The sequence below is a fragment of the Bombina bombina genome, chromosome 7, assembly GCF_027579735.1.
Source record: "Bombina bombina isolate aBomBom1 chromosome 7, aBomBom1.pri, whole genome shotgun sequence".
Lineage (NCBI taxonomy): Eukaryota > Metazoa > Chordata > Amphibia > Anura > Bombinatoridae > Bombina > Bombina bombina.
Genome location: NC_069505.1, coordinates 615,971,712 through 616,115,890, shown reverse-complemented (window position 1 = coordinate 616,115,890; position 144,179 = coordinate 615,971,712). Strand labels below are relative to the sequence as shown.

General features: G+C 38.1%; 2 protein-coding genes across 2 annotated transcripts; both read right to left on the bottom strand.

The window, feature by feature from the left end:
* Window positions 1–47,782: 47,782 nt before the first annotated feature.
* LOC128636719 (olfactory receptor 1G1-like) lies at window positions 47,783–100,452 on the bottom strand. The gene is made up of 2 exons (XM_053689704.1): window positions 99,664–100,452; window positions 47,783–48,028 (listed from the first exon to the last, which is right to left on the bottom strand). The coding sequence occupies exons 1-2, from the start codon at window positions 100,450–100,452 to the stop codon at window positions 47,783–47,785; spliced, it is 1,035 nt and encodes a 344-aa protein (XP_053545679.1).
* A 29,024-nt stretch (window positions 100,453–129,476) lies between these two features.
* LOC128636718 (olfactory receptor 1G1-like) lies at window positions 129,477–133,840 on the bottom strand. The gene is made up of 2 exons (XM_053689703.1): window positions 133,537–133,840; window positions 129,477–130,426 (listed from the first exon to the last, which is right to left on the bottom strand). The coding sequence occupies exons 1-2, from the start codon at window positions 133,838–133,840 to the stop codon at window positions 129,477–129,479; spliced, it is 1,254 nt and encodes a 417-aa protein (XP_053545678.1).
* Window positions 133,841–144,179: the final 10,339 nt, after the last annotated feature.

The window sequence follows — 144,179 nt, the reverse complement described above, 5'->3', positions numbered from 1 at the left end:
TCATTAAAAGACGGTATAATCTGACCCTATTTTGCTACACCCTTCAAATTGGATATTTTTAAGACATCCTCTAAAAACATATTGGTGTTAGACCAAGTACCGCAAAGTGGGTAAAGACTTGGTCGTATGGCAATAATAAGACAATATTGTTACTGGACATTCTAAGCAAAAAAAAAAAAAAGAAGATAAACATGATATGTGATGGATGTAATAGGAAATAACTTTGGTTCTGGAAGTACAATATACCAAAATGTCGCTATAATATTCTATGGCATACCTTAAAAGCTGTTTGTTGTGTGGCTAAAAAGATATTGTCAGAATAACAAAGCTATTTTAAATTTAGTTATATTGAATGAGAATATATCAGAGTGTAAACATTAATCTTTATTATTTCCCCATATAGATTATATGTTTTTATTTTCTGGTAAAATATTACAAATAACAAAGTTAAGATCCAACGTGTAAAATAAGGGGTAAATGATTTTCAAGCAGAACATAGCATGCGAAATTTCACAGCTATAAACTTTTTCTGTAAGGTTAACAGAGGCGCTCAGTGAAGCATTGTAAAGCAGGTATGCTAATTGTAAGTTGATTGGTATTTCATATTAGAGTGCTCTCATCTGCGTTTGTCCTCTCCCTGCTTAGGTTAGCTGATTTTTTGGCTGAAACAGTCTCAGTAATAAGCCAATATATATAGTGTAAAGTAAGGGGAATTAACAGAATATAGCATATATACATTTTGCACGTATATTGGCCTGTAAAATATAATAGAAGACTTTTGCCTGTAGACTTTTATATACAAAAATGGTATCTGTAAGGTTAATAGAGGCTGTTTAGTGAATAGTTGAAAGCAGCAAGCTAATTGCTAATCTAGTAATAGTCCAAGAGGTGGCACTAGAGTGCTTCAATTAAATGTTTATCCTTTTTTCTTTATGTTATCTGTTCCCTTGTCCTTGATAAAAGGATGGAGTGAAGTATAGTCAAGATATATTTTTTTTTTTTAAAAAAAGGGGAAAACATTCATGAAATGTTTTTTTGATTTAACACTAGAAGCACAACATACTAAAATGTCTTTATAATGTTTATGTGTATACCTTAAAAGCTGTTTTCCTTTTGTGATCAAAAAAGGCTGTCAAACAACAACATGTAAAACATGTAAAAATATATATCTATAAGTTATTTTTGTGAGGTTAACAGAGGCGCTTAATGAAATAAGGTAAAACAGAAAAGCTTATTGTAAATTTATTGGTATTGAATGAGATTAGATCAGTATAGCAGATTATAGACTACATAATTCTATATATATATAATTGGTCTTGGTAAGGTCAATAAAGGTTGTTCAGTGAAGGACCGAGTAAAGTATAGATAAGACAATTTGTGTACAATAAAGGAAAATAATCTGTTGTGTAATAAAGGGATTATACACATAGAAGCAACATAGGAAATTTAATCTTGAACTATTAGTAAGGTGAGGAATAATTTTAAAATACTATTACCTAAGAGGGACATCTGATTTAAGTTGATTATAAGGCATTGCCACTTTAACACTGCACAGTGTATGTTTTAAATTAACTTTCACTAGCCCAATAGGCAATATTCAAGTTTGATACATAACTCATACCTCCCTTTCCTCAACCCTCCGGGTCCTTTTTTTTTTTCTTCTTCCTCTCCTTCACACAAGCTCACACGTAAGGCTCACGTTCAAGTTTGAATCCGTAATCAATTATTATTTTTTAATCAAACACTTATGGAAAAGTTTGTCACAGTTAAAACCAGGTCATCGGCAATGCCGCCCAAAGGGAAAGATAAGAAAAACCCTAAAAGAAATAGTTTGGAAATAGCCAATGAAAGATTAATAGAGACAACCGATGCAATATATATGCCCTATAGAGTCTCAGGATCTGGTAAAACAGATCTCTGACATTATGCAACCACAATTTGAGCAAATTAAAAAAGAAATAATAGAACTAGCGTCTGAAGTAAAAAAATGTCAGTCCGACTCTCCGAAGCGGAAAATAGAATCTACGATATGGAGGATACAAGCTTGAGACATGAGACAGATTAAGGAACAGGGACATCAGATAGGCACACTTCAGAATAAAATTGAGGGATTAGAAGATCTCGCAAGATGCAACAATATAAGAATAATAGGTTTACCTGAATCCAAGGAATTTCAAGACTTAAAATAAAAATTTAAGAATTTAAGAATTTAAGATTAAAATTTTCTGCAAGTCAATTACCAAAAATATTAGGCATGCAAATACCCTTACAAGGTATACAAGTAGAAAGAGTGCATAGGGTAGGCAGCGAAAGAACATATCCAGATGGTAAAACACAAAACAGACCAGTCCTAGTTAAATATTTACATTTTCAGGATAAAGTCAATATAATGAGACACTATAAACAAAAAATGCCTGTAATAGTGGGTGATAATAACATAATACTCTTTCAGGATTTTTCAGTAGAGACATCAAAGAAAAGAAAGGAAATGATACCTTTCTGCACAAATTTAATTAAAATGGGCCTGAAAGCTACAATTATATATCCGGCAAAAATCAAAATATTCAGGGAACAAGGGAATGTCCTGCTTAATAATCCTGAAGAAGTAAAACAATTTTTGAAGTCAAATCATACTGAACAAGTAAGGGAAACTAGCTAAAAGGTATTAAGTAATTTTTGTAAGGGAATTTTTGTAAAAGTTTTAACAAGAAAATAGGTTTGAAGATTCAAGATAGGTCCAGCGCCCTCCAACCTAGGTTAGAGAGGGCACACCCTCCGAGGGTTCTAGATGAAACTAAAGATCTAGACAAGAAGTTGTTTTGTGCTATGCAGGAACTAGATGGGGGGCTTCCCCTCTGACTGGTAACTGGTTTTAGAAGTTTTTTTTTGGGGAGGCCCTCTTTTTTTTCCCTTTTCTCGCTCTCCTCCCACATCTCATTATGAAGATATAGTCGGGCATCTTTTTTAAATTAGATGTTATGTTTGTAGAGTGAACAGAAAGCATTTAAAATGAGTGAACAAATAAAATTTGCATCATGGAATGTAAGGGGGGTCACGTCACCATGGAAAAGGAAAAATATTCTTAAACAATTAAAAAAACAAGCTATAGATATAACAATGTTACAAGAAACACACCTCAAAGAACAAGAGATCATTAAACTCAAAACAGGGTGGGTGGGAGAGGTAGACGCAACACCATGTGTGGCAAGGAAAAAGGGAGTGGCACTACTATTTAATAAAGCTTTGGAATATAAAATTATAACAAAATAATTAGACACAGAAGGAAGATTTTTAATCCTGCAGATCAAAATAAATGAAAGAAATTTAATATTATGCAATGTCTATGGCCCCAATAAACTAAAAGTTTTTTGGAATGAAATTCAAGTCAAATTAATGAATTTTAGTATTGAGAATATAATCTTGGCAGGAGACCTAAATATGGTTATGTATCCGAAGCTAGATAGGCTAAAAACATCAGCAAATAGAAATGGTAAACAGGAAGCTAAAATCTTAAAGGAATTATGTAAAAATGTTAGACTTAAAGATATCTGGAGGATACAAAACCCAGATACACAATGCTTTACATGCTTATTACATAGCCATAAAACTATGTCCAGAATCAACACTTTTTTAATATCTGAAAATCTTCTGGGTACAGATATCCAGGCGGATATCAATGATATTATAATATCTGATCACGCCATCATCTCCCTTAAATTTCAGGTTGCCAAATTTAAGAGACCCTGCAAAATTCTTTTTCCCTACATATCTTTGTTCTAGTGTACAATTCAGGGAATGGATTAAAAGAAAATGGAAAGATTATTGCTATTTTAATAAAGAATATGAAAAGAAACATGAAATATTTTGGGAGGCGTTTAAAGCGGTTATTAGAGGGGAGGTAAAGCCATATTTAGTTAAAAATAAAAGAATTGCTAAACAGAAGGAGCTTCAATTAGCAGCACAAGTCCGAAAATTGCTATAATGCCTACTTAAGTGATACCTCTAGAGTCCTATGGAATAAATATATAAAAGTCAAAAAGATAAGGGAAATTTTTCTCAGTCAAAAATTAAGACAAGAAGAACTTAGAACAAGAGCGTTCTTCTACAGATACAGTGGAAGAGCAGGGAAATTTTTAGCAAACTTGGTTAAATTAAAGAAGAAAAAGCATGCTATAGAAGCAATTAAATGGGGAAATGGGAGAGTGACAAAAATGGAAGAAATAAATAGTAGTATACACGAGTATTTTAAAAAGATCTATACTGCTGATAATATTAACTATGAAGATAAATTAGAATTCTGGGACAAAATTAGATTATCGGTGATAGATAAAGAAAGATTAGAAGAATTAAACAAACCAGTAACGCAAGAAGAAATTAAAAAATCAATAGATAGGGGGCGGAGCCTGGCCACGCTTGCTGATGGCCGCACACTAGTTGAGCTCTGAAGCCTTAAAGCTCTTAAACAAGGTTTAGTTTGACCCACAGCTTATAAGAACCGTATAAACTTTATACTAAGCATCACTGAAGGTGGCGGCTACAGATTCTGACCCTTAAGACCCCTGGCTGTGGATCGGAGGAGGTCTGGGGTATTAGAAGTGCTAATATACCGCACTGGATCCTGAAGAGTGAGACCGCACTGGTGAATAGGTTAGGGGATACCTGACTGACCTGGAGGACTGGCTTAGTTCTATACCACTTGGTCGCTCTGCGTGGATTTTCAAGTACCTGCAGGGAAGCGACTTGGATAACGGAAAATTGGGGCCTTACCTAAATTGGGACGCAGCTCCTGACTGAGCAGACCGGCGCAAAACCGCTACAACGATCTCAGCCGTATCAGAGTGGGACCTGTGCACTGCAGCTCTGGTGAGTGAGTTATACTTTTGGGCTACTTCTGGTGCACTGATTGCCCTTTGAGACTGCTGTATTCTATATTGAGCGGGGAGACCTAAGCCACTTGCGTGGCAGTAGCCGGGTATCACATACCGGTTGGTGGCATTCATAGAAATACCTTACAATAAAAGAGGGCACACAGACTTTTTGTTACTGGCCATATCAAGCTGGTTTGTGAGGGGACTGCTCAACTGCGATTTGGCACTGAATTGTAACGGCACACGCATACAACATCACATATTGAGACAGAACCTCCCATACATAATAAAATAATACTGCTGCTGTAACTATTAAGGGGGCAAGGGTAGAAGTTGTCCCTAAGCCTCTTATCACTCCAGATCTGGGAATGGCTAGTAGACAATGCCCAAAGCCCCCTAAAGGCTCCCAGTCTTCTAATATGGAACACTATCTGATCCCCTCTGAGGCGGCCCCGTGCGCAAGCAAGGAAGCGCCTGAAAGTAGTAGACAGACAGCTATCGTACAGACATGGAGTTCAGAACCTGTACAGTCCAGCTATGTCACTAAAGAAGATATCAAGCACTTATCATCTAAAAATGATATAAAAGAAGCCATGGTTGATGTTAAGCTTATGCTTGGTGAACTAAAAAAGGATATCATGGTGGTGGACCGCAGAGTAGCGCAGGTAGAAGAAACGCAAGAAGTCATGCGCTCAGACCTACAGCAACAGGCTAGCTGCATACAATCACAAGAAGCTACAGTGCAGTCCCTGACTGACAGAATCGAAGATCTGGAGAATAGGAGCAGGCGGAATAACCTGCGGCTCCGTGGAGTGCCTGAAGCTGTGAGCCCGCCTGAAATAAATCAATACATCCAAGAATTCTTTAAATTCCTTAGAAATGCACCAGATGCGGCGGAGATTCAGGTTGAAAGAGCTCACCGGGCGCTACGACCCAGACCTCCAGCCAGAGCACCCCCCAGGGACATTATCATAAAACTTTTGTCGTACAAGGACAAAGAGGATAATTCTTAGACATGCTAGGAACAAACATCCCCTGCAATTTGAGGGGGCGGACATACAGGTTTTCACTGACTTGTGCCCGGCCACTCTCCAGAAGCGGCGAGACCTTCGCTACATAACCTCAAGGCTAAAAGAGCAACAGATCCTATACAGGTGGGGGTTCCCCACATGCCTAATAGCTTCTAAAAATGGCACGTCTGCCATCTTCAGAACACCTACAGACCTCCCCGCATTCAGTCAGGCTCTGGGCATTCAGATCAACCCCCCAAATATAGTGGCAGCTGCAGGTCAGCCTAGGCCTGAGGTGGAGCGGGAGGGGGAGTGATCTCAACCAGCTCAAACCAAGGACTGCTTGTTATTTCATGATTGGGGGCCCCCTGCTAAACCTGAGGAACTCATATTTAACATTCATATGTTGTTATGTTTATTTGTGCAATGTTTTAGTTTAGATAATTTACTGTTTGCCTTTTCTGAGGAAGTTATTACCTGTTTTTTGACATGTTTTCTCCCATCGGTATTAATGAACAGATCTAAGAGAACAGAATATACAGGAGAGGCCCTACAGCCTACTAGAGTACAGGTAGAACTATTTGCTTATCTGTAATCGCTTAGATTAATTTGTTTATATGCCAACTGTTTTATATATCAAGTGCAAGACTGTCAGATGATTAAATACATTACTTTAACAGCAGGATGCCCCTAAAGAATATGGTTCTAGCCATTGACTAGATTTGTCATAACACTATAACAAATACCAAATGTATGGTCTCACATAACCTGGTCTATTTATCCTCAGCTCTCTTTTGTGGAGACGCGGAGGGAATGGTTGATGGCTGGGGGACATATGAGGATTACTAAGACATTATGATTCGCATGTCTATGTATTAATATGCTACTAAGGACTGTTATCCTCTTTTGGCACAAATGGGAATAGGATGCTAGGGTATAAGTTGCCTTAAAGGCTCAGGGGGACAAGGAATAATTTGCTTATTTGCTTTTTAGGCTCTATGCCTTTTTGCAACACATTGCAACTTAATAATTCACTGGGATAAGGGCTTCCTATCTGTTAATTGTTTCTCGGGTGGGCGGGGGGATTGCATTGGGTCTTTGTGGTTTAAGTACATGTATGTTCGGTTCTAATATTTACATTCTAATGTATTTTTTGGGTCTTTCTAACCTACAAAGTTTATTTTTCTGTTGATACTGTATTTGTAAGAGTGATGAGGTTACTACCTCAAGTTGAGTAATACTTTTAGTTTCTCCTTGGCTTGGAAACTATTCTCTCCATCTTTATATCTAGCCTTCCTATTCTTCTTGGGAAAGGTAATCCCCCTTTTCTTAATCTTGGTCTGCAATAGGCTTCCAACCTCCCTTTTTCTCTCTCTCTTTCATCTTTTAAATTGTCTCTACACTACACCTATCACTTCCCTATTTGTGACAATAATCTCTACTATCACAACTGAATACTCTGCTTGGTAATCTTTCCTTTACCCTTCCTTTCCCCCCCCCCCCTTTTTTTTTTTTTTGAGCGCACATAACCAATAGTTTACAAATGGCTAAACCACAGATACAGGTTAGGCGACACCTTATTGAACTTGTTACCATAAATGTCAAGGGCTTTAATAGCCCAGGAAAAAGGTCCATAGTTACCCGTGATCTACACAGGATGGGTGGTGACATAGTGTTTATCCAGGAGATGCATTTCTCCAAATTAAGAGAGCCGAAATGGTTTAACAGACAGTTTCCAGTAGCTTATTTTGCCTCAGGTGTATCAAAAAAGAATGGAGTGGGAATACAATTCCGTCCCACAGTACCTTTTCAGATAGACCAAACACTGAGGGACCCAGATGGTAGATACCTAATTTTGACCGGTACATTATACGGCAGACCCCTGACCATGGCCAATCTTTATCTCCCGAACAGAGCTCAGGATCTGTTCTTTAAAAAAGTTATGCTTAAGATCTTGGAGGCACAAAAAGGCACTCTTTTCTTAGGTGGGGATTTTAATGTGTCATTGGATCCGGTTATGGATATTTCCGATGGCCTCTCCTGCGCTCCCCGCAAAGTAATTAAACATCTTACTAGATCTCTCACAGACCTCGTTGTACACAACATTTGGCAAACTTTCCATCCTTTAACTAAAAACTTTACATTTTATTCACATCCTCATAGGAAATATATACGAGGATAGATTATCTATTTGCGGATTCCGCGGGATTGGCAGTCACAACTGGTAGTAATATTAACACGATTACGTGGTCGGATCATGCTCCGGTTAGATGTACAATTGACTGGCCTGACTCTCCAATAACACCCTATATCTGGAGATTGGATGAATTTCTCTTGAATGACCAGCTTCTGATACAAGAATTGCATGCTCGCCTAGAGGAGTACTTTCGTTTAAACACAGATGAGCTAGTAGACAGTTTCACTGTCTGGGAAGCTCATAAATGTGTGCTTAGGGGTATCTTGATGAGGCACTGTGCTAAGATGCGCAGAACTAAAAGAGAACTATATGCAACCTTGCTAGCACGGGTGACTCAGAAAGAGGCAGCGCACAAGAATTGCCCTGATGATCATGGGCTACAGGAGGAATTGGCTGAGGCTAGGTCGGCCTTGCTGAGGCATTTGCAGGATGAGCAACATAAAAAAGCGCTTATTCTGCGGCAAAAGTACTTCGAATATGGTAACAAAGCGGGGAGGCTCCTGGCTCGCGCATTGGCGCGAAAGAGGTTAAACTCCTATGTTTTCGAGCTAGTCGATGACCGTGGGGAAGTGCATAAAGACGGGCAGTCAATTGCTAACACCTTTGGGAGATTTTATGAATCTCTCTACAATATTCACTCGAGTGACGTGGAACGGGGAGAACATCGCAATGACCAGATCCCTGTGCAAGGGGTCTTGGATTACCTGGAAGAGATAGATATGCCGCAATTATCAGCAGAAGCAGATGAACAATTAGATGCTCCTTTTGGAGCAGAGGAGATCATGGAGGCCATTAAAAGCCTTCAGGTTGGTAAAAGCCCTGGCCCCGATGGTATCGGGGCTCGTTACTACAAAATCTTCGCGGACATGTTGGTGCCTCACTTACTCTATCTGTTTAATCGGCTCGCTAGTGACCCGGTTCTGCCCCACTCGATGCTAGAGGCTTTTATATCAGTTATTCCTAAACCCGACAAACCGGTAACCCAGCCAAGCAGTTATAGACCAATTTCTCTTCTTAACGTGGACGTTAAGATATTGGCGAAAGTCATAGCGAATCGCCTCAAGAAACACCTCCCTCAATTGATATCAACAGATCAAGCAGGATTTATTCCCGCGAGAGAGGCACGAGACAACACCCTCCGGGTTCTCCAACTGATCTCTGCTGCGCATGCCAATTCCGCGCCGTTGGTCCTTGTATCGACGGATGCGGAAAAGGTTTTTGACCGGGTTAATTGGTCTTTTATGCGTCACACCTTGTTGAAAGTGGGTCTTGGTCCGCGTTTTATCAATGGGGTGTTCTCTTTGTACTCGGATCCAAGTGCACGTGTCAGGGTGAATGGTATGCTGTCTGCACCCTTTTCTATTTCCAATGGGACGAGGCAGGGGTGCCCGCTTTCTCCTCTGCTATTCGCCCAGGTACTGGAGGCCTTGGCGTGTAGGATAAGGTCTAACACTGCTATTCGCGGACTGCGGGTTGGTGAAACAGAACATAAATTAATCATGTACGCGGACGACGTGTTGATGACCCTGGCAGACAATGGTGCCTCCTTGCAGGCGGCTTTGGCGGAATTTGAAGCATATGGGCGGGTCTCAGATTTCTTGCTCAATCTTTCGAAATCAGAAATTCTGAACATTTCTATGCCACACGAAGCCTTTGAAACACAAAACTACGGTTGCCCATTGAAAATTGCTGCAAAGCAATTGAAATATCTTGGCATTTGGCTTGCCTCTTCACTGGGGGAGATAGTGAATACCAATTACAAAAATATCAGAGATATGATTGCAGGGGATCTAAAGTCATGGAAAAACAAATCCATCTCATGGATGGGGAGAATAAATGTAGCAAAAATGAATGTGCTACCTAGAATGCTATACATTATGCAGACGATCCCACTAGCGTCAGCCGAGCACTGGATACACCAGGTGCAAATGTTAATAGAATCTTATATCTGGAACGACCTGAAACCTAGGATAAGCAAAAAAACAATGTACCTTCCTAGAGATGGAGGGGGAACAGGGGTGCCATTGCTTGTTGAATACCATAGAGCAATGATCCTCCAGCGAATTGTTGAATGGTGTCATGGCTCATGGGATAAAGCCTGGATTGGATTGGATAGGGAGATCCTCCGAAGAGGCAATGTCGGCTCCTTGGCGTGGATAAGTACTGAGCGTCGCCCAAAATGCATCTCACACTATCCTCTGTTAGAGGATGTGTTCCATGTCTGGGATAAGCTTATTAAAACCAAGAGCTATATCTCCTCGGCGGCTGCCCCGGTTACTCCTATATGGGATAATGGAATAGCAAACGTAAGGTATTCCTCGGGGTCCTCCTATTCTCTTTCCGAGGTAACCATTTCCAATGTAACTGATCAAACCAGACTTAAGCCACAGGCGGAGCTAGCTGCTTGGAATCCTGCGATGTTCTCTTCATGGTTTAGGGTGGCACAGTTGACACACTTCTTCAAGAATGCGCGAAATAGAGATCATCTGACTAGGCAGAAAACCCCATTCGAGGAACTCTGTACCTCATCAACCACTCCGCGTCACCTGGTCTCCTTACTATACACACTGCTATTAGAGGGAGATGGAGAGGCTAGGCCTACTTATGTGGCTGCTTGGCATAGAGAGCTGGGAGTCGAGCTTGATGCGCAGGCCTGACGGTCTATTTTCAACAAAGCGAAAAAAGCATCTGTTTCACTAAGGCTCCAGGAAATGCATTTTAAGTTCCTAAGTAGGTGGTATATGACGCCACAGAGGTTGCGGAGGATATATCATCATCCTGGCGGGGAGTGCTGGAGGGGCTGTGGAGAGGAGGGTGCGCTGTTGCACCTGTGGTGGCAGTGCCCTCTCATACAACCCTTTTGGGAGGGGGTGTTTGGTGAAGCTAGCAGGCTTTTGAAAATGATTATACCCCCCAATCCCAAATACCTTATCTACCACGAAATACCAAGGATCATTGAGGAACCGAAACGAAACCTGTTCCTCCTGCTTTTGAATTGTGCAAAGAGTCTCATCCCGAGGCATTGGAAATCCCCACAGGGGCCGACTCTTGGAGAGTGGAGGGCTGGGGTCGGGGATCTGCTGAGTTTGGAAAGATACCATTACATGAGGTCTGGTAAAACGGAAACGCATGAATATATGCTACTACTATGGGAAGGCAAAGACATATAAAAGCTGACAATAGTAGAGGAGTTGGTCTTGATTTGATGTGATCTGGGGTGTGTGCTGACTCGGATGTGTTTTTTTTTTTTTTTTCTCTCCTCCTCCTTTTCTGTTCCCCTGGCTGCTTATTCTCTTGTTCCTCCCTCCCCTTTTCTTCTTTTTCCCTCATGAAATGCACTACTGCGTAAGGCGCGTGAACATTTCATTAAATATACTTGTGGTACTGAGTTATGGGAAACAGTGGTTCAATAATACCTTAATTAAAGTATGCCACAAGCAAAGCAAGGTTTGACCTGGGTAAGCAAAATTTTATTATCCCCAGCGTTTGATTTTTGTCACTAAGGTTCTAACTGATAATATATGTAAAGAAATGTGAGATGTAACCTTACCTTTTTATTGTATCTCCTTTATGTTGTAAATTTACAAATGTTCACGAAATAAAGCTTGTTTAAAAAAAAAAAAAGCAATACATAGAACAGCAACAAATAAATCACCAGGCCCTGACCAGTTACCAATAGAATTATATAAATTAATAAGTGAATAAATATCCCCCACATTGGAAAGACTTTTAAACACAATATTTATAAAAAATGAAATGCACTCTAAATGTTTTACAGCATCATTAATTTCATTAGTTCTTAAAAAAGAGAAGGATCCTGAAGAGATGGGATCATACAGACCCATCTCATTATTAAATAATGACTATAAAATATTTATGAGTGTTAATGCACAGAGATTGAAGAAAGTGATGGGGTCTTTAATACATAGAAATCAAGTGGGCTTCATGCCAAATAGGAGTTCAACAACCAACCTGAGGAAGCTACAATTAGTAATCGATTACTATTGGAACCAAACTAAAAAGAAAGCTAATAGAAAACAAGCAGGGTATTTTTTAATTATGTTGTCTCAAACTTTAAAAGTTTCAGAGATAATGGGGTTAATATTTTTATGGGATTGTTTGTTTTGTGGTCTCTCCATTCAACATAGAGAGCCCAGTTGGGAGAGTCCCACAATTCATATTCTAATTGTACCCATTGTTTGTGGTGATGTTCTTCATGGGAACACCTGTCAACTATTCTGGAGAGGTAAATTGCATTCCTATATTCTTGGAGATTTGGTACTCCTAGTCCCCCCTGGTCAGGTTGCCTATAAAGAGTCAATTTCGATATTTTCGGTGGTTTTAGCTTCCATATATATGAACTGAGGAGGGATTTTAGTTTGGGTATAATGAGGTTAGGGAGAGGGATTGGATTCGTTTGCAAGATATAAAGAATTTTTGGTAATAATGTCATTTTTGCTGCCCCAATTCTTCCCATCCAAGATGAATGTTTAGGCAGTCATTGTGAGGTGTTTGCTGATATTATATATATATATATATATATATATATATATATATTTGTAATAAGTGAATCATAATTTAATTTGACTAATTCTGATAAGACTGGGGTTAAGTGAGTTCCCAAGTATTGTAATGATCTGGAGTTAAAAGTGAAAGGGGCAATGTATTTTATGTTTGCTAATTCCTTTGGTAGTATATGTATTGGGAGTATCTCTGATTTCCCAAAATTGATTGAAAAATTAGAGACAGTGGCGGAACTTCCAGGGTCGCAAAGGTCCGCCACTTGGGAGGGGTCCAGCAGGTGCTACCAGGCCCCGGGGATATGCACTGCTGGAAAAGCCCAGGATGTGAGGAGGGCTCAGAACGGTAGCAGGAGGGTCCCCGAATCAGGAAGCAATGACCCAATGTATGAAGAAATCAGTGCCGGGGAAGCATAGAGGCAGAGGCAGTTTCAGCATGAAAACAATGTGTGTAGTTTTTTTTTTTTTTGTTCCCAGCATAGGTAATTGTTGTTGCCTTTCTTCTTCCACTGCTGTACTTTCTAAGCAGCTTAGACAAATCTGCACGGTCTGTAACTGCATTCCGACTGTCACTTCCCTTCCCTCTCCCTTCTCTCTTCCCGAGCTTGGTGCTGATCAGCCTCTCACTTCAGCCAGAGCACAGCACAGCTTAGTCTGATTCTCCAGCCATATTGCAATTATTAATGGTAAGAGAGGGGCAAGGGGCAGCTTATTGCTAATGGAATCTGTTTATTTGATGTGCTCCAAGCATTCCTCACTCATAGCAGTTTTTTTTTCTTCTAATTCTTCCCATGTTAGTGTTCATTGTATTGGAGATGAATGAGGCCTGTATTAGTATATTTTTGTTTTTATTTCTGTTTTTAACACAGTATATATTGTAAATCCAACTTCCTGTTTCATACAGGAAATTGGATAGCATCACCTCTGTATATAAACCGGCTTGTGAACACAGCAACTATACTCAATTATTTGCTTTTACTGATTTTATTCTGCTCTTGAGAAAGACTTGTTAAAAGTTGAAATGCATTGAGCCAATAAATACATCTTTTTATCATAGTTGGAAGACTGTTGATATTCTTCTCTGCTGTGACAAGCCGGATTCTCCTTTATATGGAGTAAGTTACTACTTTGTTTTTTCTTTATGCACTGGACAACTTTTGGTCAATTTGAGTCTTTATTCACTTACAGACCTACAAACCAGCTCAGGATATATCCTGAATATCTTATATTTGCTCTGGGGACTTCCATTGCCTAGAAATACATCACACCGCAGCTGAACTCCTACATTATATGGAGTGAGTATACTGCACTTATATTCATTGGTTTTTTACATACACCTCAAGCCCTTTTTCTCTTCATCATTTAGAGAAATATTATTCCACAGACCAGCGCCATCTACTTTTCCATTGCCATCTGTATTAGTATATGCATGCAGCATAAGGATTGACTTTCTCTTTTTACAGAAATAGGTTATTTCTATGCCACAACTTGTTTGTGTACTTGCCCCCTGGGCCAGCATTTGACAGTCCTCCCCTGATGCCCAGTCCAGTTTAACATATAGTTTATTGATTTTTAGTAACAAATATAGGACAACATTTATTTTACAATATGTACATGTAATTTACATAAATAAAATGGAGCTTGTACTAAAACAGCAACTTCAGCAAGCTGTATTGCTTAGACCTAGTGAAATATTAGTATTGACTAGTGATGTCGCGAACAGTTCGCCGACGAATAGTTCCCGGCGAACATAGCATGTTTGCGTTTGCCGCGGCGGGCTAACATATGCGATGTTCGATCCACCCCCTATTCGTCATCATTGAGTAATACTTTGACCCTGTACCTCACAGTCAGAAGACACATTCCAGCCAATCAGCAGCAGACACTCCCTCCCAGACCCTCCTGGACAGCATCCGTTTTAGATTCATTTGGAAGCTGCATTCTTAGTGAGAGGAGGGACAGTGTAGCTGCTGCTGATTTAATAGGGAAATTGATAGCTAGGCTAGTGTATTCAGTGTCCACTACAGTCCTGAAGGACTCATCTGATCTCTGCTGTAAGGACAGCACCCCAAAAAGCCCTTTTTAGGGCTAGAACATCAGTCTGCTGTTTTGTTTTTTTTCCTGTGTAATCTAATTGCCGTTGCCTGCCTGCCAGTGTGTGTGTCAGACTCACAGCGTATACTGTGCCCACTTGCCCAGTGCCACCATTCATATCTGGTGTAACAGTAGTGAAGATTTAAAAAAAACAACACTTTTTTGACTGTGTTAAATAATAGCAGTCAGTTTCCTTCACACGTGTGCGTTTCAGTGCCTGCCTGCCAGGGCACAGTGTCACCCCAGTGCAACTCATATCTGGAGTAACAGTAGTGTAGATTTAAAAAAAAACAACACTTTTTTGACTGTGTTAAATAATAGCAGTCAGTTTCCTTCACACGTGTGCGTTTCAGTGCCTGCCTGCCTGCCAGGGCACAGTGTCACCCCAATGCAACTCATATCTGGTGTAACAGTAGTGTAGATTTAAAAAAACAACACTTTTTTGACTGTGTTAAATAATAGCAGTCAGTTTCCTTCACACGTGTGCGTTTCAGGACCTGCCTGCCAGGGCACAGTGTCACCCCAGTGCAACTCATATCTGGTGTAACAGTAGTGTAGATTTAAAAAAAACAACACTTTTTTGACTGTGTTAAATAATAGCAGTCAGTTTACTTCACACGTGTGCGTTTCAGTGCCTGCCTGCCGGCCAGGGCTCAGTGTCACCCCAGTGCAACTCATATCTGGTGTAACAGTAGTGTAGATTTAAAAAAACAACACTTTTTTGACCGTGTTAAATAATAGCAGTCAGTTTCCTTCACACGTGTGCATTTAAGTGCCTGCCTGCCAGGGCACAGTGTCACCCCAATGCAACTCATATCTGGTGTAACAGTAGTGTAGATTTAAAAAAACAACACTTTTTGACTGTGTTAAATAATAGCAGTCAGTTTCCTTCACACGTGTGCGTTTCAGGACCTGCCTGCCAGGGCACAGTGTCACCTCAGTGCAACTCATATCTGGTGTAACAGTAGTGTAGATTTAAAAAAAAAACAACACTTTTTTGACTGTGTTAAATAATAGCAGTCAGTTTCCTTCACACGTGTGCGTTTCAGTGCCTGCCTGCCAGGGCTCAGTGTCACCCCAGTGCAACTCATATCTGGTGTAACAGTAGTGTAGATTAGTGATGTTGCGAACCTAAAAATTTCGGTTCGCAAACAGCGAACGCGAACTTCGCCAAAAATTTGCGAACCGGCGAACCGGGCGAACTCCCATTGACTTCAATCGGCAGGCAAATTTTTAAACCCACAGGGACTCTTTCTGGCCACAATAGTGATGGAAAAGTTCTTTCAAGGGGACTAACACCTGGACTGTGGCATGCCGGAGGGGGATCCATGGCAAAACTCCCATGGAAAATGTTTTAAAAAAAACAACACTTTTTTGACTGTGTTAAATAATAGCAGTCAGTTTACTTCACACGTGTGCGTTTCAGTGCCTGCCTGCCGGCCAGGGCTCAGTGTCACCCCAGTGCAACTCATATCTGGTGTAACAGTAGTGTAGATTTAAAAAAACAACACTTTTTTGACTGTGTTAAATAATAGCAGTCAGTTTCCTTCACACGTGTGCATTTAAGTGCCTGCCTGCCAGGGCACAGTGTCACCCCAATGCAACTCATATCTGGTGTAACAGTAGTGTAGATTTAAAAAAACAACACTTTTTGACTGTGTTAAATAATAGCAGTCAGTTTCCTTCACACGTGTGCGTTTCAGTGCCTGCCTGCCGGCCAGGGCTCAGTGTCACCCCAGTGCAACTCATATCTGGTGTAACAGTAGTGTAGATTTAAAAAAACAACACTTTTTTGACTGTGTTAAATAATAGCAGTCAGTTTCCTTCACAGGTGTGCGTTTCAGTGCCTGCCTGCCTGCCTGCCAGGGCACAGTGTCACCCCAGTGCAACTCATATCTGGTGTAACAGTAGTGTAGATTTAAAAAAAACAACACTTTTTGGACTGTGTTAAATAGCAGTCAGTTTCCTTCACACGTGTGCGTTTCAGTGCCTGCCTGCCAGAGCACAGTGTCACCCCAGTGCAACTCATATCTGGTGTAACAGTAGTGTAGATTTAAAAAAACAACACTTTTTGGACTGTGTTAAATAATAGCAGTCAGTTTCCTTCACACGTGTGCGTTTCAGTGCCTGCCTGCCAGGGCTCAGTGTCACCCCAGTGCAACTCATATCTGGTGTAACAGTAGTGTAGATTAGTGATGTTGCGAACCTAAAAATTTCGGTTCGCAAACAGCGAACGCGAACTTCGCCAAAAATTTGCGAACCGGCGAACCGGGCGAACTCCCATTGACTTCAATCGGCAGGCAAATTTTTAAACCCACAGGGACTCTTTCTGGCCACAATAGTGATGGAAAAGTTCTTTCAAGGGGACTAACACCTGGACTGTGGCATGCCGGAGGGGGATCCATGGCAAAACTCCCATGGAAAATTACATAGTTGATGCAGAGTCTGGTTTTAAGCCACAAAGGGCATAAATCACCTACCATTCCTAAATTGTTTGGAATAACGTGCTTTAAAACATCAGGTATGATGTTGTATTGATCAGGTAGTGTAAGGGTTACGCCCGCTTCACAGTGACAGACCAAACTCCCCGTTTAAAGGGACAGACTACACCAGAATTTTTATTGTTTTAAAAGATAGATAATCCCTTTATTACCCATTTCCCAGTTTTGCATAACTAACACATTTATAATAATATACTTTTAACCTCTGTGATTATCTTGTATCTAAACCTCTGCAAACTGCCCCTTTTTTCAGTTCTTTTGACAGACTTGCAGTCTAGCCAATCAGTGCCTGCTCCCAGATAACTTCTTGTGCATGAGCACAGTGTTATCTATATGAAATACGTGAACTAACACCCTCTAGTGGTGAAAAACTGTTAAAATGCAATCTGAAAGAGGTGGGCTTCAAGGTCTAAGAAATTAGCATATGAACCTCCTAGGTTAAGCTTTCAACTAAGAATACCAAAAGAACAAAGCAAAATTGGTGATAAAAGTAAATTGGAAAATTGTTTAAAATTACATGCTCTATCTGAATCATGAAAGTTTATTTTGGCCTAGACTGTCCCTTTAACGCACCACAAACAACAGCAAACAGTCCATTTGCACAACCGCAAACTCCCCATTTGCACAAGGTTGGATACCAAGCTAGACATGTCCCGTTCCTTGTCCTCACTGATGTCATTGAAGGTCTCTTCCTCCACCCAGCCACGTACAACACCAAGGGTCCCCGAAAGGTGACAACAAGCCCCCTGGGACGCCTGCTGTGTTTGTTCTTCCACCTCCTCAAAGCCACCTACCTCCTCTGACTCCTCTTCTTCAGACTCCTCTCTCTGCGTTGCCTCTCTCTGCATTATTATAAGGTGTGTTAAGTAGTACTATTCCTATCAGTTTAATCCCTGTTACATCCCCTATCAGGGGACGTGTATATGGCATGGATTTTAGGAACCGGGAGATGGAAAAAGATGCTTGGTCGGTCCTCCTACTTCAAATTTGCGCGTGCAATCTAATGTGCCACCAGATAGGAGTGGTGTGTTAAGTAGTACTATTCCTATCAGTTTAATCCCTTTTATGTGCTTTTTTTATTGGTTTGGTTTTTGAAGCCACAGTGCTGCACCAGAGGCCAGAAAAATTAGGCATGTACACATGCCTGAAAAATTAGGTATTGTTTAATACCTGTAGCTGCGGCCAGAAAAATTGATGTTTGTTTCCCAGGCAGAAAGTGCCCTAAAACATTGCGTCTTGAACCCTAGTTGGTGGCGGATAAGTCACGCAAGTCATCCGGCATTCGAAGATAAAATACAGCACCGTGTGGACCATTTTTAGCCCAAGGCAGCTCATCTCAGAGTCATCAGGCCTTTTTTACTCAAATGTATTGCCCAATGTCAGTCCCTTCGGGATCCATCACTCATTCATCTTAATAAAGGTGAGGTAATCTAGACTTTTTTGACCTAGGCGACTTCTCTTCTCAGTCACAATACCTCCTGCTGCACTGAAGGTCCTTTCTGACAGGACACTTGAAGCGGGGCAGGCCAGAAGTTCTATTGCAAATTGGGATAGCTCAAGCCACAGGTCAAGCCTGCACATCCAGTAGTCAAGGGGTTCATCGCTACTCTGAGTGTCGAGATCTGCAGTTAAGGCGAGGTAGTCTGCTACCTGTCGGTCGAGTCGTTCTCTGAGGGTGGACCCCGAAGGGCTGTGGCGATGCATAGGAGTTAAAAAGCTCTGCATGTCCTCCATCAACAACACGACTGTAAAGTGTCCTGTCCTTGATGGCGTGGTCATGGGAGTCATAGGATTACTTTCACCTCTTCCCCTGTTAGATTCCCATTGTGCTGTGACATCACCCTTATAAGCTGTGTAAAGCATACTTTTTAATTTAGTTTGGAACTGCTGCATCCTTTCCGACCTGCGGTAATTTGGTAACATTTCAGGCACTTTATGCTTATACCGGGGGACTAGTAGCGTGGACACCCAGTACAGGTCATTCTCCTTCAGCTTTTTTATACGAGGGTCACTCAACAGGCACAACAGCATGAAAGACCCCATTTACACAAGGTTGGATGCCGAGCTACTCATGTCCCGTTCCTTGTCCTCAGTGATCTCACTGAAGGTATCTTCTTCCCCCCAGCCACGTACAACACCACGGGTACCAGATAGGTGACAACGAGCACCCTGGGATGCCTGTTGTGGTTGGTCTTCCTCCTCCTCCTCCTCAAAGCCACATTCCTCCTCTGACTCCTCTTCCTCACAATCCTCTTCCAGCGTTGCCGCAGGTCCAGCAAGCGATGCTGATAAGGCTGTTTCTGGTAGTGATGGTGACCACAAATCTTCCTCTTCACGCTCATCTATGGCCTGATCCAGCACTCTTCGCAGGGCACGCTCCAGGAAGAAAACAAATGGTATGATGTCGCTGATGGTGCCTTCGGTTCGACTGACTAGGTTTGTCACCTCCTCAAAAGGACGCATGAGTCTACAGGCATTGCGCATGATTGCCCAGTAACGTGGCAAAAAAATTCCCAGCTCTGCAGAGGCTGTCCTAGCACCCCGGTCATACAAATACTCGTTAACGGCTTTTTCTTGTTTTAGCAGGCGGTCGAACATTAGGAGTGTTGAATTCCAATGTGTCGGGCTGTCGCAAATCAAGCGCCTCACTAGCATGTTGTTTTGCCGCTGGATATCGGAAAAGTGCGCCATGGCCGTGTAGGAACGCCTCAAATGGCCACACACCTTCCTGGCCTGCTTCAGGATGTCCTGTAAGCCTGGGTACTTATGCACAAAGCGTTGTACGATCAGATTACACACATGTGCCATGCACGGCACATGAGTCAACTTGCCCAATTTCAATGCCGCCACCAAATTACTTCCGTTGTCAGAAACCACTTTGCCGATCTCCAGTTGGTGCGGAGTCAGCCACTGATCCACCTGTGTGTTCAGGGTGGACAGGAGTGCTGTTCCCGTGTGACTCTCTGCTTTCAGGCAAGTCAACCCCAAGATGGCGTGACACTGCCGTATCCGGGATGTGGAATAGTACCTGCGGAGCTGGGGGGGTGCCGTTGATGTGGAGCAAGACGCAGCAGCAGAAGAGGACTCAGCCGAGGAAGAGGTTATGGAAGAGGATGGAGTAGGAGGAGTAGAGGAGGTGGCAGCAGACCTGCCTGCAAGTCGCGGCAGTGTCACCAACTCCTCTGCAGAGCCACGCATTCCATGCTTGGCAGCCGTCAGCAGGTTTACCCAATGCGCAGTGTAGGTGATATACCTGCCCTGACCATGCTTTGCAGACCAGCTATCCATGGTCAGATGGACCCTTGCCCCAACACTGTGTGCCAGACATGCCATTACTTCCTTTCGCACAATCGAGTACAGGTTGGGGATTGCTTTTTGTGCAAAGAAATTTCGGCCAGGTACCTTCCACTGCGGTGCCCCAATAGCTACAAATTGTTTGAACGCCTCAGACTCCACCAGCTTGTATGGTAAAAGCTGGCGGGCTAAGAGTTCAGACAATCCAGCTGTCAGACGCCGGGCAAGGGGGTGACTTTGGGACATTGGCTTCTTACGCTCAAACATGTCCTTGACAGACACCTGACTGTGGGCAGATGAGCAGGAACTGCTACGGAAGAGAGACGGAGTGGCGGATGGTTGAGAGGGGGCAAGGAGGACAGCAGTGGTTGACATGGCTGAAGATGCTGGACCAGGAGGAGGATGGCGGCTTTGAGTTTGTGTGCTGCTTCTACTCATGTGTTCATCCCATCTGCGTTTGTGATGTGAGATCATGTGCCTTCGCAAAGCAGTTGTACCTAGGTGGGTGTTGGACTTCCCACGACTCAGTTTCTTTTGGCACAGGTTGCAAATGGCATCGCTGTTGTCAGAGGCAGACACACAAAAAAAATGCCACTCTGCTGAGCTCTGCGATGACGGCATTCTAATGGTGGCAACAGCATGTGTTGATTGGCGTGTTGTCTGGCTGACACCGGGTGCCGATGCATGCTGTCTGACTGTGCCACTAGCTCTTTGCAACGACCTCCCACTGCTTCCAACTCATCATCTCCTCCTCCTCCTCTCTGTCTTCCCATCTGAACTTTCCCCCTCTTCTTCTTCTCTTCTAGCGGGCACCCACGTGACATCCATGGATGCATCATCATCAACCGCTTCACTTGTATCTGACAAATCAACAAAGGAAGCAGCAGCGGGTACAACATCATCATCATCACACTGTACGTCCATGTCTGTAATGCTGCCTGACTGAGACATATCACTGTTATCTACATCCTCTGTCAATGATGGTTGCGCATCACTCATTTCTTCAAACTGATGTGTCATAATAACTCCTCTGACAGATCAAGTGAAGCAGCTGTGGTGCTAGTGTTGGTGGTGGCGGTGAGAGGTGCCCGAAGCTAAGCTGGAGGTGGATGGTGCGTCAAGGTTCCGAGCGGAAGCTGTAGAAGATTGGGTGTCCTGTGTTAGCCAGTCAACTAGGTCCTCCTCAGAACTTTTCACATTCATGGTACGTGGCCTCTGAACACTGGGCATTATTGTAGGGTCAAAGGGAATCACAGCACCACGACCACGACGGCACCTGCGGGGTGGCCTGCCTCTGCCTGTCATTTTTTTTTTAAATGTACACTTACACTACTATTAAACAAAATATGAGTGGTGGCACTGGGCAAGTGGGCACAGTATACGCTGTGAGCCTGACACAAAAAAGCAGACTGATGTTTCACAGTCAAAAAAGTTTATTTTTAAAATATTTACACTACTGTTACAATAGATGTGGTGGCACTAGTTGGCATATGGGTCTGGCACACACGCTGGCAGGCAGGCAACTGCAATTAGATTACACTAGCAGACTGATGTTTCACAGCCAAAAATTTATTTTTTAAAATATTTACACTACTGTTACAACAGATATGAGTGGTGGCACTAGTTGGCAAGTGGGCCTGGCACACACGCTGGCAGGCAGGCAACTGCAATTAGATTACACTAGCAGACTGATGTTTCACAGTCAAAAAAGTTTTTTTAAAATATTTACACTACTGTTACAACAGATATGAGTGGTGGCACTAGTTGGCAAGTGGGCCTGGCACATACGCTGGCAGGCAGGCAACTGCAATTAGATTACACTAGCAGACTGATGTTTCACAGTCAAAAAAGTTTTTTTTTTTAAATATTTACACTACTGTTACAACAAATATGAGTGGTGGCACTAGTTGGCAAGTGGGCCTGGCACACACGCTGGCAGGCAGGCAACTGCAATTAGATTACACTAGCAGACTGATGTTTCACAGTCAAAAAAGTTTTTTTTTTTTTAATATTTACACTACTGTTAAAACAGATATGAGTGGTGGCACTAGTTGGCAAGTGGGCCTGGCACACACGCTGACAGGCAGGCACAGGCAACTGCAATTAGATTACACTAGCAGACTGATGTTTCACAGTCAAAAAAAGTTTTTTTTTAAAATATTTACACTACTGTTACAACAAATATGAGTGGTGGCACTAGTTGGCAAGTGGGTCTGGCACACACGCTGGCAGGCAGGCAACTGCAATTAGATTACACTAGCAGACTGATGTTTCACAGTCAAAAAAGTTTTTTTTTTAAATATTTACACTACTGTTACAACAAATATGAGTGGTGGCACTAGTTGGCAAGTGGGCCTGGCACACACGCTGGCAGGCAGGTAATTGCAATTAGATTACACTAGCAGACTGATGTTTCACAATCAAAAAAGTTTTTTTTTTAAAATATTTACACTACTGTTACAACAAATATGAGTGGTGGCACTAGTTGGCAAGTGGGCCTGGCACACACGCTGGCAGGCAGGCAACTGCAATTATATTACACTAGCAGACTGATGTTTCACAGTCAAAAAAGTTTTTTTTTTAAATATTTACACTACTGTTACAAAAAATATGAGTGGTGGCCCTAGTTGGCAAGTGGGCCTGGCACACACGCTGGCAGGCAGGCAACTGCAATTAGATTACACTAGCAGACTGATGTTTCACAGTCAAAAAAGTTTTTTTTTTTAAATATTTACACTACTGTTACAACAGATATGAGTGGTGGCACTAGTTGGCAAGTGGGCCTGGCACACATGCTGGCAGGCAGGCAACTGCAATTAGATTAAACTAGCAGACTGATGTTTCACAGTCAAAAAAGTTTTTTTTTTAAATATTTACACTACTGTTACACAAGATATGAGTGGTGGCACTAGTTGGCAAGTGGGCCTGGCACACACGCTGGCAGGCAGGCAACTGCAATTAGATTACACTAGCAGACTGATGTTTCACAGTCAAAAAGTTTTTTTTTAAAAAATATTTACACTACTGGTACAACAAATATGAGTGGTGACACTAGTTGGCAAGTGGGCCTGGCACACACGCTGGCAGGCAGGCAACTGCAATTAGATTACACTAGCAGACTGATGTTTCACAGTCAAAAAAGTTTTTTTTTTAATTTTTACACTACTGTTACAACAAATATGAGTGGTGGCACTAGTTGGCAAATGGGCCTGGCACACACGCTGGCAGGCAGGCAACTGCAATTAGATTACACTAGCAGACTGATGTTTCACAGTCAAAAAAGTTTTTTTTTTAAATATTTACACTACTGTTACAACAAATATGAGTGGTGGCACTAGTTGGCAAGTGGGCCTGGCACACACGCTGGCAGACAGGCAACTGCAATTAGATTACACTAGCAGACTGATGTTTCACAGTCAAAATTACACAGGCAAAAAAAAAAAAAGACTGATGTTCTAGCCCTAAAAAGGGCTTTTTGGGGTGCTGTGCTTACAGCAGAGATCAGATGAGTCCTTCAGGACTGTAGTGGACACTGAATACACTAGCCTAGCTATCAATTTCCCTAAAAAATCAGCAGCATCTACACTGTCCCTCCTCTCACTAACAATGCAGGATCAGAATGAATCTAAAATGGCTGCTGCTCAGGAGCTGGGAGGGTCTGGGAGGGAGTGTCTGCTGCTGATTGGCTGTAATGTGTCTGCAGACTGTGAGATACAGGCCTCTAGTTATCAACGCGTCTACTTTACCTGCCTTCGCCGGTCCAATACGCCCGCCTAAGCTCGCCTACCATCGCCGCCGCGGACCTTAAAAATTTTGCCTAAGTTATCAAAAAATCTGTCAAAAAGCCGCGCACCAAGTACAAGGCGATGAGCAGCGGACTGTGATAGTTATCACTCATCCGATCTCGCTGCTCTTCGGCTTTTTGACAGCTTTATTGTCAAGCTGTCACTAAGCACCCACACTAACTACACTGTTATACCCCCTATACCGGCGCCCCCGGAGCCCCCCGCAACTAAATAAAGTTATTAACCCCTAAACTGCTGCTCCTAGACCCCGCCGCAACTCTTATAAATGTATTAACCCCTAAACCGCTGCTCCCGGACCCCGCCGCCATCTACATTATACCTAGCATCCCCTATCCTGCCCCCCCTATACCGCCGCCACCTATAATAAATTTATTAACCCCTATCCTGCGAATCCCGGATCTTGCCGCAACTAAATAAATAGTTTAACCCCTAAACCACCCCTCCCGGACCCCGCCGCAACCTATCTTAAACTTATTAACCCCTAATCTGCCCCCCCTACACCGTCTCCACCTATAATAAATTTATTAACCCCTATCCTGCCCCCCCCTACACCGCCGCCACTATAATACATTTATTAACCCCTAAACCTAAGTCTAACACTAACCCTAACACCCCCCTAACTTAAATATTAATTAAATAAATCTAAATAATATTTATCTTATTAACTAAATTAATCCTATTTAAAACTAAATACTTACCTTTAAAATAAACCCTAATATAGCTACAATATAAATAATAATTATATTGTAGCTATCTTAGGATTTATTTTTATTTTACAGGCAACTTTCAATTTATTTTAACTAGGTACAATAGCTATTAAATAATTATTAACTATTTAATAGCTACCTAGTTAAAATATAGAGACATTTACCTGTAAAATAAAAACTTACCTAAGTTACAATTACACCTAACACTACACTATACTTTAATAAATTATTCCTATTTAAAACGAAATACTTACCTGTAAAATAAACCCTAAGATAGCTACAATGTAATTAATAATTACATTGTAGCTATTTTAGGATTTATATTTATTTTACAGGTAACTTTGTATTTATTTTAGCTAGTTAGAATAGTTATTAAATAGTTAACTATTTAATAACTACCTAGCTAAAAGAAATACAAAATGACCTGTAAAATAAATCCTAACCTAAGTTACAATTAAACCTAACACTACACTATCATTAAATTAGTTAAATAAATTAGCTACAAATAACTACAATTAAATTCAATTAAATAAACTAACTAAAGGACCAAAAATTAAAAAAAGCGCCCCTTGGATGAAGACTTCAATCGGATGGAAGACTTCTTCAGCACCCCTTGGATGATGACTTCTGCCGCTCTGGATCTCCTCTTCGGTTCCATCGGTGGTCGGCTGGCTGAAGACGGCTCAAGGTAGGATGATCTTCAGGGGGGTAGTGTTAGGTTTATTTAAGGGGGGTTTGGGTTAGATTAGGGGTATGTAGGTGGTGGGTTTTAATGTTGGGGGGGTTGTATTTTTATTTTACAGGCAAAATGAGCTGTTTTCTTTGGGGCATGCCCCGCAAAAGGCCCTTTTAAGGGCTGGTAAGGTAATAAGAGCTGGTAACTTTTTAATGTAGAATAGGGTAGGGCATTTTTTTATTTTGGGGGGCTTTGTTATTTTATTAGGGGGCTTATATTAGGTGTAAGAAGCTTAAAATTGTTGTAATATTTTTGAAATGTTTGTAAATTATTTTTTTTATTTTTTGTAACTTAGCTTTTTTATTTTTTGTACTTTAGTTAGTTTATTTAATTGTATTTAATTGTAGTTATTTGTCGGTAATTTATTTAATTAATTTAATGATAGTGTAGTGTTAGGTTTAATTGTAACTTAGGTTAGGATTTATTTTACAGGTAATTTTGTATTTCTTTTAGCTAGGTAGTTATTAAATAGTTAATAACTATTTCATAACTATTCTAACTAGCTAAAATAAATACAAAGTTACCTGTAAAATAAATATAAATCCTAAAATAGCTACAATGTAATTATTTATTACATTGTAGCTATCTTAGGGTTTATTTTACAGGTAAGTATTTAGTTTTAAATAGGAATAATTTATTAAAGTATAGTGTAGTGTTAGGTGTAATTGAAACTTAGGTTAGTTTTATTTTACAGGTAAATTTCTCTTTATTTTAACTAGATAGCTATTAAATAGTTAATAACTATTTAATAGCTATTGTACCTAGTTAAAATAAATGGAAAGTTGCCTGTAAAATAAAAATAAATCCTAAGATAGCTACAATATAATTATTATTTATATTGTAGCTATATTAGGGTTTATTTTAAAGGTAAGTATTTAGTTTTAAATAGGATTAATTTAGTTAATAAGAGAAATATTATTTAGATGTATTTAATTAATATTTAAGTTGGGGGGTGTTAGGGTTAGTGTTAGACTTAGGTTTAGGGGTTAATAATTTTATTATAGTGGCGGCGGTGTAGGGGGGGCAGGATAGGGGTTAATAAATTTATTATAGGTGGCAACGGTGTAGGGGGGGCAGATTAGGGGTTAATAAGTTTAACATAGGTGGCGGCGGGGTCCGGGAGCGGCGGTTTAGGGGTTAAACAATTTATTTCGTTGCGGCGGGGTCCGGGATCGGCAGGATAGGGGTTAATAACTTTATTATAGGTGGCGACGGTATAGGGGGGGCAGGATAGAGGTTACTAGGTATAATGTAGGTGGCGGCGGTGTCCGGGAGCGGCGGTTTAGGGGTGAATACATATATTATAGTTGCGGCGGGGACCGGGAGCGGCGGTTTAGGGGTTAACATATTTATTATAGTGGTGGTGGGCTCCGGGAGAGGCGGTTTAGGGGTTAACATATTTATTATAGTTGCGGCGGGGTCCGGGAGCGGCGGTTTAGGGGGTAATACATTTATTTCGTTGCGGCGGTGTAGGGGGGGCAGATTAGGGGTGTTTATACTCGGGGTACATGTTAGGGTTTTAGGTGTAGACAGCTCCCATAGAAATCAATGGGATGTCTGGCAGCAGCAAACATGAACTTTCGCTATGGTCAGACTCCCATTGATTCCTATGGGATCCGCCGCCTCCAGGGCGGCGGTTTGAAAACCAGGTACGCTGGGATGGAAAAGTGCCGAGTGTACCTGCTAGTTTTTTGATAACTAGCAAAAGTAGTCAGATAGTGTCGAACTTGTGTGCGGAACATCTGTAGTGACGTAAGAATCGATCTGTGTCGGACTGAGTCCGGCGGATCGAAGCTTACGTCACTATATTCTACTTTTGCCGTTGTCTAGGGCTTGATAACTAAGGCGAATCAGCCTCGCCACAAATACGCTGCGGAATTCCAGCGTATTTGAGGTTGATGGCTTGATAACTAGGGGCCACAGGGTCAAAGTTTACTCAATGATGACGAATAGGGGGCGGATCGAACATCGCATATGTTCGCCCGCCACTGCGAACGCGAACAAGCTATGTTCGCCGGGAACTATTCGCCGGCGAACAATTCGCGACATCACTAGTGTAGATTTAAAAAAAAAAACACTTTTTTGACTGTGTTAAATAATAGCAGTCAGTTTCCTTCACACGTGTGCGTTTCAGTGCCTGCCTGCCATGGCACAGTGTCACCCCAGTGCAATTCATATCTGGTGTAACAGTAGTGTACATTTAAAAAAACAACACTTTTTTGACTGTGTTAAATAATAGCAGTCAGTTTCCTTCACACGTGTGCGTTTCAGTGCCTGCCTGCCAGGGCAAAGTGTCACCCCAGTTCAACTCATATCTGGTGTAACAGTAGTGTAGATTTAAAAAAAAAAAAAACACTTTTTGGACTGTGTTAAATAATAGCAGTCAGTTTCCTTCACACGTGTGCGTTTCAGTGCCTGCCTGCCATGGCACAGTGTCACCCCAGTGCAACTCATATCTGGTGTAACAGTAGTGTAGATTTAAAAAAAAAAAAACAACACTTTTTTGACTGTGTTAAATAATAGCAGTCAGTTTTCTTCACACGTGTGCGTTTCAGTGCCTGCCTGCCTGCCAGGGCACAGTGTCACCCCAGTGCAACTCATTAACATATTTATTATAGTGGCGGTGGGCTCCGGGAGCGGCGGTTTAGGGGTTAACATATTTATTATAGTTGCGGCGGGGTCCGGGAGCGGCGGTTTAGGGGGTAATACATTTATTTAGTTGCGGCGGTGTAGGGGGGGCAGATTAGGGGTGTTTAGACTCAGGGTACATTTTAGGGTGTTAGGTGTAGACAGCTCCCATAGGAATCAATGGGATGTCTGGCAGCAGCGAACATGAACTTTCGCTATGGTCAGACTCCCATTGATTCCTATGGGATCCGCCGCCTCCAGGGCGGCGGTTTGAAAACCAGGTACGCTGGGATGGAAAAGTGCCGAGTGTACCTGCTAGTTTTTTGATAACTAGCAAAAGTAGTCAGATAGTGCCGAACTTGTGTGCGGAACATCTGTAGTGACGTAAGAATCGATCTGTGTCGGACTGAGTCTGGCGGATCGAAGCTTACATCACTATATTCTACTTTTGCCATTGTCTAGGGCTTGATAACTAAGGCGAATCAGCCTCGCCACAAATACGCTGCAGAATTCCAGCGTATTTGAGGTTGACGGCTTGATAACTAGGGACCACAGGGTCAAAGTTTACTCAATGATGACGAATAGGGGGCGGATCGAACATTGCATATGTTCGCCCGCCGCTGCGAACGCGAACAAGCTATGTTCGCCGGGAACTATTCGCCGGCGAACAATTTGCGACATCACTAGTGTAGATTTAAAAAAAACAACACTTTTTTGACTGTGTTAAATAATAGCAGTCAGTTTCCTTCACACATGTGCGTTTCAGTGCCTGCCTGCCAGGGCACAGTGTCACCCCGCAACTCATATCTGGTGTAACAGTAGTGTAGATTTAAAAAAAACAACACTTTTTGGACTGTGTTAAATAATAGCAGTCAGTTTCCTTCACACGTGTGCGTTTCAGTGCCTGCCTGCCAGGGCACAGTGTCACCCCAGTGCAACTCATATCTGGTGTAACAGTAGTGTAGATTTGAAAAAACAACACTTTTTTGACTGTGTTAAATAATAGCAGTCAGTTTCCTTCACACGTGTGCGTTTCAGTGCCTGCCTGCCAGGGCACAGTGTCACCCCAGTGCAACTCATATCTGGTGTAACAGTAGTGTAGATTTGAAAAAAAACAACACTTTTTTGACTGGGTTAAATAATAGCAGTCAGTTTTCTTCACACGTGTGCGTTTCAGTGCCTGCCTGCCAGGGCACAGTGTCACCCCAGTGCAACTCATATCTGGTGTAACAGTAGTGTAGATTTAAAAAAAACAACACTTTTTTGACTGTGTTAAATAATAGCAGTCAGTTTCCTTCACAGGTGTGCGTTTCAGTGCCTGCCTGCCTGCCAGGGCACAGTGTCACCCCAGTGCAACTCATATCTGGTGTAACAGTAGTGTAGATTTAAAAAAAAAAACACTTTTTGGACTGTGTTAAATAGCAGTCAGTTTCCTTCACACGTGTGCGTTTCAGTGCCTGCCTGCCAGAGCACAGTGTCACCCCAGTGCAACTCATATCTGGTGTAACAGTAGTGTAGATTTAAAAAAACAACACTTTTTTGACTGTGTTAAATAATAGCAGTCAGTTTCCTTCACATGTGTGCGTTTCAGTGCCTGCCTGCCAGGGCACAGTGTCACCCCAGTGCAACTCATATCTGGTGTAACAGTAGTGTAGATTTAAAAAAAAAAAACACTTTTTGGACTGTGTTAAATAATAGCAGTCAGTTTCCTTCACACGTGTGCGTTTCAGTGCCTGCCTGCCAGGGCACAGTGTCACCCCAATTCAACTCATATCTGGTGTAACAGTAGTGTAGATTTAAAAAAAACAACACTTTTTTGACTGTGTTAAATAATAGCAGTCAGTTTTCTTTACACGTGTGCGTTTCAGTGCCTGCCTGCCAGGGCACAGTGTCACCCCAGTGCAACTCATATCTGGTGTAACAGTAGTGTAGATTTAAAAAAAAACAAAACACTTTTTGGACTGTGTTAAATAATAGCAGTCAGTTTCCTTCACACGTGTGCGTTTCAGTGCCTGCCTGCCTGCCAGGGCACAGTGTCACCCCAGTGCAACTCATATCTGGTGTAACAGTAGTGTAGATTTAAAAAAAGCAACACTATTTGGACTGTGTTAAATAATAGCAGTCAGTTTCCTTCACACGTGTGCGTTTCAGTGCCTTCTTGCCAGGGCACAGTGTCACCCCAGTGCAACTCATATCTGGTGTAACAGTAGTGTAGATTTGAAAAAAAAAAAACACTTTTTTGACTGTGTTAAATAATAGCAGTCAGTTTCCTTCACACGTGTGCGTTTCAGTGCCTGCCTGCCAGGGCACAGTGTCACCCCAGTGCAACTCATATCTGGTGTAACAGTAGTGTAGATTTAAAAAAACAACACTTTTTGGACTGTGTTAAATAATAGCAGTCAGTTTCCTTCACACGTGTGCGTTTCAGTGCCTGCCTGCCAGGGCACAGTGTCACCCCAGTGCAACTCATATCTGGTGTAACAGTAGTGTAGATTTTAAAAAAACAACACTTTTTGGACTGTGTTAAATAATAGCAGTCAGTTTCCTTCACACGTGTGCGTTTCAGTGCCTGCCTGCCAAGGCACAGTGCCACCCCAGTGCAACTCATATCTGGTGTAACAGTAGTGTAGATTTAAAAAAACAACACTTTTTGGACTGTGTTAAATAATAGCAGTCAGTTTCCTTCACACGTGTGCGTTTCAGTGCCTGCCTGCCAGGGCACAGTGTCACCCCAGTGCAACTCATATCTGGTGTAACAGTAGTGTAGATTTAAAAAAAAACAACACTTTTTTGACTGTTTTAAATAATAGCAGTCAGTTTCCTTTACACGTGTGCGTTTCAGGGCCTGCCTGCCAGGGCACAGTGTCACCCCAGTGCAACTCATTTCTGGTGTAACAGTAGTTTAGATTTAAAAAAAACAACACTTTTTGGACTGTGTTAAATAATAGCAGTCAGTTTCCTTCACACGTGTGCGTTTCAGTGCCTGCCAGGGCACAGTGTCACCCCAGTGCAACTCATATCTGGTGTAACAGTAGTGTAGATTTAAAAAAAAAACAACACTTTTTTGACTGTTTTAAATAATAGCTGTCAGTTTCCTTCACACGTGTGCGTTTCAGGGCCTGCCTGCCAGGGCACAGTGTCACCCCAGTGCAACTCATATCTGGTGTAACAGTAGTGTAGATTTAAAATAAACAACACTTTTTTGACTGTGTTAAATAATAGCTGTCATTTTCCTTCACATGTGTGCGTTTCAGGGCTTGCCTGCCAGGGCACAGTGTCACCCCAGGGCAACTCATATCTGGTGTAACAGTAGTGTACATTTAAAAAAAAATACAATTTTGACTGTAATAGATTGAATAGCAGTTAGTTGTCTGCAAGCGTGTGTGTCAGGCCTACAGCGTCTACTCTGCCAACTTCTGCCAGTGCACAGTGCTACTCATATCTGTTGTCACAGTAGCTTGCACGCATAGTACCACCAATCGAAAAAAAAATGACAGGCAGAGGCAGGCCACCCTGCAGGGGCCGTCGTGTTCGTGGTGCTGTGATTCCCCTTGGCCCTAGAACAATGCCCAGTGTTCAGAGGCCATGTACCCTGAACTCGAACATTTCTGAGGACATAGTTGACTGGGTAACACAGGACACCCAATCTTCTACAGCTTCCGCTTGGAACCTTGACGCACCATCCTCCTCCAGCTTAGCTTCAGGCACCTCTCAAGTTACCACTCGCCCCCCTGCCGCCACCACCAACACTAGCACCACAGCCGCTTCACTTGATCTGTCAGAGGAGTTATTTACACATCAGTTGAAAGAAATGAGTGATAGTGATGCGCAACCATTATTGCCAGAGGATGTAGATAACAGGGATATGTCTCAGTCAGGCAGCATTACACACATGGACGTACGGTGTGATGATGATGATGTTGTACCCGCTGCGGGAGTTTGGTCTGTCACTGTGAAGCGGGCGTAACCCTTACACTACCTGATTGATACAACATCATACCTGATGTTTTAAAGCACGTTATTCCAAACAATTTAGGAATGTTAGGTGATTTATGCCCTTTATGGCTTAAAACCAGACTCTGCATCAACTATGTAATTTTCCATGGGAGTTTTGCCATCGATCCCCCTCCGGCATGCCACAGTCCAGGTGTTAGTCCCCTTGAAACAACTTTTCCATCACTGTTGTGGCCAGAAAGAGTCCCTGTGGGTTTTAAAATTCGCCTGCCCATTGAAGTCAATGGGGGTTCGCCCGGTTTGCCCGTTCGCAAACTTTTGGGGCAGTTTGCGTTCGCTGTTCGTGAACCGAAATGTTTAGGTTCGCGACATCACTAGTATTGATACTACAAGGGATGAGTGAGGGACCCTGATTCTCTGATTTATAGGAAATAGTGTTTCACAGTCAGCAAAGGGTTTTCCCTATTACTAGTATTCCCCTTGCAAAAATAAATAAATAAAATAAATTATATATTTCCCCAGCTGGAACACTCCAACAAACTCAAGTCACTGGTCCCAGGGTGCTAGACTAGAATTATATATAGCAGAAAAGGACCAGCACTCTCGGGATTTAACACAACATTATGCCTTTAATGTGATGTGTCAGGGTTTCATTCCTGTCTGAGGAAGGTGTGAGTATCTAGAAATGTCACATTAAAGCCTTAATGGTGTGTTTAAATCCAGAGGGTGCTAGTCTGTGTGTGTATGTATATATATATATATATATATATATATATATATATATAGAGAGAGAGAGAGAGAGAGAGTGCACAAGCGCACAAGAAGGCACTCCTAGTGTAGATCGATTGTTACAAAGTTATTCACTATAAAAGATGTATAGATGCGCACTCACGGGGTTTGACCTCATCCAATATGAGGTAAAGATAAGGCACTTGTTGTAAAGATGGTATACACATAGAAGGAGCACACTCACACCATGGCAGTCCAACAACCAGGGTGGAAACGAAAAGAATATTATCCAGGGTCTGAGAAAGGGGTGCAATAAACCACTTTAAGAATCCAGATGTTTGAGAGCTCTGGGGAGCATGCTCTGCTAGGTAACGTGGCGGCTCAGCTTCTCATTGGTTGGATCACCCTTTTGTCTCTGTGTGTTTCAGAAGATTTCCACCTTGGTTCCTCTACACAGGTGAAAGAGGGAAAGTGCTGATAGAGCTACTGAATTTCCTGAGGTACACCTGAATTTTAACTATTTCATGCAGAAAACCAAGAGAGCTCTGTTATCCTACTTACATGTATATATTTTCTGAACCTGTCACAAAACCTTCTCACAAGAACCAACCAATTAGAAGCTGAGCCGCCACGTTACCTAGCAGAGCATGCTCCCCAGAGCTCTCAAACATCTGGATTCTTAAAGTGGTTTATTGCACCCCTTTCTCAGACCCTGGATAATATTCTTTTCGTTTCCCCCCTGGTTGTTGGACTGCCATAGTGTGAGTGTGCTCCTTCTATGTGTATACCATCTTTACAACAAGTGCCTTATCTTTACCTCATATTGGATGAGGTCAAACCACGTGAGTGTGCATCTATACATCTTTTATAGTGAATAACTTTGTAACAATCAATCTACACTAGGAGTGCCTTCTTGTGCGCTTGTCCACTCTCTAATTTTCCAGCACACCTTGGGGAGAATCTTCTTTTTGGAGAGGAGAATCCCACCTTAGACGAAGCAGTCGAGAGTGCAGGCACCTGGGGAACTGTCACATTTTGTAGAAACTGGACATTATTGGAGACAGCCTGTTATCACTACACCTTTGCTTAACTGGTATGGAAACCTAACTATAAGGATCACATATATACATTTTAATATATATATATATATATATATATATATATATATATATATATATATATATATATATTACAAATAATTTATATCTGTATAATCCATTTGTATTGGTTTTATATTCATATAGTTTTATATTTATATATCTTTGTATTGTATTGTATTCTATACTGACCATAGGTTCCTCTCTTAGTATTAGCACCATATTCCTAAGCGCAGACATATTCCATTGCTGTGTATATATATAGATATGTGTAAAATTCCTGTGTAGGTGAGTGCACAATAAATGTGAATCCACTAATACAGAAAAAAGCTGCGCACACTTTTTCTAAAATTATAAATATGAATACTGATAATATAAATCACCAATGGTGTTAAGTAATTAATAGATTGAATGATGTAAATCACCAGTAATCATCAATATAAACCAGTGGGTGTTATTGTAACTTTACCCTTGTTAAGCAATGTGGAATATGATATGTATTGCAATCTTGCAATATCAATGCAACAAAAAATAATAAATAACAATTCAATACTCTATAGTGCAATAGAAATGCAGTCACATACAATAAGATTTTTCACCAAATAAAATGACATATACTTAAACTGCAGTTTGAAAAAAAAATAAAAAAATAATAATAATGAAAAAGATTCTTATCCTTTTGCAGTGTGAGAGAGTTCCCCAGATATTTTGCTTGTTTGGAGTGTTAAGTGCAGTTCGTCTGAAAACTACTCAAGGGTCAAGTTGAGTGCAGAGGTACAGCTGTATAGATCTAAACAGATAAGTGCACAAAAACACCTCTCGTAGTGCAGATCAATTTTAATAAAATATATGGAACATATAAAACACCTCCCCTAGGGCAGTGTTTTTCAACCAGTGTGCCGTGGCACACTAGTGTGCCGTGAGAGATCCTCAGGTGTGCCACGGCAGACTGACAACAGTGTGACATATTTTTTAAACTTTGCTTGTTTTTTACTCCCAGTGCAGGGGTAGTTTGTAGGAGGCATGGCATAACAGCACAATACATACAGTATGTGTGTGTTTGTGTGTATGTGTATATATATATGCTGTATTAGGCTACAATGTGTGATTTTTTTTAAATTTTGGGATGGTGGTGTGCCACAGGATTTTTTAATGTAAAAAAGTGTGCCACGGCAAAAAAAAGGTTAAAAATCACTGCCCTAGGGTAATCCCTACTCAAAGTATGAGCCCTCAATCATATGAGGTAAGGAGGGACGGGTAGATAAATAAGTGTTCCCACTGTGTCTACAAATGATACGTCCTGGTATGCTAAGTTCTTTCTTGAAAGTTTCAAGTAGCCAAATGTCCAGGTATTCAGTATTGTGTTTGTTTCCAGTGTTTATTTGGACATTAGTTGTTGTAAATTGAGCAAATTGTTACAATATATTTGGATATTATTGGCCATACTTGGTGCCCCTGATTCACACCACGGAAATTTGGATACCTGGATACCTGGACATTTGGCTACTTGAAACTTTCAAGAAAGAACTTAGCACACCAGGACGTATGCTTATCTTTTTAGATCTATACATATATATATATATATATATATATATATATATATATATATATATATATAGGTTTAGGGGCACCACACACTTTTTTGGTCGTAATGCAACGTAATTACCTCAGCTTTCAAAAAGTTATTTTTCAATGGGACTTCAATAGTGCCGGTATTACGAGTCTGCCTGGGAGGCCAAAAAGTGAGCGGTACACCCTATAACGCCAAGATCCATACCGTAAACTGAAAGTCACTAGTTATGAGTTTTACACTACAAAGCTGTAACATAAAACTCATAACTAAAGTGCTAAAAAGTACACTAACACCCATAAACTACCTATTAACCCCTAAACCAAGGCCCTCCCGCATTGCAAACACTAAAATAAAATGATTAAACCCTAATCTGCCGCTCCGGACATCGCCACCACTATAATTAACATATTAACCCCTAAACCGCCGCCCCCCCCGCATCACAAACACTAGTTAAAAATTATTAACCCCTAATCTGCTGTCCCTAACATCGCTGCAACCTACATTACTGTTATTATCCCCTAATCTGCCGGCCCCAACCTTGCCACCACTATACTAAAGTTATAAACCCTTAAACCTAACCCTAAGTCTAACCCTAACCCTAACACCTACTAACTTTAATTTAATTAAAATAAATCTAAAATAACCTACTATTAATAACTAAATAATTCATATTTAAAACTAAATACCTGTAAAATAAAACCTAAGCTAGCTTCAATATAACTAATAGTTACATTGTAGCTAGCTTAGGTTTTATTTTTATTTCACAGCTAAGTTTGTATTTATTTTAACTAGGTAGACTAGTTAGTAAATAGTTATTAACTATTTACTAACTACCTAGCTAAAATAAATACAAATGTACCTGTAAAATAAAACCTAACCTGCCTTACACTAAAACCTAAACTTACACTACAATTAAATCAATTACATTAATTAAATACAATTATCTTAATTACAAAAAACCCCCACTATATTACACAAAATAAAAAAAGAAATTATCAGATATTTAAACTAATTACACCTGATCTAATAGCCCTATCAAAATAAAAAAAGCCTCCCCAAAATAAAAAACCCCTAGCCTAAACTAAACTACCAATAGCCCTTAAAAGGGCTTTTTGCGGGGCATTGCCCCAAAGAAATCAGCTCTTTTACCTGTAAAAAAAAATACAAACGGGGGGGCGGAGTTAGCCAGCCTAGGAGATGGCTGCTGTCTGACAGAGCTCTTAGGCCCCATCTAGGTGAAAATGTAATTGGCATTAGCCATCCTGCACTTTAGGACCGTAAACTACTAGACATGTAAACAGCTAAGTTCAGACATCGAAATTTCCATGACTTATGCTGCCTGCTGCAGAAGATTCACAGATATTAAGTGTGCACGCTGTGCGCATGGAAGCACCTTACCACAGATCTTGTAGGAGGCTAAGCAGAAAAGACCAGTAACCGGAGTCACCTCTACTGTGGGGCAACCTGAGGGGAACCCTCCGAGAAACAAACAGACTCACCTTGAAACCGGTCAGTTTAAGTCCGGAGTGAGCCGCACCGGAAAATAAGTGCCGACGAGGGCCGCAGCCTAAGCTGGAGTTAAGCAACGCACTTGCAATATCGGACGGCGTGTAAACGCTGCAGCAGAGGAGAACAGCTATCGAAAGGGTAAGAGTACCGTAACACATGAAGATCTTAAGACAAATAATATTGAATTGGCCATACATGAGGAATTAAACCCTAACACCCTCAACTGTGACAACGGTATCACATATCAAACAGTGCACCAGAGCCAAATAGCCAGCTATAAACCATACAATATATAAGCACTTTTTTAAGCCCTCATACTTGGGAAATTTTAATTGACACTTCTATTCATTGAGACACAGTACCAAGCTTACGGTCTGAATTTCTTAATAAACGCCTGCAAAAGCAGCAAAAAATCAAAGAACTTCCCCATCCAACAACAACCTCCCTGCCTGCTTATTAAAAAAAAAAACAAAAAAAAACAGTGAGGTTGGAGAAGCAGTATCCACACAGCTATGTCTCCCAAAAAAATCAATAAACCAGGCAAGACTGCTAAACCCCTAAAGACCTCTGCTCACTCAGTCAGCAGCTTTTTTAAGACTTCAGAGCCCAAAAATATAGCTCCAACAGAAGAAGCAATACCAGACCGAGGGTCAGACCACAGCTCATCAGAGTCTGACAGTGACCATATGTCAGAAAATATCACTATTCCCACAGCTCTTTTTAAAACAATTCCATCAAAAAAAGACTTTTCCTCTCTTATATCACAAGTAAAGCAATGCATCAAAAAGGAGATTTCAGACCTCAAAAAGGACATCTCTGACATGGGTCACAGGGTAGAATCACTTGAAAGCAGTCAAGATATACACTCAGAAGCTATCTCAGACCTACAAGTCACAATTCAGAAACAAGACACAACTATCTCTGAACTAGAAGACAAGATAGACGATGTTGAAAATCGCAGCAGGCGACATAATATCAGGCTGCGAGGCATCCCTGAAACTATCCTCCCACCAGATATTGAACAATATCTTCAAGATTTCTTTAGCACATTAAAAAAAAGAAGAAATCCCTTCAAAAATCTCCATGGACAGAGCTCACAGAGCTTTACGCCCCAAACCATTGGCTGGACAAGCACCAAGAGATATTATAGTCCGTATTACGAACTTTCAAGAAAAAGAAGAGCTAATGAAATTAGCAAGAGAACAACAACCCATTAAGTATGAAAACATAGACATACAAATGTTTACTGATTTGTCACAGAGAACTCTCACAAAAAGAAGGGAACTCAAACCGCTTACACAGCTGCTGAGGAAACAAAATATCCCGTACAGGTGGGGTTTCCCTTTTCACTTGCTAATCCTCTGGAAGGAAAGACGTATTACCTGCTCATCTACCAAAGAAATACCAGATATCTGCAAAGAATTAGATATACCAACCCCTCAGATGGAAGAAAATGCCACATCTCAAGAAAAATGCACAAGCCCAAGTAAACCAACTCCCCTGCCACAAAGAAGAGAATGGAGACAGGTATCTCAAAAGAAACCCCGTAAATCTACACAACCTGCTTCTTCATCACTTGGTGATAACGGGTAACAACTCCTCGCTGCACACAAGAACACTTCCTAACCATTTAGGCAGCGGCCACCAGAGACTTCTAACTGCAAGTATTAACTACACATGAGGCCCTCAGGCCCTTAGAGTTGCTATACATAAAAAAAAAAAAAAAAATGTCTTAAAGGTTAAATTGTTAACAGTTAACTGATGTTGACTTTGTTTTTTGTTGTTTTCACCTAGTCGGGAGATTTTCTCCCTAGAACAGAAATATGTTGTTTAAACTTATGTTAAAAATATTATGTTTTAATATTTTTCTTATTCGCTTATCTCTTTCCTTCCCTCTCTTCTCTCTACTTTACTGTCCTCTTTTAGAGCATAGGCCGTCATATCCAGGCTCACTAATATACGCCATATGTTTTTTCTCTTTAATCCCATCAACATCTATATATCAGGATGACTAATCACACACCACAAGACTTAAACATCTTCACGCAAAACGCCAAGGGACTCAATTGCCCAAATAAAAGAAGAATGGCCATTTTAGACCTCCAAAAAAAAGGTGGACACATATTAATGCTACAGGAGACCCACTTTAAAGGGTAAAACATCCCTAAATATTTCTCCACACACTACCCCATACATTTCCACAGCACTAATCCGCACAAAAAAATTAACGGGGTTAGCATATTAATCCACAAATCTATTCCTTTCGTTAAGACACATACTATAGGAGACAAAGAAGGCAGATACTTATGTTTAAAAGGCCTCCTATATGGCAAACCAGTAACAATAATGAATATCTACACCCCAAACTCCCATCAGGATAAATTCATAACCTCTGTCGTAGACTTAATTCTTAGAGAAGCAAAGGGATCCTTAATATTATCAGGAGATCTGAACCTCCCCCTGGACCCCACAGTTGACTGCTCAAATCCTACTACTAGAGCTAAAATCCCAAACCTTCACAATATATGGCAAAATTTTAAGCTTCTAGGCTTACATGACACATGGAGATACTTTAATCCACAAAAAATAGGTTTCACCTTCTTCTCTCATCCCAACCGTAATTATTCCAGACTGGACTATATTTTAGTTGATCATCTAGTTCTATCTCACACTACACATTCTTTCATACACCATACAACATGGTCAGATCACTCCTTAATAGTTTGCACTATAAAATGGCCAACAGCCCCTTTACGAACCTTCCAGTGGAGACTGGAGGACTCGTTATTGTTAGATACAAAGCAAAAGGAGTTATTTGCAGAGCATATAAGCTCATACTTCTCTATAAATGAGACACCGGATGTTAGTGTGGCCACCCTTTGGGAAGCCAACAAGAGCACTATAAGAGGCGAGTTTATCAAAACTGCCGCCCAAATCAAAAGAAAAAGCCGTGAGGAAATAAATCTCTTAGCCACAGATATTGCAGACTTAGATTATAAACACAAATCTCACCCCGCTGACAACACTATTCTAAACCAACTGCAATCCAAAAGAGCAAAAATTAACCTTATCTTACATATCAATTCACAAAAACAACTTCTCCATCTTCAGCAAAACTTCTATAGAGAGGGCAATAAGTCAGGAAAGCTCTTAGCTAGAGCATTAAAAAAGCAACAGCAGAAAACTTATATTCATGCCATAAAAAGGTCAGCAGGTACACAATTAGAAGATACAAAATCGATGGCTAAAGAATTCAAATTTTTTTACCATAAACTTTATAATCTATTCCCAATTAGAGACCCTCAAAATCATACACTTCACTGTAATCAATATTTAGATAACCTACCCATCCCCAAGCTAGATCAGGATCAACGCACCCATTTAGACCGACCTATTCAGCCATCGGAAGTATTAGAGGCAATAAAACAAATAAAACAAAACAAAGCACCAGGCCCAGATGGATTCACAGGTCTGTATTATAAAACTTTTGCTTCTCTACTAGTACCGCACTTAACATCCCTATTTAATTCCATTCCAGAAAAGCACCCATTTCCTGACACCATGCTACAAGCCAACATATCAGTTATAGCTAAACCTGGTAAGCCACCAAACACTCCGGCAAATTTTCGACCAATCTCTTTACTAAATATTGACCTCAAATTATATGCGAAAATCTTAGCGTCCCGTCTTAATCAAATTCTCCCCTCTATAATACATCAAGATCAAGTAGGGTTTGTCCCATGTAGAGAAGCAAAAGATAATACGGTCAAAGTATTAAATTTATTGGAATATGTTACGCAAACCAAAACCCCGACTGTTTTTGTCTCGACTGATGCTGAAAAAGCTTTTGACCGACTAGACTGGACATACCTTCGCACGACCCTACAACACTTCCACTTCCCAGAATCTTTCATTCAAAAAATCTTTGCTTTATACTCAAACCCCACAGCTCAGGTTAGGATTAATGGAACCCTTTCGGAACCTTTTGAAATCCGAAACGGATCTAGGCAAGGCTGTCCACTTTCACCGCTTCTTTTTGTTCTATCCCTAGAACCTCTGGCTATCAAAATACGTTTAAACGACCAAATTCAAGGAATTTCTATTGCTGATCAGACACATAAATTAGCTATATTTGCAGACGACATTCTCCTGACGCTCACAAACCCCAAAATATCCCTCCAGCAAGTGACTAACGAACTGACAAAATTTGGGACAGTATCAAATTTTTTAGTGGTTCCGATTTGACACATCCAATTATAAAAGTTGGGTGCAAGTTGAAACTGATCTGGCCTTTACCCAAGACCTAAACACTGCAAGCTGGAATCCTGCTTATTTTAACAAACATTCTATCTCAACATCTTCAATTTCCAATGAGACTTGGACTGATTGGAGGTTTATTTGTAGAGCACCGAATAAAATTTCCTCTAGATACTCACCTCTTACTACTCTTTTAAACAATCCAGAATTTAAACCTGGTAATATCACAGATAATAATCTTCTCAAGCTTCCACAAACACTCATACCCATGTATCTTATTACAGATGAGGCTAAGATTATTAAAGATAAGTCCCAACTTGACTTAATGGAACACCCTTTTCTATCATCATGGCTTCATATACACCAGATGAGGCACTACATAATGTCACATAAACTTAGAAAAGATCTAACCCGATCTCCCACAGTATTTGAACAAATGTGTATAACTAAGGAAGAGATAAAAGGAGTCATTTCCAAACTATATAAGCTTATTTTAACACACACCTTTCCAGGACTCCCTTCATACACTAAACGATGGGATAGTGAGTTGCAACAAACTACCCCGGCAAAAACATGGTTATACAGATTCTCTACCCATCTACACTCCGGTCATTCCGCCCATGCAAAAGAAACCAACATTAAATTAATGATGACGTGGTATCTAACACCAGCTAGAATTAAATATATATATAAACAAACCTCAGGTTCATGCTGGAGGGGATGCCCTGAGGAGGGCCACCTATCCCACATTTGGTGGGATTGCGACCATATTAAACCTTATTGGTCTGATATCTTCTCGAATATCAATAAAATACTAAATACTCAAATAACACCTAGCCCAGAATTAATAATGCTGAGACAGCCGCCAGCAATCACATGTAAAATAAGGCAACATTTATTCCACATCATGCTAAATGCAGCTAATCAGATAATTCCGAGAAAATGGAAAACAGCAGTGGTACCTACAACACTAGAATGGATAGAACTAGTCAACAGAAACTTGCTACTAGAAAGATTCTACTATCTCAAACTAGGTCAACTTTCACTACATCAGGAGATGATGTTTTTATGGGAATCTTTTAGTTATAGAAAATAAGATACATAAACATGCCCAAGGGTAAAACATGTGTGACTTATGAGGAAAACATTCTAAAATTTTATTAACTGGCCTATGCTTTCACTTTTTCCTTCTTATTCTTTCTCTTTTCTTTCCTTTCTCTCCAATCTCAATTTTACTTTTATACGATAATTGACAAAAACTAGAACTCGCACTAGAAACAGGAGGAGTTAGATTTCTGTTGTCCTCCCTTAACGGACAGTTGGAAGGCCTTCATGTCATATACCTTACTCTAGATACCATGAGCCTACCACAACCATAGCGATACTGTGAAGAGAATTTGAAGCTCGGGACAATCCAGAAAGACTTTAAGCAATATGCTTTGCACATATTGTAGCAAATTCCTACTCCTGTGTAGGAACATTGAAATGTTTTTTGTCTTATTGTTAAAGTTTTATTGCAAACTTAAATAAAAATAATATAATATAAAAAAAAAAATACAAACAACCCCCCAAAGGTAAAACCCACCACCCAAACAACCAACCCCCCAAATAAAATCCTAACTAAAAAAAACCTAAGCTCCCCATTGCCCTGAAAAGGGCATTTGGATGGGCATTGCCCTTAAAAGGGCATTTAGCTCTTTTTCTGCCCAAAAGCCCGAATCTAAAAATAAAACCCACCCAATGAACCCTTAAAAAAACCTAACACTAACCCCTGAAGATCCACTTACAGTTTTTGAAGACCCGACATCCATCCTCAACGAAGCCGGCAGAAGTCTTCATCCAACTGGGCAGAAGTCTTCATCCAGACGGCATCTTCTATCTTCATCCATCCTGCACGGAGCAGCTCCATCTTCAAGACATCCGGTGCAGAGCATCCTCTTCTCTTGACATCTAGCGAAGAATGAAGGTTCCTTTAAGTGATGTCATCCAATATGGCGTCCCTTGAATTCCGATTGGCTGATTGCCAGCAGTAAGGGAATCTGCAACACTCTCCTGAGAGACTGAGAGGAATTATCTCTAAAGGAAAAACAAAGTTTGAAAGGATTCCGCATTCCGCAAAAGGGGGCCCTTTAAATAAGGACGTAAGCAACTATAGGATCACTTACTCTGGTGTGTTCAACCGGCAAAATGCGTTGAGCTTTTTGATCCATTGGAGCATCCGTAGGAGAAGTGTTGTGACCTGACATCAGCGGAGTTACCTTTGCTTTTGCCAAAAAGCCGGGAGTTTTGAATTGAACTGAACTCTCTGAACTCTATGATAGTTCCGTGCAAATTTTGAGACATCAACGCTGATTGCCGTGGGATTCACATCTCCTCCTGCATGACTGATTTTCAACTGTGGGCTTGTTATTATTTATTTCTAGTAAGTGTTAATTTACTAGTGTGCTGTGAGTACTATTAATAAATACTACCTTGAATCAAGGATTGTGCTGTCACCCTTTCTATCTCTACAGTTTGTCTATTATCCATCTGTGAAGGAGGAACCCACGGATTTGTGCACAGCTGCATCCGCTTGGTGGGATATATTCGTCTCCCTTACTTTGGAAGTGTATTGCCAGGAATGTGTGGAAAACAGTAATTAATTAGAACTAGTTATAATTACAAATGTTATAAGTTGATCACTATGGGGCCAATTTATCAATGTCTGTCCAACATGATATGCTGTATCGTATCATGTCCGACAGACATTGCTGAATGCCAACAGCATACGCTGTCGGCATTTCACATTACACAAGCAATTCAAGAGAACTGCTTATGCAATGCCACAACCTGCAGATTGGCCGCTAGCAGAGGATGTCAATCAGCCCGATCCTATAGGACTGGGTGGATTGCAGGCCACAGTATCAGATGCATTGGACCAGTTATGGAGCAGCGGTCTTAAGACCCCTGCTTCATAACTGCTGTTTCCGGCGAGCCTGAAGGCTCGCGTGGAAACAGGGTCATCAAGCTCCATTCAGAGCTTGATAATTTGGCCCTTAAATCTCCATTTTCTTTTCATAGGCTGCTCAGTTTGTTTTCATATGGTTAGCTATATTTTCTATCCACAGGCAGTTCTTCAAAGCAGAAATATACCCTTTCTATAGTCAAAATTATTTAGAACGCTGTTTAATGTTATTTATTCATAGTTTGTACTCTGCAAAAATTGATTTGCTGCGCTTCATGTGGCGCAAGAGTTTTCGGGTTTGGCCTAAACTAAAAGGTGGAAACTGTAGTGGGCTGATCTGCAATAAAATGCCTGGTCTGGCCCTGTTCAGGACAGGACTCATCCATAGATTGCCAAAAGTTTGGGAAATAAATAAATACATGTATTGAAATCATGTTGTTTTTTATTTTGGGGGTGGGGCCTTCATGGATTCTTGCACCGGGGGACTTTAGTTTCTAGTTACACCTCTGATTAGAGACTATGCTATATTTTTGGAGGATAGAGTGTGCCATTAGGAGAGATTTAGATGGTTCAGTATGAGTCATAAGGAGATCATCGGCAAACAATGCCAATTTGTACTGTGAGTTTTTAACCATAATTCCTTTTATATAAGGAGAGTTACATAAAGTATAAGCTACAACTTCCTTTAAAATAACAAATAAAAGAGGGGATAGAGGGCAACCTTGTCTCTTTCTATTCCTAATCTGAAAACTATATGATAAAAGGCCATTTACTCTCGCTGATGGGGATGTGTACAGGGCTAAGATTTTAGATATACATTTTTTAGAGAAGCTAAATTTATGGAGAGTGCTTAGTAAAAAGGTCCAATCAAGACGATCATCTGCTGAAATGAAAATGGTGGGTAATTTTTGATGTTGAGTATAGTGAAGATGTGCTTCTTTGACCGTGTTGTCTTTGGCTTCCCTCTGTTGGACAAAGCTAGTTTGGTCGGTATGGATGATGTGTGGGAGAATGGGATTTAACCTATTGGCTAAGATTTTTGAATATATTTTCAGGTCTACATTGAGTAGCGATATGGAACGAAAGTTAGCTGGGTTAGTAGGTTTTTACCTGGTTTAGGTAGGACTGTAATATAAGCTTCCAGCATAGTTTCCGAGAATGGGTTTTCTGAATCTATCTGCTTGTATTATTTTAAGAGTGATGGCATTAATAGGGATTTAAAGTGCTTGTAATCAAAGTTGCTAAATCCGCCCGGACCAGGGCTTTTCCCTTGTTTTAGGGATTTTATAGCTTTATCTAACTCTATTGGTGTGATGGACTCAATCTTCAGAGTGGATCTGGGGGAGTTCCAAGGGGTTAAGATAATTGTTGCAATTTTGTAGGTGATTGTTATCTGGGTGGTTAGGGAACAAATTGCATAGTTTAGAGTGAGTAATATTCTCAAAACATTTCTGCTATAATTTTGGAGTCTATTATTTTTTCTGATTTGTTATTTGTTAGGGAGTGAACATATGATATGTTAGTTTTACTTTTGAGTGCTCTCGCTAGTAATTTTCCTGGAATTTTTGTCTTAGTAGAAAGGCAGTATTTTGAGCTTTGATATCTAGGTATTCCTTGAGTTGGAATCTGGCTTGACTTAGTTTTGTTGTATCTGTTAGGTGCCTCTTATGAATGTAATCTAGTTTGTAAATGTCATGGGGTTAGAGTTAAGGATTTTTGTTTATTTTGTTTGTTTTTGGTGGCTTTTTGCTTCATCAGAATGCCTCTGATGACGCATTTGTGGGCTTCCCAAAGGGTTCCTGGGGATATCTCAGGGGTACTATTTATCTCAAAGTATTTTTGTAGAGCTTTTTTAATGGCAATTTTTATCAAGGGGTCAGATAATAGGACTTTATCTAGTCTCCATTGGAAGGGTTTTGTGGGAATGGAAGGCCAGATGAATGGACTGCTCACTGCAGAGTGGTCTGGGGTTAGAGAAAAAGGTATAATCACGTTTATGGGGATGTCTCCAAGTGTCGTGTAAGTTTAGTAGAGAGTAGTTGTTCCATATTGAATGATAGGTTTGGTTATGGTCTATCAATTGAGTATTGGAACTGTCAATCTGAGGGTTCAGTGGTAGATTGAAATCACCTGCTAGTATGAGTGGACCTTTGGAAAATGTGATTGTAGAGTTAGTAATTTTATTTAAAATAAAGGTATCTTGGTTTGTATTCGGGGCATATACATTTACTAGGCTAATCAGTTTACCCTAAGTATCTTCCTTCTTTATCTTGTTCTTTATGAATAAGTTCAAAAGGTATGGCTTTATGGAATAGAAGGCTAACTCCATTAGTCTTTTTTTAAATTACTACTATGATAGTGAGTGGGGTAATTAGATGATACATATTTGGGTCCATTCCCTTTTTTTAAATGGGTTTCTTGAAGAAATAATATACTTCCATTCTTATGAATTAGATCATGAAAAGCCTTGGATCTCTTAAATGGTAAATTAAGCCCTTTGGTGTTTATAGTGATTATACTAAATTCCTGGTCTTTTAATTGCAAAGACATAGATTATATAAGGATTGGTAAGCGTGTTTGAGATTTGGGGTATCACTCAAGGTTTTTGTGAATACAAAAGGTATAGTTAACAGGTTTAACAAAACAAAATTTAAACTATTTGGAACAAACAGTCCCCCTTAAAAGGGGGTTGTAAAGAATAAACATTTTTTCCAATGTGTGAATAAAACATTTTCTAATATAATGTCAATGAACAAGATTATAAATCTAAAGAGAAAAAAAAGGAAAATAGTAATAAAACTAATTAAATACAATACTAATTAAATATAATACAATTTAAGAGGTAGGTTTAGGATCCCTAATTTGCAATATTTGTAGAGATTATAGACTCTTCATAAAGGAAGCTAAAAAGCTTTACTGGAAGCCTAAACATTAAGGCTAAAAGACACTATGATAGAAGTTAACTATAACAAAACCAGTACAATCTCACCCATGTTCAGTCTGGGTACCAAGGGATTTCTTATGTCTGTTAAAGGAAGATGTTTGCCAAGAGGTTCTTTGCGGTCTTGAAGCTGATGTGGCTGGGTTGTCTATCTGTGATCTTGATAAAGAGGAGGTTCGGATATGGCCTGGGGTTGAAATGTTGATTTCTTTGCAGAATTCTTCTATTTCACCTGGATAGTTGAATGTGGCATGGAAATCCCTATCTTTAGGCAATGTTGTTTTTCCTTAAGATGGTCGTGAGGGGTAGAAATTCCTGCCTCCTTTGTAAAGTTCTTTGTGATAATTCAGCAAAAATGGATAACGTGGAGCCTTGATAACATAGTGATGTAGCGTTTCTGGCTTGTTTCATTACATCTTACTTATCTTGGTATTCGCAGAAGTGAATTATCACGTCTCTTGGTGGTTGTCCTTCCTTTGGTTTGGGTCTTAGGGCTCTGTGGAACCTATCCATGGCAATTAAAGGTGTGAAGGTTGGACCCTTAAGGTGCTGGAATAGTCTTTGTAAATATGCATCAAGAACATCTGGTGCAATGGATTCCAGTATACCTCTTATTCTTAAATTGTGTCTTCTGCTCCGGTTTTCAATGTCCTCCAGTTTATCCTGGAGTTGCAATATAACATTGTTCTGAGCTTGTGCATTCTGTGAAGGTTTTCGAATTCAGATTGGTGTATTTCAGTATCTTACTCCGAAGCTTCGACCCTATCCACATTCATACATCTCTTTGCAAAGTTCAGATATTTCTTCATTGATGCAGGATTTGACCTGGGCAATTAGGTTCGTAAAGTCTTGTTTAGAGGGGATAGATTCCAGAAGGTCTTTTGAGACCTGCGTGGATTCTGCCATCTCAGGTGCTTGTGACTCAGGAGAAATAAGTGAAGAGGTTGTTTTTTTCTGAGGGCCCAGTGCAGGGCTCTGAGGATTCCAGAAGTTTGAAAAAGTTGTTAAGTGCAGTGGATGTGATGTGATGGCTTTTGTGAGTTCTCTCTGATTTAGATAGTCTCTTGGGTGACATTATTATTATCAGTTAAACCAGAGACACAAGGTTCCAGCTAAGCTAGTAGTCCTCAGATATCTCTGTCCAATAACAATATTAATTGTGGAAAGGTTGCTGGTGCTTTTGAGACATTCCCTTAATTGGAGCTAAGAGTATACAGCTGTATGCAAAAGTTTAGGCACCCCTGACAATGTCCATGATTTTGATTTATAAATAATTGGGTGTTTGGATCAGCAATTTCATTTTGATCTATCAAATAACTGAAGGACACAGTAATATTTCAGTAGTGAAATGAGGTTTATTGGATTAACATAAAATTTGCAATATGCATCCAAACGAAATTAGACAGGTGCATACATTTGGGAACCCTTGTCATTTTGTTGATTTGAATACCTGTAACTACCTAGCACTGATTAATTGGAACACACAATTGGTTTGGTGAGCCCATTAAGCCTTGAACTTCATAGACAGGTGCATCCAATTATGAGAAAAATTATTTACAAACAAAAGTAGACCACAACTCACTAATGTCCGGGCACCCCTGATCTAAATATTAAAACTAATGTCTAAACTTAAAAATCAGTAGAACATCATAATTTTTTGTTGTTCTCTTTGACTCTCCTCTGAAAAGTGGCAACATGTTCTAATTATTGTGAATTGTATTTACTTGTAATGCCACAGTTACCATGTCAGGGGTTGGCCAATTTAAAAAGGTTTTTTAAATTTAAAGATAACTGCTTATGTGGGAAATCATTAACTCTGTGTACTATGTATGTGAAAAACACAAGAACACCCTGAATTTTCTTAACATTTGGAGCATGCTACTTTTGCAATTTTCTTAAATTTGTCATAAGGAGATCTCGGTCACAAGTTTTTACAAACAAAAGTAGACCACAACTCACTAATATCCGGGCACCCCTGATCTAAATATTAAAACTAATGCCTAAACTTAAAAATCAGTAGAACATCATATTTTTTTTATTAAACCTTGGAAAATTGATATTTTGTTGCAACAAAAATTATAAAAAATAACTGATAAAAAAAATAATACATCTTTCTATCCTTCCCTCTATCTCACTCTGTTCTTCCTTCCCTCTGTTCCTCTCTATCTCTCTCTTTCTTACTTTTCCACTCTCTTGATCTCTTCATTCTTTCCTCTCTCTTCCTCCTCTCTATCTTTCTCTCTTCTTCTTTTCCTTCTCTCCTTCATCCTTTCCTGTCTGTAATCTTATTTTTCTTCTTCCCTGCCATCCTCTATTCCTCATTCCTTCTATCCCTCTATTCCTCCTTCTCTCTCTTCCTCTCTCCCTCTCTTCATTCTTCCCCTCCCTCCTTCTCGACCTCCCTCTCTTCTTCTTTCCCTCTCCCCTCTCTTCATCCTTCCCTCTCTTCCTCATTCCCTCTCTCTCTTAATTCCTCCTTCCCTCTTTTCCTCTCTCCCTTCAATCACTTGTCCCCCTTACCATCACTTCATCCTTCCCTCCCTGTCTGCCTCCTTCTCTCTATCCCTCTCTTCCTCTTTCCCTCTCTCCCTCTCTTCATCATTCCTCCTTTTTTCCTAATTCCCTCTCTCCCTCTCTTCCTCATTTCCCCTTTCTTCATCCTTCACTCTTTCCTTATCTTCCTCCTTCTCTTTCTCCTTCCTTCTTTCCCTCTCTTCATCCTTCTTTTTATCTCCCTCATTACTGCTTTTCCTCCATTCTTCCCTCTTCTTTCTTTGTTCTCTCTCTCTTCCTGTCTTCATTCTTCCATTTCTCCCTCTCTTCATACTTCCCTCGCTCCCTCTTTCTCCTTACTCTTTATATTGTTACCACGATATGTGATTCAAAAACGTCTTTGTTTTTTTAAACTATAGATAAGTGGATTTAACATTGGAATCACAGTACCATACATTAGGGACATAATTTTGTCCAGTCCCTTTAATTCTTCAAACTTCATGTTCAAATCCAGACGGGCCCCATAAAATAAAATGACAATCAGATATGAAGGACAGCTGAAAAAGATTTCTGTTTTTCCAAATGTTATTTTAATTTTAAGATAGTATTTAGAATACACTGTAGCTATAGGACGTTAAAATCAAGAAAAAATGACAAAACCCATAGAGCACACCCACCACACTTATTAAATTCCTTAAATGTCTTATATTACTGTAGGGGAGATTTAACAATGTTTGTCCATCACAAAATATCTCATTACTTTCTTGTACTTTGCAGAATGATATTTTGTGCATCAACAGTGAGAACAATTTATGGCACCTACAATTTAAGTGGCTAAAATGATGCACACTGTTTTATTCAATATTTGAGAATAGTGCAGCTGAATACAGATGGCAACATAAAAGACATAGGCTATGGAAGTCAGGATGCAAAAATATGTACTAAGACATAATGTAGATAGAAAAAAAACCTATATAATACATTCAGAGAAAGAGATGCTGGTGTCTGCTGTGGTTGTAATGGTCAATAGCTTTGGCATAACAGTAGAGATGTGAACAATTTATTGGACTGATAGTTTGTATAGGAAGAAATACATTGGTGTGTGCAGTTGAAACACATGACACCAAACAATTGTAATTATTGAATTTCCAATTACAGCCATTAGATACATGAGGCTGACTCCAACAAATTGTGTAAACTGTTAAGTAACAAAACTAAAAATGCCATATGGGGAAATACTGTTTTTGTCACTTTCTGTAATGATCGTCTGTTGGTGCCAATGTGAGTGGTGGGAATGAGTTGTTTGTGTGACCCAGTGCAAGAGGGAGAGGGAGGGGCTTGTTTTCCTACACTACATAAAATGTTAGGCAGGGGTGAGGGAAGGATGGGTCCCTACACTGTAGAAAATTATCGTTTGGATTTGGAGGTGGGGAGAGTGATGGGGATCCATACACAACAGAAAAAAAACTATATAAAATAACAGATCAGTGATGTAAAGCAGAATCTTTACATAATTGCAGTTCTTTGACACAGTTTAAAGTTATTTAAAAAATATAAAAAAAATCAATGTAGAATAATATAGAGCAATGCAGACCCTGCAAAAATATAAAGCATGATGTAGCTTTTCAAGAGGACAACAATATCATTGATCTGTGAATGTGCACCTCTCCTGTCACAGGGTGTGAGCATACTTACAAAATCCAAGGTAGTGACATCCAGTGTGAAGATGCAGAGTTTCAATAAAAGTCACTTACAAAGGGTTAAAATAAGAGAACTCTGTTCCTTAACTAAATTAAATGCTTGTAATGGATTTTGGTAAGAAATAGCACCAGCAGTTTTTTTTGTGGATGGTACAATACATGTGAAATAAATGTATTTGGAAGTTTTTTTTAGGATTTATTTTTATTCAATAACTATCATTATAACAAATACATCAGAAAATCTCATGCAAAAGATACATCCTGTTTCAAAAAAATTTATACAGCAAAAGATAATAAACAGTAGAAAAAAAGGAGGACTTCATCAGTCCTTTAACACAATTACACAAAAAGAAAATTTTACATGATATTTCCCATTACATGAAACATCCTTGCTCGATTAGTAGTTTATTACTTCTACGGCAAGAGGGGTGAAAATTTCTTGACATAACCAAAATATATATCATTAGGTTTTCCCTGCCCATCAATATAATAAGAAATGAGAGAGTGGGAGGGGAAAAGGGGAGGAGAGAAGGAAAAAAAAAAAAAAAGGGGGATAGCAACCCCCGAAGGGAAGCTGTCCCATTCTCTTTCCTTCTCTGTTAAATTAACTAATAGAATTAATACTTTTACCATATACCTAATGCCACCATTTCTGAGTTTCTAAATGGATATATTAAGTAATCTATTTCTTTTTTTGCAAGAATTTTTATAAATGATGACCATTTCTGAAAAAAATTACAAACATCCCGATTATCATGTAATTTTGTATTATACTGTTCCATTATACATTGTTATTTCATACAATTTCGAATCTCTGATATACTAGGTGTTGCAGATTCTTTCCATTTTTTTAAATATAAGATATCTGGTTGATAAAATAGCACCATTGACTATTTTTTTCCTGTTAAAGGGGATTCTTTCTTCCATTTTAAGAAATACTATTCTGGCATAGGACAGAACCAGGCGGGGGATTTCCATCTTTTTAATCAACCAATATTCTAATTTATTCCAGACTACCCTGATCTTTGGACAGTCCCATAACATGTGCCTAAGATTAGCCGCATTTAATACACATTTTGGACATTTGTTAAAGTGGGAATTCCCCCACTTGCGGCCCTTCTGTGGAGTAAAATATGACATAAAAGTTTAAGGTGGGATTCTCTCCATGTGGCTGATAAAGTAGTGTGATTCACTTCTAAAATAGATGCTTGAATAATACCGTCCTCTTCTGGGGCCAAGACTGGCGCCCACTTAGATTCTAATTTTGTTATGTTATTAGGGCCTTTCTTTGAAATCAATTTTTGATAACAAGGATATATTGACAACTGGCCACTTTGAGCTAACATCAACCAGTTGTCTAATGGTCCCAAGGACCAATTCCAACCCAAATTATATATAAATGTCCACATATAATGTCTAGCTTGGAGATAAGCATAAAAATCCTTCTGAGGAAGTTCAAAATCCCTTCTAAGATCAGAAAATGATTTAATAGTTTGCTCTGGTGTATCCATTAGTTGAATCACCTTTTCTAACCCTAATTCTTGCCACCTTTGAAAAAGTGAAGATTGTAGACCAGCTTGGAATTGAGAATTCCCTTTTGAAGGGAGATACTTAGATACTCTTCCATCTATTTCTAGTACTTTACATATCTTAAGCCAGGCCTTAATTGGATTATACATGGTTTTAAGTTTTTTTATTTCCGGTGGGATTTCTTCAACTCTTGTATGAACTAACGCCATGGGAAGATATGGGAAGACTATATTATTCTCTAAATCATTATCGGTTACATAATCTTTAACACATAACCAATCCGTTGCTATATGGGCGAGAAATGCCAAATTGTATAACTTAAGATCCGGTAAAGCACATCCCCCATACGTTTTAGGTAGACATAGCTTTGCCAATGATATCCTGGGTTTTCTACCTTGCCAAATGAACTTTCTTAAGGCCGTATTCAATATATTAATATATTTCCCTTTTAAAAATACTGGAATGTTTTGACAAACATATAGAATTTTCGGAAATAACACCATTTTATATATTGCAATATGGCCTGAAAGTGAAAGAGGGAGATTTTGCCAGTTTCTCATTGCTCCTATTATTAATTTGATTATCGGGGATATATTAAGACTATACCATAAATCTGATTTCAACGAAACTACAATGCCCAAATATCTAAATGACTCCTTAACTATCCTAAAAGGTATATCTTCGCTAGGTTGTTTTGTATGTTTTAACCATAATAATTCAGATTTATTAATATTCATTTTGTATCCTGAAAATGAAGTAAATTGACCAATATTCTGTAACAACTTGGGTATATTCTTTTGAGTATTTCTCATATAAATTAAAATCATCGGCATAAAGAGCTATCTTGAGTTCCTTATGCCTTATTTTAATGCCTTCCATGTTTTGTCTAATCAAAATCGCAAGAGGTTTGATTGCAATATTAAAAAGGAGGGGTGAGAGAGGACATCCCGGTCTTGTACCTCTGGCTAACTTTATGTCTAATGACAATCTACTATTAACTACCAACCTTGTATGGGCTGTATTATATAAATTCTCGACAAATTTAAAAAATTGGCCGTTAAACCCAAATTGGAGTAGGGAGTGTGATAAGTGATCATGATGAACAGAGTAAAACGCTTTTTCGGCGTCAATTGCAATTACCGTCATATCTGGGTCTTCTTGTCCTCCCCTTGTACCTCCTTTTTATCCATATTAAAATAATCAATAGCCAAAAATAACTCACAGATTTTTGCCGAAGAATTTCTATGTGCCAGGAATCCTGCTTGGTATTTATGTATTATGGATGGAAGCAGAGTTTGTAACCTACTAGCCAAAATTGAAGTCATTAGTTTATAATCTGTATTTATCAGAGCTATTGGTCTATAGGATTCTTTTTGATTTGGGTCTTTTCCCGGTTTTAGGATAAGTGTGGTAAATGATGCCGCAAAATTAGGGGAGACTGGATTGCCTTTAATATAGATATCATTAAATAAGATAGTTAAGTACAGAGCAACAGATGATGCTAACATTTTATAAAATTCATTCAGAAGGGCATCCGGACCTGCCGCCTTATTGCTAGCCATATCCTTAATGTTTTTTAAAACCTCTTCCTCCGTAATAGGGGAGTTCAATATTGCATACATGTGAAATAAATGTATTTGAAAGTTTTGCTTAACCTTTACATTTTCTCCTTTACTTAAGGCCTATGGGCTTCATGTACAAAGCAGATTTGCACATGTGAGCCTGCTTACCGCAATATAAGAAGCAGCGGTCATTAGACCACTGCTTTTTACACTCTTCGCCACCTCTGAGTTGGCAGAGAGAAATTACAGAGAGCTCGCTCACTCTTGGGGATTGGCAGTCCCTTCACTCATGCAATTGGTTGCGTGAATGAAGGGGCGGGCATTACACACTCATCAGAGTGTGTAATGATATATAGGGGCCAGGGGACAAACAGATCCACTGCCCTTATGCAGCGAATTTGGGGGACAGCTTTGCAAGTTGAGAAGCTGTCAACCCGCCTTTTAATACAGGGGCCCTATATGTAATCCTATATTTTTTATTCTCTTTAGTTTTTTCAACAGCCAACAAACCGTATATGTTGGCTCTCATTTTCAATCAGACCACTCTATTGTTGAATGGCTCCTGGAGTGAGACATTTAGTTGTAGCTTGTCTCAAGACTCACACTATTACAGAGAAGAAAACCCCTCAAGGACACGCTATCTACGTGAGCTAGGATTCAGACCATTGAGGCCTCAGATGATGGCCTTTGGGAACCAGGGTAATAAAGTCATATTTGGACTGTTTTCTATTTGTATCATTAAAAAACCCACTTACACAAAAAACAAAATCATCTATCGAAGAAATGTTCATGTGGCAAGTTCAGCCTTATTTAACTCTTTTTTTTTCCAATGGAGGCTCTAGACAAATGAGAATCTGAGGTGACCACTTCTGCAACCTGGAGAAAAGATTGGGTGAGAACTTTGAAGAGCTAGCGGCATGTTTCTTGAAACAAATGCAAGCTGGGGATCTGTAGAATGGCTATCACTCAGAACACCCTGAGTCTACTACGTCTCATGACAGCTGTAGGGAGGTATATAACCCTAGCAATGGGAAATGACTTACAGATCACTTTCATGATGAGATATCTCCAGCTGGCATTGCAGATAAAATATTGCATTTTAATGTGGGTACTGCCATGAAGAAGAAGGGATTAAATAAATCTAATGAGAAAACTGAATCAATGGAAATTAGAGATATGGGTCATAATACTGGCCAATTTATAAGGGTTGTAATATATCAAGGAAAGCTGCAAATATTTTGTAAAAGAATCATGAGGCAATTAATCAGAAAACCATGTTATATCACCTTACTCATGCGTGAATGTGAGATCCTCCATTGATTATTGGGGATCGGATATTCTTCTAAACACTGTCCTGAGATTCTCTTACCTATAAATGGACTTTAAACACAATGATTTCTCAATTCTCAGAAGTGGTGTTGGGTAGCTATGTGTCTGTCTTTTTACATTTGCCTGGAGATTTTGATGTGATCTTGTTGACCTGTGTAAGAGCCTTTTTACTACAACCATCTTATTTTTTCTCATTAAGGGACATGAAAATGTAAGAGACTTTCTATTTTGTTATCGATAACAATGATTTAGCAATGTTATTTATCAAGTTATTTTTGCCTAGTTCTACATGTTGGTTATTGCCAGTGCATAAATTTTTTGGAGATCTGGGTTTTATACTTGTGACATACTGCTATCAATTTATTTACTATGTTCTTACTTCTAAGGTACATAATGTAGCAAAATCAAGATTTTTTTATCTAATGGAGTTTGTGCATCTTACTTCCTCTCTCCACTAGTGCTTACTTTCCCCTGTTTTTGTGTTATTTAGGTGTTCACATTTAATGAGAGGGGGTTAGATGTTCATACAAGGTCAGGTGATATTACTTATTTAAATAACTTATTAGTGGAGCAGAGGGTGTCCTATTTTTATCCTTATTTGCACAGAATTGCTTGTTCTCTTCTATAAGTGAAGGAGGGGGATTGGGCGTTTTTTTGGAAGGCATGATCTTTTTTGTCTAATGTCTTAATTATTTTTTAGCTCTTACATGACAAGCTTCAGCAACTCATTGACCTTTTCAATTATCCAGACAGCTTTATATTAGATGAGGTTGATATGTACGGTAGTTTTAATTTGCCTTTATACAACAAACATCTAGGTTCTCTCTCAAATCATGTATTCTAGACTTGCATATTAGTATTAATGCTGATTCTTTTCTTGATTGCTTTGTTATGGGTATGAGACATATTGGTTTTCATCATTTTCTAGATGATTGAGTACATTTTCTAATACACAATTTATAAGTGTGTGAGATCAAAGAGTAATGTAATTTGTTTCTTGTTTTCAGGATACCTCCTATTGCTATATTCTTTACCGTTGACTGGAAGGTTCAAGAGTGGCCCATTGTCTTATCTGTGAGGTTCCCATTTCAGAGGGTACTCTAATAAAATTGGAACTTATTTTTTGCTCTTTTAGACCATATGTAGGATTAAAGGCACTATTGTCAGATCACTTAGCTTTGTTATAAGTAATTTTTGCTGATTCTGTTGTTTGTATGATATGTATTGTACTTTGAATTGCCTGTACCCTATTTCTTAAAGCTCAATAAAAATAAGTATTTTTAAAAGAAATGTAATAATATTTTAAATGTAACGAACTGGCTAATAGAATGCATGCCATTTTGTTCATGATGAGTATATAATGCAGAGGAATACATATAGCCACATAACGATCATAAGCCATGAATGCCAATAATTTTTTTTATACAGCAACACATAATACAAAGAAAAACATCTGTACAATACACCTTGTGATAGAAATGCTGGTATTACCAGTGAGAGTGGTTACAAATAGTTTGGGTAAAACCGTAGAGACGTACACGATGTCTTCAACTGACAGATTGCCCAGAAAGAAATACATTGGTGTGTGAAGTTGAGACACCAGGCACACAGCTGTAATAATCATTAGGTTACCAAGCACAGCCAGCAGATACATGAGAAAAACTCCTGTACATACTACAGCTTGGTTGTTTGTGGAAGCAAAAAATGACACAAGGAAGAATTCTGTTAGTGATGCATTGCTTTTTACAATTGCACTTTCGATATTTTCTTTGGTAAAAGGGAAAAACATATTGTTATTTGTCATAGAGATGTTATTTAGTTTTTCATGCTGTTTTAAATAATTATGGCCCAAAATACAAGTGATACGCTCGAGCGCTATTTGCACTTGAAGTAAGCTTTTCACTCATGTTTGGTAGCGTTAGCATTAAGGTTGGAAAGTAAACCCGACAAACACAAAAAGCCTAAATTAGAATATTGGGTGCACATTCAGGTATTCCCTTATAGAAGTCACCTTACTCTTACTCAAACCTGATAGCATATTCTTATGTGCACTAACCCAACATGAAAATATGAGTATTTCCCATTTCATTGTTCTTCACATAGCAGAATATGTTCAATTTATTCATAAATATATATTTCTACATATATCTGAAGGTTTTTTTTTTTCTATAATATATATTTATACCTATATATAGATGATTATATACAGATATCTATAGGAATATATCACTAATACATAGAACATATTCTGCTATATGCAGAACATTATAATGTGTAATATTTACAGTAAATGCATAGTTAAAACCTTTATTAAATATGAATATTGCATAACAATTATTGTTCATGTGTTAATCTACATAATTGCAAAGGGCTCCAATGCTCTTATATATATATGTATTATGTGTGTACATATGTATTTATGGCTTTACATGTGTATTTATGTCTGTAAATACATAAATACACATATACATACATAAATACATATGTATACATATATGTATATAAATATATATACATACATACATATACATACACACATATAAACATACACTCTGTAGACATGTATATGTATGTATCTCTATGTTAAATCCCATTGACTACCTTTTTTCTCTAACACCTGAGATCTCATACCTTTGAGCCTTTATAACTTTTTTGTGCAATATTTTTTTTTAAATAATTTTTATTAGATTGTGTTATTATGAGTGTAACTGTACTTTTTAATGTATTTTTGATGAGTTGTGTGCTACTTTTTAGTTTTACGAAACAGTTAACCAGAGTTCTGAAGTAGCGGTAATCATTCTAGCGTAAATCGTGATTGTGCTCAAGCGATAGGATTTACTTTCAACTTGTAAAACAGGCTATAAGCCCAATAAGTGCAAACACTCGCAATAAACCCATCACTTGCGTGCAAATGTTTGCGCTCCACTCGTAATCTGGCCGAATGTAAATATTACAGTTACCTGTGTTCTGAATCTTTATCTGTTTATTAAGTTTGTAGAACAAAACAAAACTGTCATTTACAGTATGGATATTTCTTTATTGCTAAGTCCATATTTTATCATTTAATATTGATACCTGTGTGTTCTAAAATATTTTATATTACCCATTTTCTTACTTACATCAGTATAAAGATCATTTGGATCATTTTGGATCAGGTGGATTCTTTAACCACCCTGCCATTTTTGGAAAATTTAATGGTATAATTCAATTTCAAATAAGTTTAATTTTTCAACTTCTAACAAAGAACATATTTGTGTTTCATGTCCCTTTAATAGACTTTTAACTCATTACATTTTTAATACGCATCTTCTAAGAGCCCTATGATCAAATGAAATATAATTTATAATATACTAGTGGGGAAGCCTGCCCAGAGAGCAGTCTATTGTGGTGACGGAACCACCGAAACACCCTGCCATATTCGGAAGGGCAGTCTATTGTGGTGACGAATGGCAGGGTGGTGAAAAAATCAACCTGGATGCAGCATAACCCTGCCATTTTTGGAATCCACCTGGATGCAGCTTACGCTGCATCCAGGGGAATTCTTTCACCACCCTGCCATCCAAGTGGATTCCGAAAATGGCTTGGTGATGAAAGAATCCACCTGGATGCAGCTTACGCTGCATCCAGGTGGATTCTGAAAAAGGCAGGGTGGTGAAAGAATCCATCCAGGTGGATTCTTTCACCACCCCTTTTGCTCTCTCTCCCCCCTCTCTTTTGCTCTCTCTCTCCCCTCTCTTTTGCTCTCTCTCCCCTTCTTTTGCTCTCTCTCCCCCTCTTTTGATCTCACCCCCCGCTCTTTTGCTCTCTCTCCCCCTCTTTTTTGCTCTCTCTCCCTCCTCTCTTTTGCTCTCTCTCCCCCCGCTCTATTGCTCTCTCTCTCTCCCCTCTCTTTTTCTCTCTCTCTCCCCCTCTCTTTTGCACTCTCTTTCACCCTCTCTTTTGCTTTCTCCCCCCCCTCTTTTGCTCTCCCTCTCCCCCTCTCTTTTGCTCTCTCTCTTCCCTCTTTTTTGCTCTCTTTCCCCCCCTCTCATTTGCTCTCTATCTCCACTCTTTATTGCTCTCTCTCTCTCTCTCTCTCTCTCTCTCTCTCTCTCTCTCTCTCTCTCCCATCTCATTTGCTCTCTCTCCCCCCTCTTTTTTGCTCTCCCATCTTTTTTGCTCTCTTTCCCCCTCTCTTTTGCTCTCTCTCTCCCTCTCTTTTGCTTGCTCTCTCCCCTCTCTTTTGCTCTCTCTCCCCCCTCTCTATTGCTCCCTCTCCACTCTCTTTTGCTCTCTCTCTCCCCTCTCTTTTGCGCTCTCTCCCAATCTCTTTTGCTCTCTCTCCCCCTCTTGTTTGCTCTCTCTCTCCCCCTCTCCTTTGCTCTCTCCCCCCCCTCTCTTTTGCACTCTCCTCTCTTTTGCTCTCTCCCTCCCCTCTCCCTCCCTCCCCTCTCTTTTGCTCTCTCTATCCCCTCTTTTGCTCTCTCTCTCCCCTCTCTTTTGCTCGCTCTCACCTCTCTTTTGCTCTCTCTCCCCCTCTCTTTTGCCCTCTCTCCCCCTCTCTTTTGCTCTCTCTCCCCCCTCTTGTTTGCTCTCTCTCTCCCCCCCTCTCTTTTGCTCTCTCTCCCCCCTCTTTTGCACTCTCCTCTCTTTTGCTCTCTCTCTCCCCTCTCTTTTGCTCTCTCTCTCCCTTCTTTTGCTCTCTCTCTCCCTTCTCTTTTGCTCTCTCTCCCCTCTCTTTTGCTCTCTCTCTACCCTCTCTTTTTCTCTCTCTCCCCCCTCTTTTTCTCTCTCTCCCCCCTCTCTTTTGATCTCCCTCCCCCCTCTCTTTTTCTCTCCCTACCCTCTCTTTTGCTCTCTCTCTTCCCTCTCTTTTGCTCTCTCTCCCCCCTCTTGTTTGCTCTCTCTCTCCCCCTCTCTTTTGCTCTGTCTCTCCCCCTCTCTTTTGCGCTCTCTCTCCTTCTCTCTTTTGCTCTCTTGCTCCCTTCTTTTGCTCTCTCTCTCCCCTCTCATTTGCTCTCTCTCTCCCCTCTTTTGCTCTCTCTCTTCCTTCTCTTTTGCTCTCCCCTTTCTTTTGCTCTTTCTCTCTCCCCCCTCTTTTCCCCCCCCCCTCTCTTTTGGTCTCCCTCTTCCCCCTCTCTTTATCTCTCCCTCCCCTTATTTTTTTGCTCTTCCCCCTCTCTTTTGCTCTCTCTCTTCCCTCTATTTTGCTCTCTCTCTTCCCTCTCTTTTGCTCTCTCTCCCCTCCCTTTTTCTCTCTCTCCCCCCTCTCTTTTGCTCCCTCTCCACTCTCTTTTGCTCTCTATCTCCCCTCTCTTTTGCACTCTCTCCCAATCTCTTTTGCGCTCTCTCCCCCTCTTGTTTGCTCTCTCCCCCTCTCCTTTGCTCTCTCTCCCCCCTCTCTTTTGCACTCTCCTCTCTTTTGCTCTCTCCCTCCCCTCTCCCTCCCTCCCTCCCCTCTCTTTTGCTCTCTCTCTCCCCTCTTTTGCTCTCTCTCCCCTCTCTTTTGCTCGCTCTCACCTCTCTTTTGATCTCTCTCCCCCTCTCTTTTGCTCTCTCTCCCCCTCTCTTTTGCTCTCTCTCCCCCCTCTTGTTTGCTCTCTCTCTCCCCCCCTCTCTTTTGCTCTCTCTCCCCCCTCTTTTGCACTCTCCTCTCTTTTGCTCTCTCTCTCCCCTCTCTTTTGCTCTCTCTCTCCCCTCTTTTGCTCTCTCTCTCCCTTCTCTTTTGCTCTCTCTCCCCTCTCTTTTGCTCTCTCTCTACCCTCTCTTTTTCTCTCTCTCCCCCCTCTTTTTCTCTCTCTCCCCCCTCTTTTTCTCTCTCTCCCCCCTCTCTTTTGATCTCCCTCCCCCCTCTCTTTTTCTCTCCCTACCCTCTCTTTTGCTCTCTCTCTTCCCTCTCTTTTGCTCTCTCTCCCCCCTCTTGTTTGCTCTCTCTCTCCCCCTCTCTTTTGCTCTGTCTCTCCCCCTCTCTTTTGCGCTCTCTCTCCTTCTCTCTTTTGCTCTCTTGCTCCCTTCTTTTGCTCTCTCTCTCTCTCCTCTCTTTTGCTCTCTCTCTCCCCTCTTTTGCTCTCTCTCTTCCTTCTCTTTTGCTCTCCCCTTTTTTTGCTCTCTCTCTCTCCCCCCTCTTTTTTTTCTCCCTCCCCCTCTCTTTTGGTCTCCCTCTTCCCCCTCTCTTTATCTCTCCCTCCCCTTATTTTTTTGCTCTTCCCCCTCTCTTTTGCTCTCTCTCTCCCCTCTATTTTGCTCTCTCTCTTCCCTCTCTTTTGCTCTCTCTCCCCCCTCTTGTTTGCTCTCTCTCTCCCCCTCTCTTTTGCTCTGTCTCTCCCCCTCTCTTTTGCGCTCTCTCTCCTTCTCTCTTTTGCTCTCTTGCTCCCTTCTTTTGCTCTCTCTCTCCCCTCTCTTTTGCTCTCTCTCTCCCCTCTTTTGCTCTCTCTCTTCCTTCTCTTTTGCTCTCCCCTTTCTTTTGCTCTTTCTCTCTCCCCCCTCTTTTCCCCCCCCCCCTCTCTTTTGGTCTCCCTCTTCCCCCTCTCTTTATCTCTCCCTCCCCTTATTTTTTTGCTCTTCCCCCTCTCTTTTGCTCTCTCTCTTCCCTCTATTTTGCTCTCTCTCTTCCCTCTCTTTTGCTCTCTCTCCCCTCCCTTTTTCTCTCTCTCCCCCCTCTCTTTTGCTCCCTCTCCACTCTCTTTTGCTCTCTCTCTCCCCTCTCTTTTGCACTCTCTCCCAATCTCTTTTGCTCTCTCTCCCCCTCTTGTTTGCTCTCTCCCCCTCTCCTTTGCTCTCTCTCCCCCCTCTCTTTTGCACTCTCCTCTCTTTTGCTCTCTCCCTCCCCTCTCCCTCCCTCCCTCCCCTCTCTTTTGCTCTCTCTCTCCCCTCTTTTGCTCTCTCTCCCCTCTCTTTTGCTCGCTCTCACCTCTCTTTTGATCTCTCTCCCCCTCTCTTTTGCTCTCTCTCCCCCTCTCTTTTGCTCTCTCTCCCCCCTCTTGTTTGCTCTCTCTCTCCCCCCTCTCTTTTGCTCTCTCTCCCCCCTCTTTTGCACTCTCCTCTCTTTTGCTCTCTCTCTCCCCTCTCTTTTGCTCTCTCTCTCCCCTCTTTTGCTCTCTCTCTCCCTTCTCTTTTGCTCTCTCTCCCCTCTCTTTTGCTCTCTCTCTACCCTCTCTTTTTCTCTCTCTCCCCCCTCTTTTTCTCTCTCTCCCCCCTCTCTTTTGATCTCCCTCCCCCCTCTCTTTTTCCCTCCCTACCCTCTCTTTTGCTCTCTCTCTTCCCTCTCTTTTGCTCTCTCTCCCCCCTCTTGTTTGCTCTCTCTCTCCCCCTCTCTTTTGCTCTGTCTCTCCCCCTCTCTTTTGCGCTCTCTCTCCTTCTCTCTTTTGCTCTCTTGCTCCCTTCTTTTGCTCTCTCTCTCCCCTCTCTTTTGCTCTCTCTCTCCCCTCTTTTGCTCTCTCTCTTCCTTCTCTTTTGCTCTCCCCTTTTTTTGCTCTCTCTCTCTCCCCCCTCTTTTTTTTCTCCCTCCCTCTCTCTTTTGGTCTCCCTCTTCCCCCTCTCTTTATCTCTCCCTCCCCTTATTTTTTTGCTCTTCCCCCTCTCTTTTGCTCTCTCTCTCCCCTCTATTTTGCTCTCTCTCTTCCCTCTCTTTTGCTCTCTCTCCCCTCCCTTTTTCTCTCTCTCTCCCCTCTCTTTTGCTCTCCACTTCCCTGCTGATCCGCCCAAAACACCGATATTCAGCATCTTCATCTTAGAAATCAAAATGCATACACCAACCATTAGGTGTTGTTAGACACTCCCTTTTATACCTCTCTATGGACAAGAATGACCGGTTCACCATTGCTGTCGATTGCTGCAATAAAAGTAATTACTTCAGCCTTATAAATTACAATTAAAGTATGTAGATATTAAATCTCTCTCTCTCTCTCTCTCTCTCTCTCTCTATATATATATATATATATATATATATATATATAATTTTTCATTATAAAAGGGATCAGGGTATGCAATACACAGACTTATTACTCTAACATAAGAACTGAAGTGAACCATGGTAACATATTTATAAAATTAACATGAATATGCTAGTTCATTAATATCGAACATCACTGACAAAAAAGACGCGTTAATTTCAATTATTAAGTTTATTTATTGTAAGATGTCTGCGACGACAAAAAAACATTAGAGCAAACATTTTCAGACTCCCATTGATTCCTATGGCATTCGCGGCCTCAGAGGTGGCGGTTTGAACGATAGGTACGCTGCGTCAAAATGGACACGAGCATCAATGTTGAATATTTGATACATTTCAAAGAATTCAATTACATTCGAATGACAACTCTTTTTATCAGTATTATGCTACAATTTCGGAGGATATCAAAGCGGATCATCAGTATTCCGCTTGAAGACCGTGAGCATCAATATGCGTTGGATTCATCTCATGGGAGTGTAAATTATTTTGAACATTGCAACATTTGACAATCTTGATGCTTTGTTAACTACGGTGAATCAATCTTGCATCATATTCAACGCGGAATTCAATCGTATTATCCGTTGAAGTTTTGATAAAGTGAAGCCCATGTGTTTTTTGTATGCTGATTTTACAACTTGTTTTATTGAATAGAATATTTAATTTTGCTTTGTATTTAGCAACTATGTGTCTGTCTTCTTACACATACCTGGAGATGTTGATGTATTCTTGGCAGCCTCTACAATAGCCCTATTACTACAACCATCTTATTTTTCATCATCAAGGGACATAGACATGTAAAAGAATTTCCATACTGTTCTCAATAGGCCGGATTTATGAATGTTATTTTAGCAAGTTATTATTGTTCTTCATAGTAATAATGTTATTATTATAAATCTAGTTGGTTATTGCTTTAACCTCTTAATGCCGTTATGCCGTTCTATTCCGTCATAATTACACTGGGCTTTAAAGCCGTTATGACGGAATAGAAAGTCATAGCTAACGGCTGTCCTGAAGCCTTCTGTGCTTTCAGGATTTGATTGTGGTCTGGAGGGCGTTCCTAGGGTTGTTAGGGAAGCCCCCCAGACGCGATCCAATAATTGAAATCTTGCGATCGTGTGCACGATCGCGTGGTTTCAATTTGTCAAGATCGGAACAGTTGTTCCGATGTAGGCACTTTAGCCCTGTCACGAAAGGGTTAAGGGTACATAAAGTTTCTGGAGAGCTGGGTTTTATACTTGTGACATACCCGTAACTAATTATTTACTATGATCTTACTACTAAGGTATATAATGAGGCAACGTACATATTTATATGTCATAAAGTTTGTGCCTCTTACTTGTTTCCCCCTTCTAATAACTTTACTCTCAGGTGACACATTTTGTTTATTGGTGTGGCTGAGCTATCTGCGGCAATGGCAGTAAGGCTTACCTCCACCTGTTTAGGTGTCATTTAGGTTGTCAAATTAACTGAGAGGGAAGTAGAGGTTCCTACAAGCTCAGGTGAGATTACTTATTAAAATATCTTATTAGTAGAGCAGAGGGTGTCATATTTTAATCCTTATTTACCAACAATTGCAAGTTTTCTACTTTATAAGTTATTTTGGCTAATTATTATAAGAGGGTGTATTCACTTGTGAAGAATGGGATGGGGATTATATTTTATTCAGAGGGCATGTTATAGGCATTATCCTTTGGTGTTTATTGTCTTACAGCCAGATTACGAATTTTGCGTTATGGCTGCTCGCTAATGACTTGTGTGTTATTTCCATTGCGTATCTTTTTATAACGTAGGTATTATGAGTCTGAAAAACCTCGTAACGTGTCGCGGTAACACGACTACCGCGTTTATTGAATAAGCGTAATTACGGGTGCGTTTAACATTCTCCCACAGAGATCAATGCTAAATGAAATAAGCACAGATTTTTCAACTAACACTTTATCTCGCGAGAAATACACACTGCTCTGTCATATTTCGTGTACCACATAATGCACAACAAAAACACAGATCAAATGTACAAACAACAATCGCTCACGCAACATAGCACATACGCATTACACATTCACAATCGGAAACAAAAAATAATGCACAACATTTACACTAAACGAGGAATACATAAATACGTTCAGATCTTGCAACACGGAACAAAACAACATGCAAAAAGAATTGCACACTGATACACAAACAAAACATTCACATTAAAGATTACATAACATTAATACAAATAAACATTCACACCATTTCAAAAATACGAGACCATCACAAATCAGCATTTACATATAATACTTTTGGACAATGTTATGCAAATGTTATGCAATATCACTATGACATCACCGCATTATACACATTACACAAATACAAACTCAATATGAGCATGCACAAATTCAAACAACTAATGCACATTGCACACATACTAATTACTAAGAAAGCACAACTGAACCTCCTTTACTTTGCAAACCGGTACATCATTAAACATTTACATATGGTATATAAGCTTGTTCGAAGCATGGCTTCTTTGACTGTATTGCTTTTTCGAGTTAGGTGCAAGTCTAGGCGTTGGAGGGTTTGGTGAGATTTGAGACTAGAGAGTTTGGAGAGTAGAGAGAGTTAGTGTGAGTTACTGTGAATTAGTGAGAGTTAGTGAGAGTTAGTGATAGAGATGAGTTTGTTTGGGTGAGTGTGCTAGTGTTTTGTTCCTACATTCATTATACAAACACATTTACCCGCAAACACATTCAATACATACATACACATATCACTAACAGTACATACACTCCATACCCCATTCCCTCTCATAATACACTCCATAACCCATTCCCTTTAAGCCCATACTCCATTCCCTTTAAGCCCATACCCCATGCCCGTTCATCCCATAGGTTTTTCAATTTATTAAACTTATTGTTTACATATCCTCAATTTAGTCTTTTTACACATATACATTTGTCTGTTTAATATCCCTTACCCTCTTTTATTTATATCCCATTCACACTTTAAGCACTTTTTTTAACTTTTTGTTCATTATTTTGACCCCCTTTCATTTGGGCACATTTACATTTTGTCTGAGTATGTCGGGAGAGGGGGATAGGGAGCAGATTAGCCGTGAGCTATTAGAGCTCATTAGGCAGGAGGCTAGGGCTGAGTTCAGGGATGAGCTTGTAGAGGAGGCTAGGGAGGAGGTTAGGCAGGATAGAGGGAGGGGGAGATGAAGGGGGAGTGGAAGGGGAGAGGTACGGGACAGGAAGGGGGAGAGGAAGGGGTGGGTGGACCCAGCCACATTGTTGAAGATGAACAAGTGGCTGGGCCCAGTGGTGTGCAGCGTAGACAGGGAGCTTCACAGTACGGGGAACAGAGGCTCACATTGCATGGGAAGCCCGAGGGAAGAGAGATATACCATGGATGAGAAGGAGGCCCTCATCGAGGCTTATATGGAGAGGGCTAGGAGGCTGCAGGCACAGAAGGCCACCCCTAAGGATGAGAGGAAGTGGTGGAACGAGATCAGGGATGCCGTAAATGCAGTGGGGGGCTATAAAAGGGATGTGAAGTATTTTCAGCACCATTACCGGGACTGTTCACAAGGGAGAGGGAATACCTTACAGGGACCGGTGGCGGTCCAGAAATCATCTTAGAGTTTTCCCGCTGGGAGGAAATGCTGCGTCCCAACATCTCTGAGGTGGCCATAGTCGGTATTGAAGGAGTTGATACCGGGAACCTGCCCCTCTCATCTGCCGGTAAGCTCATTTACTAATCTCTTTACATCAATCTCATAACCCACTCACATGAAAAAATGTATTTAAGGATATGACTAACGAAATTACGCATTAGACATTATTATGTAAACGCATTCACAATTACCTTGCGAAAGTTGCATTTCAAGAAAGCTATCACATTAGTATCTAGGCTACAGATTAGGTGTGCATTTAAACAGATTGAAGAGAAACACAAAAAGACATTCAGATTGACCATATAGATATCATAAACACGGGTTTGCAAATGCTGAAATCGTATACATTGCTTTTGCTTACAATAGAATTATGAAGGCAGCCTCAATACATTTTCAAATACAAAATGTACATCTTTATTTGGAACTGTGCTAATATCTTGATTTCTTTCTTTTACAATATACAGAGTCTGAGGCAGCACAGCACCCACAGGCTTCTCCTTCACCCAGTCATGAGAGTGGTGCAGATGACTCACCACCTCGGGAGACATGGAAGACATTCCTGTACCATCATAATCCCCTGAAAAAGCTTCTTCTGCAAAAGAGATCCCTGCAGTAGCCCCTTGTGCACCAGCAGCCCCTTGTGCACCAGCAGCCCCTCATGCACCAGCAGCCCGCCGTGTATCAGCAGCCCACCGTGCAGCAGCTCCTCAGGAGAACATACCCCCAGAGATAGCAGAGGTGCAGATCTTGACGGATTTCCTAGAGGAGATGCGTGCCTCCCGGAGGGAGCAGGCAGAAAGCAGAGTGTACCTGACGGGAGTACTGAATGATATTCGCGAAGACCAAAGAGAGATTTTGAATACTCTTAATGATATGTTGCAGGTCCTCCGGGTGGTGCAAAACGCACCTAGGCCATCTGCTCCTTCCCCATCTGCTCCTGGATCCTCTGCTCCTGGACCATCTGCTCCTGGTCCATCTTCTCCTGGGCCTCCTCCATCTTCTCCTCTGCCTCAATCTCCTCCTCAGCCTGGTGATCCCTTAATCACTCACAGTACTCCTCCTCCCCCTCTTCCACAAACATCTCCTATGAGAACTCGTCGGAGGGGGCAGTTGCCCCCCCCCCCAGAGCCTCAGTCTCGTGGGAAGAGGGGAAGGAAGAGGAAGCAATTTTGTATATATTTTTAGTTTTTTAATGTGTAAAGGATAGGTATGTGATGATGTGGTCTTCTTACACTTGTGGAGCACACTCTGTATTTAATAGGCTTCTATGGGACCAGGTCCATGGAGGCAGATTGTTTGCAGAGTGTGTTTTACAAGTGTGTGGAGACCACATCATCACATGCTATCCTTGTTAATTACATTGATTGGTTTTTGCGATGTGATGCCCAAACTGTTCTCCTAATCTCAAACAAAATGACCATTACAATTATACATGATGGCATATCACTGTATTTCTGTCAACAACACAGCTTAAAGTGACAGTTACAAAGAAAAAACTTTATTAAGAATTATCAAGTTTTGAATAGCAAGAATTATAGAAATACATGTTTTACTTCTGTGATTAACCTTGTATCTATGACTCAGAAAAATGACCCCTTATTTCAGTTCTTTTGACAGACCTGCATTTCAGCCAATCAGTGATCAATCCAGGGTAAATATATTGCATGAGCTCAATGTTTTCTATATGAAACACATTAACTAATGCCCTCTAGTGGTCAAAATGCATTCAGATTAGATGCACTCGTTAAGGTCTAAAAAATGAGCAGATGAAGTTCCTAGGTTTAGCTTTCAACTAAGAACACCAAGTAAACAAAGATAAATTGGGGATAAAAGTTTAAGAGAAATTTAAAAAAAAGTTCATTTTTAAATATTTAAATCATTACTGTTTTGCTTAACTTGACTGTTCCTTTAAACAATAACATATGCTAACATATACTAATCCTTAGGGCTTGTTGGTATATCTACACATACTTGTTAAAAAAAGGTAATATTTGAAAAGGATACTAAGCATAAATGTCATATTTCTCTAGATGTGTTAAATAAAATCAATTTTATTAAAGCTACATTATAGTGTTTGAATTATTTAAGAAACACATTTCATTTAGAAGGAATCTGGTTTCGTGGCCTTTTAAGAGTTACATTAGAAATATATGCTCACAATACTATATTTGGAGATCAACAATGTGGAAGACATACATGACACGATACTGAGCATTTACATTAATAAAAAATATCAGGACATTACATCTAGAATAAGTAGACATCTCATATATTTATCATATGATAAAGGTCAATGCATATTGATTACTTTATTCAAATACAAAAGCACATCTTTAGGAATTATATATGTAGAAAAGTCAACACAACACAGAAATTATTTAGTAAAGTCAAAATATTGTTGACAGTAAAATATTGCGGGACAACGTAATCCAATCAGACGGATTTAACATCTTGGTATGTGACTTCTTAAGCAACATGGTGCATCAGAGATTGCGTAAAAACGTCATCCAATCAAATGCACATCCGAGACAGCGTAAAAACGGCATCCAATCAAAGGACTCATTTTACAGCTTTGCATGTGACGTCTTAAGCAACATGGCGCATCCGAGATTGTGTAAAAACGGCATCCAATCAAAGGACAAATTTTACAGCTTTGAATGTCAATAAGAAACTTATTTATCTTTTAAAAAATACTATGTGCTATATTGTTATCTGTGAATGTCACGCTAGATAGCGTAATACTGTGATATATCAAATATAATCATTGTTGGTAATAAGCATATATTTCATTAGAATAGGAGGATTCTAAACTATTAAGGAAGCAGCAGGGTTTAAATGGACATGAAACCCACATTTTATGTTACACGATTATGTACGAAATTGCAATTTTAACTACCTTTCAAATTGAATTATATTATTCTTTCTATTGTTATCTATTGTTAGCTAATATCGCTCTGTACAGTTAACAAGTTGTATAGTCTGGGTTGTGCCAGACTTAGCCGCTTATTTTTCAGTATCTCCTATTACCATAATATGTATTTATATACTCCGGTTTGTCATACGATATAAAGTTACACTGTGTCTCTCTTAGATACATTCAGGTTACAACGTAATGCTTGATATTACAATAATATAACAGTTACATGGGCTAAGGAATGAAGATGATGTTTGATTTTCTCTATTTGTGCAATAATTGCATCTAGCACACAGCATTAGTCACTTTAATCACCCTGGCCATGAGATATATGGATTGTTGTTCTATAGACAACCAGTAGTATCAAGCTCATAAGAGAAGTTACTTTCAACCACCTTTGCTAATATATATTGTTAGGGTACATTTATAACCACACTTGCAGACCTCACACTCTGCTCCTACAAACCCAGGCTACTAACTATTTCATTGCTGAATACAAAGTTATACTATAGGCTTGAATTTCAGCCACGGTTATAGTACCTACTTCATTTAGGGTTTGTTCTATACAGGTGGACATGCAAATCTAACATAATCTGAAAAGGAATACCAATAATACTATAATATAAAAAAACAGGAATACTAAAAACAGGTTAATGCCTGATGTTACCACCCATTTTAGAGGATCATATTTAGAGTGAATACATCATTAAATATTGGGATAAGATGTAACTATGCTATAAATTTTATAGCTCATATTAAGATGGTTGCCACAGGTCACTTTATAGCCGTTTATACTGCTATAGCAGTAACTATTCATGAGTACCCATAATACTTGAATTCAATTTTGTCCCATAAGAATTTTATTGATCATTGCAGATAAGTCTTGTGAATTTGATTAGTATTCTACTGATACTAGTCACACAAGATGTTCAGAATAATACCGGAGTATTCACTTTACATAATTACTGACCTTGAGTAAGCACAGAACAAGGTATATTTGTACACTGACAGAGCTATTGTATATTCAATACATTCTTAATGAACATATCAGAGAGACTAGTTCATTGTTCAACACAATGAGCAAACTCAGAATATACAATATTACATGCTAGTATACAACAGCCTGGGGAACAATCCATTTAATTACTGAGAGGCATAGATACAAGAAATATTCCCCCAAGTGTGATGCTAACAGTTCGATATCACATTAGAGTGTCTGTGACATTTTTAATTGTGTGTTACCCTTATTTTAAGTTTATTATGTAATAAAAGTTATATTTTAGAAACCTAGCACCACACAGACTGCCCACTAGTCTGGGCCTAGAGTGCTTCTACGTGCATACTTTTTAGTAGATATTCGCAAATCTCTAGCGATGTTCTACCCATAGCAATGTATCGTTGGATAATTAAAAAGAAGCAATAATAATAGAAAGATATTAATCAGCTAAAATATGTGCATTACACACAGTGATTTCTTTTGTTAGACTACTACAATAAGATATAAGGGAAATTGGAATACATGTGCTGTCAACATTCAACTAATAGTCTGTTTGAAGAATATTATATGTCTATGTTGATGTAAAAAGTGAATAAATACATTAGAAATGCATATCCATTAATTAAGAATTGTGGTCAGCATCACTTAAAGGGACATGAAATACAAACAATTAAGTTCATGATTCACAGAGAGGATACTATTTCCATCAATTTAATAATTTACATAGATTATCTTAGTTTAATAATCTTGTGATCATTTGTTAAAGGTGCATCAATTCACTAATGGTTTCTAAATTAACACATGAATGAGCCAAGAACAACCAATATATATATGCAACCAACAATCAACATCTAGAACCTAGGTTCTCTGCTACTCATGATCTTGCAAAGAAAAACCTTTCAGCAAAGTATATCAAGAAAATTAAGCAAATTAAATAATAGATGTAAATATGATATTGATTTAAAATTGTATTATATATCTGAATAATGAAAGACCATGTTTTGGTTTATTGTCCCTTTAAGGGTTAACCACGTAAAATAGAGATTTTAATAAATGATATGAATAAATAAAGAGGCAAAAATAATATATTAATGACTCTCTTTTTATTATGATGTCATAAAACATAAAGAAATAAGATAAATTGAAAAAAAGTCATATTGATAAATCAGCCCCATTGGAGCCATTTGACAAGGTGACATAGTGCATCACAGTCCTTGGAGGGAGTTGACAGGGCAAACCCAGCCCCATTTGAGCCATCTGACAAGGTGACATAGTGCATCACAGTCCTTGGAGGGAGTTGACAGGGCAAACACAGCCCCATTGGAGCCATCTGACAAGGTGACATAGTGCATTACAGTCCCTGGAGGGAGTTGACAGGGCAAACAAAGGCCAACACAGCCCCATTGGAGTCATCTGACAAGGCGACATAGTGCATCACAGTCCTTGGAGGGAGTTTACAGGGCAAACAAAGACCAACACAGCCCCATTGGAGCCATCTGACAAGGTGACATAGTGCATCACAGTCCTTGGAGGGAGTTGACAGGGCAAACCCAGCCCCATTGGAGCCATCTGAAAAGGTGACATAGTGCATCACAGTTCTTGGAGGGAGTTAACAGGGCAAACAAAGACCAACACAGTCCCATTGGAGCCATCTGACAAGGTGACATAGTGCATCACAGTCCCTGGAGGGAGTTGACAGGGCAAACAAAGACCAACACAGCCCCATTGGAGCCATCTGACAAGGTGACATAGTGCATCACAGTCCTTGGAGGGAGTTGACAGGGCAAACAAAGACCAACACAGCCCCATTGGAGCCATCTGACAAGGTGACATAGTGCATCACAGTCCTTGGAGGGAGTTGACAGGGCAAACAAAGGCCAACACAGCCCCATTGGAGCCATCTGACAAGGCGACATAGTGCATCACAGTCCCTGGAGGGAGTTAACAGGGCAAACAAAGACCAACACAGCCCCATTGGAGCCATCTGACAAGGTGACATAGTGCATCACAGTCCTTGGAGGGAGTTGACAGGGCAAACAAAGACCAACACAGCCCCATTGGAGCCATCTGACAAGGTGACATAGTGCATCACAGTCCTTGGAGGGAGTTGACAGGGCAAACAAAGGCCAGCACAGCCCCATTGGAGCCATCTGACAAGGTGACATAGTGCATCACAGTCCTTGGAGGGAGTTGACAGGGCAAACAAAGACCAACACAGCCCCATTGGAGCCATCTGACAAGGTGACATAGTGCATCACAGTCCCTGGAGGGAGTTGACAGGGCAAACCCAGCCCCATTGGAGCCATCTGACAAGGTGACATAGTGCATCACAGTCCCTGGAGGGAGTTAACAGGGCAAACAAAGACCAACACAGCCCCATTGGAGCCATCTGACAAGGTGACATAGTGCATCACAGTCCCTGGAGGGAGTTGACAGGGCAAACAAAGACCAACACAGCCCCATTGGAGCCACCTGACAAGGTGAATTAGTGCAACAGGCACAACAGTAAAACTAAAAAAGGCCAAATGGCAACAAATATAAACAACAAACTAACAACATGTGGATGGAGGAGTTATTAGTTCTCCCTTGGGCCATCTCCGGATCCTCCACTTATGGTGCATCAGCATCACCCTCATCGTCCTGTGCATTTCCAGCTGCAGCTTCATGCATTGCCTCTAACCGCATTATGCGTTCTAGAGTCAAGCGATGAAGCCGCAGCTGGAGATGTATGGTCTCATGCATCCTTCCCAGCAACTGACTGTTACTCAGCATGGTCTGCTCTATACGTGCTAGAGCCTCTAGCATTAACCATGCTGTGTCACAACCTAAAAAAAATAAATAATACAAATTAATAATAATTACAGAACATAATAAAAAGAGAGCTAAGAGGCATTGTAATAATTAAAATACAAATCATTATTATCATTAAATATCCTAGATATAAGATTGACACATTAAATATGTTCTTCAGAGATAAACCATTAAGATATGAAGACAAATCAAAAGCCAATCAATCTTTAAAAATATATTTCTTTGGTTTATGACACACTGTGAAAATGGCAGTGATACCAAATCCTAAATATTGGCATATATACATAATAGATATGTGAATTAAGGCCCTGCATTGAAATCCTGCTATTCCCTGCTTTTCTGTCATTTTATTCCAAGTCTCTCTTTTTGGTATGTGAATTAACGCCCTGCATTGAAATCCTGCTATTCCCTGCTTTTCTGTCATTTTATTCCAAGTCTCTCTGTGTATATGTATATTGAGCACATGAATTTAGGCTGTTAAAATTAAGTCCTGTATTTATTGTAATGATTTTTCACAATGTCTCAATTCTAATGTCTAGTTAATTGCCATGTGATGCTCAATCCTTATCAATACTTGCTATAACTCTAAAATGTATAGTTGCCTTATGTCACAGTTTTAACCCCCTCTAAATTTTATTGTCTGTTTACTTAACTAATCTCACCCTGACCAGATTCTAACATTCTAATTGGCCTTACCAACTGTCTTTGATTAGCAATCAACTAAATTTAGTGGACTTAGCTGACTGCCCTACCTGTATATATTTCAGACTAGTTTTGGGGAAGTGCATTGCACAGGGGTGCTTTGCTTACAGGGCAGTGTACTTTTTAACAATAGCATATGTTCACATTTTAAAAGTGAACATTTTATAAGTGAGGCACTAATTTTTAAGAATTATACAAGAATTGAACAAGGATTGGGCAAGGGGCAAGACACAAGGCAAGTACTCTTGTAATTCTGTGTTTTATGTATCTCATTGTATCCTTTTGCAAGTGCTGCTGTAACACTGTGTCTTATGTGTTTACTTGGTCATAATAATGCTCAATATCTTCATATTCTTTTTTGCTACCTCTTGTCTCTATAACAAACTACATTACTCAATTACTCCTTCTCCCTCTCCACCTGCACTGTTCATCTCTCTTATACTCACCTTACTTTTGTACTCATGAACTTTACCTATTCCTAAACACTCTCTCTCCCACCTGCACTTCAGCCAAAAAAACAGTCTCATTACTGCAAATCTGCTTCTCATCTCATGTCACTCTCCCTCTTGCTCATACTAGCTGCTGGCGACATCTCCCCTAATCCTGGTCCCTCACAACCTCCTAGCCTTTCACTTCCTTGTGTGCCTTTCAATAGACTTCATAAACCAAACTCTGGTAACCTTAATCGCATTCCTCTTACATCTAAAAACCCCTCCCCCTTCACTTGTGCACTCTGGAACTCTCCCTCTGTTTGCAACAAGCTCACTTCTATCCATGATCTCTTTATCTCCCACTCTCTTAACCTTCTGGCTCTTACAGAAACCTGGCTCTCTGCTTCAGACCCAGCATCCACTGCTGCACTGTCACATGGGGGTCTCCATTTCAGCCACACTCCTAGGTCTGGCAATAGACAAGGAGGTGGTGTCGGTATTTTACTTTCCTCTCGTTGCACCTTCCAACAAATACAGCCCTTCTCTTCACTCACATTTTCTTCATTTGAAGCACACATGATTCGGTTATTCTCTCCCCTCTCTATACGTGTTGCAGTCTTATACCGTCCCCCTGGCTCCCCAACTCAATTTTTAGATCACTTTGCTGCCTGGCTTCTTTATTTCCTTTCCTCAGACACCCCTGCCCTCATTATTGGCGACTTTAACATCCCTCTTGACAATCCCACTGCCTCCTCTGCAAAACAACTTCTTCAACTGACTTCCTCTTTCGGCCTGTCACAATGGACTGACTCTCCCACTCACAAAGATGGTCATTCCCTTGATCTGACTTTCACCTATCGATGCACTCTTTCAAATTTAACAAACTCCCCTTTTCCTCTTTCTGACCATCATCTCCTAACTTGCAACATCACTAACCTACCTACAACTCCCCTCCCTCTACCCCTCACACCAAACTTCACATAAGCACTGTCACTAGATCTGCATCAGCTTGCTAGCTCTCTCAAACCTCTCCTCTCATCCATCACCTCCTTTTCCTGCCCTGACCAATCTATCTGCCAGTATAATTCCACCCTTACATCGGCAATTGACACTCTGGCCCCTCCAACCTTAGCTCTGAAACCACACTCTCATCCTCAGCCCTGGCATACTCCTCTGACACGATACCTACACAGATGCTCCCGTACTGCTGAGCGACATTGGAGGAAATCTCAGAGTTCAGCTGACTTTCTTCACTACAAGTTCATCCTGAACTCCTACTATTCTGCCCTTAATCTTTATAAGCAACAATATTTTTCTAATCTCATCTCCACTCTTTCCTCTAACCCTAAAAGTCTGTTCTCCATGTTCAACACTCTTCTCCGCCCACCTCCACCTCCTAACACAACCTCTCTCTCAGCTCAAGATTTTTCCAGCCACTTCAACAACAAAATTGACTCCATCAGAAGTGAAATCAGCTCTCAACATACTTCCAATCTCCCACCCCCTCAAAAGCTCACGATCACCCAAAACCCAAATATCCAAAAATGCAGCTCTTTTGCCCCTGTTAATGAGGATGAAGTTTCTGCCCTTATACTGTCCTCCCACCTCACTACCTATCCCCTCGACCCCATCCACTCACAGCTACTCCCCTCCTTCTCTTCTACCCTCACCCCCATACTCACACACATTTTCAACCTCTCCCTCAGCACTGGTATATTTCCCTCATCTCTAAAACATGCACTGGTCACACCTATCCTCAAAACAACCTTCCCTCGATCCAACCTCACCTTCCAACTACTGCTCTATTTCCCTACTCCCTCTTGCCTCAAAGCTCCTTGAAAATCTAGTTTACGCACGTCTATCCCATTTCCTTACACTAAACTCTCTTCTTGACCCACTGCAATCTGGATTTCATTGCCATCACTCTACAGAGACAGCAATTGTCAAGGTTACCAATGACCTACTTACAGCAAAATCCAAAGGCCACTTCTCTCTGCTTATCTTCCTTGACCTGTCTGCAGCCTTTGACAATGTTGACCACCCTCTTCTGCTCCAAACCCTCCAATCCTTCGGCATCTGTGACACAGCTCTCTCATGGTTCTCTTTCTATCTGACTAACCGTACATTTAGTGTAGCCTTCTCCGGAGCATCCTCTGCCCCGTTACCACTTTCTGTTGGCATACCTCAAGGCTCTGTCCTTTTTCCCCTTCTCTTTTCAATCTACACATCATCACTAGGTTCCTTAATAAAGTACCATGGGTTTCAATACCATTTGTATGCTGATGACACCCAAATCTACCTCTCTGCACCAGACCTACCTCCTTCCTTACTAACCCGTGTCACTAACTGTCTATCTCACATCTCATCTTGGATGTCCTCTCACTACCTTAAGCTAAATCTCTCCAAAACTGAACTCCTTATTTCCCCCCCTTCTTCCATTGTCTCCACCCCCAAAATTTCTATAACTGTTGATAATTCCATCATTACCCCTACCCCACATGCCCGATTTCTTGGGGTCACACTTGACTCAGATCTTTCCTTCACTCCTCACATTCAGTCCTTGGCTAAAGCCTGCCGCTTCCACCTTAAAAACATTGCTAAAATTAGACATTTCCTTACACAAGATACAACCAAGATTTTAATCCACTCTCTCATCCTTTCCCGCCTCAACTACTGCAACTCCGTCCTCTCTGGTCTACCTAGCTGCCGCATTGCTCCTTTACAATCCATTATGAATGCCTCTGCCAGGCTCATCTTCCTTACTCATCGCTCTTCATCTGCTGCACCTCTCTGCCAATCCCTTCACTGGCTTCCTCTTGCCTGTAGGATTAAACATAAAATCCTCACCCTGACATATAAAGCTCTCAACTGCACTGCTCCCCCCCTACATCTCAGAACTTGTCTCTAGATACTCTCCCCCCTGTCCCCTTCGATCAGCTCAGGATCTCCTCCGCTCTTGTTACTTCCTCACATTCCCTTTTACAGGACTTCTCCAGACTAGCCCCCATCTTGTGGAATTCCCTGCCTTGCTCCATAAGACTCTCCCCTAGTTTTAACAGCTTCAAGCACTCCCTAAAAACTCTACTATTCAGGGATGCATACAACCAACACTAACCTTCCTAACTCCATTGCTTTCCCCTTGAACCCCTTAGAATGTAAGCCTATGGGCCCAGCTGTTTACAGATCGCTTCATAAGAGCCGACTACAACAGTGAAACTCTCGGCAGGGCCCTCTACCCACTTGACCCCTACAAAAGCTATCCTGTACACCGATTGTGTTTACAGCGCTGCAGAATCTGTTGGCGATCTACAAATACCTGATAATAATAATAATAATAGATATCCAACATCTATGCAATATCATTTAGATATTAGAAAATGTTGATTTCCCAAACTCAAGATCGGAAAGATTTACATTAATCAAATAAAGAAAAGGTTTCTCAACCAAATTTTAAAAAAAAATCAATTTATGTATAATTAGATCAGTATAATGTCACTTTAAGAAAGTATGTTATAATGTTGATTTGTAAGATGAAAGAAACAAGAGAGGCGCCTGTGTGTACCAGTAAATAACCAAATGATAATTTCAAAAGAGCCCTAATCAGGGTACTCACATTTGCAAAGAGCACTCAGACAGTGCTATTGGAAACAGGCTGGATGTTTGACAGCAACCCAGCTCACTGATTATAGAAACAAAATTACATTAAATCTGGAGAAGAGAAGACAAAACAGGGCGCCTGTGTGTACCAGTAATACACCAAAAAGATATCAGTGTAAATTCTCATTCAGTATACTCACATTTGTGAAGAGCACTCAGACAGTGCTATTAGGCACAAGCTGGATATTTAGCAGCAAACCAGCTTACTAAAATGATGGTAACACAGGGACACAGGAACATAGGTACTCCAAAATATATAGAAGAGTCTCAAAGGATAGAGACTATAAACTAAAACTGCAGAATAGACTGCAACAAATGCAGCCTATAACTCCCTAAGGAGTAACAGGTAGGTAGGAAAGGCACGGTTCCAATGTATAATGAACAAAATTTAAAATTAATTTATTGTAAATCGAAAATACAAAAAATACAGTTAAAAATATAAAACAATGGAACCAGAAGGCAGGGGTTGCTAGCTACCCTCCTTCAAATATGCAATGTGTTTCTCAGTGCTTTACCACACTGTTTAATCAGGCCATTGTTTTATATTTTTATCTGTATTTTTTGTATTTTTGATTTACAATAAATCAATTTTAAATTTTGTTCATTATACATTGGAACCGGGAATTTGGAAATTATCATTTGGTTATTTACTGGTACACACAGGCACCTCTCTTATTTCTTTCATCTTCCAGATTCTTTGACATCCACATGTGAGGAGAGTGCAGCATTACTGTATCATCGCCATCAGATCAAAACAACAATTGTCTTCACCTATTCTTGGTTGAAGTAAACAGATCTTATTGGACTTTGTTGCTTGTAAATGGGTTTCTCCATATACAGCATTGGAATATTATATGTATATGTCTATTGTACCTAGAATTTTGGGTGTTAACAATACTACTACGGGTACTCACATATAATTTTTTTTGTGTGTGTGTGTGTGTGTGTGTGTGTATAGTGTGCATGCACATTGGTGTGTGTATACTTGTGTGTGTGTGTATATATATATATATATATATATATATATATATGTGTATATGTGTTTATACATATATAATTAATTTTCCACATATATGTGTGTGTATATGTGTTGGTAGATGGTTTTGGTGTTGATGTGTAGAGCTTACACACTCATTTATCATTGTCCTAATACATTTATTATAGCGCCCCCTATTTAGAGCTAGTTTATATTAGTCTCTTCAACAATATTGATTTTTAATGATACTTACATCGGTGGCTGGGAAGGACAATCTGAAACCCAGGATAATGAAGGTGGGGACTGGGGTAAAAGTCTTGAAGGGGAGGGATGGGGTGATATGGGGGACTGGGCTGCCGCTCTGGTGGAGCCTGCACAGCTGGGGAGATAGGGGCCTGGGGAGTTGGTGGCTGTGCAGGTGGGTGATTTCTAAGGGTTGCCAAATGGGGAGAGCAGCAAAGGGGGGCAAGGTACAGTTTTTTTGGAGGGACAGGACAGGAGGAAGAATGGGAAGAGCCGGGAGCAGGTTCTGACTGTGAAGGGGTGGGAGGGGCTTCTGGCTGGGGAGAGGATTCTGGCTGTGGGGGGAGGGGATTCTGGCTGGGGAGGGGCTTCTGGCTGGGGGGGCGTCGGGGCTTCTGGTTGGGGAGGGGCTTCTGGCTGGGGGGGCTTCTGGTTGGGGGGGCGGGAGGGGCTTCTGGCTGGGGAGGGGGTTCTGGCTGGGGGGGGCGGGAGGCTGATGTCCAAAAGTGGAAGGTCCATCTGAAATATATAACAAATATATATATATATATATATATATATATATATATATATATATATACACATATATGATATGAAAATACCTTATTATCTTTATAAAAATAAATATTCAACATTATTTCAAGTCTGGATTCTTGTTCTCCAAAAATATTTAGACAAAGTCACAATAATGACTATGTCTTAAGTTATTGATTGATTTTAATTAAATATAATTACTAAGAAGATTTAATTGATCCTTTAAACTCTGAATGTTCACTGTTATTTTTCATGTAACATTCCATAAATACTTTACAAATCATACATTATGTGCTAATATTTATGATTGTATAATATATGTATTTTTTTGGATAATATTTTGTTATGCATGTATGCATTTGAGATTGAAATGAAATAGAGTTCTTTTAGACACATGCCCGTGGATTGATTTTGGGAAAAACAACAATTGAATAATATGGGAGTGTGTAATATGATCAAATTTAAATTGCCTTTGAAACTAGGTAACACTGATTTCATATATATATATATATATATATATATATTGGTGATTGCCTTTGTAATCTTAAATGGAATAATTTGAAGCTTGATGCTTCAATCAATTTCTCATCAGAATATATACACAGTAGATACTACCGTTCAAATTAAATATTAAGAATATCTATCTGATATTATATTTTCTATAATATTATATAATTTGTGAATCTCTCTTTTACATTCAGATTAAATGTATGTCATCCCAATATTATTAGACACATTCCGAAATGCATGCTTTATATTTAAGGAATATTATTGTTTGTTTGATTGAAATGGACAGTCTACACATAAATCTTTTTAAAATCAATTTACATATCATACATAATGAAATTAAAGAAATGAATTTCAACATGATTATGTTTTATGTATAGTTAGAAGTGGTTTATAAGTTCTAAACAATGATGACATAATGATATGGTCTGCATCTAGGCACTCAGATGAATAGCAATGACTGTCTGTACAATCAGAAGATGATTACTGGGGTTTTGCATGGAATATGCATGTGACATCATGATGTCATTAATGACAAATCGTACATCAATTAAATAAAAATTAAAAACATATGTTCATGCTGCATGATATAGAAAGGGGACTGTATTGTATTTTAAAGAAAATTGAATAATATAATTGAAAGGGACAAAGCTGTAGACTTTCCTTTTATTCAAGAGTATGATTTGTAAACAATAATACATGTTAGATACATGTTATATATATTTGACGTACCATCAGACTCAGAGGGAGCCACTTCCTCCTCCATCGTACATGTTGTTAAATCAATATCTGTAAAACATAATATGTTGTGTACATGTTAAAATCAAATATTATAACATATGTTACTGTTGCTCAAGGACACAAATCAAGTATTGCATTAAAGATATACTGAACCAAAGTTAGGAATTACATCGTTTTGATGGAGCATGCAAATGAAATAAGATTTGTAAATATCGTTGAGTAGGAATTACATGTTATAGTCTGTATTTCACAAAAGCTGAGTACATGGTACATGGAACAGATGTGTGTATCACTTGATGATTGTTGTCTAAATTTATACTAAATAGAAACATGTGCTAGCCATGTTCTGAAGCACAAAGGTGTAGACTAAGAAGTTTTGAGATCTTAATATTAAAATAAACTAATATATATATATATATATATATATATATATATATATATATATATGATCATAATATTTATGAAAAATACACCTTCAATGACATATGAATGAGTCAATGGACTTACCAGAAGCCTGCAATGGCAGGTCCTTATCAGTGCTGGATCCCTCTTTGCTCATCACAATAACTACTTCTATTAATGATATTAAAATATATTAGTGAACACAGTTTGGACATCACTAAATCACATTAGTATCAAATATTCTAAATAATATACTTCTAAATTTTAAAACTAGAGCACTAATATGAACCAGAAATTTATGAGTTCATCAAGGTGATTGTAAAGAAAATGATGTATTTCACATATGTTGGATTTCTTAATATATTAGACAGCCAATTATTCTCATATTAATCAATGGCATATCTAAATATAACTATTGATCCCTGTTTTAAAAATAATACAGACACACACACAACACTTTGAATAACAACTGGTGAAAACTCGAAAGTAATCCATGTGGCGCATAGATCCATTTTTGCAATGTACAGTAATCTGTTTTAGGACACAAAACATATTTATCACAATGCAAAACATAAGATATTTTTCTAAATATGTCATCATGGTGCTCTTTGAATATTTTTATATATATAAAGGTAGTCCAAGAGTGAAATATGTGATTTAGATATCATATCAGATATTTTTTCATCAAAACAGGGTAAGCATTAATTAAAATATTTTGAATTAATATTAAAACTTAAAATATCTTTATTTGACAATGTCACTGTTAATTAATAGTCTAGTCCATATGTTGATGTAACGAATGGGATAGAGCATGCAATTACAATCAAATATATAATTTCATGCTATCATCAAGAATCTTTAATTCTCCTTCTCTCTTAAAGGGACATGTAACTCAAACTGTGTAATTGTATTAATTTTCATGGTTAAAATCCAGCCTGTGATTTTAAAATGCTTTCAAATAGACTTATTTTAGCTAATTTGCTTCATTGTCTTTGAATCTTTTTTTTAAAGGACAAACTATGCACTACTGGGAGTTATCTAAAGACATGTATTGAACCAATGAAAATATGCTATTTTGTGCATCAAACAATCTGCAGGTTACTCTCAGTAATGCATTGCTGCTCCTGAGCCTACCTAGATATGCTTTTCAACTAAGGATACCAATAGACTGAAGCAATTTAGATAATAGAAGCAAATTTGAGAGTTGTTTAAAATCACATGTTGTGTCTAAATCATAAAAGAAAAATGTTGGGTTTCATGTCCCTTTAATGATAATAAGAAAATATCAAAGCATATGAGATGTATATTTATAGAATATGCACATATGTAAAAATGTGTTAGTGTCATCTAAATGTAGCCAAAAACTGTCAAGCACTACCCAGGGGCAGAATACAAAATGTCCATGACCCTAACATTACATTAAAATGAAGATATCAAGAATCAAAGGAATATCTTCAAATACTCATAAATTAAGATTTGTATTACAATGGAATCCCAACTCTGAATCATGATTCTTATTTTAAAATAACAACAAAATACAATTAGAGTATACATATTTATATAGATCAATGTGAATGGATTAGGTAATGTTATGTCCAAGTTTGTAAGACAAAATTAAATTAAAATTACACATACTATACTCTTGTCATATATAGTAGTAACACCAACACTAGGTTGTCTTGTCACCGTGCACTTTTGGACACTGTAAGTGCTGTATACCAAAATTACTGAATGACATACTATACTCTGATGAACATGGGCTTGCGGTTCCAGCACCAACATCCATATCTGTAAAATATTCAATCAGGATTGGATATCATTAACACAAATCCGGCCATGGACACAAACAATCAGATATTTATTTGATAATTGACAAAGTTAAATTATCTTTGTATTCACGTGAGTTCATTGTTTAATAAATTAATTTCTAAATAAAGAGATAATTTATTCTTATTTACAATCTTTTATGTTGCTGACTGTCGCTTTAAGTCATTTTTTGTCTTCTTGTATTGTCATCAATTGTTAGCCATTGTTCAATTTTTCTTTTGATCTTGCTAGTATAGCTTTTCTAATCTAGAAGATTGTAAATAAGGATACTGTATTCTTCACATATATACTAATTAACGTATACATTTGACCAACATGTCTAATGTAATGCCACTGTTACAGCAAACGCATGTTCACGTCTCCGCGCTGTTATATCTTTTGTGATCATTGTGCAATTATTCAAAGTGTAATTGCGCATCCGTGATTCATAATTGATTTGGATATAGTAGTGTGATGAGTATAATTTCTTAAGACTTCAAATATATTTGCAATTGGGTGTATTACTATATTCCAATCGGATATTTGTAAAGATTGAATGATACCAAATAATATTTTTAACTTTTGTATGATTCGATTTTCAATGTATGAAATGGCGGATAATAGGGATTTCACGGATTCACAAGTTGATTTCAGCTCTGTTACGCATATTATTGAGAGCGCAAGAAACATCATTCCTATTTCATGTGTGATAAATCTTAATTCAGATATATCAACATCATATGTAACGTGTGTTGTGAGATCTATGTAGGTTGAATATATGACTATATACCCATTTCTTAAATATATACTCAAATATTAATATATAATATGAAGTCTGATATTTACCTGGTTCAGCATCTCGACTTCCTTCTCCCAGGTCACCGATCAGAGAAGCAGCTGCACTGGGCTCTGGGTCTGGAGTTTCAGATCCAGCAGCTGGGGAAGGAGAAGAACTCGACGAGCAAATCTGTGGGCGGAACGGAGATTGAGGAGGGTGCATAAAGTCTCCTCATAAGTTTGCAGGTATAGTTTCCATGGGGGTGGATCCTGCTTTCCATCCCTCCGATGGGCTTTTACCCACTCCCTTATGAGGTGGACTTTTCTGCGAAGCCGCAACCTCATATCCCCGAATCTCTGCATGATTTGATCCGGAGTCCTCTGGATGTCACACACCAATTTAACATCTTGGGTGACAGACAACCAGAGGGCACTCCTAATTGTCGACTTCATCGACTTCTTCTTGTTCCCAAAAAGCTGCGGATAAAACTCCTCGACCGTGTTGACCAGTGCAGCACTTTCCTCCCATGTGAACCTGGGAGACATCATGCCTGCCGAGTTGAGTATATATAATATATTTACAATATATAAAAAACAATACACAAGCAGGCATTAGAGAACTGACAAAAATGGCAACGTGTAATGGACATTTATATGGTGAAGTAAACATGATATGCACCATGGGACATGGTATCTGTACATCTGATTGGATAAAATATTGAAATGTTGTTATCATGCCTGTGAGGCCATACTGACTCGTTATGTTTGTCTGATTGGCCGTTTCTTAATGTTTCATATCTTTGTAACTTCTATACACATACCTCCTGGGGATGCTATTACTACATTTGGCATGTAGACTTATTTGTAATTTATGAGACTGTTATGCATATATGTGTGACGCAGATTTAATATACGTTATAATTTAAATATTAATATATTAAATCTACATTTGATCTCGCTTTGATTTTTATTCATGATAGTAAATATAATCCAGTCACATTAGTAAGTGTTTTACACATTTTGATGTTTAATATTGATCATGTGATTTAATCTAAATATATTTTATTGTAAAAATTAAACATTGTATATATTCATTGTTTATTAAATAAATATCGTAACTCATTGTGAAGTATTGACATTGCTCTATTAAATGTATTTACAATCCCAACAATGCACATCGATTGTGTGCTAGTGCGTGACATTAGAATAGAATTATTAAAGATGCGAATCTTGTGTTGATCAATCTTGTGTTGATCGGAACAGCCAATAGAATGCGAGCTCAATCTGATTGGCTGATCGGATCAGCCAAATAGGATTGAACTTGAATCTGATTGGCTGATTCCATCAGCCAATCAGAATTTTCCTACCTTAATTCCGATTGGCTGATAGAATCCTATCAGCCAATCGGAATTCGACGGACGCCATCTTGGATGACGTCATTTAAAGGAACCGTCATTCGGCGAGTAGGCGTCGGTAGAAGAGGATGTTCCGCGTCGGATGGAAGATGATGGCTCCAGAAGAAAGAAGATTGAAGATGCTGCTTCATAGAAGACTTCATCCCGATGATGGACTTCTTCAGCGCCCGCTTGGATCAAGACTTCAGCCCGATGATGGATTTCTTCAGCCGCCGCTTGGATCCAGACTTCAGCCCGAGGATGGACGTCACTCTTCAGCCCCCGGCTTGGGCTTGGATCAAGACTTCGGACCCTCTTCTGGACCGATCGGTGAACCTGGCATGGTGAAGACAAGGTAGGGAGATCTTCAGGGGCTTAGTGTTAGGTTTATTTAAGGGGGGTTTGGGTTAGATTAGGGGTATGTGGGTGGTGGGTTGTAATGTGGGGGGGGGGTATTGTATGTTTTTTTTTTACAGGCAAAAGAGCTGAATTCTTTGGGGCATGCCCCGCAAAGGGCCCTTTTAAGGGCTGGTAAGGTAAAAGAGCTTTGAACTTTTGTAATTTAGAATAGGGTAGAGCATTTTTTATTTTGGGGGTCTTTGTTATTTTATTAGGGGGCTTAGAGTAGGTGTAATTAGTTTAAAATTGTTTTAATTTTTTTCTAATGTTTGTAAATATTTTTTTATTTTTTGTAACTTAGTTCTTTTTTATTTTTTGTACTTTAGTTAGTTTATTTAATTGTATTTATTTGTAGGAATTGTATTTAATTTATTTATTGATAGTGTAGTGTTAGGTTTAATTGTAGATAATTGTAGGTATTTTTTTTAATAAATTTATTGATAGTGTAGTGTTAGGTTTAATTGTAACTTAGGTTAGGATTTATTTTACAGGTAATTTTGTTATTATTTTAACTAGGTAACTATTAAATAGTTATTAACTATTTAATAGCTATTATACCTGGTTAAAATAATTACAAAGTTGCCTGTAAAATAAATATTAATCCTAAAATAGATACAATATAATTATAATTTATATTGTAGCTATATTAGGGTTTATTTTACAGGTAAGTATTTAGCTTTAAATAGGAATAAGTTATTTAATAAGAGTTAATTTATTTTGTTAGAATAAAATTATATTTAATTTAGGGGGGTGTTAGGGTTAGGGTTAGAATTAGCTTTAGGAGTTAAAAAATTTATTAGAGTAGCGGTGAGCTCCGATCGGCAAATTAGGGGTTAATACTTTAAGTTAGGTGTCGGCAATGTTAGGGAGGGCAGATTAGGGGTTAATACTATTTCTTATAGGGTTAGTGAGGCGGGAGTGAGGCGGATTAGGGGTTAATACATTTATTATAGTAGCGCTCAGGTCCGGTCGGCAGATTAGGGGTTAATAAGTGTAGTTAGGTGGAGGCGACGTTGGGGGCGGCAGATTAGGGGTTAATAAATATAATATAGGGGTCGGCGATGTTAGGGCAGCAGATTAGGGGTACATAGGGATAATGTAGGTGGCGGGGGTGTACGGAGCGGCAGATTAGGGGTTAAAAATAATATGCAGGGGTCAGCGATAGCGGGGGAGGCAGATTAGGGGTTAATAAGTGTAAGGTTAGGGGTGTTTAGACTCGGGGTACATGTTAGAGTGTTAGGTGCAGACATAGGAAGTGTTTCCCCATAGGAAACAATGGGGCTGCGTTAGGAGCTGAACGCGGCTTTTTTGCAGGTGTTAGGTTTTTTTTCAGCTCAAACAGCCCCATTGTTTTCTATGGGGGAATCGTGTACGAGCACGTTTTTGAAGCTGGCCGCGTCCGTAAGCACCGCTGGTATCGAGAGTTGCAGTGGCGTTAAAGTATGCTCTACGCTCCCTTTTTGGAGCCTAACGCACTGAAAACCCAGCCATTCTGTGAACTCTAAATACCAGCGGTATTTAAAAGATGCAGGGGAAAAAAAGCATGCGTAGCTAACGCACCCCTTTGGCCGCAAAACTCTAAATCTAGGCGATATTTTCTTGAGGACTCATGAAAGAAACGCTTTTAAATGAATGTCCCTTTAATGAGCTAATATGCAATATTGAAATTTATATAAAGACATCTGTCTAAACATCGTAAATATGCATTGTTGGCCACCCACAAATAAGTAGATATTTCACAGTAATGCTTTGATGATCATAAACCTATGCATCTCTTTTTTGCAAACTTAGGATAGCATGAGAAAAAACTATATAATTCTTAAAATCCATTTTTATTTTAGATTTCAATCTACTCTGCATAAATCATGTAAGATTAGATTCTTTGGTCATTTCACTTTAAATAAAAATTAAATGGCCATCACAAGTTCTAAACTAAAACTAAGTTCTTAGAAAAAAAAATATGCAGTCATGTGCAAATATATTAAAACATATTTTAATATATTATTTTATATACATATAAAAGGGACAGTAAAACAAAACAATATTTACTTTTATACACTACTAATTATTGCATGTTCAATACTGTTATATGAATATACATTTGACCTGTGTGAGAAACTTGTTTGCAATATGTCCACTTATCTCCATCCTTTCATTTTGCTTTAAAATGAATCAGTGCAGACTCTTAAAGGGACAGTATACTATAATATTTTATTAAATTAATGTGTTTATAATTCATTTGGATTTGAATATCAGAAGAGTATATAATGCTATAAATTAAATGGTTCATGTTGGTCTATGAATTATTTTGGGTAATCGAAAACCACAAACTGTGTATTATCTTGGATAGTTAGTCTGATCTCCTAATTTAAGCCCATGTTTAGACATATCCATACTTCTTATATGTGACAAACAAACATAAAACATTTGTAATTTGTATTACCTTATGTATTGTATGCCGCACTGTGAGTGAAATATCTTACAATGACTGTATTTATACAGCTTTGCCTTAAAGGGACATTAAACAAGAATATTTTCTTTCCTGATTTAGATGGATAATACAATGTTAAACAACTTTCTAATTTACTCCTGTTATCTCATTTGCTTTTATCTCTTGATATTCTTTCCATAAAAAGCATATCTAGATAGGCTCAGGTGCTTCTGATTGCTGGCTGCACCTAGATGCCTTGTGTAATTGGCTAACCCATGTGCATTGCTATTTATTTAACAAAAGAATATCTAAAGAATTAATCAAATTAGATAATAGAAGTACATTTGAATGTTGTTTAAATTTGTATTCTCTGTCTGAATCATGAAATAAAATAGTGGGTTTCATGTCCCTTTAAGGAAAAAAAACATTAGGAATAGGTGTAGTTAACATTTGAAAATATAACATAAAATAAAATAAAGGGTCACGGAAATACATATAGTTATGTGATACACTCCAAAAGGTATATTTTAACATATATATAGTTAACTGACCCTTCAAATGACTCCACTAGAGTGAAAAGTCATCAATATGGCATACAATAAATAGCTCGTTATAAATGTTAAATTAACTTCTGTTTTTATTTAAAGATAATTTAAACTATATTACCTTGCAAATAATTAAAGCATAATAACCTATATTTATTTTAATAATGTTTTCGGATACCTAACAAAGATTACAGAGATTAGAATGTAAATATAACATTAAACTACACTGTCACTTTAATGTAAGAAGTTAAACACTTTCATTTCTTAAAAGTGATATGAGCAAAGTTGTTATGTATAATTCATACTACATATCCTCGTAATAAACATTTTATGATTTTGACATCTATAAATCACACAATCAAAGCATAGATGGCTGTATCTAACTCCACCTTAAATTTTGGAAGATACTTGACTTTAACATTCTATCATTAAGCTGTGCTGATATTTTTTAATTAAAGAAATTATTAAAAATTAGGATATTTGCTATCAGGCATGTGCTTGGAAACATAGATACTTTAACAATCAGTGGACTAATATTTTGTTTACATGTCAGAATATTAGATGGATGTATTTCTGCTTATCTTACGGGGATAGAGATATTTATCAAATAATATGTATTTCAATAAATAAATGTGAAAGATATAGTATGTAAAAAAATTGAATTAATCAAAAATGAAAATCTGAAAAAAAAAGAAAAGAAATATGAAAATCATTAGTCAATTAGGTTATTTAATGAACACATGTCTAAACATATTCAGTAAATCTAATTATTGAAAATTCATCTTCTGTCTATCCTCTAACATGTATTGTTTGTCTTGATATTAAAAACAGGTTCAGACTGGAAATCTATATCTAGCCATAATTTAAAAATGATCACATTAAATTGTCTAATCAATATTTGAACTACACATGATAGCATCTAAAATTAGACAAAATAATGCATATCAAATTTTTAAAACATAAATTATTCTATTGTATAAGGGACATAATTGAATGTAAGATTTCATGTCATTTCAAACAATAATATACCTAAATGTAAACTATAAAATGTATCCCTTTATCTGTCTGAATTCTCAAAATCTGAGTCCTCTCTAGCACAAAGTAGGGGTAATGTTTCTAAAAAATTTTTTTCTAAAATAGGACATGTATATATTTAGAATTATTTGAACATTATTCCTCCTATGATTCTTAAATAGCATGCATTGTACAAACTAACCTGGATGTATGGTCTTTGAAAGGCAATTCTATTCAAAATATCAGTTTATCTTCATTAGCTGTCCTATTCATCATTTTCAAAATAGAGGATTGTGAAATACCATCTAAAAATAAAATTAGGAAACATAAGTGTCTCCCATAGGATACATCCTGCATCCCCAGTCTTGTTCCAGAGAAGTGTGTCCACTTACCATGTGAACGTGTCTTTGTATGTTTTTAAGTTGAAAAGACAATGCCACAGACATGATCACATTGGTATTCTTCACTTTCAGTCTTGGATTCTTCACTTTCAGTCTGTAGATGAAGTCACCTCCCTAATGGAAATAAAATTGAAAATAAAAAAATCATTAATAAAAATGTGTGACTTGTTTCTGCACCCCCCTCTAGCCATTTCTAAAACTATTTACATCAATAGCTTACTAAGCGTATGTAGCATCTTTTGTGTTATGTTCTATCAATCAAGTGTGAAGCTGAGTCATACATTGTGCAGACCAAACCTCTGATGTATGACTTTGAATCACATACACCGAGATTACAATTTTTGCGGTATCAGGGGTGCGTTGCTAACAAGCCTTTTTTTCTTACCACTCACTTAAGACAATGCTGGTATTACGAGTTTTCTGCAAGCCGGCATTAGCCTCAATAAAGTGAGCGTTGAGCAAAATTTAGCTCCACATCTCACCTCAATACCAGCGTTGCTTAAGTCAACGGTAAGCTGACTGAACGTGCTTGTGCACGATTTCCCCATAGGAAACAATGGGGCTGAGCTGGCTGAAAAAAAACCTAACACCTGCAAAAAAGCAGCGTTCAGCTCCTAACACAGCCCCATTGTTTCCTATGGGGAAATTAATTTTATGTCTACACCTAACACCCTAACATGAACCCCGAGTCTAAACACCCCTAATATTACACTTATTAACCTCTAAGCTATCGCGACACCTACATTATATTATTAACCCCTAATCTGCCGCTCCAGACACCGCCGCCACCTACATTATACTTATGAACCTCTAATCTGCCACCCCCCAATGTCGCCGCAACTATATTAAATGTATTAACCCCTAATCTGCCACCGCCAACGTCGCCGCCACTATTATAAATTTATTAACCCCTAAACTAAGTCTAACCCTAACCCTAACACCCCCCTAACTTAAATCTAATTTAAATTCATCTAAATAAATTTACTACAATTAAATAAATGATTCATATTTACAACTAAATACTTACCTGTAAAATAAACCCTAAGATAGCTACAATATAACTAATAGTTACATTGTAGCTAGCTTAGGATTTATATTTATTTTACAGGCAAGTTTGAATTTATTTTAACTAGGTAGAATAGGTATTAAATAGTTATTAACTATTTAATAACTACCTAGCTAAAATAAGTACAAAAGTACCGGTAAAATAAACCCTAACCTAAGTTACAATTCCACCTAACACTACACTATAATTAAAATAATTACCTAAACTTCCTATAATTAATTACAATTAAATTAAATAAACTAAATTACGGAAAAAAAAGAATTACAAGAATTTTAAACTAATTACATCTACTCTAATCCCCCTAATAAAATAAAAAAGCCCCCCAAAATAATAAAATTCCCTACCCTATACTAAATTACTAATAGCCCTTAAAAGGGCCTTTTGCAGGGCATTGCCCCAAAGTAATCAGCTCTTTCACCTGTAAAAAAATACAATACCCCCCTCAACATTAAAACCCACCACCCACACACCCAACCCTACTCTAAAACCCACCCAATCCCCCCTTAAAAAAACCTAACACTACCCCCTTGAAGATCACCCTACCTTGAGCCGTCTTCACCCAGCCGGGCACAAGTGGTCCTCCAGAGGGTCCAAAGTCTTCATCCTATCCAGCCAGAAGAGGACATCCAGACCGGCAGAAGGCTTCATCCAGGCGGCATCTTCTATCTTCATCCTTCCGGAGCGGAGCGGGTCCATCTTCAAGACATCCGACGTGGAGCATCCTCTTCATCCGACGGCCGACGACTGAATGACTGGTCCTTTAAGTGACGTCATCCAAGATGGCGTCCCTTGAATTCCGATTGGCTGATAGAATCAGCCAATCGGAATTAAGGTAGGAAAAATCCTATTGGCTTATTACATTATATTTAAGTTAGGGGGGGTTAGATTTAGGTTTAGACTTAGGTTTAGGGGTTAATAAATTTAATATAGTAGCGGCAACGTTGGGGGCAGCAGATTAGGGGTTAATAAATGTAGGTAGGTGTCAGCGATGTTAGGGATGGCAGATTAGGGGTTAATAAAATTGAATTAGTGTTTGCGAGGCGGGAGTGCGGTGGTTTAGGGGTTAATACATCTAATAAAGTGGCGGCGATGTCCAGTCGGCAGATTAGGGGTTAAACATTTTAGCTAAGTGTTTTCGATGTGGGAGGGGGGCTCGGTTTAGGGGTTAATAGGTAGTTTATGGGTGTTAGTGTACTTTTTAGCACTTTAGTTAAGAGCTTTATGTTCCGGCGTTAGCCCATAAAACTCTTAACTACTGACTTTTAAATGCGGTAGGAGTCTTGACAGGAGAGGGTCTACCGCTCACTTCTTCCAAGACTCGTAATACCGGCGTTAGGCAAATCCCATTAAAAAGATAGGATGCGCAATTTACGTAAGGGTATTTGCGGTAAGCTTGAGGTAAGTGAGCGGTACACCTGTACCTGCCAGACTCGTAATACCAGCGGGCATTAAAAAGCAGCATTGGGACCTCTCAATGCTGCTTTTTAAGGCTAACGCAAGACTCGTAATCTAGCAGATAGTATTGCTAGAGTATCCCTTTCTGACTATCTAAAAATCTAGTAATGTGTAAACTAAATACTACATTTTACATTGTATGACATATGATGGATCAATGTTCAAATTCCCCCCCCCCACGCCATACATTCTATATACTTACCATCTGATGTTGTCTTTGAAAATCAGGTGGCGAAGTCATTACAAGAGCCAATGTCAGAATCATCTATTTTATAAATTACCTATGATAATAAAAATATCAAATTATATTTTGATCTAATCATTTGTTGAACAATCCTAACATGTTTGCACAATTCTCTACTTCTCATTTTAAACATGTTTGCACAATTCTCTACTTGCACACATATTCACAATGCTCCTATACAACTTCTAGTATTTACTGTTTGAAGTTGAGGTTGATGATGTTTGCTCTGACATTGAGCCCTTCGTCCCGGAAAGTCCCCTCTAGAACTGACTCATCCTCCTCATCTTGGAGGAGGTCTCGGGGTGCCTAGACAGCCTGCAGCATCCCAGCCCACTGAGCTATGTTATGCAGGACGCTGCAGGCTATAACAATCTTTGCCACCTTACTAGGGCTGTATTGGAGGGCTCCTCCAGACCTGTCCAGGCATCTTAAGCACATTTTGAGGAGCCCAAACATCCTCTCCACTACAGCCCTAGTCCGCTTGTGCGCCCGATTGTAGCGCTCCTGGGCATTGTCTGTGGGGTTACGTATAGACGTAATGAGCCAAGGCCGGCTCATGTTACCCGAATCACCTATAAATAATGAACATAACAAAATGTCAAATATTCAAAATATCTCCTAAATTATTAAAGTTAACTACATTTTTATAAGATACAATGCATTTGTGTACACAAAAATCACATAAACTAGATATTTTCTAAAAGAGAAATAAATGGTTAAATTGTACCCTAGAGCTGCACATTTATGCTAGGACATGCTACATATCTGTTTGGTGCTTAAACTAGACATTTGCAGAAAGGCAATTACATGGTTAAAGCGCATCCTATAGCTGCACATTTAAGGTAGGACATGATACGTATGCGTTTCTCGCATAAACTAGACATTTTCTAAAAGAGAAAGTAATGGTTAAATTGCATCCTAGAGCTGCACATTTTAGCTAAGACATGCTACATATCTGTTTGGTGCTAGAACTAGACATTTGCAGAAAGACAATTACATGGTTAAAGCGCATCCTAGAGCTGCACATTTAAGCTAAGACATGCTACATATCTGTTTGGTGCTAGAACTAGACATTTGCAGAAAGACAATTACATGGTTAAAACGCATCCTAGAGCTGCACATTTTGCACAGATTACAGTGGCAATTGTCTAACTAATTAACCGTGCTGTGCACAAGTACCCACCAATGAGCCACCATGGGGAAACTGTTTGCCCTCAAACTGCCGCCACAGGGACCACTGCCTAAAGGATATGGGCATCATGACAAGCCCCACCAAAATTCGCACACACATTCATAATCCGCATCCGTGCATCGCAAACGAACTGCACGTTGAGACTATGAAAGTGTTTGCGATTTTGGAAGGGCTGGTCATCTGCTGGAGCATGCAGCGCAATGTGGGTGCAATCTATTGCTCCCAAGACATTGGGCATTCAAGCTATTGCAAAGAATTCCCTCTTCAGGCTCCTCCAATCACCATAATTTTGAGGGAATCCTATGTAGAGCTTACAAACTTGTACCATGGCATCCAGAAAGTTGTCAAAAACCACAGAGAAGGTACCCTGAACAGCCCATGCATGTACCCCTCTCCGGATTAAAACATTCCGGAGGCCAGGAAGTGTATGCAACTTAGCATCTTGGTCATGCCAGGGATTGCAGTCCGCATACGTTTACGTAGCTCCATATGAGGTTTAAGTACATTGTAAAGGCTAATGAGCTGATCGCCATTGAGCCTATACTTGTCATAAACCTCGAAGTCGCTCATGTTATCCAAGGTGGGCCTTACCCTTTCAACACGAGGACCTCTAATCAGACGAGCCCTGTGTCACTCTTGGAGACGCTGAGCATTCCTGATTCTGTTGAACACAACTCGTGCAACAGCACCAGCACCAACTAACTGCTGATCAGCCATATTTGCCAAGCCAAACAGCACAAAGCCAAACAGCAGAGCAAACACACAAGGAGTAACAAGGTATGCAAAAACACAAAAGCAATTTGATACAATGTTGATCACAAGGGACGCTTTGGCCATGTTGTTTGGGGGATTTATAGTGCAATATGTCCAATGGTAGCGTGTTCGTAATGATTGCTGATTGTATACACTTGATTGTATGTGAGCGGCGCAAATGCTTTCAAAGTGGACGGATTTTCCTGTGTTTGATGAAATTGATTTCCCCCCCAATGAATCACAATGTGAAAGTGTAAAATGTAACATATACAGTGCACCTTCATGATGTTTGTTCATATGCGTAATAAATACTAAATAAACGCGATCTTATATTAAAAACCACAAGTCCACGCTAACATGAATGAAAGTGCATACTTGTGTATAATGTGTGCAAAGACATGGCATAGAATCTGATCGATCAATGTTGCTGTAATATTGGTGACATCAATATTCTTCTATATATAAGTGATTGACGAGATGTCAATATTTTACGTGTCCCATTGAAATCACAATAATAATGAAGCTGCTGAAAGGGGCGGTACAGTCCTAATGCTGTAATCTGTATGGTTGAAGCTTAGAATGACGTCATCATATAAGCAACCTGCCTGTCTAGTTTGCAAATCTTCGTTGTGTTGTTGTATTTTGCAACATTCTTATTGTGTGCTTATTAAAAAGATAAATGTGTGCTTTGTTGTTGTGTGATGCGTGTTATGCACATCTATGTATGTATTGTGATTCTTTCCCACATATGCTGATTTATATAAAGCAGTATAGCATTGCTGTTCCTTCCAAAAATGTGACAGCTCTAATCTGTTCTAATGATATGTTATTATTGTACGTAATTCCTAATGGTATATTATGAGTGAATTGTGATGTTAAAGGGACACTAAATCCATAATTGTTTTTTCGTGATTCCGAGAGAGAATCCAATGTTAACCAACCTTCCAATGTAGTTGTATGATGTAAATGTGTTCATTGTTTATATGTGTTTTTTTTGCCAGAATATCAATGCACATGTATGAGTCAATGACAAAAGTCATGTATGTGCATCCATTAATGATCATGTGTTAAGCCTATGTAGATATGCTGTTCATGCAAGCATATAAGTTGAATAAATGAAATGTTATAATAGACGTAAATGAGACGTGTTTACAATTCTCTACTGTTTGTGAATAATGAAATGTAAAAAATAAGTTTCTGTCCATTTAAATATGATTTAATTATTGAAACTGATTTCGTATTGTTGATGATAGAATTGATGGTGATTTCTAGTTGATGTAATGTAATTTCCTTTAAGAATGTGATGTTGTAGTTTTGTTCACACAAGTAAAAGCCATAACTCCATAGGGAAATTGTAATTTCTTAATCTATTTGTCATAGCGGGACTAACGCAAGAATGAATGAATTAGCGCCCCAATTCTAACGCTGGTATTACGAGTTTTAAAGTCTAAAAAATGCTTTTGCATTAGGTGAATCTGCTGGTCGCGTGCACGAGCATGTATTCCCCATAGAAGTCTATGGAGGAGAGAAATGTCCAGAGAAATATAACCCAACACTTGTGTTGAGTGTAAAGTGAGTGAAATGTCCTTCTGTGAAAAAGTAGCTAAATCGTGTTAATTTCATAATAAAACTATGTTTTGTGTAGGTAATGTGCTGTATATTGTTTGTATCGATCGATTTGTGTATATATGTGATAATATTTGTAGTTAGATGTAGCTATATGAGTGTATGTTCCCGTATGTCTTTGTAAGTCAATGTAAAATGGTTTTGTGTGCATTTTTTTTCAAACACCCGAGATCTCGTAACTTTGATCGGTTATATTTTGACATGAAAAATTTAAATATGAAAAATAAATATTGTCGAGTGTTTGTATGAGTGTAAGTGTACTTTGTGTAATGTTTTTGAAGTAATTTGTGGATGTTTTTGTTATTGATATATCATTAACTACTGGGTCTCTGTGAGCGGTATGTATTTGAGCGTAGATGGTGATATTTGTGGCGCTACGGAAACTTGTAATAGCAGCGGTAGGGAAAATGAAGCGCTATAAGGCTTTTTCATTCATAACGCAAAACTCGTAATCTAGCCATTAGTTATTTATTAGGTCTTAAATGACATGCTACTGCAACCCTATGACCTATTCAGTTATCCAGACAGCTTTATATTAGATAAGGTTGATATGTACAGGTACACATAGAGACAGAGACAACTTGTCAGAGCAAAACAGAGCCACACACTTATAACAGAAAAGAAAATAAACAAAATATACAACTGGAGTGAATATTATATCAAAATTATTGTCAAAAAATGTATATATATTTACATCTAAATATAGTCACCAGCGTCCATAGGGTTGTCACAGATGTAAATGTCACATCAAGTTGTTCAAAGAGTTCCTGCTAGCTTCAAAATTGGTTGTTCGTTGTACCAACTGGAGTAAGGTAAACACTGGTGTCTGGAAAAATAAAAACAGTGCAGCTCCGACTTACATTATTTTATTAAAACATGCAGTAAGCACATACAATCAATGCACTTACAAGATAAAATCAGGATACGGGCACATCAGAATAGTATAATCCTATGTAACTAGATCCTCTATATGTTTACACCTTCCTCTCAGCTTACATCTGGTCAGTATTCGAAACCAAGTTGCTTGATGTCGGCAGTTTGTCGGCAGTTTGTCCTTCGATTAAAACCACCATTGCTGGTTACATGCTGACGTTACTTGTGGATGTACGGTGGTTTAGGCAGGGCCAAAAACCTCAATGCGTTTCTCCCGCTAGGCATACAGTCTTTCTCAAGAGGAGCAGTGATTAGATGCGTAACTCACTGCTATGTGGGCTTTTATATACACAGAGTGTGCCCCAGGGGAAGTGTTTAAGTACTTGAATGAACACACAAATTGAACAATGGACATAATTATCCCTCCTGGCAATAATGTGCCGGTACATCATAAATATCAACATAACTTCTCCTACATCCACAGTCGTTACTTTACCAAGCATATATTAAATAAAATCAACAATGTAATAAAACACACACACTTAACTGAGAGTAAGTGTTTAAAACATATCACAATGTTACTTATAAAACATTATTTATAAGACACTAAAACATTTATATATATACTGTATATATTTAAATATATTAATATACAGGTAGTTTTCTTTTGCCCTTATACAACAAAAAAACTAGTAAAGTTTCTCTCCCAACTTTTGTATGCTAGACTCACATATTAATATTAAAGCTGATTATTTTTTAATTGTTTTTTGTGGGTATGAGACATAGTAGTTTGCATCCTTTTCTAGATGACTGAGTAAATTCCCCAATACACAGTGTGATCTAATTTTTTCTAATTTTCTAATCTTCAGGATACCTCCTGTTGCTAAATTCTTTTCTATTGACTGGAAAGTCCAATAGTGGCCCATTAGGTAATATGGGAGGTTCCCAGATCAGAGAGTATTCTAACCAAATAGAAATTTGAGTGTCTTATTTTCTTTTTTGCTCAGTTTCATCATATTGAGGATTATAGGCACTATATTCAGGTCACTTAGCTTTGTGGATTCTGTTGTGTGTATTGTATGTATTGTTACTTTGTATTGTCTGTACCCTATTTCTTGAACCTCAATATTAATATGTGAAAAAAATGTGACATTATTCTAAAATGTAATGATTTTTTTTATTTTATTTTCCATGGCTTTCATAACCTCTCTATTTCTTAAGCTATAGACTAGTGGATTTAACACTGGGACTACAGCAATATACAGTAATGAAAGAATTATATCTAATTTCTGTGAATTTTCAGACTTTGGTTTCATGTTCATACTTAGAGAAGTCCCATAAAATAAAATGACAACCGTGAGATGTGAGGAACAGCTGGAGAACATCTTACTTCTTCCATCTGAGGTCTGAATCTTCAGGATGGTCGCTATAATGTACATATATGAGGTTATGATCAGTATAAAAGGACAACATCCCACTAACACACCAGCAATACTTGTAAACATTATAATGTTTGTGGTGTCACTGCAAGAGATCTTTATCACAGTTTGGAAATCACAGAAGAAATGGTTAATGTCCTGTACATCACAGAATGTCAAGTTAGTCACCATCAAAATCAAAATTAATGATATAATCGCTCCAATAAACCAGGAGGTAAAGGCTAAAAGGATACACACCATTTTGTTCATAATGAGTATATAATGCAGAGGAATACATATAGCCACATAGCGATCATAAGCCATGGAAGTCAGTAATAAAAATTCTACAACAACACATAATGCAAAGAAAAACATCTGTGCAAAACAGCTTGTGATAGAAATGCTGGTATTTTCAGTGACGGTGGTGACCAATAGTTTTGGCAAAACCGTAGAGACGTACACAATGTCTTCAACTGACAGATTGCACAGGAAGAAATACATTGGTGTGTGAAGTTGAGACACCAGGCACACAGCTGTAGTAATCATTAGGTTACCAAGCACAGCCAGCAGATACATGATAAAAACTCCTGTAAATACTACAGCTTGGTTGTTTGTGGAAGCAAAAAATGACACTAGGAAGAATTCTGTTAGTGATGTGTTGTTTTTTACAGTTGCACTTGGGATATTTCCTTTGGTAAAAGGGAAAAATAAATTGGAGAAGCTGTTTATTTTATCATTCAGAATTGTGTAAATATTACTGTTACTTGTATTCTGAATCTTTATTGGGTTTGGGTTATTTAGTTTGTAGAACAAAAAGAAACAGCACATTCACAGTATGGATATTTCATTGTTGCTAAGTTCCTGATTATTTTATAGTGATGCCTGTGTGTTCTTAGAATATTTAATATTAACCTTTTTCTTACTAACATCAGTATAAAGATCATTGGACCTTGTTTACCGGAAAATTATCGTTTTACAAAATAAGTCCCACTATATTTACTAAAAGTTAATTAAAATCATAGTATACGTCTTGTACTTACATCTGTCTTGCTATAGAACAATATGTCATCCAAGTCAAACATTTTTAAAAACAAATTAACATCTCGTTTGCTAATATTCAGGTAGATTACGAGTTTTGCGTTACGGCTTTTAATGCTGAAAAAATGGCAATTTCAGCGTAAAAGCAGTAACGCCGCCATTGGGAGTCGTGTCGGTATAGCTATACCGCAAGCATTTTAGCCTGTAACGCAATGTCTATTCAGTGGGATTTTCATAGCACCGGTATTACAGGTTGTGCAGTGAGGCTAAAAAGCTTGCGTTACAGCCTATACCGACACGATCCAGTAGTGAGACCAGTAGTTATGAGTTTTGCTCTACAAAAATGTTTCACAAAATTCATAACTAAAGTGTTACAAAGTACACCAACACCCATAAACTACCTATTAACCCCTAAACCGCCACCTGCATCACAAACACTATTAACTATTAAAACGTATTAACCCCTACCCCACCATCATCACAACTATTAAATAAACCTATTAACCCATAAATTGCCTCCTCCCGACATGGCCAACACTATAATAAAGCTATTAACCCCTATTCCGCCGCTCCGCAACATTGCCACCACTATAATAATGCTATTAACCCCTAAACCCCAGGGCCCTCACATCGCTGCTACTAAATAAAGCTATTAACCCCTAAACCGCCTGGATGGAAATGGATGTCCGGACTTCAGCAACTGTGAGTAGATCTTCTGGGGTTAGTGTTAGTTTTTTTTTTCATTTTTTGGGTGGGTTTTTTTTTTTTAGATTAGGGCTTTGAGCTTTTTTAAAAAGAGCTAAATGCCCTTTTAAGAGCAATGAAAAAGAGCCATATGTCATTTTAAGGGCACTGCCCATACAAATGCCCCATTAGGGGCAATGGGTAGCTTAGGTTTTTTTATTTTGGGGGTTGGTTGGGTGGTGGGTTTTACTGTTGGGGGGACTTTGTATTTTTACAGGTTAAAGAGCTGACTCTTTAGGCCATTTTGAGAGCTATTGGTAGTTTATTGTATGCTAGGGGTGTTTTTATTTTGGGGGGCTTTTTTATTTTTATAGGGCTATTAGATTAGGTGTAATTGTTTTTATTATTTATAATTTAGTTTATTATTTTTTGTAATCTTATTGTTTTTTATTTTTCGTAATTTAGTGTTTATTATTTTTGTAATTTTAGATTTTTTAATTTTTTTTCGTGGTGTTAGGTTTTTTTAAATGTGTAATTTATATTTTTTTAATTGGTAGTTTTTTTAAATATTATAAGAATAGTTATGTTAGGTTAATTTATAGTTTAAGCTTTATTTTTTGGATTTCAAAGGTATGTTTTTATTTATTTTAATATAGTTGTACTGTAATTTTTATTTAAAGTTAGGGGGTGTTAGGTTTAGAGGTTAATAGTTTAATTTAGTGTTTTGCGATGTGGGGGGCTGGCGGTTTAGGAGTTAATTGGTTTATTTAGTAGCGGTGATGTGGGGGCAGAGGTTTAGGGGTTAATAGCTTTATTATAGTGGCGGCAATGTCGGAGAGTGGCGGAATAGGGGTTAATAGCTTTATTATAGTGTTGGCGATGTCGGGGAGTGGCGGAATAGGGTAGTTTAGACTTGGGGTTTATGTTCGGGTGTTAGGTATAAACTTAACTTTTTTACCCCTGTAGACATGAATGGGGTTGTGTTACAGGGATTTTTTATTCCCAAAGCAGCCCTTGGATTTTGTGTGGTATGGAGCTTAATTCCACCATATCGCATGCACAAGGAGGTTTTTCAGTAACTCGTAATGGCAGTGGAGGATGAAATGACGCAACTTTTTTGCCGTTAGTTTCGCACCCTGTTTACTGCAAAACTCGTAATCTAGGTGATTGTTTTTTAATAGGCAAATTCCACCCATCATTTGCCTTATTTGGAGAAGACAATCTGAGCTTGAGTTACAACTGACAAGGCTAACAAGGCTAGCCACGGTCATTATGTTAGTATAAAGAGAATGGTTTCAATTTGTTACCTGTAAAATTAAATTAGTGAATGATATGCAGCATGCTAAGCCTTGCTTGATAAGTCTGCAGATTTTTTTCAGTTTCATTATAATTAGAAAACCCACAATTTTATAGATACATTACATGTAAACGGGGCCAAATAAATAATGAAAGTCTACTGCAAAGCTGTTTTACTATACATAACTAAACATTATATTAAAATACAACAGTGTTTACTGTCCCTTTAAAGATAAAAATATTATATAATCATAAAAAGAGAAGTTTAAAAAAAATACAAATATAGCCAGAATCTTGTGTTTTTATCAAGGTCTTTGAAAATCTATGAACAATCCCGCTGCAAAGCTTTTTATACCTATGTTTCTTGTAGATGTTTTGTGTATTTAAGTAAGATATAAAATTTCCTACATCAAGTTTTTTTTTTTCTAATTCAGATGACAGCTCTTATTATGGTTTGAAATGCCATTGAAAAGAAAGCAAACAATGAAAATGAGTGCCGTACAATATTTGGAAATCGATATCCTGATGATTTGGAATTGTGGTTGCTGAATATTAAAAATATGTGTATATAAAGCTGGGAGCATCAGTATTTAGTGACTACACAGCTCATGGTTAGAGTTGTCAGATTTCAGCACCACCAGTTTACGGACAGCTCCTATCAGATGGCTATCATTATATAGGAATATACAGAGATAGAGCCATATGAAAGGGCAGCAGTTTACAGTCAGACTAAGCTTAAAGGGACACTGAACCCAAATTTTTTCTTTCATGATTCAGATAGAGCATGCAATTTTAAGCAACTTTCTAATTTACACCTATTATCAATTTTTCTTCGTTCTCTTGCTTTCTTTATTTGAAAAAGAAGGCACCTAAGCTATTTTTTTGGGTTCAGACCATGGAAAGCACTTGTTTATTGGTGGGTGAATGTATCCACCAATCAGCAAGAACAACCCAGTTTGTTCACCAAAAATGGGCCAGCATCTAAACTTACATTCTTGCAATTCAAATAAAGATACCAAGAGAATGAAGACAATTTGATAATAGGAGTCAAGTTGCTTAAAATTGCATGCTCTATCTGAATCACAAAAGAAAAAAAATTGGGTTCAGTGTCCCTTTAATGACATCAACTCTAGAATTTTGTAAAATTAGCTTTGTCTCAGAATTCCCCTGACCTGTGTGTTTATTTGTTAATTTGCAGAAATAAATATATCTCTCTGTAATATGTCAGTGCAGGGCTTCTTCTGATTCTTAGGAAGCAATTAAGATTCTCAACACTGTACCATTTGCTTTATGTTATACACATAATCTGCATGTTACAGAACTGTAATCAGACTTTTACTGAAATTTATAAACTGAACAGCAGGTACATAATAATCACTCATCTGTCAGCATTCTATCAGTTAAATAGTGTAAATCAATTGCAACTTGCTTTCACATTTGTAGAATACTTTTAAGCTACAACTGCTAAAGTGAAGTATCTGTATTATCCTAATAGACAACAGTTTATTATTAAAGATTAATTTCCCTGAATATTCGTTGGCTGCACTATTTATTACTCATTTAGTTTAGAACTAAACAAATACAGAATATTTGTGGAACTTTTATATTAATTTTCTTGAAAAAAATGTAAATGTTCCTTTGCTACAAGCTAAAAACCGCAGGCCCTGGGATCCTTTGTGCTTAGCAGCATATTAGAACAGCCTGGGGCTCAAAAAAGAAGTTGTGATATGCTGGCTAATTCCCAGACATATGCAGTGTCTTTGTCTTTTAATCAAAATATTATTTCTATGTACATTAACCCCCTTTTTTTCGGGGGGGGGGTCTGCTTTAAATAGCGCTATTTTTAGCAAGTCTTCAGGAGGGAGGGAGGGTCTAATAGAGAGTGGTAAGACCCACGCTATTATAGCCACACAATCCCTTAAAAAACAGTGACATACAGGGTATGTCACGGTCGTTAATGGGTTATACATTACATTTTACAGTTTACAACACTTATAAATTTACTAAATATTCTGTACCTTCCCCAGTATCTATCTATCTATAGATCTATCTCTATCTGTTTGACTGTCTATTTTTTTCAGGAAACATAATGATATATTGGATTAAATTAAAGATTACTTGATATTCTAGCAGATTTTGCCATAGCGATAGAACCTCTGTCTGTGAGAGACCTAGTAGATATATTAAGCTTTACTTCTATCTATCTATCTATCTATCTATCTATCATCTATCTATCTATCTATCTATCATCTATCTATTTGACTGTCTGCCTATTCTTTCATGGCACATAATTATATTTTGCAATAAAAGAAACATTACCTGTGAATCCTGCAGACTTTGCCATAGCTGATAGAATCCCTGTCTGTGAGAGAGCGATAAAACTAGTAGCTATATGAAGCTTTTCCTCAGATCTCTAGAGATGATCCCAGAGGAGACTTTACAAGTTAGACTCACATCTGTCTGTAGAGTTTTTATAACTGATGAAACTTTTTATAACTTAGAGATAATAAAGTTCATATACAGTTATGTGTACAAAACTTTGGGTTGGATTAGAAGTGGAGTGGTAATTACAACTCCTGCTTGAACTGTAACTCTGCTCAACTTCCACTCTTTGCTCGCGCACTAATCTGATATGCTCAAGAGCAGAAGTTAGAATTATGAGACCGCGTTAAACGGACAGTATAGACCAATTTTGTATGTAATAGACACTACCATAAAGAAGAATATGCACAGATACATATCTAAAAATCCAGTATAAAACCTTTTAAAATTTTACTTAGAAGCTCCCAATTTAGCATTGTTTATGAGGTTAGGCTGGGACACCCACTGAAAGGGGCTGGGTAAACAGAAAGAGTAGACACTCCCCACCACCCCCCTTCCCTGCATATGAAAAGACAGATAACATAAACAGGATTCATCAGGAGTCTGTAAATGTGTGTATACATCTGACACTGTGGGGCGTCATTAGGAGTCTGAAAATCAGCACAATGTTCTTAAAAAAATAGGAAAAACTATACATTTTTATAAAAATACTAGCAGATGAGTTATATAAATAGATCATCTACAAAACATTTATGCAAAGAAAAATCTAGTGTACAATGTCCCTTTAAATACTCCCCCATAGACTGCAATGGAGAGAGGAAAGTGGAAAACACCTGACACCCATAACTCTAATCACTATAAGCCCCTTACTCTAATAACTTCTAAACTGCCACATAGCCCACAGCAAAGTCCCCACTACACTATTAACCCCCCAAAGTTCCCACTACACTATTAACCCCCAAAGTCCCCACTACAATTCAAACCCCTAACCAGCCACAAAGCCTACCTCAAAGTCCACACTACACTATTAACTCCCCAAAGTCCCCACTACAATTCAAACCCCTAACCAGCCTCAAAGCCTACCTCAAAGTCCCCACTACACTATTAACCCCTAAAACACCACATAGCCCAACACAAAGTTCCAATACACTATTAACCACTAACTTGCCACAACCCCAGCTGAAAAATACCCCTCTACGCTATTGACGCATAAGAAAATGCCACAACCATCATCACAAAATACCCACTAACATCTAAACCCTTAACCAGATAACCTCCCTAACCTGAAAAAAAAAAAAAACAGTTAAGCCTATTTTAAAACTGAAAAAAACAACTACGCAAAAAGAAAAAACCTATACTAACACTAAACTATAGCAATATCCCTTAAAAGTGCTTTTTGTAGGGCATTGCCCTAAAGTGATTGCAATCTCTTTCCCAAACAAACCATTCTGCAAGTAACACCCCACCCCCCAAAGAAAGGCTATCTAAAAAAACCTACTCTAAAAATTGCCCTGAAAAGGGCATTTGGCTGGGCATTGCCCTTAGAAGGGCATTTAGCTTTTTTGCAGCACCCCAAAAAAAAACCTATTATAAAAAAAAACCTAAAAAAATCCTTTCACTAAACCCCAAAGATTGTACTCACCAAAGTTGAATCTGGCTCCTACATGACGGTGGCACTCCATCTTCATCCTGGCGGTGGTCCATCTTCATCCTGGTGGTGGTCTTCTATCTTTATCCATCTTCTTATCTTCCGTTGTCGACATCCTCTTCATGCGCTTAGCTGCTGCACATTGAAATTTCAATGCAAGGTACCCCCTTGGCTGATTTTCATTTTCAAATTCAATGAAAGCTTATTCTATTGGCTGAATTGAGTTTGAATTTGAACATCAGCCAATAAGAATGCAAGGGTACCACTATATAAAGGTACCTTGCATTCACAATTCTGTGTGCTGGGGTTACTGGGAGGAAGATAGAAGACTGTGGTCAGGATAAAGATGTACCACCGCTTGGATGAAGATGGAGCGCTGCTCAACTTTGTTCAGTACAATCTTTGGGGTTTAGTGATAGGATTTTTTGTGTTATTTTTTTAAGAATGACCTTCTAAAGGCAATGCCGCACCAAATGCCTATTTCAAAGCACGTTTCAAGGCTAATTCTAGCGCCTATTCCAATTCATAAGAATTATATACATTTTATGAGAGCTTTTGACTTTAATATCCATTTTAATTCAATGTTGATGGTAATGATGATAAAAGAGACATGATGAGGATAGAGACATATATTTTAATGGTAGAAAAGAACCATAGACCCAGGTGTGAATTATTAACTAGTACAGCATTATACTTTTTTTTGTGTAATCATTTTTTTATTTAGTTTTACACATAACAATATGAAGGATACATAGCATACATGGCATTGCTTTAAGGTTCAATGTAAGTCTGACCAGTTTTTATAAAGACCTTTCCATTTTAAAGGGACATTGAACACTGAGATAATAATATAAAATGATAAATGATTTATAAATAATAAAGTCTACTATATACTTTCATTATTTATTTTGTTCCCCTACAATTATGAAATTGTGAGTTTTTCAGTCCCTGTTAGAATTGGAAGTGCAGAACACTGTTCTATTCCACACAGTCATTGAGTGCAGTGTCTCCAACATCGGTTGGATGAGTTTGGGAATAGGTATTTCAATCATTGTGGAGTTAGGTACCACCTAGTCAATAACTTAGTGTTAGTTTCCAGAAGTTTGGAAGAGTAGGCTGACTTATGTTAACAAAAATAGTATTCCAATCTTGAATTGACAACAAGTATGGCAGTTCTTTATCCCATGATTTGGTAAAAGTTAGACGAATTTCCACTTTAGATTTGTTTAGAAGTTTATATGTTAGATAAATTATGTGATGTATTGATGATGATGAGCTACACAGATTTTCAAAAGCAGTCTGAGTTCTGGTCATTTTGCTTTTTTGTAAAGAATGTATAAAATGGTTAAAAGTTGATGATGCCTAAACCATTTAGTAAGGAACCCATCACCTAAGTGTTCTATAAGATGTTTGGGTAGAAGGCTGTTATTTTCCATTAACAAATACATTGGAAGGAGTAGGTGTATATCTTTTGGCATTGATGGGATGATGTTAATGCCTGGTTGAAAACTATTGTTATGCAGAATAGGTGTTAGCGGGGAGGGTTTTGAGGAGATATTGGGGTATTTTCTAATTATGTTGTCTCAAACTTTAAAAGTTTCTGAGATAATGGGTTTAATATTTTTATGGGTTTGTTTGTTTTGTGGTCTCTCCATCCAACATAGAGAGCCTAGCTGAGGAAGTCCCATAATTCATATTCTAATTGTACCCATTGTTTGTGGTGATGTTCTTCATGGGAACACCCATCAACTATTCTGGAGAGGTAAATTGCATTCCTATATTCTTGGAGATTTGGTACTCCTAGTCCCCCCTGGTCAGGTTGCCTATAAAGAGTCAATTTAGATATTCTCGGTGGTTTTAGCTTCCATATAAATGAATTGAGGAGGGATTGTAGTTTGGGTATAATGGGGTTAGGGAGAGGGATTGGAACCATTTTCAAGATATAAAGAATTTTTGGTAATAATGTCATTTTTGCTGCCCCAATTCTTCCCATCCAAGATATATGTTTAGGGAGTCATTGTGAGGTGTTTGCTGATATATTTGTAATAAGGGAATGATAATTTAATTTGACTAATTTTGATAAGACTGGGGTTAAGTGAGTTCCCAAGTATTGTAGTGATCTGGAGTTAATAGTGAAAGGGGCAATGTATTTTATGTTTGCTAATTCCTTTGGTAGTATATGTATTGGGAGTATCTCTGATTTCCCAAAATTGATTGGAAAATTAGGGACAGAGGCGTAACTTCCAGGGTCGCAAAGGTCCGTCACTTGGGAGGGGTCCAGCAGGTGCTACCAGGCCCTGGGGATTTGCACTGCTGGAAAAGCCCAGGATGTGAGGAGGCCTCAGAACGGTAGCAGGAGGGGCCCAGAATCAGGAAGCGATGACCTAATGTATGAATAAATCAGTGCCGGGGGAACCATAGAGGCAGAGGCATTTTCAGCATGAAAACAATGTGTGTAGTCTTTTTTTTTTTGTTTTGTTCCCAGCATAGGTAATTGTTGTTGCCTTTCTTCTTCCACTGCTGTACTTTCAAAGCAGCTTAGACAAATCTGCACGGTCTGTAACTGCATTCCAGCTGTCACTTCCCTCCCTCCCTCCCTCCCCCTTCTCTCTTCCCGAGCACGGTGCTGATCAGCCTCTCACTTCAGCCAGAGCACAGCACAGCTTAGTCTGATTCTCCAGCCAGATTGCAATTATTAATGGTAATAGAGGGGCAAAGGGCAGCTTATTGCTAATGGAATCTGTTTCTTTGATGTGCTCCAAGCATTCCTCACTCATAGCAGTTTTTTTTTTTCTTCTAATTCTTCCCATGTTAGTGTTCATTGTATTGGAGATGAATGAGGCCTCGTATTAGTATATGCATGCAGCATAAGGATTGACTTTCTCTTTTTACAGAAATAGGTTATTTCTATGCCACAACTTGTTTGTGTACTTGCCCCCTGGGCCAACATTTGACAGTCCTCCCCTGATGCCCAGTCCAGTTTAACATATAGTTTATTGATTTTTAGTAACAAATATAGGACAAAATTTATTTTACAATATGTACATGTAATTTACATAAATAAAATGGAGCTTGTGAAAAAACAGCAACTTCAGCAAGCTGTATTACTTAGACCTAGTGAAATGTTAGTATTGACAATACAAGGGATGAGTGAGGGACCCTCATTCTCTGATTTATAGCAGTCAGCAAAGGGTTTTCCCTATTACTAGTATTCCCCTTGCAAAAATAAATAAATAAAATAAATTATATATTTCCCCAGCTGGAACACTCCAACAAACTCAAGTCACTGGTCCCAGGGTGCTAGACTAGAATTATATATAGCAGAAAAGGACCAGCACTCTCGGGATTTAACACAACATTATGCCTTTAATGTGATGTGTCAGGGTTTCATTCCTGTCCGAGGAAGGTGTGAGTATCTAGAAAGGTCACATTAAAGCCTTAATGGTGTGTTAAATTCAGAGGGTGCTGGTCCGTGTGTGTGTGTATGTATATATATATATATATATATATATATATATACAGTATATATGTAAAATTCCTGTGTAGGTGAGTGCACAATAAATGTGTATCCACTAATAGAGAAAAAAGCTGCACACACTTTTTCTAAAATTATAAATATGAATACTGATAATATAAATCACCAATGGTGTTAAGTAATTAATAGATTGAATGATGTAAATCACCAGTAATCATCAATATAAACCAGTGGGTGTTATTGTAACTTTACCCTTGTTAAGCAATGTGGAATATGATATGTATTGCAATCTTGCAATATCAATGCAACAAAAAATAATAAATAACAATTCAATACTCTATAGTGCAATAGAAATGCAGTCACATACAATAAGATTTTTCACCAAATAAAATGACATATACTTAAACTGCAGTTGGAAAAAATAATAATAATAAATAATAAAAATGAAAAAGATTCTTATCCTTTTGCAGTGTGAGAGAGTTCTCCAGATATTTTGCTTGTTTGGAGTGTTAAGTGCAGCTCGTCTGAAAACTACTCAAGGTTCAAGTTGAGTACAGAGGTACAGCTGTATAGATCTAAAAAGATAAGCGCACAAAAACACATCTCATAGTGGAGATCAATTTTAATAAAATATATTGAACATATAAAAACACCTCCCCTAGGAAAATCCCTACTCACAGTATGAACCCTCAATCATATGAGGTAAGGAGGGACGGGTAGATAAATAAGTGTCCCCACTGTGTCCACAAATGATACGTCCTGGTATGATAAGTTCTTTCTTGAAAGCTTCAAGTAGCCAAATGTCCAGGTATCCAGGTCGTGTTTGTTTCCAGCGTTTATTTGGACATTTTGTTGCTGTAAATTGAGCAACTTGTTACAGTATATTTGGATATTATTGGCCATACTTGGTGCCCCTGATTTACACCACAACAAGTAGGGACTGCACTCGCTGGATTCAGTTCAAATAAATAAGGTATTATTTGAACTGAATCCAGCGAGTGCAGTCCCTACTTGTTGATACTTATTGAAATTTTGACTGAGCACCCTGGTTGCTGACTATCTTTGAATTGCGAATGCAGATACACAGTGGAAATATATATATATATATATATATATATATATATATATATATATATATATAAGGTTTAGGGGCACCACACACTTTTTTGGCCGTAACGCAACATAATTCCCTCAGCTTTCAAAAAGTCATTTTTCAATGGGACTTCCATAGTGCCGGTATTACAAGTCTGCCTGGGAGGCCAAAAAGTGAGCGGTACACCCTATACTGCCAAGATCCATACCGTAAACTGAAAGTCAGTAGTTATGAGTTTTACACTACAAAGCTGTAACATAAAACTCATAACTAAAGTGCTAAAAAGTACACTAACACCCATAAACTACCTATTAACCCCTAAACCGAGGCCCTCCGGCATCGCAAACACTAAAATAAAATTATTAACCCCTAATCTGCCGCTCTGGACATCGCCACCACTAAAATAAACATATTAAACCCTAAACTGCCTCCCTCCTGCATCGCAAACACTAGTTAATGATTATTAACCCCTAATCTGCTGTCCCTAACATTGCCGCAACCTACATTACTGTTATTATCCCCTAATCTGCTGGCCCCAACCTTGCCACCACTATACTAAAGTTAAAAACCTTAAACCTAACCCTAAGTCTAACCCTAACCCTAACACCTACTAACTTGAATGTAATTAAAATAAATCTAAATAAAACCTACTATTAATAACTAAATAATTCATATTTAAAACTAAATACTTACCTGTAAAATAAACCTTAAGCTAGCTACAATATAACTAATAGTTACATTGTAGCTAGCTTAGGTTTTATTTTTATTTCACAGCTAAGTTTGTATTTATTTTAACTAGGTAGACTAGTTAGTAAATAGTTATTAACTATTTACTAACTACCTAGCTAAAATAAATACAAATGTACCTGTAAAATAAAACCTAACCTGCTTTACACTAAAACCTAACCTTACACTACAATTAAATCAATTACATTAATTAAATACAATTAACTTAATTACAAAAAACCCCCACTAAATTACACAAAATAAAAAAAGAAATTATCAGATATTTAAACTAATTGCACCTGATCTAATAGCCCTATCAAAATAAAAAAGCCTCCCCAAAATAAAAAAAACCCTAGCCTAAACTAAACTACCAATAGCCCTTAAAAGGGCCTTTTGCGGGGCGTTGCCCCAAAGAAATCACCTCTTTTACATGTAAAAAAAAATACAAACAACCCCCCAACAGTAAAACCCATCACCCACATAACCAACCCCCCAAATAAAATCCTAACTAAAAAAACTAAGCTCCCCATTGCCCTGAAAAGGGCATTTGGATGGGCATTGCCCTTAAAAGGGCAGTTATCTCTTTTTCTGCCCAAAAGCCCTAATCTAAAAATAAAACCCACCCAATAAACCCTTAAAAAAACCTAACACTAACCCCCGAAGATCCACTTACAGTTTTTGAAGACCCGACATCCATCCTCAATGAAGCCGGCAGAAGTCTTCATCCAACCGGGCAGAAGTCTTCATCCAGACAGCATCTTCTATCTTCATCCATCCGGCGCGAAGCAGCTCCATCTTCAAGACATCCGGTGCAGAGCATCCTCTTCTCTTGATGTCTAACAAAGAATGAAGGTTCCTTTAAGTGACGTCATCCAAGATGGCGTCCCTTGAATTCCGATTGGCTGATTACCAGCAGTAAGGGAATCTGCAACACTCTCCTGAGAGACTGAGAGGAATTATCGCTAAAGGAAAAACAAAGTTTGAAAGGATTCCACATTCCGCAACTAATTGCTAATTAAGGCGCCCTTTAAATAAGGACCTAAGCAACTATAGGATCACTTACTCTGGTGTGTTCAACCAGCAAAACGCGTTGAGCTTTTTGATCCTTTGGAGCATCCGTAGGAGAAGTGTTGTGCCCTGACATCAGCGGAGTTACCTTTGCTTTTGCCGAAAAGCCGGGAGTTTTGAATTGAACTGAACTCTCTAAACTCTATGATAGTTCCGTGCAAATTTTGAGACATCAATGCTGAGTGCCGTGGGATTCACATCTCCACCTGCGTGACTGATTTTAAACTGTGGACTTGTTATTATTTATTTCTAGTAAGTGTTAATTTACTACTGTGCTGAGATTACTATTAATAAATACTATCTTGAATCGAGGATTGCGCTGTCTCCCTTTCTATCTCTACAGTTTGTCTATTATCCATCTGTGAAGGAGGAACCCACGGATTTGTGTACAGCTGCATCCGCTTGGTGGGATATATTCATCTCCCTTACTTTGGAAAGTTTTCTACTTATTTCAAAGGACATGTTGTTAGGTATTTAGCGCTGTTTTCTATTCTTTTTTTATATAAAATGTATTGCCAGGAATGTATGGAAAACAGTAATTAATTAGAACTAGTTATAATTACAAATGTTATTAGGTGATCACTATGGGGCCAATTTATCAATGTCTGATATGCTGTATCGTATCATGTCCGACAGACATCGCTGAATGCCGACAGCATACGCTGTCGGCATTTCACATTGCACAAGCATTCCAAGAGAACTGCTTATGCAATGCCACAACCTGCAGATTGGCCGCTAGCAGAGGATGTCAATCAGCCCGATCCTATAGGACTTGGTGGATTGCAGGCCGCAGTCTCAGAGGCAGTGGACCAGTTATGGAGCAACGGTCTTAAGAACGCTGCTTCATAACTGCGGTTTCCGGCGAGCCTGAAGGAGCTTGATAATTTGGCCCTTAAATCTCCATTTTCTTTTCATAGGCTGCTCAGTTTGTTTTCATATGGTTAGCTATATTTTCTATCTACAGGCAGTTTTTCAAAGCAGAAATATACCCTTTCTATAGTCAAAATGATTTAGAACGCTGTTTAATGTTATTTATTCATAGTGTGTACTCTGCAAAAATTGATTTGCTGCGCTTCATGTGGCACAAGAGTTTTTGGGTTTGGTCTAAACTAAAAGGTGGAAACTGTAGTGGGCTGCTCTGCAATAAAATGCCAGGTCTGGTCCTGTTCGGGACAGGACTCATCCATAGATTGCCAAAAGTTTGGAAAATAAATGAATAAATAAATGTATCGAAATCATGTTGTTTTTTATTTTGGGGTGGGGCCTTCGTGGATTCTTGCACCAGGGGACTTTGGTTTCTAGTTACGCCTCTGATTAGAGACTATGCTATATTTTTGGAGGATATAGTGTGCCATTAGGAGAGATTTAGATGGTTCAGTGTGAGTCATAAGGAGATCATCAGCAAACAATGCCAATTTGTACTCTGAGTTTTTAACCATAATTCCTTTAATATCAGGAGAGTTACGTAAAGTATAAGCTACAGCTTCCTTTGAAATAACAAATAAAAGAGGGGATAGAGGGCACCCTTGTCTCGTTCTATTATTAATCTGAAAACTATATGATAAAAGGCCATTTAATCTCGCTGATGGGGATGTGTACAGGGCTAAGATTTTAGATATTCATTTTTTAGGGAAGCTAAATTTATGGAGAGTGTTTAGTAAAAAGGTCCAATCAAGACGATCATCTGTTGAAATGAAAATGGTGGGTAATTTTTGATGTTGAGTATAGTGAATATGTGCTACTTTGACTGTGTTGTCTTTGGCTTCCCTCTGTTGGACAAAGCTAGTTTGGTCAGTATGGATGATGTGTGGGAGAATGGGATTTAACCTATTGGCTAAGATTTTTGAATATATTTTCAGGTCTACATTGAGTAGCGATATGGGACGAAAGTTAGCTGGGTTAGTAGGTTTTTACCTGGTTTAGGTAGGACTGTAATATAAGCTTCCAGCATAGTTTCCGAGAATGGGTTTTCTGAATCTATCTGCTTGTATTATTTTAAGAGTGATGGCATTAATAGGGATTTAAAGTGCTTGTAATAAAAGTTGCTAAATCTGCCCGGACCAGGGCTTTTCCCTTGTTTTAGGGATTTTATAGCTTTATTTAACTCTTGTGGTGTCATGGACTCAGACAAGGATTGGCAATGTTCAGAATGGATCTGGGGGAGTTCCAAGGGGTTAAGATAATTGTTGCAATTTTGTAGGTGATTGTTATCTGGGTGGTTAGGGAACAAATTGCATAGTTTAGAGTACTATTCTCAAAACATTTCTGCTATAATTTTGGAGTCTATTATTTTTTCTGATTTGTTATTTGTTAGGGAGTGAACATATGATATGTTAGTTTTACTTTTGAGTGCTCTCGCTAGTAATTTGCCTGGAATTTTTGTCTTAGTAGAAAGGCAGTATTTTGAGCGTTGATATCTAGGTATTCCTTGAGTTGGAATCTGGCTTGACTTAGTTTTGTTTGAGTGGTTGTATCTGTTAGGTGCCTCTTATGAATATAATCTAGTTTGTAAATTTCATGGGGTTAGAGTTAAGGATTTTTGATTATTTTGTTTGTTTTTGGTGGCTTTTTGCTTCATCAGAATGCCTCTGACGACGTATTTGTGGGCTTCCCAAAGGGTTCCTGGGGATATCTCAGGGGTACTATTTATCTCAAAGTATTTTTGTAGTGCTTTTTAAATGTCAATTTTTATCAAGGGTTCAGATAATAGGACTTCATCTAGTCTCCATTGGAAGGGTTTTGTGGGAATGGAAAGCCAGATGAATGGACTGCTCACTGCAGAGTGGTCTGTCCAACTTATGGGAATGATGCGGGAGTCTCTCAAAATTTTTATTGATATGTGGTCTGCCATTATGTAGTCTATTCTGAAACATCATCTATTGGGGTTAGAGAAAAAGGTAAAATCACGTTTATGGGGATGTCTCCAAGTGTTGTGTAAGTTAAGTAGAGAGAAGTCATTTCATATTGAATGATAGGTTTGGTTACGGTCTATCAATTGAGTATTGGAACTGTCAATCTGAGGGTTTAGTGGTAGATTGAAATCACCTGCTAGTATGAGTGGACCTTTGGATAATGTGATTGTAGAGTTAGTAATTTTTAAAAAAAAAAAAGGTATCTTGGTTTGTATTCGGGGCATATACATTTACTAGGGTAATCAGTTTACCCTAAGTATCGTCCTTCTTTATCTTGTTCTTTATGAATAAGTTCAAAAGGTATGGCTTTATGGAATAGAATGCTAACTCCATTAGTCTTTTTTTAAATTACTACTATGATAGTGAGTGGGGTAATGAGATGATAAATATTTGGGTCCATTGCCTTTTTTAAAATGGGTTTCTTGAAGAAATAATATACTTCCATTCTTATGAATTAGATCATGAAAAGCCTTGGATCTCTTAAATGGTAAATTAAGCCCTTTGGTGTTTATAGTGATTATACTAAATTTCAGGTCTTTTAATTGCAAAGCCATAGATTATATAAGGATTGGTAAGCGTGTTTGAGATTTGGTGTATCACTCAAGGTTTTTGTAAATACAAAAGGTATAGTTAACAGGTTTAACAAAACAAAATTTAAACTATGTGGAACAAACAGTCCCCCTTAAAAGGGGGTTGTAAAGAATAAACATTTTTTTCCAATGTGTGAATAAAACATTTTCTAATATAATGTCAATGAACAAGATTATAAATCTAAAGAGAAAAAAAAGGAAAATAGTAATAAAACTAATTAAATACAATACTAATTAAATACAATACAATTTAATAGGGAGGTTTAGGATCCCTAGATTGCAATATTTGTAGAGCGTATAGACTTTTCATAAAGGAAGCTAAAAAGCTTTAATGGAAGCCTAAACATTAAGGCTAAAAGGCACTATGATAGAAGTTAACTATAACAAAACCAGTACGATCTCACCCATTTTCAGTCTGGGGACCAAGGGATTTCTTATGTCTGTTAAAGGAAGATGTTTGCCAAGAGGTTCTTTGTGGTCTTGAAGCTGATGTGGCTGGGTTATCCATCTGTGATCTTGATAAAGAGGAGGTTTGGATATGGCCTGGGGTTGAAACGTTGATTTCTTTGCAGAATGTTTCTATTTCACCTGGATAGTTGAATGTGGCTTGGAAATCCCTATCTTCCCGCCTCCTTTGTAAAGTTCTTTGTGATAATTCAGCAAAAATGGATAACGTGGAGCCTTGATAAGATAGTGATGAAGCGTTTCTGGCTTGTTTCATTACATCTTCCTTATCTTGGTATTCTTGGTATTCCTTATCTTGGTGGTTGTCCTTCCTTTGGTTTTTGGTCTTAGGGCTCTGTGGAACCTATCCATGGCAATTGAAGTTGTGAAGGTTGGACCCTTAAGGTGCTGGAATAGTTTTGTAAATATGCATCAAGAACATCTGGTGCAATGGATTCCGGTATACCTCTCATTCTTAAATTGTGTCTTCTGCTCCGGTTTTCAATGTCGTCCAGTTTATCCTGGAGTTGCAATATAACATTGTTCTGAGCTTGTGCATTCTGTTGAAGGTTTGCGATTTCAGATTGGTGTATTTCAGTATCTTACTCCAAAGTTTCCACCCTATCCACTATTTCATACATCTCTTTGCAAAGTTCAGATATTTCTTCTTTGATGCAGTATTTGACCTGGGCAATTAGGTTTGTAAAGTCTTGTTTAGAGGGGATAGATTCCAGAAGGGATTTTGAGACCTGCGTGGATTCTGCCATCTCAGTTGCTTGTGACTCAGGAGAAATAAGTGAAGAGGTTGTTTTTTCTGAGGGCCCAGTGCAGGGCTCTGAGGATTCCAGAAGTTTGAAAAAGTTGTTAAGTGCAGTGGATGTGATGTGATGGCTTTTGTGAGTTCTCTCTGATTTAGATAGTCTCTTGGGCGACATTATTATTATTATCAGTTAAACCAGAGACACAAGGTTCCAGCTAAGCTAGTAGTCCTCAGATATCTCTGTCCAATAACAATATTAATTGTGGAAAGGTTGCTGGTCCTTTTGAGACATTCCCTTAATTGGAGCTAAGAGTATACAGCTGTATGCAAAAGTTTAGGCACCCCTGACAATGTCCATGATTTTAATTTATAAATAATTGGGTGTTTGGATCAGCAATTTAATTTTGATCTATCAAATAACTGAAGGACACAGTAATATTTCAGTAGTGAAATGAGGTTTATTGGATTAACAGAACATTTGAAATATGCATCCAAACCAAATTAGACAGGTGCATAAATTTGGGCACCCTTGTCATTTTGTTGTTTTGAATGCCTGTAACTACCTAGCTTTGAGTAATTGGAACACACAATTGGTTTGGTGAGCCAATTAAGCCTTGAACTTCATAGACAGGTGCATCCAATTATGAGAAAAGGAATTTAAGGTGGCCGATTGCAAGTTGTTGTTCTCTTTGACTCTCCTCTGAAGAGTGGCAACATGTTCTAATTATTGTGAATTGTATTTACTTGTAATGCCACAGTTACCATGTCAGGGGTTGGTCAATTTAAAAAGGTTTGGTAAATTTAAAGATAACTGCTTATGTGGGAAATCATTAACTCTGTGTACTATGTATGTGAAAAACACAAGAACACCCTGATTTTTCTTAGCATTTGGAGCATGCTACTTTTGCAATTTTCTTAAATTTGTCATTAACAGATCTCTGTCACAAGTTTTTACAAACAAAAGTAGACCACAACTCACTAATGTCCGGGCACCCCTAAAAATCAGTAGAACATCATACATTTTTTATTAAACCTTGGAAAATTGATATTTTTTTGCAACAATAAATATAAAAAAAATAACTGATAATAACAATAATACATCTTTCTATCCTTCCCTCTATCTCACTCTGTTCTTCCTTCCCTCTCTTCTTCTCAATATCTCTTTTTCTTACTTTTCCACTCTCTCGATCTCTTCATTCTTTCCTCTCTCTTCCTCCCCTCTATCTTTCTCTCTTCTTCTTTTCCTTCTCTCCTTCATCCTTTCCTGTCTGTATTCCTCTTTTTCTTCTTCCCTGTCATCCTCTATTCCTCATTCCTTCTATCCCTCTATTCCTCCAACTCTCTCTTCCTCTCTCCCTCTCTTCATCCTTCCCTCTCTTCATCCTTCCCTCTCTTCCTCATTCCCTCTCTCCCTTAATTCCTCCTTCCCTCTTTTCCTCTCTCCCTTTAATCACTTGTCCCTCTTACCATCACTTCATCCTTCCCTCCCTCTCTGCCTCCTTCTCTCTATCCCTCTCTTCCTCTTTCCCTCTCTCCCTCTCTTCCTCCTTCTTCCTTTTTTCCTAATTCCCTCTCTCCCTCTCTTCCTCATTCCCCCTTTCTTCATCCTTCACTCTTTCCTTATCTTCCTCCTCCTCTTTCTCCTTCCTTCTTTCCCTCTCTTCATCCTTCTTTTTATCTTCCTCATTACCGCTTTTCCTCCATTCTTCCCTCTTCTTTATTTGTTCTCTCTCTTCCTGTCTTCATTCTTCCATTTCTCCCTCTCTTCATACTTCCCTCACACCCTCTTTCTCCTTATTCTTTATATTGTTACCACGATATGTGATTCTAAAACGTCTCTGTTTTTTTAAACTATAGACTAGTGGATTTAACATTGGAACCACAGCACCATACATTAGGGATATAATTTTGTCCTGTCCCTTTAATTCTTCAAACTTCATGTTCAAATCCAGACGGGCCCCATAAAATAAAATGACAATCAGATATGAAGGACAGCTGAAAAAGATTTCTGTTTTTCCAAACGTTATTTTAATTTTAAGATAGTATTTAGAATACACTGTAGCTATAGGAAGTTAAAATCAAGAAAAAAAGACAAAACGAATAGTACACACCCACCACACTTATTAAATTCCTTAAATGTCTGATATTACTGTAGGGGAGATTTAACAATGTTTGTCCATCACAAAATATCTCATTACATTCTTGTACTTTGCAGAATGATATTTTGTGCATCAACAGTGAGACCATTGTTAAATTTATGGCACCTACAATGTAAGAAAAAGTGGCTAAAATGATGCACACTGTTTTATTCAATATTTGAGAATAGTGCAGCTGAATACAGATGGCAACATAAAAGACATTGGCCTCTAGTTATGAAGGTCTGGCGGACCTGATCCGACACTGCGGATCAGGTCCGCCAGACCTCGCTGAATACGGCGAGCAATACGCTCGCCGTATTCAGCATTGCACCAGCAGCTCACAAGAGCTGCTGGTGCAACGCCGCCCCCTGCAGACTAGCGGCCAATAGGCCGCCAGCAGGGGGGTGTCAATCAACCCTATCGTACTAGATTGGGTTATATTGTGGCGATGTGTGTCCGCCTGCTCAGAGCAGGCGGACAGGTTATGGAGCAGTGGTCTTTGTGACCGCTTCTTCATTACTGCTGTTTCTGGTGAGCCTGCAAGCTCGCCAGAAACACGGGGCATCAAGCTCCATATGGAGCTTGATAGATATGCCCCATAGGCTATGGCAGTCGGGATGCAAAAATCGGTTCCAAGACATAATGTAGATAGAAAAAAAACCCTATATAATACATTCAGAGAAAGAGATGCTGGTGTCTGCTGTGATTGCAATGGTCAATAGCTTTGGCATAACGGTAGAGATGTGAACAATTTATTGGACTGATAGTTTGCATAGTAAGAAATACATTGGTGTGTGCAGTTGAAACACATGACACCAAACAATTGTAATTATTGAATTTCCAATTACAGCCATTAGATACATGAGGCTGACTCCAACAAATTGTGTAAACTGTTTAGTAACAAAACTAAAAATGTCATATGAGGAAATACTGTTTTTGTCACTTTCTGTAATGATCGTCTGTTGGTGCCAATGTGAGTGGTGGGAATGAGTTGTTTGTGTGACCCAGTGCAAGAGGGAGAGGGAGGGGCTTGTTTTCCTACACTACATACAAATGTTAGGCAGGGGTGAGGGAGGGATGGGTCCCTACACTGTAGAAAATTATTGTTTGGATTTGGAGGTGGAGAGAGTGATGGGGATCCATACACAACAGAAAAAAAATAAATAAATAAAAATAAATATAAAATAACAGATCAGTGATGTAAAACAGAATCTTTACATAATTGCAGTTCTTTGACACATTTTAAAGTTATTTAAAAAATATAAAAACATAAATGTAGAATAATATAGAGCAATGCAGACCCTGCAAAAATATAAAGCATGATGTAGCTTTTCAAGAGGACAACAATATCACTGATCTGTGAATGTGCACCTCTCCTGTCACAGGGTGTGAGCATACTTACAAAATCCAAGGTAGTGGCATCCAAAATGAAGATTTGTTATCTAATGGAGTTTGTGCCTCTTACTTCTTCTCTCCACTAGTTCTTACTTTCCCTGTTTAGGTGTTATTTAGGTTGTCACATTTAATGAGAGGGGGTTAGATGTTCATACAAGGTCAGGTGATATTACTTATTTAAATAACTTATTAGTGGAGCAGAGGGTGTCCTATGTTTATCCTTATTTGTACAGAATTGTTCTCTTCTATATGTTACCTTTGGCTAAGAGGGTGTATTCACTTGTGAAGGAGGGGGATTGGGCGTTTTTTGGAAGGCATGATCTTTTTTTGCCTAATGTCTTAATTATTTTTTTAGCTCTTGCATGACAAAGCTGCAGCAACTCAATGAGGCCTACTTATCAAGCCGTCAACTTTCTTGCATTCGACGGCACCAATACGCTCACCTGACATCGACTAACTTCACTGCCGTGAACCTGAATACGTTCTCCATATTTAACAAAAAAGTTGTCACAAAGCCACGCATCAAGTACGGGGTGATAAGCAGCGGACTGTTGTTAACTAACAGTCATCGATCTCCCTGCTATCCGGATTATTTTTTCAGCTTTATTTGTATACTGTCACTAAACACCACCACTATACTAAACTGTTGAACCCCTATCCCGCTGCTCCCAGACCCCGCCAAAACTAAATAAAGTTATTAACCCCAAATCCGCCGCTCCCGGACCCCGCCGACACTCTAATAAAGTTATTAACCCCTATTCCTTCACTCCCGGAGCCCACCACCACCTACATTATGTTAATACCCCCTAATCTGCAGCCCCCTACACCGCCGCCACCTACATTATACTTATTAACCCCTAATCTGCCACCCCATATACAGCCGCCACCTACATTATGTTATTAATCCCTAATCTGATGCCCCCTACACCGCCACCACTCTAATAAAGTTATTAACCCCTATCCCACCACTCCCAGACCCCGCCGCAACTAAATAAAGTTATTAACCCCTATCCTGCCACTCCCGTAGCCCACCGCAACTAAATAAATGTATTAACCCCTAAACCTAACAACCCGCTAACTTTATATTAAATATTAACTCATCCCTATCTTATAATACATTTAAACTTACCTTTACATTTAAATTAAACTATATTAAACTAATAATTAACCTATTCTAACTATTATAATAAAATTACAATAAACTGTCTTAAATTAATAATTAATCTAACCTAACTTTTATACTAAAATCACATAAAACTACAAATTAAAATAACTATATTATATATTTAAAAACCTAACCCTACTCAAATAATTTAAATCTACAGTAAAAAATGACTAAGTTACCAAAAACTAACAACTAAGTTACAAAAAATAACAAACACTAAGTTACAAAAAATAAAAAATAAATTATCAAAGCTTTAAACTAATTACACCTAATCTAAGGGCCCTATGAAAATAAAAAAGCCCCTCCAAAATAAAAAAAAAACCCTAACCTACAATAATCAGCCAATAGGATGAAAGCTTGGGGGGGGGGGGGGGCTGTTGCAATCAGCCAATAGGATTTTTTCAACCTTAATTCTGATTGGCTGATAGAATTCTATCAGCAAATCAGAATCTAAGGGACACCATCTTGGATGACGTCATTTAAAGGAACCTTCATTCGTCGGTAGTCGTTGGAAAGAAGAGGATGCTCTGCGTCGGATGTCTTGAAGATGGAGCTGCTCCGTGCCAGATGGATGAAGACAGAAGATGCCGTCTGGATGAAGACTTCTGTGGGCTTGGATGAAGACTGCGGCCGCTTCATTGAGGACTTCTCCCGGCTTCTTGGAGGATCTATGTCGGCTCTTCAAAACTGTAAGTAAATCTTCTGGGGTTAGTGTTAGGATTTTTTAAGGGTTTATTGGGTGGGTTTTAGTTTTAGATTAGGACTTGGGCAGCAATAGAGCTAAATGCCCTTTTAAGGGCAATGCCCATCCAAATGCCTTTTTCAGGGCAATGCCCATCCAAATGCCCTTTTCAGGGCAATGGGGAGCTTAGGTTTTTTAAGTTAGCTTTTTATTTGGGGGGTTGGTTGTGTGGGTGGTGGGTTTTACTGTTGGGGGGTATTTGTATTTTTTATTTCAGGTAAAAGAGCTGATTACTTTGGGGCAATGCCCCGCAAAAGGCCCTTTTAAGGGCTATTGGTAGTTTATTGTAGGTTAGGTTTTTTTTATTTTGGGGGCTTTTTAATTTTCATAGGGCCCTTAGATTAGGTGTAATTAGTTTAAAGGGACACTGTACCCAAAAATGTAATTCTGTGAATCAGATTGAGCATGAAATTTAAATCAAATTTCGAATTTACTCCTATTATCAAATTATCTTCATTCTCTTGGTATATTGTTTTGAAATGCAAGAATGTAAGTTTAGATGCCTGCCCATTTTTGTTGAACAACCTGGGTTGTCCTTGATAATTGGTGGATAAATTCATCCACCAATAAAAAAGTGCTGTCCAGAGTACTGAAACCAAAATAAAGCTTAGATGCCTTCTTTTTCAAGAAAAGATAGCAAGAGAACGAAGATAAATTGATAATAGGAGTAAATTAGAAAGTTGATTAAAATTGCATGCTCTTTCAGAATTACAAATGAACAAATTCGGGTTCAGTGTCCCTTTAAAGCTTTGATAATTTCTTTTTTCTTTTTTGTAACTTAGTGTTTGTTATTTTTTGTAACTTAGTTGTTAGTTTTTGGTAACTTAGTAATTTTTTAGTGTAGATTTAAATTATTTCAATAGGGTTAGGTTTTTAAATATATAATATAGTTAATTTAATTTGTGTAATTAAATTGATAATCTTCTTCAAAATATAGTTAATTTAATTTTATGTAATTTTAGTATAAAAGTTAAGTTAGATTCATTATTAATTTAAGATAGTTTAATGTAATTTTATTATAATAGTTAGAATAGGTTAATTATTAGTTTAATATAGTTTAATGTAATTTTAGTATAACAGGGTAGGTTAATTAATAGTTTAATATAGTTTAATTTAAATGTAAAGGTAAGTTTAAATTTATTATAAGATAGGGATGAGTTAATATTTAATATAAAGTTAGCAGGTTTTTAGGTTTAGGGGTTAATAGGTTAATTTAGTTTATGGTGATGTGGGGGGGCTGGCGGTTTAGGGGTTAATAGTATGTATATGTTGTGGTGTTCAAAGCGCCAAAGAGGAAAGGTTCCGCTATTCTGAAATCAGTTAAGATAAAGCAATGTGTTTGCAAATAAAGGACTGGTTTTACTAGTGCCTTATATATAATGTAGATTTGTATTTAAATAAGGTTATAATTTTATTATTCCCTCTAATAAGTTAACATTCTTTAGTGTGGAAGATTATCAATTTTGAAGAATAATCACCAAACAATGAAATAGACAAATGCCAATTACACCATAGACAAGAAACAAGAATATATGAACACACACTCTGAAGAGATCGGATGATCTATTGGTCAGGGTCTGTCACTCTCTGTCACTCTCTACACGCCATCCATAGCTGTGCAAATCTAGCCTTCCTAATCAAAATGGCAGACAGACAGAGGCTGAATGGCAGTTAGAGGTTTAAAGAGCGTTTTAGACACATATTAGAAATTGATAAGGCATTAGGTAATACCATCGGCAGCATGATCTTAGAATAGAAATAAACCGAGTGATCAGCTGTACAAGATGTGTTTACACTGCAAATGCAAACAACCAATAAGTACGGAATAATTAAAGTCCTCCAACCAATGACAAGGGTCGAATATCGGCCGAGTTTTAACAGGACTTTGACAAGAAAGGATGCGATAATATAACACAATACATTATGCCAAATAGGAAAACCGGTGCATTTAAATCATATCACGTTTTTTGCAACAAGGTTTTAGAAACAACATTGAGGGATCAGCTGTTTAGGGTTTGTTTATTATACACACGCCAACACTGATCGTATTTGCGTTAACTTGGTCTTTTAATTAAGGCAGCAGACAAATAGACAGTCAGAGGCTTAAACGGTTTGATTGTCACATATTAGAAATAAATAACCTAATGGGTAGTGTTATCGGCAGTACCAAGTGATCAGCTGTAATAAGTGGATTCACATTACAAACGCAAACAACCAATCAGTAAAGTGAAATTTTTAGTCCTCCAACCAATGAGAAAGGCTGACTATCGGCCAAGGTGTATGCAAGATTTTTTTGACAAGAAAGGATGTTATAGTACAATATATTTAGCCAATATGACATTAGGAAATAGATAAGTTATAATGGATATCACCTTTATAACAAATTCTATATAAAAATTCAATGTTAACATTCACAAGCCATTTCCGGTTTTGAATATCCGGTTTTTGAGACACAGAAATTGAATGACACTTAGAGGGGTATATAAAGCTGACAGCAACTAATAGAAACCAGTCTTGATAAAGGCCAAGTTATTGGCCGAAATGCGTTGACAAGCAGCTGGTAAGCATAATTTAATTGTTCTTAACTGAATTTGTACGCTCTGCACTATTTGTTTTTATATTTTTACAGGAGTCTACACATAAATTTAATAAACATTAAGGGATTCACCATGGTCTAAAATAGGACTGTAGGATTCTCACCACTAAGAAAGCACCTTCATTTACAACACCTCAGGATCACCATCGCTGGATCTCTCACCATCAGGAAACAATTTTGTTCACATTTTTCACTATCCTTTGTTGAACGTCAATGGGATTTTATGTATTAGAAGTGTGACTTTGTTTTCATAATTTGAGATTGATTATATTTGAGCACAGGATCACTAACTCACTCGTTTAGAGACACCATTTCACAAATTATTATCATCTTCATTTTTCATTTTTCCATTTTAAATTTCTTCATTTTTATTGACATTTTTTTCACTTTTATTCATCATCATTTTTATTTATACCACTTTGTTTTTATGCACGTGCATTATTTATGACATCCAACTTGGTTTGTGTATATTCCTATTTAGTCTAAATTATATCCAGATTTGGGTAACACCACACCCTACAACATTACTGTAACAGCAGCTGCTGAATAAGTTTCTGTAATCCAACTTTTTATTTATTGTTATTATTCAATTTTATTGTTTTTGTCTATTTTAATCCACACTAAAGAATTTTAATTTATTAGAGGGAATAATAAAATTATAACCTTATTTAAATACAAATCTACATTATATATAAGGCACTAGTAAAACCAGTCCCTTATTTGAGAACACATCGCTTTATCTTAACTGATTTCAGAATAGCGGATAGAAAGTGGGGAGGTGCGGAATAAGCGCTCTGGATGGAGCAAACCTAAAGTGAATAGACTGTGAAAATAGTATAATAACAAAAATAATAGAAATAATCAAGATGTTGAATATATATAAGTGAAAAAGGAACCGATTGTGACGATATAAAAAATGTCAATTTAATTTAAAATAAATAAATGTCAACAAGGTATACAAAATAAATATATAGCATATGATTATAACATAAAATCAAATTCAGGTGACTCATATAAGTCTAAGATGCCGGCATCAAGAAAATAAAATAATATTGACCTATAGGAATAGTATATAGTTAGCCAAATTAGTGAAATTCACAACATTTTAAAATAGCGATTGCTAAGTTAAAAACAACAATACACAAAAACTTGATTTTTGCAATAAACGTGCTAATATATAGCAAACCAGTATTATGGGCACTAATGAGGGTAAAAAGTGGAGATTTCAAATGGTTAGTCTGTGATGAATAACAACAAACCAACAGCGTATGTTTGTGTCCGTTAGAGGCAATGAAGCGTGTGATCCGTGGATGGTGACGTCACGTCATGTGACTAGTCGTACTAATCCAATCGTATCCAAAGATTATAGTGTAGCGTAATATTTGAAAAAAATGTTTTATACCGGTATATAAAAAAGAAAGAAACAAAGTGTCAAATATTTTCGTTACAGTATAAAAAGTATATTTGCAAGTAGCAGATCGCTGTCCTCCAATCTCTCCCGTAGGAAAAAAGCAATTCAGCTGATTTTAAAAAGCAACAATGTGGATGAAATATAAACTGGTGTCCTTCTTTTCTTTCTGAACTCCAAGTAGATAGAAATTCTTTGCAAGGTGCTCTTTATTCAGCAGTCCTTTAGATAGATAGTGATGTTGTAGTTAGAACCAGAGGTAACCTGCAAGCACACAGGAATTATTCATATATCCAGCTCAAGTTTGGTGTGTGAGCTAGAAATATAGCTCTGTGGCTATATTTAGCATGTGAACACCGCACACAGGAATTATTCATATATCTTGCTCTGCTTGAATTGTAGAGCTCGAAATGAACCTGTAATGTGCAGGGTGGGAGAATAGGTACGTTTCTCTTAGTGACTGTAAGCAAATCTACGCGTTTCGGCAGAGTTACCTGCCTTTATCAAGATCAATTTTTTTATATCGTCACAATCGGTTCCTTTTTCACTTATATATATTCAACATCTTGATTATTTCTATTATTTTTGTTATTATACTATTTTCACAGTCTATTCACTTTAGGTTTGCTCCATCCAGAGCGCTTATCCCGCACCTCCCCACTTTCTATCCAATTGTTTAAGTCTATATTTGGAGATTATATTAGACTATTTAGGGATTCAAGCACACACCTTATAAGATAGCACTCACACCACCCCCTTCCTGTTCAGAATAGCGGAACCTTGCCTCTTTGGCGCTTTGAACACCACAACATATACATATACATATTATTATCCATCCTTGGCTAGCTAGGTAGCCTCTGTTCAGAGCCAAAGGTACTAAAGTCCAGGCACAGTATCCACACACTCCCAACACAGGTTTAGGGGTTAATACATTTATTTAGTTGCGGTGGGCTCCGGGAGTGGCGGGAAACGGGTTAATAACTTTTATTTAGGTGACAGCGGTGTCAGGACGGCAGAATAGGGCTTAATAAGTATAATGTAGGTGGCGGTGCTGTTGGGGGTGGCAGATTAGGGGTGTTTAGACTCGGGGTACATGTTAGGGTGTTAGGTGTAAACATAACTTTTATTATACCATAGAAATTGATGGGATATCGGGCAGCAGCGAACATGAGCTTTCGCTGCATTCAGACTCCCATTGATCCCTATGGCATCCGCCGCCTCCAGTGCGGCGGATTTAAAACCAGGTACACTTGGCCAGAATAGTGGTGAGCGTACCTGGTAGATTTTTGATAACTAGCAAAAGTAGTCAGATAGTGCAAAATTTGCATTCGGAACATCTGTAGTGACATAAGCATCGATCTGAGTCAGACTGAGACCGGCGGATCGTATGTTATGTCACAAAATTCTACTTTTGCCGGTCTGTAGTCTTTAATAAATAAGGCAAATCAAGCTCTCCACAATTACGCGGCGGAATGCCAGCGTATTTGCGGTTGAAGGCTTGATAAATAGGCCCCAATGACCTTTTCAATTATCCAGACAGCTTTATATTAGATGAGGTTGATATGTACGGTGGTTTTATTTTGCCCTTATACAACAAACATCTAGCAAAGGTTCTCTCTCAAATGTTGTATTCTAGACTCGCACATTAGTATTAATCCTGATTCAATTCTTGATTGCTTTGTTATGGGTATGAGACATATTGGCTTTCATCATTTTCTAGATGATTGAGTACATTTTCCAATACACAATTTATAAGTGTGTGAGATCAAAGAGTAATGTAATTTGTTTTTTGTTTTCAGGATACCTCCTATTGCTATATTCTTTACCGTTTACTGGAAGGTTCAAGAGTTGCCCATTGACTAATCTGAGAGGTTCCCATTTCAGAGGGTACTCTAATAAAATTGGAACATATTTTTTTCTTTTGCTCTTTTAGACCATATGTAGGATTAAAGGCACTATTGCCAGATCACTTATCTTTGTTATAAGTAATTTTTGCTGATTCTGTTGTTTGTATGATATGTATTGTACTTTGAATGGCCTGTACCCTATTTCTTAAAGCTCAATAAAAATAAGTATTTTTAAAATAATTGTAATAATATTCTAAAATGTAATGAGTTTTGTGAAGTATTTTTGCATGGCTTTCATAACCTCTCTATTTCTTAAGCTATAGACTAGTGGATTTAACACTGGAACCACAGCAATGTACAGTAAGGAGAGAATTATATCTAGTTTCTGTGAATTTTCAGACTTTGGTTTCATGGTCATACTTAGAGAGGTCCCATAATATAAAATTACAACCATGAGATGTGAGGAACAGCTGGAAAACACCTTACTTCTTCCTCCTGAGGTCTGAATCTTCAGAATGGTCGATATGATGTACATATAGGAGGTTATAATGAGTATAAAAGGACAACATCCCACTAGTATTCCAACAAAACTTGTATACAGTATAATGTATGTTGTGTCACTGCAAGAGATCTTTATCACAGTTTGGGGATCACAGAAGAAATGGTTAATGTCTTGTACATCACAGAATGTCAAGTTAGTCACCATCAAAGTAAAAATTAATGATAAAATGGCTCCAAGGAACCAGGAGGAACTGGCTAATAGAATGCATGCCATTTTGTTCATGATGAGTAAATAATGCAGAGGAATACATATAGCCACATAACGATCATAAGCCATGAACGCCAATAAAAAAAATTCTACAGCAACACATGATGCAAAGAAAAACATCTGTACAATACACCTTGTGATAGAAATGCTGGTAATTCCAGTGACAGTGGTGACCAGTACTTTGGGTAAAACCGTAGAGACGTATACAATGTCGTCAACTGACAGATTGCACAGGAAGAAATACATTGGTGTGTGAAGCTGAGACACCAGACACACAACTGTAATAATCATTAGGTTACCAAGCACAGCCAGCAGATACATGATAAAAACTCCAGTACATACTACAGCTTGGTTGTTTGTGGTAGCAAAAAATGACACCAGGAAGAATTCTGTTAGTGATGCGTTGCTTTTTACAGCTGCACTTGGGATATTTCCTTTGGTAAAAGGGAGAAATAAATTGTTATCTGTCATGGAGATGTTATTTAGTTTTTCATGCTGTTCTAAAAAATTATGGCCCAGAATACAAGTGATACGCTCGAGCGCTATTTGCACTTGAAGTAAGCTTTTTGCTCATGTTTGGTAGCGTTAGCATTAAGATTGGAAAGTAAACCCGACAAACACAAAAAGCCTAAATTAGAATATTGGGTGCACATTCAGGTATTCCCTCATAGAAGTCACCTTACTCTTACTCAAACCTGATAGCATATTCTTATGTGCACTAACCCAACATAAAAATATGAGTATTTCCCATTCCATTGTTCTTCACATAGCAGAATATGTTCGATTTATTCATAAATATATATTTCTACATATATCTGAAGGTTTTTTTTTTGTATAATATATATTTATACCTATATATAGATGATTATATACAGATATCTATAGGAATATATCATTAATACATAGAACATATTCTGCTATATGCAGAACATTATAATGTGTAATATTTACAGTAAATGCACAGTTAAAACCTTTATTAAATATGAATATTACATAACAATTATTTTTATGTGTTGTTTTTTTTTTAAAGTATCTTTTTATTAACTTATATATTTTCATAAGAATACATACATTAAAGTACATTTAAGTATATTTAAATACATTCAAATACATCTACATCAGGGGGTCCAAGATCATTTTCTCAAAACAAATGCAAATAGACCTTCTTATAGCAATACAGTTTCTTTGCCCCCTACAATAAACAGAATATGCATCTTTCTCTAGAGGCCCTCTTTACCTGACCTCATAGATTACATAAACAACATATATTAATAAAAAAGAAACAGAAAAGGAAAGAAAAAAAAAGAAAAACATGACTCATACATCTGCTGAAATTATGCGCGTAATCATAACAATCAAAGAAAACCATAAGTCAGACTTCACTGGAGCAGCAGAGCAGCTAAAGGTAATAAAAATTACCTATACACACAAAAGGAAACCATATCAACCATTCAGAACCCAACCCGGGCGGGTGCTCACACCAAAACCTGGTGGGCCTTACGTCTGATGCGCTCAGAGGGGGGGGGGATATAGGAGGGGGGGGGAAATAGATAGATAGATAGGGGGAGGGGTTAACAACCTACAGCCTGTTACTCCAGAAACTCAGTAATTCTCCCTTATAGATCATATTTTCCACTATCTTTGATTTAATTAGAGGTTTAATAATTTGGAGTTGGACATCTACCGACTCTGCTTCTATTATGCTCAACCATTTATAGAAGAACCTTTTTATATGTTTCTTAGCACCTGGCTGAATGTCATATTGTTCTAAAATTATCTGATTTTTCATCCCTTTCACAAATTGTTTAATGCTGGGAGCTTTCGAGTCTTTCCACTTTCCTAAAATCAGTATCCTACCTTGTAGGATTGCCGTGTTAATAAGACTCGCATTCTCTCGCCAAGCTGTCACCTGATATAAAAACAGAATCATTTTACTGGTTATTTGTACTTTTAGGTCTAACCATCTGTTTAGCCAGTATTGTACTTGCTGCCAGAACTGCCGAACTTTTGGGCATAAATATAGGCAGTGCTCTAGGTCTGCTTCTTTAGCTCCACATTTATAGCATACTATATCCATGTTCCTATACCATCTCGCTATTTTACTAGGTGTAATATACAATTGGTTAATTATTTTAAAGTGTGATTCTCTCCAGGTGGTAACCTTGGTGGTCCTGATTACAGTATTAAGACTGTCTACTAGTTCTTCCCTTGTCACTGTAACCCGTATTTTCCTCCATTTTCCTTGGAGGGTCTGTAAATGTGTGTCTATTTTATAATTCATTATAAAATTATAAATTAAACTAATTGCGTATTTCTTTTGTGCAAATCCCGTAATAATTTCATCTAACCCTCCTAGTGACCAGTCATTGCCATATTTAGCTTGTAACTCGTTGTGGAAATGCCTAACTTGTAGATAAGCAAAAAAATCTGTGTTCTTTAACTGATACTCCTCTTTTAATTCATTGTATGATTTTACTATATGGGTTCTACTATCCTCGAGTTGCATCATATTAATCAGCCCCTTCCTTCGCCACCTATGAAAGACTCCACTCTCACTGCATCCCACTTTAAACTTAGGATTCCCTATGATTGGTAGGTGACTTGATTTAAGGGTATTTACTCCTACTCCTTTACCCAATTTATGCCATGCCATTATTATATTATTGAACACTAGCTGCTGTCTAATCCTTTTTGGAAGATTTTTATTCTCACAGTGCAAAAGTGCCTTCATCGAGTAAGGAGCACACACCTCTGCTTCTAGTTCCCCATAAGAGACATAGTTCCCCTCTATGATCCAATCTATCGCATATTTCACCAATGCGGCTAAATTGTATACTTGGAGGTTCGGGAGTGCTAATCCTCCGGCTTTAATAGGAAGAGTTGCTATTTCTGTTGAGCATCTTATTTTCCCTCCTGCCCAGATGAAACCATTACACATCCTGTTAAACCTAATACAGTCTTTCTGTGTTATTATAATAGGTAAATTTTGCAGCAGATATAATATTCGGGGAAAGATAATTGTTTTAATTAACATTACTCTAGCAGAAATATTAATTGTTAGATTACTCCATCTTTTGCAATCTGCTACACATTTGTCTAAGCATGGTATAATATTTTTACCATACCATTGTTTCGGGTTCCTTGTAATATTTAAACCTAAGTATTTGATCTGTTCTACTTCTCTAAAGGGGCAATCTTTATGTTTCTGACTTGGCCCACGTAGCCACATAATCTCCGACTTATCTACATTAACTTTGTACCCAGAGAATATTTCTGGCTGGATTTCGTCCAGTCATGAATCCTACCTGATCTATGTGTATGATTTTAAGTAATATTTTTTTGAGTCTATTTGCTATGATAGTAGTTAGGATCTTATAGTCGCTATTTAGCAGTGATATTGGTCTATAGGACCCTGGATTTTCTGGTTCTCTACCTTTTTTTAATATTAACGTAATGGAGGATGCAGCAAAATATTTAGAGTTGATTTCCCCTTTTAAAAAATAGCTGTTGTATAGATTAGTAAGAGTGGGTATAATACTGTTACCTAGCATTTTGTAGAATTCTGCCGGGAGCATATCAGGTCCCGGTGCCTTGTTGCTTTTCAGCTGAGTAATAGTCCGGGCTACCTCTTCCTCCGATATTGGTACATTTAGCATATCTCTATCTTTTTCCTCAAGTTTCCTGATTTCTAATTGATCCCAAAACTTCATTTTTTGCTGTAAGTCCACTGCAGAAGTTGTATAGAGATCTTCAAAGTATTTAAACATTAACTGTTTGATTTCCTTGGTCGTATTTACTCTGTCATTCCCTAGCTTAATAGCCAATATAAAATTCCTTTGCTTCTGCATTTTAATTAATCTGGCTATATATTTAGCGGATCTTCCATTAAAACCTCTGTATTTGGCCCTATCTTTCTCATCTTGTTGGATAACCATTTGTTTTAAAAATATCTCCTTCTCTTGCTTACTATTTTGGTACTTAAGCCAGGTCTGCGGATTAGCGTTGCTTATATATGCTCTATATGCATTTTTGAGTTGGTTATTAAGCTGACACTCACGTTCTCTATTTTTCTTCTTCCATTTACATAGGTATGCTTTGATATTCCCTATTTTTATGTGTTAATCTACATAATTGCAAAGGGCTCCAATGCTCTTATATATATGTATTATGTGTGTACATATGTATTTATGGCTTTACATGTGTATTTATGTCTGTAAATACATAAATACACCTATACATACATAAATACATATGTATACATATATGTATATAAATATATATACATGCATACATATATATACATACACACATGTATCTCTATGTTAAATCCCATTGACTGCCTTTTTTCTAACACCTGAGATCTCATACCTTTGAGCCTTTATAACTTTTTTGTGCAATATTTTTTTTAAAATAATTTTTATTAGATTGTGTTATTATGAGTGTAACTGTACTTTTTAATGTATTTTTGTGCTACTTTTTAGTTTTACGAACCAGTTAACCAGAGCTCTGAAGTAGCGGTAATCATTCTAGCGTAAATCATGATTGTGCTCAAGCAATCGCATTTACTTTCAACTCGTAAAACGAGCTATAAGCCCAAACGAGTGAAAACATTTGCAATAAACCCCTTATCACTTGCGTGCAATTGTTTGCGCTCCACTCGTAATCTGGCTGAATGTAAATATTACAGTTACCTGTGTTCTGAATCTTTATCTGTTTATTAAGTTTGTAGAACAAAACAAAACTGTCATTTACAGTATGGATATTTCTTTATTGCTAAGTCCATATTTTATCATTTTATACTGATACCTGTGTGTTCTAAAATATTTTATATTACCCATTTTCTTACTAACATCAGTATAAAGAGCAGTTGGACCTTGTGTACAATAGACTTGATCTTTTTACAAAATAAATCCCAGTATATTTACTGAAAAGTTATTTAACCTCATAGTAAACACCTTGTAATTACATCTGTTTACTTGCTATAGAATAACATATCATCCAAGTCTAAACATTTTTAAAACAATATAACATCTTGTTGTAACAATTATTTTTTAAAAGCCAAATTCCAAACACCATTTGCCTTTTTGAAGGAGACAGGGGCTTATTTAAGAATGTGCGAGCGGACATGATCCGATATTGTGGATCATGTCGGCTGCACATCGATAAATTCCGACATCATACGCTCTCGGCATTTGTCATTGCGCCAGCATTTCTGGTGAACTGCTGGTGCAATGCCGCCCCCTACAGCAGTGATTTTTAACCTTTTTTTTGCCGTGGCACACTTTTTTACATTAAAAAATCCTGTGGCACACCACCATCCCAAAATTTTAAAAAAATCACACATTGTAGCCTAATACAGCATATATATATATACACATACACACAAACACACACATACTGTATGTATTGTGCTGTTATGCCATGCCTCCTACAAACTACCCCTGCACTGGGAGTAAAAAACAAGCAAAGTTTAAAAAATATGTCACACTGTTGTCAGTCTGCCGCGGCACACCTGAGGATCTCTCATGGCACACTGGTTGAAAAACACTGCCCTACAGATTCGTGACCGATCGGCCGCTAGCAGGGGGTATCAATCAACCCGATCGTATTCGATCGGGTTGATTTCTGTCCGCCGCCATATGGAGCTTGATAAATATGCCCCACAATCTGAGATTGAGTCTGCAACTGACAAGGATAGCCACTGTCACTTTGTTAGTATAAAGTGCATTGTTTGCAGTTGTTATTTGTAAATTTCAATTAGGGAATGCTATGCAACAGAGTTAGCCTTGAGAAGTCTGCAATTTTTAGAGATACATTACATTGAAGGGGGGCAAAATAAATAATGAAAATATACTGCAAAGCTGTTTTACTACACATACCTAACTATAATATTAATATACTTATATTAATACTAAGGTGTTTACTGTCCCCTTAAAGATAAAAATATCATATAAACATAAAAAGAGAAGTAAAAAATACAAATATAGCCAAAATCTTGTGTTTTATTCAAGGTCTGTGAAAATCCATGACACAATTCTGTTGCAAAACCTGTGATATGTTTCTTGTAGATTTTTTGGTTTGAGTACATTTGCAGATATAAGGTTTCCTACTTCCTGTATTTTTCTAATTCAGATTAGCAGCTCTTTTTATGGTGTGAAATGCCTTGGAAAAGAAAGCAAAGAATAATAATTAGTGCCATAGGAAAGTTTAAAATGGATATCCTGGTGATTTTGAATTTGGGCTGCAGAGTACAATAATATTTGTATTGTTAATAACTAATATAAAGCTGGGAGCATCAGTATTTAGTGACTACACAGCTCATGGTTAGAATTGTCAGATTTCAGCACCACCAGTTTACAGACAGCTCCCTGCAGTTGTCTATCATCCTATAGGAATATACAGAGATAGAGCCATATGGAAGGGCAGCACTTTACAGTCAGACTAAGCTTAATGACTCACATCAACTCTTGAATTTAGGAAAATTAGCTTTGGCTCAGAATTCACCTGACCTCTGTGTTTATGTATTAATTTGCAGAAATAAATATATCTCTCTGTAATATGTCAGTGCAGGGCTTCTTCTGATTCTTAGGAATTATTTAGGATTCTTAACACTGTACCATTTGCTTTATGTTATACACATAATCTGCATGTTACTGAATTGTAGTCTGAACCAAGAACCAGCAGTTAAATAATAATCACTCATCTGTCAGCATTCTATCAGTTAAATAGTGTAAATCAATTGCAACTTGCATTCACATTTGTAGAATACGTTTAAGCTACAACTGCTAAGTAGACTGTCTGTATTATCCTAATGAACAACAGTTTGTTATTATTATATTTATAAAGTACCAATTCACTGTGCAGATATATCTAGAATTAGAGGGGTATACTGTACATTACAAATAGATTTGAGGACACAGCTGTTATTTAGCCTTTTTGTAATGTTAAGAACTGATATAAAGCTGGGATCATCAGTATTTTGTAACAAGACAGTTTTGTTAAAAGGACAGTATACTTTGAATGTTTATTATTTAAAAATATAGATAATCCCTTTATTACCCATTTCCCAGTTTTGCATAACCAACACAGTTATATTATTATACTTTTTATCTCTGTGATTACGTTGTATTTAAGCCTCTGCAGACTGCTCCTTATCTCAGTTATATTAATATACTTGTTACCTCTGTCATTACCTTGTATCTAAGCCTCTGCAGACTGCTCCTTATCTCAGTTATATTAATATACTTTTTACCTCTGTCATTACCTTGTATCTAAGCCTCTGCAGACTGCTCCTTATCTCAGTTATATTAATATACTTTTTTTTTTTTTTTTTGAAAATAATTTTTTATTGAGGCATTGAAAATTAACAACATAAAGAATATATCCAGTCACAGAACAGTAGATACAGAAAAAAAACTTATACATTTCACATATGAAGAGTAAACAAGAATTAATTAAGACATTGGTGTGCTAGAATAGTATTTGTTATCACAGCGTCCCATCCATAGTAGTGCCATACATGTATGGAAGTTGGGATCAGTGGCATGAGATAAATAGCTAGGTCAAAAACAGAAGAATAAGGGTGAACATAAGTTATAATACTGCTATTGTGATCTCTAATATGAAATGTAAAACTGTAAATAAAAAACATGTGTGACTGGAACATATATAGATGCCTCATTTTTTTTTTTTTTTGTAACTGAAAACTAATGGTCCCCACTCTGCAATAAAGGCATTCTAGAAATTAAATAAAAGTAAGAGGTAGGGAGTTGGTTGTTGTCAGGCCTCCCATAGGCCTGTATATAAGGGGGGGGGGGAAGCAGCGGACCAAAGCCGCTTATAATAAAGGGGAGATGGGAGGGCGAAGCCAATCAATACGTTATAAAGGTGTAGGCTAGAGGGCTATTTAATTATATGAGGTGGGGGACTCAAAGAAGGAGGATGAAAATACTCATGGCAGATAAATTATAGAGAAGTGGTATGCATACTATAGAATATGTGTAATTCAAAGTTACTAACTAAGCTAATGTTAAAATAAAAGAATATGGTTTCACTAGGAGCTGAGGCCAGCACGATTTGAGACCCTGACATATGGACAAAGATCAAGCTTATTAAACTATATAGTAACAGGTGATGAGCATAATTAATATACTTTTTACCTCTGTGATTACCCTGTATCTAAGCCTCTGCAGACTGCCCCCTTATCTCAGTTATATTAATATACTTTTTACCTATGTGATTACCTTGTATCTAAGCCTCTGCAGACTGCCCCTTATCTCAGTTATATTAATACACTTTTTACCTCTGTGATTACCTTGTATCTAAGCTTCTGCAGACTGTTCCTTATCTCAGTTATAGTAATATACTTTTTACCTCTGTGATTACCCTGTATCTAAGCCTCTGCAGACTGCCCCTTATCTCAGTTATATTAATATATTTTTAACCTCTGTGATTACCTTGTATCTAACCCTCTGCAGACTGCTCCTTATCTCAGTTATATTAATATACTTTTTACCTCTGTGATTACCTTGTATCTAAGCCTCTGCAGACTGCTCCTTATCTCCGTTATATTAATATACGTTTTACCTCTGTGACTACCTTGTATCTAACCCTCTGCAGACTGCCCCTTATCTCAGTTATATTAATATACTTCTTACCTCTGTGATTACCCTGTATCTAACCCTCTGCAGACTGCCTCCTTATCTCAGTTATATTAATATACTTTTTACCTCTGTGATTAACCTGTATCTAAGCCTCTGCAGACTGCTCCTTATCTCAGTTATAATAATACACGTTTTACCTCTGTGATTACCTTGTATCTAACCCTCTGCAGACTGCTCCTTATCTCAGTTATATTAATACACACTTTACCTCTGTGATTACCTTGTATCTAAGCCTCTGCAGACTGCCCCTTATCTCAGTTATATTAATATACTTTTTACCTCTGTGATTACCTTGTATTTAACCCTCTTCAAACTGCCCCTTATCTCAGTTATATTAATATACTTCTTACCTATGTGATTACCCTGTATCTAACCCTCTGCAGACTGCCTCCTTATCTCAGTTATATTAATACACGTTTTACCTCTGTGATTACCTTGTATCTAAGCCTCTGCAGACTGCCCCTTATCTCAGTTATATTAATATATTTTTTACCTCTGTGATTACCTTGTATCTAACCCTCTGCAGACTGCCCCTTATCTCAGTTATATTAATATACTTCTTACCTATGTGATTACCCTGTATCTAACCCTCTGCAGACTGCCTCCTTATCTCAGTTATATTAATACACGTTTTACCTCTGTGATTACCTTGTATCTAAGCCTCTGCAGACTGCCCCTTATCTCAGTTATATTAATATACTTTTTACCTCTGTGATTACCTTGTATCTAAGCCTCTGCACACTACCCACTTATCTCAGTTCTTTTGACAGACTTGCATTTTAGAAAATCAAAATGGGGGAAACTTATACACGCACTCCCAGACGCTCTTCAGAAACAGTTTTATCATCCCTTCAGAAATACAGTAGAAATTTGAGCTCAGGACTGTTATAGGATGGGTGGGAGTGGCAAGTATTTTTATTTATATTTTTATATTGGTGTGTAGGGTTTTTTTTTTTTGTTGGTTTTTTGTGTCTCGTCAATGTTGGTGGTTAGGGGGTATAGGGGATGAAAGCATTCTATAAGGTTATTCTACAAAGGGCTTCTGTGCATGACAGTTGGAATATGTAAAACACCCTGCGAGGTGAAATGTCGGCCCAAATGAGAGGCTATTTATTATTTTTTGCTTGTAATGTTCCAATGTGGTAAAACACCCTGCGAGGTGAAAGGTAAGCCCGACTGAGAGGCCCTGTATTTATATTTATATTTTTGGATGATAAATAAAAATTGAAAAGAAAATCAGTAGTGACTCATAAATAACTCCACATGAGTGAGCACATGTTATCTATATGGCACATATGAACACTATTTATACAAGCAGCATTTTACTGTATCTATATATCTATCTATCTACAGTATATATCTATCTATCTATCTGTTTGACTGTCTGCCTATCCTTTCATGACACATAATTATATTTTGCATTAAAATAAACATTACCTGTTAATCCTGCAGATTTTGCCATAGCTGACAGAATCCCTGTCTGTGAGAGAGCGATAAAACTAGTAGCTATATGAAGCTTTTCCTCAGATCTCTAGAGATGATCCCAGAGGAGACTTTACAAGTTAGACTCACATCTGTCTGTAGAGTTTTTATAACTGATGAAACTTTTTATAACTTCTAGATAATAAAGATCACATATTGTTATGTTTACACGACTTTATGTTTTTAAACAAACTTGAGAAGCAAATTGCTAGGTACTAAACTGTACTAATACATAATGGTTACATAGTACTATTTATTATATAGGTCTAGAATACAAGTGAAGCACAATCGTTAGCATGTGGTGCATTACATAGTACTATTTATTATATAGTCCTAGAATACAAGTGATGCACAATCGTTAGTATGTGGTGCGTTACATAGTACTATTTATTATATAGGCCTAGAATACAAGTGACGCACAATCGTTAGCATGTGGTGCGTTACATAGTACTATTTATTATATAGGCCTAGAATACAAGTGACGCACAATCATTAGCATGTGGTGCATTACATAGTACTATTTATTATATAGGCCTAGAATACAAGTGACGCACAATCATTAGCATGTGGTGCATTACATAGTACTATTTATTATATAGGCCTAGAATACAAGTGACGCACAATCATTAGCATGTGGTGCATTACATAGTACTATTTATTATATAGGCCTAGAATACAAGTGAAGCACAATCGTTAGCATGTGGAGCGTTACATAGTACTATTTATTATATAGGCCTAGAATACAAGTGAAGCACAATCGTTAGCATGTGTTGCGTGACATTGTACTATTTATTATATAGACCTAGAATACAAGTGACGCACAATCGTTAGCATGTGGTGCGTTACATTTTACTATTTATAATATAGGCCTAGAATACAAGTGACGCACAATCGTTAGCATGTGGTGCGTTACATAGTACTATTTATTATATAGGCCTAGAATGCAAGTGACGCACAATCGTTAGCATGTGGTACATTACATTGTACTATTTATTAAATAGGCCTAGAATACAAGTGACGCACAATCGTTAGTATGTGGTGCTTTACATAGTACTATTTATTATATAGGCCTAGAATACAAGTGACGCACAATCGTTAGCATGTGTTGCGTTACATAGTACTATTTATTATATAGGTCTAGAATACAAGTGACGCACAATCGTTAGCATGTGTTTGCGTTACATAGTACTATTTATTATATAGGCCTAGAATGCAAGTGACGCACAATCGTTAGCATGTGGTACATTACATTGTACTATTTATTATATAGGCCTAGAATACAAGTGACGCACAATCGTTAGTATGTGTTGCGTTACATAGTACTATTTATTATATAGGCCTAGAATACAAGTGACGCACAATCGTTAGCATGTGGTGCGTTACATAGTACTATTTAATATATAGGTCTAGAATACAAGTGACGCACAATCATTAGCATGTGGTGCGTTACATAGTACTATTTATTATATAGGTCTAGAATACAAGTGATGCACAATCGTTAGCATGTGGTGCGTTACATAGTACTATTTATTATATAGGTCTAGAATACAAGTGACGCACAATCATTAGCATGTGGTGTGTTACATTGTACTATTTATTATATAGGCCTAGAATACAAGTGACGCACAATCATTAGCATGTGGTATGTTACATTGTACTATTTATTATATAGGCCTAGAATACAAGTGACGCACAATCGTTATCATGTGGTGCGTTACATAGTACTATTTATTATATAGGCCTAGAATACAAGTGAAGCACAATCGTTAGCATGTGGTGCGTTACATAGTACTATTTATTATATAGGTCTAGAATACAAGTGAAGCACAATCGTTAGCATGTGGTGCGTTACATAGTACTATTTATTATATAGGTCTAGAATACAAGTGAAGCACAATCGTTAGCATGTGGTGCGTTACATAGTACTATTTATTATATAGGTCTAGAATACAAGTGAAGCACAATCGTTAGCATGTGGTGCGTTACATTGTACTATTTATTATATAGGTCAAAATTACAAGTGAAGCACAATCGTTAGCATGTGGTGCGTTACATAGTACTATTTATTATATAGGCCTAGAATACAAGTGAAGCACAATCATTAGCATGTGGTGCGTTACATAGTACTATTTATTATATAGTCCTAGAATACAAGTGAAGCACAATCGCTAGCATGTGGTGCATTACATAGTACTATTTATTATATGGGCCTAAAATACAAGTGATGCACAATCGTTAGCATGTGGTGCGTTACATAGTACTATTTATTATATAGGCCTAGAATACAAGTGATGCACAATCGTTGGCATGTGGTGCGTTACATAGTACTATTTATTATATAGGCCTAGAATACAAGTGAAGCACAATCGTTAGCATGTGGTGTGTTACATTGTACTATTTATTGTATAGGCCTAGAATACAAGTGACGCACAATCGTTAGCATGTGGTGCGTTACATTTTACTATTTATTATATAGGCCTAGAATACAAGTGACGCACAATCGTTAGCATGTGGTGCGTTACATAGTACTATTTATTATATAGGCCTAGAATACAAGTGACGCACAATCGTTAGCATGTGGTGCGTTACATAGTACTATTTATTATATAGCTCTAGAATACAAGTGAAGCACAATCGTTAGTATGTGGTGCATTACATAGTACTATTTATTATATAGGCCTAGAATACAAGTGAAGCACAATCATTAGCATGTGGTGCGTTACATAGTACTATTTATTATATAGGCCTAGAATACAAGTGAAGCACAATCGTTAGCATGTGGTGCGTTACATAGTACTATTTATTATATAGGCCTAGAATACAAGTGAAGCACAATCGTTAGCATGTGTTGCGTTACATAGTACTATTTATTATATAGCTCTAGAATACAAGTGAAGCACAATCGTTAGTATGTGGTGCATTACATAGTACTATTTATTATATAGGCCTAGAATACAAGTGAAGCACAATCATTAGCATGTGGTGCGTTACATAGTACTATTTATTATATAGGCCTAGAATACAAGTGAAGCACAATCGTTAGCATGTGGTGCGTTACATTGTTCTATTTATTATATAGGTCTAGAATACAAGTGATGCACAATCGTTAGCATGTGGTGTGTTACATTGTACTATTTATTATATAGGCCTAGAATACAAGTGACGGACAATCGTTAGTATGTAGTATGTTACATAGTACTATTTATTATATAGGTCTAGAATATAAGTGACGCACAATCGTTAGCATGTGGTACGTTACATAGTACTATTTATTAGAAAGGCCTAGAATACAAGTGAAGCACAATCGTTAGCATGTGGTGCGTTACATAGTACTATTTATTATATAGGCCTAGAATACAAGTGACGCACAATCGTTAGCATGTGGTGCGTTACATAGTACTATTTATTATATAGGCCTAGAATACAAGTGAAGCACAATCGTTAGCATGTGGTGCGTTACATAGTACTATTTATTATATAGGCCTAGAATACAAGTGATGCACAATCGTTAGTATGTGGTGCGTTACATTGTACTATTTATTATATAGGCCTAGAATACAAGTGAAGCACAATCGTTAGCATGTGGTGCGTTACATTGTTCTATTTATTATATAGGTCTAGAATACAAGTGATGCACAATCGTTAGCATGTGGTGTGTTACATTGTACTATTTATTATATAGGCCTAGAATACAAGTGAAGCACAATCGTTAGCATGTGGTGTGTTACATAGTACTATTTATTATATAGGTCTAGAATACAAGTGACGCACAATCGTTAGCATGTGGTGCGTTACATAGTACTATTTATTATATAGGCCTAGAATACAAGTGATGCACAATCGTTAGCATGTGGTGCGTTACATAGTATTTTTTATTATATAGGTCTAGAATACAAGTGAAGCACAATCGTTAGCATGTGGTGTGTTACATAGTACTATTTATTATATAGGCCTAGAATACAAGTGAAGCCCAATCGTTAGCATGTGGTGCGTTACATTAGGCTCAGCACTGTCCAAACAATAACGCACCATTTGGTATTTC

Coding starts and splice junctions, on each gene's coding strand:
- LOC128636719 (XM_053689704.1), bottom strand. CDS start 100,452: ATGTATCTGCTGGCTGTGCTTGGTAACCTAATGATTACTACAGCTGTG. Junction 48,029..99,663: donor ATAGCTTAAGAAATAGAGAG/GTTATGAAAGCC, acceptor TTGCAACTCCAG/GATAAACTGGAGGACATTGA.
- LOC128636718 (XM_053689703.1), bottom strand. CDS start 133,840: ATGCAGAAGCAAAGGAATTTTATATTGGCTATTAAGCTAGGGAATGAC. Junction 130,427..133,536: donor AGAATTCTACAAAATGCTAG/GTAACAGTATTA, acceptor CTTTTACCAAAG/GAAATATCCCAAGTGCAGCT.